General features: G+C 41.5%; 4 protein-coding genes and 1 long non-coding RNA gene across 10 annotated transcripts; 2 read left to right on the top strand and 3 right to left on the bottom strand.

The window, feature by feature from the left end:
• Window positions 1-15677: 15677 nt before the first annotated feature.
• Window positions 15678-74484, bottom strand: DOP1B (DOP1 leucine zipper like protein B). Of its 2 annotated transcripts, XM_079974874.1 has the most exons (37): window positions 74270-74479; window positions 69852-70014; window positions 63336-63517; window positions 62638-62808; window positions 60797-60986; window positions 59855-59953; window positions 59170-59293; window positions 57382-57491; window positions 56069-56183; window positions 53604-53724; window positions 52784-52903; window positions 51916-52012; window positions 51036-51227; window positions 49184-49874; window positions 47811-48082; window positions 46625-46777; window positions 45335-45435; window positions 44515-44705; window positions 40827-42444; window positions 40020-40131; window positions 38954-39139; window positions 37697-37822; window positions 37255-37389; window positions 36550-36605; window positions 33762-33866; window positions 33594-33660; window positions 31388-31532; window positions 28675-28757; window positions 28180-28289; window positions 27347-27493; window positions 26733-26794; window positions 26452-26580; window positions 23676-23812; window positions 22166-22221; window positions 20523-20678; window positions 18470-18602; window positions 15678-16944 (listed from the first exon to the last, which is right to left on the bottom strand). In XM_079974874.1, the coding sequence occupies exons 2-37, from the start codon at window positions 69987-69989 to the stop codon at window positions 16693-16695; spliced, it is 6882 nt and encodes a 2293-aa protein (XP_079831000.1). In that variant the 5' UTR covers window positions 69990-70014; window positions 74270-74479; the 3' UTR covers window positions 15678-16692. The 2 variants fall into 2 exon arrangements, 1 of the variants encoding a protein (XP_079831000.1); XR_013838579.1 differs by lacking the exons at window positions 15678-16944; window positions 18470-18602; window positions 20523-20678; window positions 22166-22221; window positions 23676-23812 and having other exon boundaries at window positions 26522-26580; window positions 27342-27493; window positions 74270-74484.
• Window positions 74485-76690: 2206 nt separating this feature from the next.
• On the bottom strand, window positions 76691-83579 carry LOC307215592 (carbonyl reductase [NADPH] 1-like). 2 transcript variants are annotated; one of them, XM_079974973.1, is made up of 4 exons: window positions 83444-83579; window positions 82567-82898; window positions 79096-79203; window positions 76691-78070 (listed from the first exon to the last, which is right to left on the bottom strand). In XM_079974973.1, the coding sequence occupies exons 2-4, from the start codon at window positions 82853-82855 to the stop codon at window positions 77634-77636; spliced, it is 834 nt and encodes a 277-aa protein (XP_079831099.1). In that variant the 5' UTR covers window positions 82856-82898; window positions 83444-83579; the 3' UTR covers window positions 76691-77633. The 2 variants fall into 2 exon arrangements, with proteins under 2 accessions (XP_079831099.1, XP_079831100.1); XM_079974974.1 differs by having other exon boundaries at window positions 82567-82874; window positions 83444-83551.
• Window positions 83580-86598: 3019 nt separating this feature from the next.
• Window positions 86599-90998, bottom strand: LOC307215593 (carbonyl reductase [NADPH] 1-like). The gene is made up of 4 exons (XM_079974975.1): window positions 90863-90998; window positions 89185-89475; window positions 88033-88140; window positions 86599-87872 (listed from the first exon to the last, which is right to left on the bottom strand). Exons 2-4 carry the CDS (start codon window positions 89468-89470, stop codon window positions 87436-87438), a joined length of 831 nt encoding a protein of 276 aa, XP_079831101.1. The 5' UTR covers window positions 89471-89475; window positions 90863-90998; the 3' UTR covers window positions 86599-87435.
• Window positions 90613-103907, top strand: SETD4 (SET domain containing 4). Of its 4 annotated transcripts, none has more exons than XM_079974930.1 (11): window positions 90613-90819; window positions 92585-92693; window positions 93504-93589; window positions 94092-94129; window positions 95255-95343; window positions 97634-98066; window positions 99214-99388; window positions 101437-101518; window positions 102257-102337; window positions 102479-102602; window positions 103262-103907. In XM_079974930.1, exons 2-11 carry the CDS (start codon window positions 92644-92646, stop codon window positions 103394-103396), a joined length of 1293 nt encoding a protein of 430 aa, XP_079831056.1. In that variant the 5' UTR covers window positions 90613-90819; window positions 92585-92643; the 3' UTR covers window positions 103397-103907. The 4 variants fall into 4 exon arrangements, with proteins under 4 accessions (XP_079831056.1, XP_079831054.1, XP_079831055.1 ...); XM_079974928.1 differs by having other exon boundaries at window positions 93494-93589; XM_079974929.1 differs by lacking the exon at window positions 90613-90819 and adding an exon at window positions 91117-91221.
• Window positions 103908-115135: 11228 nt separating this feature from the next.
• Window positions 115136-126684, top strand: LOC307215614. The gene is made up of 3 exons (XR_013838590.1): window positions 115136-115173; window positions 126087-126156; window positions 126560-126684. It is a non-coding gene; the product is annotated as an uncharacterized lncRNA (long non-coding RNA).
• The last annotated feature ends 9887 nt before the right edge of the window (window positions 126685-136571 follow it).

Genomic DNA, 136571 nt, shown 5'->3' with positions numbered 1-136571 from the left:
TGGACCTAATAGGTATCTAAAGCCATTTGCACGTAACAAAATATGTATTTTATCCAAGTAATTGTTGAACTGAAATACAATTAAGAAGAAGTATATTAACAGTGAAATAATTATTAATTTCTAACTTAAAATGATTGGAGGCCCATTACTTACATCATAGGAGCCCATACAACACTCTTGCTGTATGTAGGTTTTATTTTATTTGTTTTTTTCCCCCTTTACATTTTTGGGGGGCTACTTCTCTGGAACGTAAGAGAGTGGGGCCCTAAGCTATAGCTTGTTTAGCTTATACGTAAATCCAGCACTGAGTCTGTAGGTGAATCACAGAATTGTAGAGTTGGAAGGGACCAGCAAAGCTAAGATCCACAGCTCTAAAAAACAATTCAAATAAAATAATTATTACCACAGCTAAAATTGGTACCTTTTTAAAATGAACATAAGTAACCAAAATAGGTCTGTGTACAAGCCATACCGGACGCAGGTGGCGCTGTGGGTTAAAGCCTCAGCGCCTAGGGCTTGCCGATCGAAAGGTCGGCGGTTCGAATCCCTGCGGCGGGGTGCGCTCCCGCTGCTCGGTCCCAGCGCCTGCCAACCTAGCAGTTCGAAAGCACCTCCGGGTGCAAGTAGATAAATAGGGACCGCTTACCAGCGGGAAGGTAAACGGCGTTTCCGTGTGCGGCTCTGGCTCTGGCTCTGGCCAGAGCAGCTTTGTCACGCTGGCCACGTGACCCGGAAGTGTCTCCGGACAGCGCTGGCCCCTGGCCTCTTAAGTGAGATGGGCGCACAACCCCAGAGTCTGTCAAGACTGGCCCGTACGGGCAGGGGTACCTTTACCTTTACCTTTACAAGCCATACCTTTAAGTACAGTACATACCCCCTGCCAAGAATTCTGGGAATTGTGGTTTAGCCCTCTCGGAGCTACAATTCCCAGCACTCTTTGCAAAGTATAAATTTAAGGCACTTTTATGCCACTTAAAGGGTCATGGAGAATCCTGGGAACTGTAGTTTGTTAAGGTGCAGTTCTTGGCACCCTTAGCAGACTGCAGTTCCCAGAATTCTCCATGACTGTTACAAATGGTATAATGACTGTTACAAATGGTATAATAGTGCTTTATCTCCATTGTGTGGGTGATAGGTAAAGAAATGTTCCTTTCTAATATTCCTAGATTTGAGGGTTGTTTTGAAAAAGATTTTCAAGCCCGAGAGACTGGCAACCTGAATTAATTTCTTTCCATCTAGCCTTTCCTTCAAAAACAAAAAACCCTCTTATGCACATCCCACACTGCTTAAATTACTCAGTCCCTGCTGTTCTTGAAGCAACTGCAGGTTTAGTCTTGATCGTGTCCCAATATTATTATTGCTTGCTTGCTTGCTTGCTTAAACAGACTACACCTCTGAGCTTTGCATCACCTCCTCTTAGCCCCACCTCTTGAATTAGGAATAACAACCACTAATGTTTGGGGAAATAAAAAAGATTTCAAATTAATATTTTGCAAATTTTTTGCTGTGTAGTGTTTATAGGTTAAAATGTTGACAGTAAATATAGAAAGGGCTAGCGTGGAGCAGGAATATGCTAGTTACTCAACTAGAGAAGTTTATTCACATTACAATCTCTTTTCTTAAAACAACATGTTAACATAAAAAAAATGCTCAGAGAATCTCAGGTGCTGTAGTTTGGCAAGTTGCTGTGGTTTTCTGAAAGCATTTCCTAAATCCCCCAATTTCAGTTCCCAGGTTTCCTTGAATGTATGGACTTAAACCAGTTTCTGATATGGATAACCCTTACGGCCTTTGCACAACAGATGAATTCCCCCAAAGATTCCTGGGAACAGTAGTTTACCCCTCACAGAACTACAGTTTTGAGCACCCTTAAACTACAGTTCCCAGGATTATTATTTTTTGGCCAGGGGAAATGTGCTTTAAATGTACGGTGTGTAAATCAGTGGCTTTATTTCTGAAGACATGTATAAGATTGTACTATCAGACATAGCACATTTTCTTCCCAAATACATGTGTATAAATTGTAATCCCCCCCCCAGCTACAAAAGGAGCTGAAGCACACAACAATGTTTTTCTTTTTTCTCTTTTTTAAAAAATATTTATTAAAGTTTTACACAACAAAGCAAACATCACAATCCGGAAAAACAGAAGATAAAAAAGACAATCAAAAACAACACAATTTAACAATGAAAGAAAAAAGAAGAAGAAGAAATAATAATCAAAAAGAGACAAAATAACAGAGAAAAAATTATTTGTTACTTACTATCTTTATAACCCTCTTTCCTGACTTCCTCACATCTCCCTTTTCTGTGTTCCGTTTTACACAATCAAATTCAGCAATTCCCTGCCCTCTTTCCAATCTTATTCAATATTATACATTTCAACCTATTTATGCCTTTAGTTTCCTTTACTTTTAAAACCATTTATCACATGTTTTTTATAACTTAATCCTTTGTGTCATTTGTTTGTTTGATCTCGGCATAATAATACTCTGGTCTTACCCCTTTTTTTCCTTCAAGACATTTTTACATATTTCTTTTTACCATATCACTGATGCCCTATTCTCTTTATAACCAGCCTCATTTTAACATTCAAACATTTTACAATGCTTTTGGAGATATTCTTTAAACTTCTTCCAGTCCTCTTCCGCCGACTCTTCTCCCAGGTCTCGGATTCTGCCAGTCATTTCTGCCAGTTCCATATAGTCAATCACTTGCATCTGCCATTCTTCCAGGGTTGGCAAATCTTGTGTCTTCCAATACTTTGCGATGAGTATTCTTGCTGCAGTTGTTGCATACATAAAGAATGTTCTGTCTTTCTTTGGCACCAATTGGCCGACAATGCCCAAAAGGAAGGCCTCTGGTTTCTTAGGAAAGGTAAACTTAAATACCTTTTATAGTTCATTATAGATCATTTCCCAGAAGGCCTTAACCTTTGGGCATGTCCACCAAAGGTGAAAAAATGTTCCCTCAGTTTCTTTACATTTCCAGCATTTGTTATCAGGCAGGTGATAAATTTTTGCAAGCTTGACTGGGGTCATGTACCATCTATAGATCATTTTCATAATATTTTCTCTTAAGGCATTACATGCCGTAAACTTCATATCAGTGGTCCACAACTTTTCCCAGTCAGCAAACATAATGTTATGACCAATGTCCTGTGCCCATTTAATCATAGCTGATTTAACTGTCTCATCCTGAGTATTCCATTTTAGCAGCAAGTTGTACATTCTCGAAAGTATCTTAGTTTTAGGTTCTAACAATTCTGTTTTTAATTTCGATTTTTCCACCTGGAAGCCTATTTTTTATCCAAATTAAAGGCCTCTCTAATTTGATGATAGTGTAACCAATCTCGCACTTTATCTTTTAGTTTCTCCGAAGCCACGAGCCATGGCCGGAGAGCGCTGACTTTTTCCCCAAAATTTGGACTGGAAAACAAACAACCCGTGAGTAAAATGGAATTTGGACTTAAAAAATTTTTTTTTTACCTTGGAATTTGGCACGACCGGGGGATGCGCTAAAGGGAAGTCCGCACCCCCCCTACCTACAAATGATTTAAAGCAAGAACCGGAGAACTAAGGTGGAAAGATTATTGTTTTTGTGGTGTTAGACAAAGATATTTCCATGAATTTGACAGAAGAAGTTTTTGTGCTGGAGAGAAAGGGAGGACTCTTGGAAGTGTTCGGGTAAACCCCCCCCCCCGAACCTGGGAGCGTCCTGTGCGGGTGCCGGAGGAAAAAGAATAAGGAGTTTGACAGCTGTCAAAGGAGCTGTCAAACGGGCAGTTAAAGTTAAGAACTTTGCTACTTAATAACTCTCTGAACTAAAGGTGTTACATTTGAATAGAGGTGGTTGGAAACAAAGTAGTAATAAACAACAAAGTGACGGATTGTTGGAAAAGGACTATTAAGCAATTGGAACCCCCCTAGGGGGAACTAGAGACATTACAATGGCCGCAGAGGGAAAATTACTGGCAGAGATAGAAAAAATGTTTTTTCTCGTGGGAATTTTGCAAGAGCAGAGCACGGCTATGAACAAAGAACTTTTGACCTTGAATTCTAAAGCAAACAACTCTGCTGAATGCATAAAGGATTCAACTGATAAAGAATCTGTGGCTGAACCAGAAATGACATCTTTGGAACCGATGGAGAGGAAAGAAGGAGTGGAGAAAGTACAGGCGGAAAATACCAACCAGAAATTTATATTGTCAGAAAAGAAAGAAGAAGATCTTCGGATTATAAATCTGCGAAAGATGAGAAAGATGAAGAAGGAAGTCCCTGGAGTACTTGGAACACTGGAATTTAAAAGAATAAAGAAACATGATTGGGACTTCCTTTTTGAGTATGGGAGAGCAGCTGACCTTTTGCAGCAACTGCTTCTAAATATTTCGGATGGAAGAAAATTTGTTGTGACTGTGACAGAACTCCTTCGAGACCTGAGGACCAACAAAAAGGATTACCAACAAAATCGGCAGAGAGAGACTAACAGAGAGTTGAGGGCCTCGGATGTGAGGAGTCCGGGCTAGGAACTGTTTTTGTGGACATTTGCTTGGGAAGGGACGGAGACCGGGGTAGGGAGGGAGGGGAGAATTGAATTTCAAAATTTTATGATTTTTGTATTAGGCTATTGTGATCTATAATTAGTATAAGAATGGGAGAAATTCATGGAAGGGAAGTTAGGTCGACCTTAGGAAAAGGATTTAATGTTTATAAGAGAATTGGATAAGTTAAATGTGGACAACTAAAAAGAGCTAAGTTTTAAAAATAATAACAATATATTTAAGATGATAGATAAGAACTTGCTGAACTAATTATTGGAATTGGGATGTATGAAGAGGGGGTGGGGGGAAGTCCGGGAAAGAGGGTAAAGAAAGTAAGGGTATGAAAATGTATATGTGTTGTCTTTGTCTTTTTATGTGTGTGTGTCTTTATAAAATGTAAAAACCCAATAATTTTTTTTATAAAAAATAATAATAATAAAAAATATATTTTAGTTTCTCAAAACTCTGCAATCTCAATGTGTCTCGATCTTGTTCTAGTATCTCCCAATATTTCGGCCACTTGGGCTCCATATTGAGTTTTTTTCAAAGCCTTAGCCTCCATAGGTGATAGCCACCTTGGGGTCTTGTTTTCCAATAGGTCTTTATATCTTGTCCAGACATTAAACACAGCTTTCCTGACAATATGGTTTTTGAATGCTCTATTAGCTTTTACCTTGTCGTACCACAAATATGCATGCCACCCAAAAGCATTATTGAACCCTTCCAAGTCCAAAATGTCAGTGTTCTCAAGAAGTAGCCAATCTTTCAACCAGCAGAATGCTGCTGATTCATAGTACAACTTCATGTTTTTCACATGTATTTCTAACCAGCTAAGTGATCCTTAAGTACCCATTATGTGTACTTCCATGTAATGTATGCTCTAACATACAAAGTGGGTACAAGGAATCACTGCTGCCCAAGGATGTGGTGTAGTAACCAGCTGAAGATAGCCCAGATTAAGTGTATGCTGCATGTGCATTTAGTGGGTACTTTAAACTGTAGCTCTTCCATGATCCTTAATAGAGGAATGCATGTGAAAATAATAGCGTGCTGCACTTTGTCTGAACAGAGTCCGCCATTATGTATGTATGCAGTAGTTTCCTGCAATTGGCCACTGGACATTTCGGATGTAAATCTGATTTCTTTCTCTCTCTGTGTGAGCTCATGTCTTGATACCCTTTTGTGCATACCTTTGCCTCCTAAGATATGGCTAGTAAGATTGTATGGGAGGGTCTTTTCCATTGTGGGTGCCTCCCTCCATCTTAATTCTAGCAACTGTGTCTATGCCTGAAGAATCCCTGTGTACCTGAATGGATCAGGACAGCTTGGGTGTGACACTAGGTGGTTGCTCTGTGGCTCCTCCCACCTCAAGAACACCAGCAACTGCCTGATTCACCTGTTTTGAACATTATGGCATTTCCCCTCTCTCCTAATCTCTAATTCAAAATTTCACTCTTCCTCCTCTGAAGGGAGGAAGCTAACTGCTGCAGTTGTGGTTAAGCAGCTAGCAGCAGCTGTGGTTAAAACCGCAATTGCTTCAGCTATACAGGCCCGAAGCTGTTTCCTGCTTCCTGCTTCCTGCTTCCTGCTTCAGTAATGCAAGAGAAGAAGAACACACATAGAAGGGAGGGAGGGGAGCTTAGCTAGCCATATAACCATATGCCATATAAGGCAATAAGCTGTAACCTTGCCAGCTGATTGGGGAGACGAATGTATGCTCCCGGGTATAAGAATGCTTGCTGAACACAGTATAGGGGCCGCCAGTCTTTGGAAGATATTCCACTAGCTGCCTCTGCGCAGATCTCAAATAAACCTTTTTCTCTGTGAAACCACACCCTGGTGCTCCTTGACTCCTTCATTCTCCCGGCGTGGGTACGGGCAAATGGAAAAGGCTTCACCTCCTTCCCAATGCTTCCCTTCTCCTGTTCCCACTGGATTTGCTGCTCCCTAATTCCCCTAGTCCTACCTATATCTTATTGTTATTAAACCAAAGAATGTGTAATTGAAATAATTACATATTTTTCTCTTGCTTCCATTTTCCCCTTCCATTTCCCTAGCTATTATAAACTGGGAGTCCCTTGGGGTAGGGGGAACCTAGTGATCTAGCATACCTGTTGTTGCCTTTTTGTAAAGTGCCATGCACATAGACAGCACTTTATTAATATAATGGTGATAATGTAATGGTGGTGAAAAACTTAATGCACTGAAATGTACAATAGGACTACAGCATTAACAACAACAGCAGGCAGCAGCTGAAAACATGCAGCAAAGTAAGACACTTTGTGATAACACATACCTCAGAAAACAAATCCTCTGCACCTAAAGGGTGATGAATACCAGTTGTTCAATACACACAACACAGAATGAATTCAAACAACCATTTGTGACTGGCATAATCAGGCTCTCTTTGTTACTTTTGCTCTAGTTTGCCTGATCGCCTGATCTTTTTGCCAACAAGCTTATGCAGACATTAAGGTTCTATCTTATGATCTGTTTTAAAGTTTGTATTGTTATTGTATCACTTCTCAGCCTTTGGGCTAAGATCAAGTGTATTTTGATTGTTGTAAACTGCTTTTATATTTTTAATGAAATTGAGATATAAATTAGTCTGTATCTCAGTCGGATTATAAGAACAATGGTTTAGAGAAGATGGAGTGAGTAGGTGATATGGTAATTACCTTATTGCAAGATGGAAAGAAATAGTACTGTTTGAATAGGGTTGAAAAGAGCTAATAATAAATCTAATTGAGGAAACCTATGAGAAATAAACACTACCTCAAGAGATGAGCAGTGAGTGAAATCTGAAAAGGGTAGAAAATAATTCATATCTATTAATCATACTGCAGAGACATCTCTTTGGTATCATGATTTCTGTATACAAAACAACCCTGTGCACCTAGAGAGAAACCAAAAGGAAGAAAGATCAACATGTACTTTGCCTTTAAAGATGTGTGTTAAGATACTGAGACTGAAACTCAGCTCCTTGCACGAGGAGGAAGAGTTTGCTGTTTTTTAATCTTCAAACTGTGCATTACTCATATGTGTTTTATGTCTAACGTAAAATAGAAAAGGGGCCAAAGAGACCCTCTTGGCCCAAGCGCAGCCATGATTTCTTCTCCCACATTTAGCTGACACCTAGTGCTTTTAGCGGAAGGTTACCCGTAAATGGTCAGACTTAGTGGATGGAAGTTTCTAGCTAGTGTCAAAACAGCAGTGTCCAGCAAGAAGAGGATGGAAACAAAGACTAATCACATAGCTTGCTTAAAGCTGCTTTTTGAGGAACTAAGTTCTCGCATCTAACTCAAGATAAACCGTAAGGTTTTCCTTTGGATATCCATGCCTAAGCTTAATGCTAATTAGCAACTGCTTGACTTTAGCCCATCATGGAGCAAATGATTCAGCAGAGGAAACACGGCCCAGAATAACTAAGGAGATAGTACAAGAATACTTGGCTAGTTTAGATGTATTCAAGTCTCCAGGGCCAGATGAACTGCATCCAAGAGTATTAAAAGAACTGGCAGATGTGATCTCAGAACCACTGGCGGTCATCTTTGAGAATTCCTGGAGAACAGGCGATGTCCCAGCAGACTGGAGGAGGGCAAATGTTGTCCCTATTTTCAAAAAGGGGAAAAGAGAGGACCCAAATAATTACCGCCCAGTCAGTCTGACATCAATACCAGGGAAGATTCTGGAGCATATCATTAAGCAAACAGTCTGTGAGCACCTAGAAAGGAATGCTGTGATCACCAATAGTCAGCATGGATTTCTGAAAAATAAGTCATGTCAGACTAACCTGATCTCGTTTTTTGACAGAATTACAACCCTGGTAGATGAAGGGAATGCAGTGGATGTAGCCTACCTTGATTTCAGCAAGGCATTTGACAAGGTGCCCCATGATATTCTTGTAAAGAAGCTGGTAAAATGTGGTCTTGACTATGCTACCACTCAGTGGATTTGTAACTGGCTGACTGACCGAACCCAAAGGGTGCTCTTCAATGGTTCCTCTTCATCCTGGAGAAGAGTGACTAGTGGGGTGCCACAGGGTTCTGTCTTGGGCCCGGTCTTATTCAACATCTTTATCAGCGACTTGGATGATGGACTCAAGGGCATCCTGATCAAATTTGCAAATGACACCAAACTGGGAGGGGTGGCTAACACCCCAGAGGACAGGATCACACTTCAAAACGACCTTGACAGATTAGAGAACTGGGCCAAAACAAACAAGATGAATTTTAACAGGGAGAAATGTAAAGTATTGCACTTGGGCAAAAAAAATGAGAGGCACAAATACAAATGGGTGACACCTGGCTTGAGAGCAGTACATGTGAAAAGGATCTAGGAGTCTTGGTTGACCACAAACTTGACATGAGCCAACAGTGTGACGCGGCAGCTAAAAAAGCCAATGCAATTCTGGGCTGCATCAATAGGAGTATAGCATCTAGATCAAGGGAAGTAATAGTGCCACTGTATTCTGCTCTGGTCAGACCTCACCTGGAGTACTGTGTCCAGTTCTGGGCACCACAGTTCAAGAAGGACACTGACAAACTGGAACGTGTCCAGAGGAGGGCAACCAAAATGGTCAAAGGCATGGAAACGATGCCTTATGAAGAACGGCTAAGGGAGCTGGGCATGTTTAGCCTGGAGAAGAGGAGGTTAAGGGGTGATATGATAGCCATGTTCAAATATATAAAAGGATGTCACATAGAGGAGGGAGAAAGGTTGTTTTTTGCTGCTCCAGAGAAGTGGACACGGAGCAATGGTTCCAAACTACAAGAAAGAAGATTCCACCTAAACATTAGGAAGAACTTCCTGACAGTAAGAGCTGTTCGACAGTGGAATTTGCTGCCAAGGAGTGTGGTCGAGTCTCCTTCTTTGGAGGTCTTTAAGCAGAGGCTTGACAACCATATGTCAGGAGTGCTCTGATGGTGTTTCCTGCTTGGCAGGGGGTTGGACTCGATGGCCCTTGTGGTCTCTTCCAACTCTATGATTCTATGTCTATGATCACAGATTTTTCACATGTAACAATGTATTGGAACCGTATAAGTGTTTGCCGTGCACTCTGAGGAGTTGTGCAGATTCTTTGGGTGTTAGCCTACTCTCTGCTTTCTGGCATAGCTAAATAAACACTTTGGCTTCCCACCTTGGTATGATTCTTTGGCTACCTTCACCCAAACTCAATTGGACGTTTGTCTACAACACTAGCTCACCATACTATACAGTACCGTCACCGTATAGCGCAATACCTCTAGTTTTACCGCTGATGGCTTGCAATGAGCTAATATCACACCCGTGCAGACTGCTGAATCTAGCCTTGCCATTATACCCACTGCTGCACGTACACACATTCCTTAGAAAAAGGGAGCGTGCATGAGTCATGCTTTAGGCCTTTGACCTTGGATTATTTATAACCACTCAGTGCGGCTGGGATTTTTCTCTAAACAGACTTCAGACATGGGAGATGGGTTCTTTGAGGCATAGCCCAAGCACGTAGTACAATTACACCCATTTTTCCAAATGGCTGGTAGCAGTGGTAGCAGTGTACTGTGCAGGGGGTGAGTGTTGGATCTTGGGTATATGGTAACTGCTGGATCACCAAGAATGGGTTCCCAGGTTTCAGAGCAAGTTCATGACGACAGATAAAGTGCATTTTTATTCAGACACGGTCCACTGTTAATGATTCTAGCTTACAACCACAGAATTTAGAACAGGGGTCAGCAAACTTTTTCAGCAGGGGGCCGGTCCACTGTCCCTCAGACCTTGTGTGGGGCTGGACTATATTTTGGAAAGAAAAAAAATGAACGATTTTTGCCCGCCTGCAAAGAGGCCTGAAGATGCTTCGCTTTACCTGTCCCAGTTGTTGTCCCAATAGCCGCAGTTGGGCTTCTCCAGCCAGCCAGGTGCCGTGGCAGGGTAGGAGGCTGCGTTGGCCAGCGAAGACAGAAGCAGCAGCCCCGGCAGAGGAGCCACAGACGGAGGTAGGGGAACCAGGGCGTCGCCAGAGCTTTTACCCACCCCGCTGCTGCTTCCTGAGAGGCACCGTGGAGAAGACAACAGCTGTCCAACCCGCAAGCGGCGGCCGCGGCCACTGCAACAACCTGCCTGAACACCATGAGAGGAATGAAGGGACGGGGGAGGGATGAAGGTGACGACCACGAAGAAAGCGTGTGAGGAAGTGGCGCAGAGGAGGAAGGAAGGAAGGAAGGGCTGAGGGAAAGAGAGGAGGAGGAGGAGGAAAACGCAGCAGCAGCTGGCGTCCCCCCCCCTTTCTCAGTGCCACCCTGCTGAGGCGGGCGGGCAGGCAAGCCGACTCCTGCTGTTGTGGGACAAGATTGCTCTGTACCCGAGGAGAAAAGTGCTGCCGTATGAGGGAGAGGGAGCGAGAGGGAAAGAACTCGCCTGATGGCGATACACATGGCTGAAGGAAAGTTTTGCTTCTGCACACACCGCTCCAAGCTGAGATGTTCCTGGAATGTTCAGTTCACAGTTAGTTCACATAAACATGGCATTCTGACCTGTTCTTAATGCATAGTTGATCACATCTATGGAACGTGATTGATATGTCCTTTTAAGTCTTACATTATCAATCATTAAGTAATTGTTTTAAGTCTTGTTCTATTAATCACTAATTATAATTTAATTAGGTGGTTTTCATGCCTGTCTAGTTCTGTGCTCCCTTTCTCAGCCTTTAATCTATCAGTGATTAATACCTATATGTAACCTTTGCTTTGTACTTGTGTTAACCAATCAGCAACAAGCACATATGTGGCAATGCTGTAATATTCAATAAAAGGGACTCCCCAAAACATGCTCGAGAGGATGCCTCCCAGATGACACCACCACTCGTCTGTCGTTTATTCCAACCCAACATCTGGTGACCCCAACGTGATTGCCAGATCCCTTCGCAGCCATCCCCGTACTTCACTCGACTGGAAAAGTCTCAGCGCGCTACTTCGTGAGTATGGGAGGGGAATTGACAAAATTCCAGCAGGAGCATGCCAAGGATTCCTGGACCATCCACGGGCCAGATCTAGAAGGCAATTGGGCCTGATCCAGCCCGTGGGCCTTAGTTTGCTGACCCATGGTTTAGAATATCTTCTAGGGGTGTAACCTCTACAGCATAGAACTTCTAATAAATTATGAAGCATTTATATTTTTAAAAAGTCTGCATACATGTAAATTCGTTTTAATTCTGTTATCGGTTTTCTGGCCTGACTGTGTGAAACAGCAATCCGTGTGTGCGGACAGGCTAAATATTATCAAAGAGATCTCAGAATGCACTCCCAGTTGCTTTTAGATGAGACTATAAATTTGTAAGTACCCAGGGAACACCACAATAAAGCAATGAAGATTTCTGACAGGTCACGTGAGTCACAATATAATAGCCAGGAAACGAAACTTTTTGGAAAGGGTACACACCCTCTTTAGTCACATATTAGCCTGTATCTGGATTGAGTCCTACTTCCCAGTATTGGCACCATGGATGGAAAACAATGAACAGATGTACACCATATTAGATACAGCAGATATATTGTTATAGAAAGTGGTTCATCTAACCAGGAGGTTGTTGCCCCGGAGCTGGTTTAATTGATTTCCCTTCCATTGATTCCAAAATGAGACAGTCTGTTTTAAGGGGAACACACTACAGCACAACCACGAAAAACACCCCTACCTTTTGGCCTGCCAGCATGAGCCCTCACTTTTTCTTCCTTGTCTGAAACTTATAAGCTCAATGCTGACCTTCAAGTAATTATTTAGACTTTAGCCTGATATCAGGTAATAGTACTGAGCTATAAAACAGTAAATACAAAAATATACCCCCCCATTTAACCCCAAAAATATGGTGTTTGCTAACACTGCCAAAGGAAAATTATTTTGAGAATCTTGGTTTTACAACTTTACTATTTTGTTATTTTACTGTTTTGTTGTTTATTTGCATTTATTGTTATTTAGAAAGGTGGAATGCAAGGATTAGAAATAACTAAAACTGCAAAATACAAGGAAAATTAACAGGAAAAAGACCAAGCTTTTGATGTTTCAAGAGGTATTTTAACACAATGTTTAATATGAAAGTTACATTCAATTACACAGTACAACTTTACACAGCAGCCATTCTCTCAGTTACTACATTAGACTCTTCTTTGGCAATACATTTTAAATACCACAAATGTCTCCTCAGGGTTTTTTAGTACTTTAAAGATGTTTTCTAAGGTGTATCAACTACAAAACCCATAATTTTAAAGTAGTAATATCCATTAAAGCAACAATCAAATTTGCATTTTCTTTATATTTTATATCAGTAGTAGGAAAACAAATGTCAGTAGCAATATGAGAAATTATTCCCCAAATTAGCAAATACAAATATTTAAATCAATTTAACTAATGCAGCTGTAAGTTATGAACAGTAACTCAGAAACATTATAGTGGACCAGAGAATCACAAATCTAACTCCGTGTTGTTATTCCTATTCCCAAAATTATTTTTGCACAACAAGATGTGGGAAACTGGCCCTGAAGAAACAAAGGCAGGATGCTGTTTGTTACATTGAATGTGAACCTGCAGTATGTGATATTTAGTAGACATCAAGCAACAACACATCTAGTAGACAGGTTGATGTACTTTTGTAGAAAATTAAGAAAATGTTTAAATGGCATGAACTGATAAATAGGATAGTCCTCAGATGGTTTCAAAGAAAGGGATGGTTTCAAAGATGGTTTCAAAGAAGAATGAAAGTAGAAGAAAGCTTAGTGAGAGATGTAATATTGATTGGTACAGCAAGTTACTAATTAAATGCCAAGTATCTACCTACTTTTGTGGGTTGAAAATGGTGTGAACTGTATTGTGAAATATCTGAGATTAGCTGCACTTCACAGTACTAGTAATAGGACAAGAAAGAATGGAATACACAGAGAGTTCCTTGTCATACAACTAACGTTGCAAATGAAGACTTTTCTGTTTCCCTGAGTGTTGGCAACATTTGCTTAAAGTTTTGAAATTGTTTTAAAATTCCAATGAACGTGTAATATTGGAGCGGCAAGGTATGCTTTAAAATGGATACACCACCTTCATACCTTTGATAAAGCAACTTATGAAATTAATTTACATTCAGATGAATTTAATTTCACATTCATAATGAGGGTTTAGCTTAGAAGCATAATTTCATCATCACTTTACCAAATATATTAACAAGCAAAGGCTTATTTTAGTCCCTTTAACATAATTACAATAAAGCATGTAATGCATGTATCAGCATTTTATTTAGTATCAAAATGAATTCCGAAACCCCATTATTAATTGGCCGGTAGATAAGAACACACAAATAGTCTACTATATAAAATGTTGAAAGAATGTTGTCAGAAACCTTTGTACTATACACCACGTGTTTTTGGTACTGGTGGGCAGTTTTCTAAAAAGTGACAACACTGAAATAAAAAAGGAAAAAGGAAAACACCTCTTGGCTTTAATTATTCAAATCCAAGTGTTCTACAAGAATATTGCACACACACACAAAAAAGTGCGCACAATTCATCCATATCCAAGGACTTTTAAGCCCCATTGATTTCAGTGGAGAGATTTAAATAGATTAAAAAAATTCCTACTGAAGGAAATGGGAAATAAAAGTGCTCAGGTTTGGCTGGATTCTGCCCAGTTGTTGTTTTTTTAGGAAGTGAAGGTGCTAGATATATCAATATTGTGGGGGAAAGGAAATACATGCTAAAGAAATAGTATTATTTACATCAACAGTTATAAAAATAGGAAAGCATAATATCCAATACATTTAAAGAACAGGTTAGCAATTCTGTTTATCTAGACTTCTTGTTTTAACACTTTTTCCAGTTGAAGCTAGCATGACACCCATCTAGCCAATACCCTCCACAAATCCTAGTCTGCTTGTGCATTACAAATGCTCTGCCAGAAAGATGGCAGAACCAAAACCTTCTCCCTCGAATTACCGTAAATTGAGGCATCTAATCATAGCCTGCATTTTTATTAAGGCTTGATCAGGGCCTGTATTTTAAAATGAGCTTAAAGATTTTCAAATGTTCATGCCAGGCAGAAGACCAGCTGCCTAAGAACCTTGGCAAGATGTTTATTCTCCTGGACAAGGGGGCCCCCTGATTTATAGCAGAAAACAATTCTCAAAGTCGTAAAAAGGGAATTACAGGCTGACAGCCAAGGTTACACTGACCCTACATATTACAGAAGATAAAAAAAAGAGATAAACATAATTAAGAGTGGGTAAATAGTAAAATAAAACCATGTGCCTCCCATTAAACTTGAGCCATATTTTCCTAAGGTTGAAAGGTCAAGAGCAGTGAAAAAGGCAACTGGCTTGGCTGGAGAAGAGGTTTTCTTTCTATCTTATTTTGAGGCTGTAAAATGTTCCTTCCTTTTTTACTTTGAAAAGGTTTATTCTTCTAAAAGGCTATCTATGTTATGTATTAAATATATTGGCTTAAATGTAATTATGCAAAGGAATTAGAAGCTAAGAAATGTTAAATCCTTATGCTAGATTCTTATTTCATATAGTTGGAAGAGATCACAGGGGCCATCAGCCACCAGCCCAGCCCCCCTGCCAAGCAGGAAACATCATTAGAGCACACATATGGTTGTCAGGCCTTTGTTTAAAAGACCTTCAAGAGAAGGAGATCTTTCAATGATGATGTGAACTCAAGATCCTTGACATCTGTTTAAGATAAAAATTTAAGATTAAACCATTTGTTTTGGAGGGCAATAGGGCGAGGTGAGCTGGTAATTAAGGTTCCTTGTTGAGACACATGTAAGATATATTACTACTTATTTGTCATTTATAGATAGAAGAATATATATCTTTTTGATTTCCATAAAAGGGCAAGAGGAAATGGGTGTATCTTTTGTGATTGGTTCTAGCAAACAGCCAATAGGAATTTCAACCAGGCTGATTGGACAGAGGCAGCCACAGGAGTAGCAAGGGGGCTGGATTAAGGAAATATAAGTGCTGGCCAGAATGGCAGGAGGCCAGGCCAGAGCTTGGTAACCATATACCACTGTGCCATCATTTATTTGTCTGACAAATAAATTATTATTTTAATTTCTCTATTGCTGCGTTGAATATTTCATTCCAGCTAAGCGTTAACCACAAGCAGGGTGCTACAAAATCACAACAAAAGCAGTTGTTTCCAGTCTTTTGCAACACTTTAAAAGAGGAAATATTTATCTGCACAGATGTTTTTGTGCAGCACTGTAAAGTGTTTGCTTAGAAAATTAAGTACCTCTAATGCTACATTTTATTATATATACATGCCTTTCAAGAATTGTGCAGTCCCTATGCACACAATTTTTAATGTTTTTCTCTTTCGTAATTAAAAAAGAGAGATTTTCCTGATTTTTAAAAAATGTTTTTCTAGGCCTAAACATAATTCAGCAATGACTCAGCAAACTACAGAAGACAATAATGACTTTAAAACCAGTCAAATAAATTTCCAATAATTTATTTTTTCCTTCTTAGTTGTATATATCCTATGCAAACATATCCCTTGTAACCTAAAATCTTATGAATCTTTACCAAAAAGCAATTTCCATTAAGATCAGCAAGGCCTACTGCATATGCTTGTAGGCTTAGGCTGTAAAGGCTTCGGCAGAAGGATCACAGATATTTTGTTAGAAAATATTTGTTAAAAGATATTCGTACAGCATGCTATTTTGTTTGTATCTGCTTACTACAGAGATGTTCAGAGGCAGGACCAAAATAGCTTCAGAAGAGTGTTCCCATCTGCCAACAAGCCTGTTATAAATATTCCATGTTTATATCTTGATCCTGTCTTTAAAATTTCCTATGAATTATAATCTTGTTCAGATTGATTTGCTATCTATTGCCTTCATTGCATGAGGAACTAAAGTATGCTTGTTTTACTTTGGAAGTAAAACAAACAAACAAAAATCATCTTAAGACACGTGCACATTTATAATGCTAATTTGCTTCCACAAAACCTGAGGCAACATGCCACTTATCAACAAGACACAGAACAGGTGAAAGATTACATCAGTAGGAAAAAACAAACTGAAGTAAAATCTGTCAACATTAAAATGTTTCATTCTCATATTTACATTTTTTCAATACAATTGAAACTGAGTGACAATTACAACCTTTGTATAATACAAGTACTTTAAAGCATATTAACTTTCCATATTTTCTGTAAAGTCATGCTCCACACACTCTTCCAGTAATTTCAGTGTCCTTGTTCCACTGCCAGTTGGATAGTCCAGTTTGAAATCCTTTGAGCTATTCAGTGCCTTGCTGCTTTCAGTTTTAAAAGCACAGCTTAGTATCCTGAAGAATGGCATTAACTGTGTGATGCTCGAGATAGAACGAAGGTCCAAAAGAGGGAAGCTATAGTGCTTTGTTGCTCTCTCATTGGTAGTTTGATCCTGTAAGAACATAAAAAATTAAAGTTGCAAATACACATTTACAGGAATTTTGTTTAGTATATAAACTGAAACATGTATTGAATACTGGGATTTTAATTTTAATTCAGCAGTTTTTAACACTGTACAATTAGTTTATTTTACCAAAGCTTAGATAACAGGTTTTTCAATTCCAACAATTCCAACCGCTTTCCTTTTTTAGATTACAGTCATACCTTGGTTTTCGAACAGCTTAGTTCTCAAACATTTTGGCTCCTGAACGCCGCAAACCTGGAAGTGACTGTTCCGGTTTGCGAACTATTTTTGGAAGCCGAACGTCTGGTGGGGCTTCTGCAGCTTCCAATTGGCTGAAAGAGCAAAAAAGCAGCTTCCGGCGCGGACCACCATGGCGATCAGTTGTGCCCATGCCAGCGGAGTCACTTCGCGTGGCTAATTGAGGATGATATGGGAGTAATTATCCTCACAAAACTCCCCCAGGACCGGGGGAGGCTAGCTTCACCCGCAGATCGTCCAATACCTCCCACCCGTTCCGAAGGAATGCAGGGGGCAGGGGGCGCTGGGTGTTATGCACCGCGCATAATCAACAACTCTCCAAAGCCAACGCCACGAGTGGAAGTACTCCTGTTAAGGTGATATTTGGACTTAATGAACAGTCATGCTCTGAATTAGGGGAGAGAGAGACTGATTCAGTTGGCAGGTTGTCTTGAGGGCTAAGGTTTCGATCTGGCGAAGGACTTCTATCGCAATTGGAATGGTATGTGGCGGGGGGGGGGGTGTGAGCCTCTATTTTTTACTCTCTCGATATGTTTTATACTTGCTGTTTCATTCGGCAAATCTCCCCCGAAATGATAAATGATTTGAAAATGCAAGCCGGATTCAAAGACCGTTTGATTATTTCTATGGGTTAACTAAAGGATGGAACTGTGTGGAATCTTGATTAGGATTTGGCAACGACCCTAATTGGAAAGATAGAAAGAATTCTAGACTAGATTTATCAGGGTTTTGGGAAGAATCTGCTCATTAACAGTTGGAATGAGATCACAGTACAAAATCATGGATATCTGCCCGGGGTTAATGGCGGGATGCCAGACTTCTTTGTCTTGGAGTGATGCACTGAAAATTACCCTTGTGTGCAGAAACGAAACCAACAGAGAGTTGCTGAGACTTTTGGATGACAACAGGAAGAAGTAAGAAGAAGCTCAGAATAACACAGGATTAACCCTCTTGCTAAATTAACAGATGGACTATTTAAAGGCGAAAGAAAGTTGTTGGATCAGTGACCGACAAAATAAAAGAAGGATTAACACAAGAATTGTATTATTTGGACTAAGTTCTATTGCAGGTCATTAGATCATTATGGCCTGAACCTCAGAGCATGGGAAGTCACACAAAGTTATGTGCTTTGGTATGGAATAATTGGTTATTTTATTTGGATTATATTATAATTTGTCAGGACGTTTAGGTAATCCTTCTAAACAAACTATGAAATCATTAGAACTATGAAAACCAACTGAAATTTAGACTTTACCCCATATTTCCGCTTTATTAAGTCCACAATTCTAACAATATGTGGTTTGCATTCCTGATGATTTTCCATTAGATCGGAGGATGTCATGCTGTAAGCCTGTGTGTCCACCTCTGGAACAAAGGCCCACCTGTACCTGGAAACAAAAGCATTTTGATATCAGGAAGCATACACAGGAGGAAACTATTTTGAGAACATTGGCTAAGAAAGAAAAGAATAAACATTCTTGCCCAACTATTGTCAACAAGCAGCTTTATTTAAGGAGAATGATGGTAGCTCAGCTCCCTCTTTTCCTGATTGTCATTTGGCAGAGCAGAACCTATATACTGACATTTTCTCCACATTCATACAGATATGCTTGTCATTTTGATATGCTTTTCAGAAATTCTATTGTACTACAAGGACAACACTAATGTTTCGATTGGTTTCAAACACTGAAATGAAGCATCAATGTGCAAAATCTAGTTTGAGACTGCAGTAGTTACTTTGATGTAGCAGGCCTCATTTGTTTTCTGCAAGAGTGCTTAACCTGCAGCCTGGATGCAGCTGCCCAGCTATGGGAAATGTCTGCCCCTACAGGCTTATCTGCTGATTTGATTGAGATAAAGTATTCTCCCTGATCTTTAGACGGCAATCTCTACAGACCAGCCAGAGTACTTTATCTCTTGATCTCAGGAAATAAGATCCCTCTGGCTGCTCTTTCAAGAGTAAAATGCAGTATTTCCCCTCATCCCAGCAATGGATGGGATATGATACCTTTTTACTTTGCACAGATCCTTTTGTGCACAGTAAAAGGCAGTGTTTGCAGCCACATGAGTGCTCTGGGAGGAAGGGCTGGGAATGCTGATAATGTGTGTTTGTGTGAGTGCACATATGAGAAAGTGAGCATGAGCTGTGTGACTGCATGTCTGGTGAGGGTCCATGTATGCACATTCCCACACTTGCATTGGCCAGGTTTGCCACTGACCCATGGTTCTCAGAGGGGTGGATGACCGTTAACACAGCCCACAGGTTGAAAAAGGTTAGCCCCCCCCCCCCTATTCTATGGGAAAACGTTGTCAATGAAGTTATGCCAGTTCACCACTGTTCTTTATGGGCCTTTCACTTAAGAAAACAATTTTATTCTGGGAAGCCCTTCTCATGTAGAAAATTGTGGAGTTCTCTATACAGTCCTTATATGTGACAAGTGTAAATGTCTATTCCACTGTGGTGAAAACCTATTCCTGGTTAAGGAATGAGTTAATCCTCCATAAGTTGGTTAAAAAATGTGTTGTTTTCCACAAGGATGCAGCTACAGACAACTTGTGACTGTCTTAGTCTTTGTGCTGTGCAGCCTTAGCATGTAGTTCTTGCCTATATCAGAAGCATTCTGCATGGAGAAAAATTGTGGAGAAGAGACAGAAGACTGAAGTTGCAGGAGTTTGGTGGCCTTGGACTTGCTGAGAACTTTAAGCAAGAACTCTGAAAGCTGAAAACCTTCTCTGGGCTCAGAGAGAGAAGCCTTCTTGAAGTAACTGTGTATAGTGTGTTTTGTATTTATTAAGTGAAACAACCTCTGTTACACTTTGGCTGCTGTGGGAAATTGAATCACTTTGCTGAACTTCTGACAGCACACAATCATCTAACAGGTTATTGGGCACAATCATTCAACTCGTTTCAGTTCAGCACACATGACCAATGGACAGCACCATCTCCCGTCATGCCATCAGGGTGGGAGCAACTAATATAGGTTTGGCAGTGAACTGTGCAGAGGACATTAGTGGGGTGCCTATTCTTATTGCAGCACCATAAACTAAACTATCACACCACGAAGGCAAAAAGGCACCCACCACATTTTCTACTTATGAATTGAAAGTCTCCAGGTGGCAATGGGACACTAGGAAAGCAGGATACAATCTGGCCTTCCTGCGTATGGATGGCTCACAAACAGAAAAAAGGCCAGGGGGAAAATGCAGTAAAGGGATGTACAAGGGCTACCTGATGACCTTCACACGCTCTCGTGTCTCAACATGCTGTGCTATCTGACTGTCATAGGAATAAAAATAAGCATGCTTACATCTGAAACAATTGCATCTTGTCAGGTGGGAAAGAAAGTGCAGTGTCCAAGAATTTGCAGGCTGATAAATACAAGGAGAGCTCATTCTGCTGTATTTCACCAAGCAATGGGCCATTGCCCTCTGATGTTTTCTGTTTACTTATTTTACTGTTGTGCCTGCGAAATTCATAAATATGAAAATTAAGGATTGAAACACATACAGAGCTAGCTATATTTACTCTTGGATTTTTAAAGAAAAGGTAAATGCTGAATAAGAGGCAAACCAAAAATGACTTACACATTTATATCCTTGCAGTTATATCCCACCTTTCTTCCATCATGTACCTCAGGGAGACCCTGGGGTTTTTCTAGGAGGTCTCCCATCCAGCCACGTACCAGAAACCTGTTTTAACTTCAGCAAGTTGGTGGCTTCATGTGCTTTCTTACCATATCTTGGGTGAAGCCCTGCCTAACAGGTACATACATATAGATCTGATGCCCATTTATGGGAAAAAGGCGGGAGGTGATTTTAAAGGGGAAAATGGCAAGCTGGGAAAAGGCCAAAGAGCGCCCTACTCAAAATCACAGTTGTTTTTCATAAAAGGAAAATGAGAGAGATGGGACTTTGTGTGTAACCTGCAGCTTGCTTCTGCAAGGTAGCAGCGATTAGAAATGCTATTTAGGAAACAAATGTGCTACATCTGAAAAGACTTTGGAAGGTGGTTATCGAGCCCCCAGAGGTTATGCTCCACAGGGAAAGGTCCACTATGGCCTCAAATGTTTTCTCGAGGACTTTCTCCCATGTAAGCAAATAGTTGGTATTGAAATAAAATGCTAAGCCAGAACAATTTATCGGCAGTAGCAGTATCCATTATAGCATTCAAATTTCTGATGATGTGAAATTTGATCTTTTATCAAATATTCCAACCCATCCAGCAAAAAAGGGGCACATCACTATTCTATCCCACATATCTTACTTTTCAGCTTTCAGAAATACAACTTCCGAATAAGGAGCTATTCCACTACCAAATCATTTGTGTATCTGCAAGCTTTGGCTTCACTTTTCCTCCCTTAAAATTACTGGCCTGGTTTGAGACAAATGTTCATTCCCTGAAGTGACTGCAATATAAAAACTATGATCTGCATTTGTGAATGAGCCACCACAGTCTAGTAACACAGACCGAACTTTCAAAGTTATTTCAAGTACATTTCTTTTTCAATTTAGTCTGGCCACACCTGTCAGCTGTCATCAGGTGCTGAGTTATCAGATGTTGAGGGAAAAATATATATAAATACACGCGTGGACCAGCCCATTGTCTTCCCTACAATGATCCTCATCCTATTTTATTTGTGCAAAGCTGGGAACACAATAAATTACCTCATATCAGGGTCAGACTAACAATCCATCGAGCCCAGTATTGCTTATTGAGGCTGAAAGTGGCCTCCCCAATTATTTGCTATCTGATTCTTCTAAATGGAGATGCTAGGGACTGAACCAGACAACTTCTGCTAGGACAGCAAGCACTCTACCACTGAGCTATGGCTCTTTCCCAAAGGAAGCAGACTTATGAAACAGGTCACAAGGTCGCAAGCAACTACAACTGCCACATTGAATGGTCTCACCAAGGATCATCTGTTTATTATGTACAGCAAAAAATTCTTACTTTGCTGGTTCCTCCTCTTCAGCTAAATCTTCCTCTAGCTGTATAAATGCTTGAATCTGGGTAGCAAAATTGAAAGAAGAAATCAACAAGGTATTAATATATACAATTCAATATTAACTCAGCTTTACATTACATTATGCATATAGGAACTATCTCAAGGCTCAACTGTCAACAGTTTACTGAAATTTCCTGTTAGTTACACCAGCGGTGGGAAAACCTTTTGGCCTGGTGCGCTGGATTTTTATCTGTCCCCAGATAAAAGTGCTATAGGTCTGTTCATGTGGGTCATTCCTTTTAACCTTTTCAATAGTGAGATGACCAACCTCTTTAATCTGCTTGCTAGTGTGTTATTGCAAAACAGCTTCCTCAGCCATTCTATTTAGGATTGTTTGGCTAAAGTAAGAAGAAAGAGAAGTGCAAGATATAATGGAAATGACATATATATATATATATATATATATATATATATATATATTGGGAACCACCCTCTGAGGGCTGGCTTTTGGAGCTATAGATTTGGTGCTACATTTGGACTTGGATCAGGGTCTTATCTTTAGGTTTCAATCCTGGTGAGAATTTCGGCTTTCAGATTGAAAATCAGCTGATATTGTAAAACGTTACACTATAAATTTTCTTTTCTGCAATGTTACTCTTATTCTTCAACAAATAACTCTTTACTTTACTCTTGATCAGGAACTGGTGATTAACTGGGCTACTCCATTTCCCCCTCAAGGCCTAGAGTCTACAAGTCTGGCAGTCTAGAGAGCTACCTTTACAGGAATTTATTATGATTCCACTAAAATAAGGCACCTTCCTAGAAGGCAAGGTCTCAAATGATGTTTCTTTACTGCTTAGCATTGAGTTCTGTTAAGTAGATTGACCTGCTCTAGCATGAAATGATCTGTGGGAAGGTCCATTTTGCTTAGTGCTGGGTTTTGGTGTGCAAAGCCTCTTTAGGCCAAGCCCCATCCTTATTTGCCCCAGATATGATCCCAGGTATGATGTCAGGGATGTGGGTGGCGCTCTGGGTTAAACCACAGAGCCTAGGGCTTGCCAATCAGAAGATCAGCGGTTCGAATCCCCGCGAAGGAGTGAACCCCCATTGCTCGGTCCCTGCTCCTGCCAACCTAGCAGTTCGAAAGCATGTTAAGAGCAAGTAGATAACTAGGTACCGCTCCAGTGGGAAGATAAACGATGTTTCCGTGCACTGCCCTGGTTCGCTAGAAGCGGCTTAGTCATGCTGGCCACATGACCAGGAAGCTGTACGCCGGCTCCCTCGGCCAATAAAGCCAGATGAGTGCCGCAACCCGAGTTGTCCACGACTGGACCTAATGGTCAGGGGTCCCTTTTTATGATGTCAGCTATAGGGTGGGTGGCCACAGCTTCCTACCAATGGGCTTGCAAGCCAAATGCCAAGACCTGGGGGGGGGGGCAAGTATGGTCTATAGAATGGAGATTCCCCTGAGATTTTGAAGGCTATTGTCTCATCTTGTTTCTAAGGACCATTTACCAGCTCTGTCACCATGATCGGCCATAATGAAGTTAGGTGCTGAGGGGAAATTCTTAGCAAAAGAACCCTGAAGAACAGAAACATCTGGGCCGCTACTACAGAAGTCTGTCCAACACGCAGGTTGTCAGTCAGTCGCTCTAGAATAAAATTTACAAAAAGATTTAAGACACTTTTGTATTGAACTGTAATGAATCAGGAGCACTAAAACGTATCTGGCTGGCTTAGTTATATCATCCTGGGACTGATCAAGCTTCTTACCCATTGGAAAATTATTACACTTATGAACTAGGATAACAATTACAGTTGCAAAATAATGTCAAACTGCATAATATGATCATAATGCTCAGTCCCAGTTAGTAACCTGGCAGCCATATTCGGCACTAATACAAAAGAGTCTTCAGAAGGCAGCCCACAAGTGTGATTTGACTCCAACATAGAGGTTACCAGGGATAACTGATGCCGGTATGTTGCAAGCATATAAGGAATACCAGTTGCCCACTCAAAATGTGTCCAAGAATCGACAGACACAGCAGTGGCGAAAAAGAAGGCAAAGTTTATTGCTGAGCAATAAAGACCCAGTGGAATATTTTCCAGAGCCTGGGTCCCAGAGCCCCTTGGGCATTGGGTTTATATACCTGATTACAAACAGCATTAGATATTACATATTCATATATTGCAGCAAAATCAAGCCAACGAGTGGGGCAAGAGCCCTTCCTATGCCCATGTAAAAAATACTTCTGCTTTTCCATATTGTGCATCATGATGCCCTTTACCCTAATTTTCAGCTATAAAGAGGAAAAGAAACCTATTTGACAGTTGAAGCCTGAGTAACACCCCCCATCTGTTATTGGGCTAGAACACTGCATTCTGTGGCAGACTTCTCTTTCCTGTTCCCCCATCTCACCCTCCATCTCGTGAGCATGAGAAACAGTCTGGGGAAGGTTGCCTATAGAAAAATGCCAACACATCAGATTTATTGTTGCCTTCAAGCACAATAGCAGGGCAGAGAGAAATAGGGCAAAGGTAGACTTTGGATTCCTGAGATTTAGGCACTTCTAGCCTTACTGAAGCCTTAGTGATCTAAGCATCATTAGGATACATGGATATATAGAAATCATCATTAGGATACATGGTTATATAGAAATCATAAAGGTAAAATTCTCCCAGGTGGTCTTGCCACAAGGCTAGGGTCACAGCTAGTATACCAGTCTAAGCAGGTTGAAGGAACCTTGTGCTCCAGAAGCAACTTGTGCCTTTATCTATAATGATGGACCAAGGATCATCCTTAAGCTGCAGGCTTTTCCCTCCAGGGTGTGCAAGGCTATCTAACATAGGACAAATACCTCTCCCTTGAGCAGAAGAATCACTGATCCACGTTACCTCTGTTTTGTCTGGACTGAGCTTGGGTTTATTGGTCCTTATCCAGTGTATTAGTGAAATTATAAGCACTGATTTATTACTTCCACTGCTTTACTCAGATTTGATGAAAATGGGACTAAGAGATGGGTGCCACCGGTTTATTGATGACAGCTCATCCCAAACCTCCAGAAGACCTCACTCAGTGGTTTTGTGCAGATATGAAATAGAATGGGGGACGAGGGAGAAACATGCTTGACCCCTTACTAAGGGGTGGAAGACTATTCCCCCAGAAACACCTCCGGAGATTGCCTATCTAGATAATTTCCACTCCAGTCAGACTATTTTATAATTTCCACTCCAGTCAGACTATTCTGAAGGGTATAGAGCTCTGTCTCTAAAATCAGAAGATAAATTTGTATCCCTCAGATTTAGAGAAAGTCAAAGCTCAACAAACCCTCATTCTGTGAGCAATGCACCTCACTGCCAACTTGGAACCTTCACTTGGCTCCGTTCATCTGTAATATCAAATCATAATTTGGCTTTTGCATAAGCAAGCACCAGGCTCATGCTCCCTCCCCGTCTCCCTTCTTGCATGCTCCAATGCCCTCCCCTGCATGGCAGATCATAGTTTGTTGTTGCATTTTAACTGGCAAACTACCGTATTTTTCGTCCCATAGGACGCACTTTTTCCCCTCCAAAAATGAAGGGGAAAAGTGTGTGCGTCCTATGGGGCGAATGCAGGCTTTCGCTGAAGCCTGGAGAGCGAGAGGCATCGGTGCGCACTGACCCCTCTCGCTCTCCAGGCTTCAGGAAGCTATCCGCAAGCCTTGCAAGCCCGGCGGGAGTTCCTGCGGGCTCACAAGGCTTGCTGGCAGCAGCCTGCAGCCCCAGCGAGTGTCTGCAAGCCTTGCGCGCCCGGCAGGAGCTCCCGCTGAACGCGAAAGGCTTGGGGCAGCAGCCTGTTGCCCGAAGCACAGGGAGCCCTCCAGAGGGCTCCCCGTGCTTCGGGCGAGTGTCTGCAAGCCTTGCACGCCCGGCGGGAGGTCCCGCTGGGCGTGCAAGGCTTGGGGCGGCAGCCGCGGCTGGGGGGAGGGGAATAATTTTTTTTCATTCATTCCCCACCCCCAAAAACGAGGTGCGTCCTATGGGCCGGTGCGCCCTATAGGACGAAAAATACGGTATGCTTTGTGATTGCCCTCCAAATCAGAATTTCAAACCTGTTTTATCCTGATTTGCAGTTCTTTCCATTTCATAAGATTTGGTGTAAAAGAGGAAGTGCAGGAGGATATGAGTCTGAGGATTGTTTATGTAACACAATGGTTTGTTGTTAAATGAACTGAGCCTATGTGTATGCATGCTTCTTTCCATTCACATCTTTTACTGAACATCTGTGAACAATGCAAACTTTAACACTCACCTTGTATTAAAGGAAGGTAAAGGTGATACTGATCAATTTCTCCACTGAAAACTGCAAAGGCCTGACGCTTTAACAACATTGCCTTTTGCTCAAAACTTGGAAAAAGTTTTAAAGAACTGCTCTGCATAGCTGTAATCAAGAACAGAATTGTTATTAACATCAAGTTGTTTTTATATATAAAAACAGCTGCTACCTTGATAAAAAGTTTAATTGGTTGTTTTCTTCTTGATTTGAACTTTCTATTAAAAGTAATGAGATAATAATTATGAAAAAATACTTACTCATCAAATCTTTAAACATAGTTTTCTCATGTGTCAGAAGATGATCGATAATGGCTCGCCAACTGAAGAAATTTAACAATTAAGTAAAGTTTAGTGTAATTTAAGTTTAAACCCTCTAGGCCCTTGTGTGAAGCAAGCACAAAGGAAGATGACATTTCTTTCAAAGTCAACCAGGTGCTTGGCAGTAAAATTGTGCAAATCTTGTGCTTAGTTTATGATGAATGCAGACACTGACAACTCTAAGCTGCACAGTTTATCGCAATTTCCTACACATGACAGTCTAACTTCTCTTTAGAAAATTTCATATTGATATTGAAACAGTCCTGAGGGACAACTTTAGTTTTTTACCATGCCTTGCACATCTTTAAAATAATGTATTAGAATAGATGTAGAAGTATTGTAACCAAAGTTTTAATTAAAAATACTCTCTCAACACAATGACGATAACCTGCTCTTTTTCTAAAGACCAATGTTTTTCTGAATGAAATCACTGGAAAATTAGCAACTTTAGAGAGATTCCAAATTAAAAGGACAACTTCACTGTAATCTACTGGAGTTTATCCATTTGTATATTCAGAAGCCAACAACAAGACTGCCCAAGTCATACACCTTACTGAATGCATGAAGTATCCATCTGGAAGAAAGCTGGATCCATATATAGTTCTAAGACCTCTTTCTTCCATGCGCGCTTGGTATAGGCATAGCCACTTAAAGAACTGAGCAACTGTGTACTAGCATGAAAGCTAGGAAGATTGTAGGCACTGTAAACAAACATACACAACAGACAAATCACTTACTTTCCAAATACGTATGTCACTCACATGCTCCCAAAGCTGATAGACTTCACAGCAACATTCTACTTTAACCTTGTTGATATTCAATAAAATATTTATTGATTGAACAAAAAATTTATGTTAGTTGCAAGGAAAATTGATGTGTTATCTTTTCTAAGCTCAGATCTGGAGTCAGTAACACCAGCAAGCAGAGGAACCCTATCATGGCTGATAAATTATTATGTTCCTCTTTTGACATTTCTAACCTCTGGCAATAAGATTGCTGCTTTGCTAAATTGTATTCAAGGAGCAACCTTAAGCTAAGTCATATCTTGTAAGTCAGGACTGTCAACTAGAGAGGAGTACCTGTTTCCATAGTTGAACCTGAATTCTCATTGTACCCTCCCAAATTCCCACATACTTCCATGCCAGTCAAGCATCCATTTCCCCACCATCACAATTACTATTCTCTTGACTCTCAGGAAGCATGTGTGCTATCTTGGCAGTAGGCGGCAATCACTTAATGCTTGGCAGATCTATGAAGTATATTACAGAACAACTGTCTTGGAAGAGCTTTGACCTTGAAGCAAGGAATCTGCCCAAGTTAGGTCCCCAAGTATGGTGCGTATATTGCATGAGTTACATATAGATGATGTAAGGAAAAAATTATTTACCTGTGATTGCGTAAGTAAGGAAACACATAATACAGCAAACGCGAGATCAAAGGCACTGCTTTCTCTTTTTCATCACTCCGGTAAACCATATCCAGGAGGGAAGCAAGAACCTATGGAGAAAGAATGTTCCATTTAAAAAAGAACAGCTCTTCTGATTTCATAGTAATCCTGAAAATTGTGAAGTGTCACATTTTCAAAACAAAATAAAAAAAATCCTTCCAGTAGCACCTTAGAGACCAGCTAAGTTTGTTATTGGTATGAGCTTCCGTGTGCATGCACACTTCTTCAGATAGATTTCCAAAACATTAGCAATGCAACTGATCCATCCCCCTTTCCCTCCTCCATGGCTGGCATAACGCTGTATGCTCAAGCAGCTCTGCCTGTTAACGGAGGGTCAGTGAACATGCAGAACTTTCACTTATGGAACATATATATAGGAAGGATAGTGGCTATAGAGCGGTTTCCCTTTCAGAGTAAAAAGAAATCAGGACTCACCTCTGCAAGGATAGAGAGGGCCTGAACACTGTACACTGATGGGGCAGAGGCAGAGACCATTGAAGAAGGTACTGCTGATGTATCTGTAGAAGAAGGTACATTTTATTGTTCTTTCATACTCTCCCTTAAACTATTTTCCATTAGTAGGAGGTGGTTTTTTTGGGGGGGAGACCATTGGTTAGAAAGTTGTTCTGAAGACATTGGGCAAGACTTATCTAGCCTGAATGCCTAGCCACATGCCTTTAAAAACAAGCAAATCAGCCTGTTCTTCACCAGACAGAAGGCAACAAGCATTCAGAACCCAGTGTGGGGCATTAAAAGCAAATAAAGGAACCCCTGGGTCCCCAATGGCTTTCCTGCTCTAAAGTTCAACCTCCGGGCTTTGCTTTCCCCCCCTTAAACACATCAGCATTTAATGTGTAGTTAGAACTACAAAGACCTCAAGCTGCTTTTTCTTATGGAAAAAACAGCTGCTGGGGGCTCTTTATTTATGCACACAAAATGCAATGTGTTGCCAGTCCCTGAATTTAGCAGTTTAAAATGCCCTTTAAAGGGAAGCTGCCAGTGCCATCCCCATTTTCTTTTTGGCACCAAGTGAAAACCTTCTCAATTATATTGGCCTTTTAGCGATCCATTTTATGTTTTTACTTTTGCAAGTCACATATTTTGGTTGAAGAGTAGATGATAAATCAAGTAAATTATTTAAAAGAGAAGCTCTATAATGGAAGGAAGAAGATTGCTGGATATTTGTGTCATCAAATGCTTGCACAATTCTGAGGAGATTTCGCCTCTTAAAGTGTTTCAACCTGACTTGGGAATATCAATCCATTTATCTTCTACTGATTTTATAACTAATTTATCTTAAAAGTCACACACACACCTCTCCGGCTTTGCTAACCTAATGACTTTTACTGTTTCCTTTTTTCTATTATCTACCTTCTAAAGAGTCTGTGTGCCGTGGTTAGTACTCAGGGGGCAGACAGATATGAAAATGCATTATTTGAAGCATCTCTGCCCCACCTTAAGCCAAAAATAGGGTTCCAGAGGGGCTTACAAAGATTAGTAGTAAGACAGCCTCTGCCTTCAAGCTCACAGTACCAAAGGCATGAGACACACATGGAAAAATGAATGGGGAGAGAGGAGGGGGAAAGGAAATCTCAGGTATTACAGTAGTACCTCGGGTTAAGAACTTAATTCGTTCTGGAGGTCTGTTCTTAACCTGAAGCACCACTTTAGCTAATGGGGCCTCCTGCTGCAACTGCACTGCCGGAGCACGATTTCTGTTCTCATCCTGAAGCAAAGTTCTTAACCTGAGGTACTATTTCTGGGTTAGCAGAGTCTGTTACCTGAAGCGTCTGTAGCCTGAAGTGTCTGTAACCCGAGGTACCACTGTACTTCTCAAAATCACATATCTTACAGTAACTATGTGGGATGCAAATAGTTCAAGTAACTTGACTGAATGAATGCCTCTAGGGAACAACTGGGGAAGAGCTAAAGGCAACTGGTCTCAGCAGATGTGATGGAAAAGCTCTGCTGTTTCTCCTCTGCAGTTCTATATTATCAGTTATCCAGCTACCGTATTTTTCGCCCTATAATACGCACTTTTTCCCCTCCAAAAATGAAGGGGAAATTTGGGTGCGTCCTATGGGACGAATGCAGGCTTTCGCTGAAGCTTGGAGAGTGAGAGGGGTCGGTGTGCACCGACCCCTCTCGCTCTCCAGGATTCAGGAAGACATCCGCAGCCTAGGCAGCCCTGCAGGAGTTCCCGCAGGGCTGTCTAGGCTGCGGATAGCAGTCTGCTTCCTGGAGTGCAGGGCGCGCTGAAAGCAGAGCGCCCGGCACTTCGGGAACACACCCGCAGCCTAGGCAGCCCTGCGGGAGTTCCCCGCAGGGCTCCCCACGCTGTGGATAGCAGCTTGCCACCCGGCGCAAGGAGCGCCCTGAAGCAGAGCGCCCCTCACGCCAGGCGGACATCCGCAGCGTGGGGAGCCCTGCGGGGAACTCCTGCAGGGCTCCCCACGCTGCGGATAGCAGCCTGCCGCCCGGCGCGAAGTGTGCCCTGAAGCAGAGCTCCCCTCGTGCCAGGCAGACATCAACAGCGTGGGGAGCCCTGCAGGAGTTCCCCGCAGGGCTCCCCTCGCTGCGGATAGCAACCTGCCGCCCGTCGCGAGCGGCGCCCTGAAGCAGAGCGCACCTCGCGCCGGGCAGACATCCGCAGCGTGGGGAGCCCTGCAGGAGTTCACTGCAGGGCTCCCCACGCTGCGGATAGCCTGCCACCCGGTGGGCAGGGCGCACTGAAGCAGAGTGCCCCGCGTGCCGGGCAGGCATCGGCCAGCCCCGCAAGCTCGGGGGACAGCAGGGAGGCGCAGCGCCGCCATCCCGCTGTTCCTCGACCTGCTTCGGTTTCCCCGACCTGGTTTTGGGGGGGAAATAAAGGGGGAAAAATTCCCTTTATTCCCCCCCCCCCAAAAAAAACTAGGTGCGTCCTATGGGACGGAGTGTCCTATGGGACAAAAAATACGGTAAATGAATTTGTGCTCCAAAATGGAAGCTGGTGGAAGAGCATTGTGTGAAACCCTAAACATTTCTTATAGGGCCAGTGTTTTATAATTGTCCGATCCTACTTCTTCCTTCCACCTTAAGCAGACCTGTGGGACTAAAATGCTTGTATAAAACAACAGCTAGCCCATAGAACTCTCTCCATTTTTCTTACCGCAGAAATCATCTTCAGCCATAGGTTCATCTAAAGCAACCTGAGGCTGAGCTTTCACCTCCAGATTCCTGCTCAGCCAGCTAGTTTGTTCTAGAGAAGAACCAGCAACATTCCCAACGGCTTCTAATATTTTCTGGGTTACCTCCTGAAAGGGAAAGCAGAGTAAGAGAGACAAGTGATTCGTGCATATAGACATCACTCAGGGCATTTTGTCTTACGGAAGTAATATTTGTTTTATTGTGAGAAGGGAGACAAGTGGCAAACCAAAACATCACTTTACTCCATTTGAATTCTGTGAAGGCAGTACATGCTACAGAGTCATCCTCCCTCCCCACCAAATACTGAAACTCTTGCTGGAGGTTCAGTGTGGCTAATGTGTGATGTGCAGTTTGCAAGGCATTTGTGATATGCCTATTGGCCCATTAGAATAATGAAATTTTCATTTTTCTATTAAAAGCCCATCCTAAAAGTTCTGTTGGACATATTGTAGATCTATAACTACATGTTGGCTATATTCTTTTTGGACTTACTTTCTGGTTTCAAGGGTAAAGTACAGAAGGAAGAGCTCCACTTATGGTATGAACCAATGTTTGGTAAGAACTGTTTGCTGTTTGATTACAAGAAGCCATGATGATCATTATGCCCAGGTATCATCCTTACCATACAGAGCTTGAGATAAACACAGCAATGGGCCCTATATCTTCCTTTGAAGATGGGTGTTTGAAAGTTCTCTGATAGTAGCACCAAAGGGACCCCTAGATGAGCAAATTCTGGTTACTCCCTATGCTAATTAAAAATAAGTTACTCCCTATGCTAATTAAAAAAGATAATTTATCTCTGTGATCTTTTTGAGTTTGTGCTGGAACAAAAACAGACTTTGTTTAATCAGGAATGAAATACCTTATTACTTTCATCCATTTTTATCTTTGGGTACCTTTTAATACCATGCTTCCTGTTCAGCGTTTAATTAAACTGGGAAAGAGTATTCAAGGGAAAACACCCCAGGTATAAACTGGGGGGAGGGGGGAGGGATCAATGAGATGAACTAGGCTCTTGAAGGTTGTGGTGTTGTCATGTCCCTGGTGATGCTTGTTACATCATAAGATTCTTTTTACTTTTATCAACATTTTATTACCATTTTAGAGACAGAAGCTTTTGTTTTGTGCAATTAATGTAAGACAGTTAGGGCAAGATCTTAATTAGAAACCAGATGGTTTCAATGTTCTTCATCCAGATTTTGGCACAATTTATGACTTAGTTGTGATAAGGAAAGCTGAAATATTTAAGGATGAAAGTGAAGGAAAAGAAACAAAGAAGGCGAGTATCGTGCTACAACTCATAAATTAATGAAGGACTAATTATTAATGAGAAGTGAAATTGCTCAGGGGTACCAGAGAGAACCAGAATGTGGTTTGAGATCCGAAATGAAAGGAGCGTTTCTATTAGGGAAACACAAAGAAGAGAGAGACTTTGGGAAGGAGGGGGCACTCTCTAAATGTTTTCTTACATCTTTTAGCTTACACTGGTTTCCCTCCCTCTCCCAACAGCACCTTCCATGAGGGTGTGCTGGCTTGGTGTTATGGGGAGGGGGAGAACAGGTCTGTGATTTCTGCATTTCCTTGGGCAAGCTTGTCTGTTTGCTAAGAGGCCTTAGAGAGGCTAGATTTTTCTTATGGTGTTTACTATTTCATTATGTTTTTGGTTGTCCCTATTTTTGCTCAGGAATCTTCCAATGGAAAACTGCAAAACTCACTTACAGCAAGTCTGGTAGGTATGGACCTTTGATTTATCATCCCCCAAAGCCCCCAGTTCTGCCTCACAGGAACAGAACCGTTTTGAAACCATGGGCCAGATGGTTCTGCCTCTTTGGTAAAATTTGGCAGGTGGATGGGGTTGCCCATCTGCCAGTCAGCTGGCATTATGTGACTTAGTGCTTTGAAGTCCCTAATTTGTACATCACAGGTAGCAAGATCCTGCTAAAACAAAGGTTTTCCCCTTTTGTCTTAGTACCTGCTTCAACGCAAGCCCCTGCTGATGCAGTCAATTTATATGGATTGAATTTAGAAGCCGTTTTTCACAACAAGCTAGTGGTTTGGGACTATTAAGCATATATCTTCCATTAAGTAGTCAAGTTTGGTGCATGACATAGGAGAGCAGGGAGAAATCAAGATCTACATGCATGAACTGAAAACATGCTATGGAGTACCTGCAGGTCTTTCTGATCCTTCTTGTTTTCCTGGTTTGGAGTTCTAGTCACAAAATCATTCAGAGTGCTGCAGAAGAATAAGCCCAAGTTAGTTTACCATTACACTACTAGTGTACATTATGAGTGTGCTACAATTGTAGTGTGCAAAAACAACTGCTGCTGCCGTACCTGAGAAGCAAGAAATAACCAGGTGGTGCCAAATTTAGCTGCACAGATTCCTTCAACACTCCTAACAACGACTGGAAGTTCTCCTGCAAGGCTATGACAGGAAGTCTGAGGAAAAACAAAGCCATCAGTTCCAGTGCTGAAAAATACTGAAACCATGCACACTGCAAGTATCAGATAGGGGCTTACAGGAAAGGCTATTTTGTTCAGTTTCATGTTGAAGATTAACCATTAATCATATTCTTGCTGTCAGACAATTTATGCAATTCGTTGAGGTAGCAGTGAATACACAAGTGCTCTAGCTTACTTCAGAGTCTTCACGATGAAGTGAGAAATAAAAGAATCCCTAAGCGAATACATTTCTGGGACATTTACAATGGCAAAAGTAACACTGCCTTCAACTATACACTATGTTGGGTACCCTATTAAAAACCCAGTTTCAAAATGGATAAAATCTGAACCACCAAGAATAAAAGTATGATTTAGGGAAGATTTTTTTTTTTTAAATTGTTTCATTGGCCCTAAAAAAGAAGTGTGCATGCACACGAAAGCTTATACCCAGAACAAACTTAGTTGGTCTCTAAGGTGCTACTGGACAATTTTTTAATTTAAATGTACATTCAGTGTCTCCGTTTTCAAAACGTTGAGTCCTTCATATAGGTCAGTTACATTCAATTTGATACATTATTGTTAGGGGAAGTTTTTGTGTATCACATGGGCAATATGATTTGACTTTGTGGATGTCTTTGAACAGCTTTGAGATAGAGACTATTTTGGAAGAGGACCAGGTTTTAGGAATAGGGGCCCCTTTATGATGTCATTAAACAGGCTGGTCATGTGGGGCATAAGGGTTTCTTTGAATTTCTTGTTGAATTCTGCTGTAAAGCCATCTGGGCAAGCGGCTTTGTGTTGTTTTAGGTCTTTGAAGACACTCTCTATTTCCTCTGGGGTAATAAAGCTGTCCATGTATTCTTGTTCCTCTGCTGTTAATAAAGTTGCCACGGGCAATCCTGCCAGGAAATTTTTAATTCCCTGTTTGGGCAGGTTCTGTGAGATGTATATATTTGAGTACAATTCAACAAATTCTGAGATTACTTCTTTAGAGGAGAATGTTACATTGCCATCCTTCTGGGCGAGGCAATGTATTTTTGATTTGAGTGATTTTTTCCTGCATCTGTTTGCTAGTAGCCTGGGGCTTATCCCTTCAAATTTGTAAAAACATTGTTTTGGGAACAGAATGCTGATCATTGTCCTATTAATTTCTAGTGAGTCAATCTCCCCTCTTTTATGTTCTATTAGTTTAAGGAGTTTAAGGTGTTTTTATGGTTCCTTAAATTCTTGAGCACAGGGGGTCATTCTTTTACAGTTTTATTGTTGGAAGGTTGACACCGCCTTGCTGTCAAAACTGGGAACTTTGTACCTCAGGAGAAATTAATCTTTTATTTTACTTTATTAAGAGAGAGGACTGGGTGGCCTAAGTTTTGAAATGTCCCAAATGTTTTAATAAATCCCACCATATGGGACACTACAGAATTACTATTTTTCTTTTAAAGAGTGTATTTTCCCTGTTTAGAGGTAGACACCGTTAGTTTGGGCAATTAGGATGACAAAGGGAGGGGAAAGATTTACAACCTCTCTCTCAGCCAGGTACCAAATGGTGTCAAGATTCCTCTTCTCGGCCTCAACAATATTTATGACCCAGTTATGATAATGAAGCTGAAGCAGCTCAGGTTACAATGAAGATGAAAAGAATAGACAATCCAAAAGCTGGAGACTGTCATCATAAATTAAGTATTCATTTAAATGAATAGTATATTCTTCGGAGGTGAAACAAGACAGAAAGAACCAATGACCTCAGTGTTGGAAATAATCTGAAATGAAAGCAGTCTTTATAATGAAAACAAAGATGTGCTACTCCTTATCTTTCTATCATGATCTTGTGTCCTTTTCACAATCCTTCAACCTACATGGTCTTTTCCTTCCTCTTACCAAAGAGCCTCTCTCCTAAATGCTACAGCTTGCAGTTTTAGAGCTCCCTTCTCATTCTATTTTGGATTTTTGGATGACTTTTGACCAGGAGCCTTCAACTGAAAACCACAGCAAATCTTGTAGAGGTGCACACTTTGACTAGCTTGTTAATTAGATAGTTAATCATTCCTACTGTTTTTGCAATGCATTTGCTACCTCTGGTAAAATGAATTAAGTTGCTACCATGCCTCACAATATCTTACTGCAGCAATAGGGCACTTGGGAGCTATTTGTAGCTCATGCTATTTGAACAAAGTAGTTCTATAGTTCTCAGCATCAGGACCAAAAAAAATCACTGTAAGCATGCTGTGCAATTAAAAAAAAGAGGAAAGAATAGAAAGCAAATGCATTAATGTTTGTAGTTAAAGGTAAAGGGATCCCTGACCATTAAGTCCAGTTGCAGATGACTCTGGGGTTGCGGCGCTCATCTCACTTTACTGGCTGTGGGAGCCGGTGTAAAGCTTCCGGGTCATGTGGCCAGCATGACTAACCCGCTTCTGGCGAACCAGAGCAGCACACGGAAACACCGTTTACCTTCCCACTGGAGCAGTACCTATTTATCTACTTGCACTTTGACGTGCTTTCAAACTGCTAGGTTGGCAGGAGCTCACCCCGTCGTGGAGATTTGAACCGCCGACCTTCTGATCAGCAAGCCCAAGGCTCAGTGGTTTAGACCACAGCGCCACCCACATCCCACCTAATGTTTGTAGTTATTGGATTTAAAAAGAAGTAGAAATGTATAACAGCCTAGAAGCTCATTTACCTTTGTATGAAAGCATAGCAGAACTGGAGAACTGGGATATCCACTAGAGAAGATTTCTGGAAATAAAGAAAAAACCCTATTACCCAACTACAAAGAAAACACAATAAAGCAAATTTGAAACATATTACAGGCAAAATACTGTAATCTACAAATTATTTCAGTGATGACTTGCTTTTAAGTAAACTTGTTTAAGTAGTGGTTTTGTAGAAATAAAACTGTAATTTCAAATTTCCTACAAGTTGTTTACAAAAACTAGGGACACCTGCAGTTCCTTGAAAGACACTTGGTGTTTGAATAGAGATCCCAAATTAGCCATGCTATCCCAGATATATACCCTCTTGTTTACTGTCTTGGATAACCCTCAAGTTACTATGTGACTGACCAAATCTGCATGCTAATCAATTCTGTATGCTGCTCACAATCCTTTAAATAGTGATGAGGCAAAACCCAAGAGCTCCTGGTCTATTCCCACCTTTTAGCTCATTTTATCCTCTCACTAACTTCTTCATTAAAGAACTAATCAACTTAAGGAATTTATCAGGTTAAGATATCTCGCAGAACTACAGCCTTTTCTTTCCATGGAGTGTGGGGACAACAACCATGAATAACCCATTTTTTAACCTTGATATAGTAGGCTGATGAGCAATTGAAACTTCCTAACTTGTGAGTAACAGAGATTATAGACAGAGTAAAAACAACACCTACCTCTTCACCTTTGATTTGGGATGGTTTCTTTACAACTTCTTTTACAAGCTGCAATATAGTGTCTGTCTTCAGAGTATTTAGGGCACAAACTAGATCAACAAGTATAAGCTGAGATGCACTAGCTGCGGGAGGAATCTGAAACAAAAACATACATAAAGGACCACCCCTTGTATATTGATTTGTAACATGCCTTTTCAGAAATATCTGGTTCTATTCTACAAGCATGCACAGGAGCTGAAACTGTAGTGTTCAGACACAGGAAAAACAAGAAACCAGGCATACTGCGTGTGTGTGTGTGTGTGTTGGGGGGTGTCCGGCAAATGCTTTGAAGTAGTCTTTGCCAACCTGGTGCCCTCTAGATGTTTTGAAGTTTTCCCTTATCATTGGGCAGGGGAATGAACTATTTATCACACCACATTTGTGATTTCTTCTCCTCCTTTACCTTTGTTTTGTTTTGATGCCTGTGAGATTTTTTGCTGCTCCACACTGCTGCTACTGCAGCTATAAGTTGCACCCCAAGCTGCCCAGTGAGGGGATTCAAGAAGTCAAGGATTTTATTCTTCAACGTCTATAAAAAAGAAAACAAACACTTCTTCTAGAATGGATTTGGATGGAATTTGTTTCCCTACAGACAGGTGCCCTGATACAATGTCATAAGCAGCTCACTATTTTTAAATCACACTTTTTGTTCTCATCCTAGGGGAAAAAAGACTCTAAATTCCCATTGTGCATGTATTTCTCATTATAAGCAAGAATTTATCATGCAGCAGTTTTTCCATGTGGCACCTGGAAGTTGCTTCTGAAAATGAACATTACAGTCGCTGTTGAGAAAACACAGTCAATAACTGTGTTGCGTGCATGCAAAATGTGCTTTATACCAAGGCGATTTCCTGAAGGCTTGTTTACTTAGGGAGGAATCCTAACTCCCAGCAAGGGAGGTGTGGGGATAAGCACAGTGGGAGAGCTATCACTATCAAAAAGGCTATCAGTGACTACCAGTTGCTGGGAAGCACAAGTAAGAGTGCTGTTGCATTTGGATGCTGCTTACTGGCTTTCCATAGGCACTTGGCTGGTGACTGCAAGAACAAGATGTTGAACTTGATGGACTTTTGGTGATCCAGCAAGCCTTTTCTTATGTACAAATCCAAAACTCTGGCATTCGCATTGGCCAGAGCGGATGGGATGTGTGGGTGGGTGGGTGGGTGGGGTACTAGTTTGAGGCTTACATTAGGCCTGTCTCTGGTTACTGTCCAGTGGATCCATGGCTAGTCCACCCTCCCCCCCCCACCTCATTTGGGGGCCTTACACCAGGCATTGCTGGTGGCTGCCTGTCAATAGCCTGTGCTGTCATTGGGGCAGCAGGGCCCTACAAGGCAGAGCCCCTATGATGACAGATCCTGCACAGTGCCACATCCTGGGTCAACACCAGCAATGCAGATTAAGGATAAAAGCCTCCTCTGTAGTTGGTGTGACTCTCTGACAAACAGAGATGTATTTAAAGTGGTTGACTACATCTGCAAGATATTCAATGGTGTAGGCACCTGAACTTTATCTCTATGGCTTGTTGCAGAAGCATTGCCAATCACTTCCAAAAATGCCTATTAACCTAAGCACTTCCTATCAGAAAAATGTGGACTAGGTTTTCCCAGCTGTGGTGCACCTGCCCACAGATCACCCAGGCTTAATCAAGCTTACGTACTTTGGTTGCCTTAAAGTAAACCGAAGAAGAGCCTTTTGTTCCAAGGAAGTCAGCTGGTCTTTTTTGAGAATCTTCCTTTTTTATGACACCCCAAAGGAGAGACATGGTGTTAATGATACGAGGAAACTCTTCCAAAATGGCATTCCTGGCATTTCTTAGGTTTATAGGGTCAACATTCCACGGTGACTGGGAATACAAAAATAAATAAATAACCCATTAAATCCAAATATGACCAACACTGGAGGTCACTCACACTATAGATATGCAGGAAAGAAACAACACATTCAAAATCCTAAACAATATAATATATATAAAAAAGCAAGGGTGTTCTTTGCAATAATGACATTATAAATCAGACCCTGTTTTACCACATTTTAAATTTAATTCAAATTTTTTTGCTTAGCCTTGTTTATGCACATATACGGGTACAAACAATTGCACTACACACCACCACTTCCTATAATTTGCAAAAAAAAAAAAAAAAGGGTTCCAAATCAGAATTTGTTTCAGCAGTATTACTACCTTGATAATGGATAGCCATCTTGGCTTTGCAATCCAATTTAAAAATAAAGTGGAAAATGAGATGTGTTGGCAGGAAAGATTTTCAATATCACCTCTAATAAATCGAGTGCACATTCACTTGATATTTTAAAGAAAATCCTATATGGGATTTCAATTTTTTAAAAAATGTCTGGCCATATTTCACATCTCATAGTATATTGAGGCATAGACTATATAAACATACTTTAAACTAAAATACCTGCTGTTCCCCCGGCTGCATTTTAAATCACAAGCTCAAAGTAGTTATCTTTGAAAACATGAAATTGATACAGAAGAACATTTTCACAGTCGCATAACGAAATTTCTAACTGTGGCTTATCTTGACCTGACAAAAGATTTCACTATTCCATCTTTTCCTAATATGAGGCTGTCATGGTTTCAATCCAGTAACACCCTTAAAGTTCAACATAGTTTGAATGGATATTCTTTAATAACTGGAAACATCACCTGTCAAAAGTATATATTAGACAGCAAAAGAAAGCAAGAAAAACAACAACATCATTACCTTTTTGGTTTGATTTGGATGATCCAAAAGACAAAAATGGCCAATAGTAGTTAGTCCTTCCAAAAGGGTAAGAGGATAATCTGGTGTGATGTTTTCCCTTTTAGAATTCATGCTTTGGAAAGAAAGTTAACAATTCAGTTGGTTGTTTCAGTCTTGTAAAGAAATTAGGGGATAGCCCGCATTCACTTCCATTAAGCTAGAACCTTTCCTTTGCACGCTATGCTTTTAATCCACCCAGCCAGTTATCTGCTGATGCTTTGCTATCTAGGGAGAGTTTGCCCACTGGCTAACTCATAAAAGCAAAGAGAGAGCTGTGTGTAGATTATCTGTCCTGGATGGGAGGGGACAACAACAGTGGTTTTTGGGCGGGGGGAATACCAGACAAACCTTGCAAGATGATGAAAATGTGGCAGGGAAAAGCCTGTTCTGATTGAGACACCACAAGAATTGAGTGGGACATTTCCCCTACTGGTGGAACTGAGAAGCTGAAACAAGTCTTGCCTGCATAGCTCAGTGGCACTACATGTGTTGCATGCAGAAGATCAGCTGCCCATTTCAACCCCAGACACCTCCAATTAAAAGGGTCAGAGACCTAAGAGCTGCTGCAAGCCAGAGTAAATAATACTGGGCTAGAAAGTCAAGAGTCGGACCTGATATAAATGCATTCTTATGTTCCTACATCCTTCCCCTCCCCAAGAAACCAAACAAATAATTTAAGGAAACTTACAAATAGAAAATGAGCCACTGACCAACAGCTAAATTAGCTAAACATGAAAAAGCCAGATTTTATGAACAACATTCTCTTACCTTACAGATGACTTTGGTGACACTTTCAGAGTTTCATATTCATACTGTTTGACAAGTTCGTCCAGGTTCTTGCATATCTGTACAATAAACGGTGCCACTGTCCAACCTAAAGATCTCCCAAAGAATGGCAAGGAATATGCAACCAAACCCACCCAAGCTGGATGCATGCCATAGCCATACTCAGGCTGCAAGCCTCGGACTACGGCAGACACAAATAATCCCTGCGAGGTTATAGGGTGTGGATGCACATACTGCATTGCACTAATGGCCTCCTGGAAGTTAAGTGACTTTTGCCATTCCTTAGATAGGCCTGGTTGATTTTCCACCTCCTCCTGAGTCTGTCCAAGGTGATGCTCCAAGACTATCAACACTTGCAGAAGTTTAAGCAGCTCAATCTGCAACGGGTGCTCGCTCCAAATCTGATCAGGACCAAAGTTGATTAGGCTTTCCTCGAGGATGCACTCTTCACTTAACCCATTAGTCTTACTGGCTATTGTATGTCCATAGCACTTCTGACTGACATACATAGAAGCGGATAGAGAAAGGAGGACAAATTCTTGAACTTTGCATCTGCCAAGCAAGTTGCGTATAAATTCTGTGTTCCTGCTCTCTGATGATTTGGCCATTGTAGCCAACTGCGTCATCATTCTTATCAAGACTTCAACACTTTTGACCTGGACATCCCTATTGCCAAGCACATCTTTGTGAGTCACTTTTAAGTAACAAGGGTAGTAAGAGCGCAGGAAACTCAGACACAGGTATGTCAGCAACTCTATTAACAGTGAATGGGGACACACGGTTGGTGACTGAGTCTGAAGCTTTCCGTAGAAGCTCTGTCCCACCAGGGCTTCCTGGTGGCGGGCTAGAAGATTGTAGATAAGATTCAGATGAGCTGTGGAGCTAGTATCCATGCTAGTGCTGGCTACAGCTTCAATAAACTCCCTAGGGTTTGTTTTGAGTACTGCCTCAAGTACAGAAAAAGCATATAGGACCCTTTTGGAATCATATGGCTGCAGGTACAAAAGAATGTGCTTAAACAGAGCCTCGGCCATTTCCTGTTTTTCCTTCTGCTGTTTTAGCAACCTAGCGGTAGTAAGGGCTTGAAGCTCCAAATCCACCTCGTCATCACTTGAGAGAGACTCTGATGCTTGAGTTTTCTCAGAATCTGCGCGTACCAGATTGAGCATGGTGCTGGATTTGGAACTTTCAGGAGGATAAACATTAGAAGAACCAACAAGCTTCATGCTTTCTTTGTCGTCTGTCGAGCCACTGTAGTTCTCTTCATTGCTTATATCCTGCTGGTCCAGAGAAGGAGAAAAGGATGATGTATTATCACTATCCGTAGGTCCAGTGCTGGTATCAGCAGACTCTGTGTGTTCACTATTATCCTCCTCATCCACGTATCGTGAAGCTTCTGCACACCGATAATGATCACTAACAGCCAGTTCATGTTTAAGCAGGCATTTTTCTGGGTCTTTTTCAACTTCAGCCCAAATGGCTTCCCTGTCCACAGTTGTAAACTGGCTCAGTGGCAAACTTTCTTCAGAGCTGCTTTCAGAACGCCCCAAGGACTTCTGGAAAGGGACTTTTTTCTTTTTGTACCAGAAACGCATGTCTTCTGAAAGAAAGCAAAATTGCCTTTCTAAAACAGTGACCACTCATTCAGTAGTGAAGGTGCAGCCTTCAGAGAGCAGGTGCTTTCTCATCCAGTATCTGAACACGAGTGACCCTCTTCCTTTGCAACTGTGCCATGTGTTCACAATAGACTGTTGTTAAGGGACCTATGTTCTGAAGCAATGTCTATCTGCTGTATAGTTTTAGGTGTCTGATTTTATTCTTCTTTTGGCCTGAAATTGTTGATACTCCAAACCATTTTTAAATGATATTTTATCATTTTATTTGGAAGCCACCCAGAGTCCAGTGTTCTTGGGCAGCCATTTATAAATAGAGCAAATAAAAATTAACATGTATTGGCTAGTATTTGTAGATTATGATCTTTAACAAATTAGACTTCTTACATTGGAAATGATGGCATCCTTTGTATCTTTGTGATGCTCATATGCACATCAAGTAATGAGAGACAAGCCATGCTCACATACTGATCCTCTGGTTTGCCCTTCCCTATCTTAAAACATTAAACCTTTAAATTGTTCCCTAGAACAATAACTAAGCTGGACAACACATATCATAAAAGCTACAAATTACTAATTGTACCCAATTATCCAGGAAATATTGTTTTCACAAAGACAGCAAAGCTGAAATAAATTCTCTAAATGACAACTCTTAGTATACTCAGACACACACCAAGTATTTTGCTATGTCCAAAAGTTTAATATTGTTTTGACTATGATCAGACATATTAATGCTGGGATTTAAATGCTGGGATTTATTGCATTTCTTTAATGTAGCCAGATATCCTTGGGGATTTATAGCCCCTCTTTAAGAATAGTTTATTTCTCTCTAGTAACTGGGTCAGATAACAATTAATTATATTAATGTATAATAAACCTTAAGTCTTCACAGGAAATTTGGATATAAATATTGTCATTGCTGGGCTATTCCTTCGTGCTCTCCTTCTGAGAGGATCACTGCTTGCATCCAGGTAACTAAAAATTTAACCTCAACCCTTTTTATCAATGCCTTGGATTCTGCACTATCTTGTTTATGTATGACCTTCATATGCTTGTCTACTATGTTATTGACTAACATTGTTTATTTCTTCTTTTGAAATGCCAAACAATTTTTATTAGTTAAAAAAAAAAGAATTAAATGTCTGAGACTTGCCCCTAGATACTGAGTTCTGTGTATTGATACGAAGGGAGGATAACACACACACATGGCACCTGTTACAGGTAAAAGCTAAGGCACAGCTACTACATAGAAGGCAAATTTAGACTTCAACCCTGTAGAGGCCAACATTTTCTGTGCTTGGAGTTTCTGTTTAGACAAAAAGGTGACATGCCTAACAAATATTTCCCCCCTTCCTTCTCCCATACTACTACAGGCTGGATCAGCCCATGAAAAGGACTAGGAATGGTTTTAGGAAATACAGTGGTGCCCCGCAAGACGAATGCCTCGCAAGACGGAAAACTCGCTAGACGAAAGAGTTTTCCATTTTGGAGGTGCTTCGCAAAACAAATTTCCTATGGGCTTGCTTCGCAAGACGAAAATGTCTTGCGAGTTCCTGCGGGTTCCCCCCCCCCTTTTTTCTAAGCCGCTAAGCCGCTTATCCGCTTATCCGCTAAGCCACTAAAAGCCGCTAAACTGCTAATAGCGCTAATCCGCTAAGCCGTCAATGGGCTTGCTTCGCAAGACGAAAAAACCGCTAGACAAAGAGAATCGCGGAACGGATTCTTTTCGTCTTGCGAGGCACCACTGTACAAAAGAAATATACTGCCCACAACATGTAATTTATGGAATTCATGGCCAAAAAAATGTAGTGATAGCTACCACATTGAAAAGGGAATTGGAAGCATTCATGGAAGGCCAAGTCTTATCACTTCCTGCTAGCCTTAATGGCTAAAGAAACCTCCAGGATTAAATATAGCATTGCCGTGGGGGGGGGGAGGGGGATGTGTTTTCATGTATGGTTTGAAGGCTCTCCAGGGGCATCTGTTGGGAGACCAAATGCTGGACTAGGTGGACCTTTCACCTGAAGGAGAAGGAATCTTCTTAAGTGAAATCTTACCTGCTGAATTTTTCTGCTTGACACAGTGAATAGAGGTACGCTGTGTCCTGGGATGAAGCAGAAGCAGAAGGATGGGTTCCAGAATTCGTGCAACATCATTGAGTGACAGAGCTCGTATCAACCAACCCTGTGCGGCAGCACCAATAGCTCCATCCGAATTATTAAGACTGTCCAATACAACGAACAGAGACCTGGATGGAGAAATTACAGTAATATTTGTTCAAGGTGACAAGGCTAGAATTATGTTAAAATATTGAGTTGGAATACTAGTTTACAAAAAGGGACACACGTTTTTATTTTTTTTGCAATTTTTTTTTATTGTTTTCAACATGTAATTCTTTGTTGGAAAAAGGGACACACATTTTAAAAATAGCTTTTCCAGCAATAGTAACATTTTCTGCCTTTTTCAATTTGTTTGTTAAGGACCAGCAGTAAAAAATTAAACCTCTATGGTGGTGTTGTGAACACAAGAATCTTTGAATTGGAGAAACAGGTGAATGTTGTTTGTGTGTGTATGTACGTGTACACACACTCACACACGTATGGATGTTCGCATCAGATCGGGAAGAAGCTATGGCTGGCCTGCAATAATGGGTTGAAAGCAAACTTAAGTGTGCAAATGTGGAAGGTTTCTGTACAGTGCTATAGGAAAACAAGCTAAGCACAATGTTAAAGATGCCCATCGGAAAAAAAAAACAATATTTTTGGCTTAGGTATATTTTGGGTACATATGAAACTGTAGTCTTTTCAGTTCACGGACCAAAAGTAAATTTAATTTAAACCTACACCATCAAAATAGACATAAAAGTAATAGCAATACCTATCAAAAGAGCGATTGTGGGAAGTGACTCTGCTGCCTTGGATTTCTCTGGTCAAATGCCACATGACAGAGAACCGGAACAGTGCCTCCAGCCTTGTCCCCTTAGGAGGAAAGAAACCCAAAGCAAAATCAGAACAAAAAGAATGTTTATGAGCTAGTTTGATATATTCAACTACATAGATTTAAAATTGCAGCCTTGCAGCCTACATAAATTAGTGATAATTATGGAAAGACAAGAATACGCTGATGAATGTGCACTTGCCCCTCAATACAAGAAAAAATGTTTGAGATCTCTTTGAAAATGGCAGTAGTCAGAATGAAATGAATCATTATAGTCTTCTAAAAGCTTAGCTCTATTTCCTTTTAGTTTGAGAAATATGAAGCCTTGATGGAACGATTATAGTGAACATGTGGTTACTTATGCTTCCAAAAATGAAGAAAATCAGTGTATTGTTAGCAAGTAGGCTGGTTAATTAAATCTGCTCTTCATTATCCAGTTAATTACATCTACTCCTCAAAACCCAGAAGAAGGGATAAAATATAAACTGTGGTTTGAGGAAAGGCTTCTCAGTCCTTGCCCTAATGAGCTACCCAAAGTGCTTGCCAACCTAGGGCTACAGGTAGCCTATGAAGTAAGAAGGAAGATTTTGACCAATATTTACTCAAGAGGGATAGGAGATTCGTCCAAGAGTGGAGCTGAGACAGCATCTGTCTACTGGACAGAAGAGCCACATCTAACAGGGCAGCAGCCAAAGAACTGTCTGAAACTGCATGAAGCCAATGGCTGATTCAGTTTAGGACTGCCTACTCTGGTTGGAAGCAACTCTTCAGGAGTTTCCAATTGGTTTGTCAATGCTCCATTATTCAAGACACATTTTGATTTTCAGACTGGACATGCCATGGATTGAGTCTGTGACCTTCAACATGCATGTTCTACCACACACAACTGATCTTCCTTAAACTTTGCATACCTTTTTATTTATTTTTAAACAGTATCAATCTGGGGTCTAATGGAGCCCTTTAAAGGTCTTAGCAGAAAGGAATGTTAAGCGCAGATTTCAAAACAACTCCAGTTTAACATCAAATATATTTCACTGATATTCCAAAAACATAGGGTAGTATCTAACCAGTGCACCCTATCAAGCAAGGATTTTTCTTTGGGCAAAGGAACTTTCTACCTCCTATACACATGCTCCCCCAAAATCTGTTCTAGGAGTGATTGTGATATGCCCCCCCGCCCCACAAAATTAGGGTGCTGTGTTAGGCTATACAACCTTTAATAAACCTTACTTTATCATGATCCAGCAATGCATGGCAGATGATGTCTTCACAGATATTAGCAGATGGAGCTAGGCAATGAAGACGGTAGAACAGCTCTACACAAGTGTTGTGATGCTCTCTCGTCTCTTTGTTTAACTGATTCCAAAGCACTTGAGCAACTCTCTGTAGTGAAATTAAAAAAATAAAACCACAATTTCAGGCAGGTTTAAAGGAATCTGTGTTACTGAAAATAGTTCATGGTTTTCTATACCACACACCATCATACAGCACCATGTTTATTAAGGCAATCGAAAGATAATGTGGACACAGAAAACAGTACACCTCGAGTCAAACTAAGCCATTTTATAGGACAAAAATGGATTTCACAGTAACTAGGTTTAATACCCTTAACATACACAGTGCCACCCCACATCCCTATACAGCAGAATAATCTAGGTGATGAATACCTCTGGAAAGCACATTTGTTTTAAAGGGCAGTTAAGATATAATAATTTCTTTAAAATGTTACAATTTCTTTCTTTCCAAAATTCACTTTGTTGTGGTGGAAAGCAAGTCAGCGCACTCCCATTGCACATAAACTCCCTGCCCCACTGCAGTAGGCAAGGAAGAATTACAGAATTTGGGTGCCCCAACTTGCATGAGCAGAATCATTTTCTGCTAAAGCAAAGCCCCCACAGGATATGTGTGTACATTAATATAATTCGTGTTTTGTATTTTACTAGTTCTATGCGACTGTGAAGCAAAGTTTAATTCAGAATTGTTACTAAGGATTATTTGTAAGTGCTTTTCAAAGTTAACACGGCAAGGAAATGGGCAATGATTTGTACTTCAGCAGGACGTGTCTATTTACTTTCTTGGCCGGTTGCAATGGTTTGGCCATCAGCACTGGAGAATGGAATGCTGAGCTACCTTCATCCTTTTTGTACCTCTAGTGAATATCATCCCATGCTATTTCTGCAAGTTGATGTCTTTTCCCTTCCCTTCCCTTCCCTTCCCCACCCCATAACACCATTACAGCTGCTCTTCCAGAGTCGCAGTTGCCATTTTGTTTAAGAGGCGCAAGTGCTAGCTAGAAACAAGTAAACAACATTAAACCACCTGCACATTACAAGCATTCCATTTCCATGGAAACAACAATGCCCAACGCACGATGAAAAGTTTATAATGCAGCTTGGCGGGCATTTTAGTACATTACCTGGTAGAAATCAGTTTTTTCCGAAATAAGTTTGAGAACCCCATGTGCAATAGGAGGAACTGTTACCATCTGCAGCCTTCCAAAGAAGGGGTTCTGCCCAGGAACTTTATACCGCTTTACTCGGTCTTCAATAACCAGTGCCAATGATTGGGATTGGTTAATTACTTCTAGCAGTACAGAGATGGACACATTCTGAATGTGGCAGTCATTGACACAGCAACATATTGTCATCAGGGATTTGAGCCACAGGGGAAAACTGGATTCACAGCCACCTGAGGAGAGCAGACAAATAGTTTTAGCTCCAGTTTTAGTACAATCGTTGTTCGGAACAGTCTGTCCCCTTGACAAACATTTATCATTTAACATATGCAAGTGCCACAAAATGTTACAATGCATCCTTCACCTATAAGTGCATAGGAACATAGGAAGCTGCATTTAGATCAGTGTTGTCTACCCTGTTTGACAGCAGCTCTCTAGGGGACATTCCCAGAACTACCCAGAAATGATGGGAATTGATCATGGGGTTTGCAAAACTGATGCTCTGCCCTTCTCTAATATAGAAGTGATCCTGCTCAGGATTCTAGCCAGCCCAGCCATTCCTTTCCCCCCCACAACCACCACTTTCCTTTCTAACCAACAGTCAACATTCTTTAGTTATTCAACATGCTTAGTCCTCTTTGGGCTGCTTTGGGGTTGCTTTTTATCCCATTAAAGTTTTTTTTTAAATATATTTTTGTACTTTCTCCAAACATACTGATACCTCTGTCTTCTTTCTTAAGAGTCCTGGCACTACTCACAATCTAAAGAATATTACTAGGTAAGTACATTACATTGCTAGACACATTACTAAAAAATATGATGGAAGTATCAACCCATTTTTCGTCTGAAAGTCATTGGCCAATTGTGCATGGGAAATGCAAATTAGACAGGAATCTCATCCAGACCTCAACATGCCAAGCCGAAGAAAGCAACCAAGGTATGAATGCACATTTACCTAGCAACAAGTCCAATTATGCTCAGTGGGACTTACTCCTAGGTAAATATGCATTGGAATGCAGTCAAAGAGCACAAGCTCTTTCAGAAAACACCACTTTAACTAAATACTGGCAAATCTGAGATTGTGCCTATTTGATCATTTAACCTTCAATCCGCTCAACACATACCTGGCTATCCTTTCTTCACTCAGGGCTTTATTTGCTCTTTGCCAGCACTCTGAAAGCCACATGCCCTAGGCCTTAACTGATCCTTGCCCTATACTTACAAATTTAGAGCCCTATCACATTACTATTTTTGAACAATTCTAGTGGAAGATTATTGAATACACAACACTGCCTTATTATGTACTCTTCTGCAAATTATAATGTTCCTCTTACCAGGCACTTGAAAGAGAGACAAATGGAGCTCCTCAGTTTCCTCCTCAGAAAGATAAACAGGAAATGTAGTACAATCCAATAAGAGGTAGCACATAGCTGCAAAGGCCTCTCTACAGTCTTCTCTCATATCTCCCAGGTCAAGCATAACTTGGTCAATGTCCCATTCTTCTTCCTTTTTCCCTCTTTCACCACCAAACTCTTCTGAAGGAGATGGAGGATCCAGATCTTTCTGTTTAAAAGATGACCCTCGGACAGTGAATAGGTCTGTTAGCATCTGCTTAAACTGAGGAACAGTTATTTGCTTGGAGTCCCATGAGCTCCTTTTCTTGGAAATATTTCCAGCAGCTTGATAATGGTTTCCTTTTTTCTCGCCTTGTCTTGCATGCACTGACAGAACACTGCCATTACTGGGATCTTGTAAATGAACGACAAATATGTATTTGCTGGCAAATTTTGCCACCAGCTCCTGGATGCACTGCAAGGTCTTCTGCATGCTTCCACCCTTTTTCCAGACATCATCTTTTTCAGGAGTTACCCTAGGTATTCTCAAGTGCTGAGAGAACTCTGGGGATGAAGTGCTAAGGCCTATACCACTGTCTTCAGACTTGAGTGGAGGAAAAAGAGTGTCGTCTTCATTCTGGAGCACTTTGGATTCTGGAGTCAGTTCCTGGTTTTCTTCCCTCATGGGGCTCTGAAATAATGCAAAGATGTGGACCCAAATGTGAATGTTGAGGTTTACTCTATACAAAAACCATACATGAATAACATTAAAACATCCTTGCATGTTTTAACTGCATGTTTAAAATGCCTGGCAAAAACTTTTTCTATTCCATCAGGCTTGTGCAAGCAAACAAGAATACATATTTCCACAACAGCTATCCAATTTCTGATGTAACCCTTTTATAAGCTTTTTATTGTATGGCTTTATATGCAGTCGTTGTGAACCACTTTGCTATTTTCTTTATAGGCATATAAATATTTTTATAAGTAAATGAACAGATGTGGGGTTGAACACTGCCTTATATGAAACAAAGACACAAATCTGGTAGAGAACAGTGGGGATTTATGTTTGTCTGGAACTATCCTTCTGCTATTCAAATGCAAAGGCATATTCTGCTTTAAGTATTACACAAATTCAGATGTTACAGAGAAAGAGAGCTGAGTTTCAGCGTACTGATGCCATTTTGCCCTCATGAATGTTCCCAGCAGCTTCATATCAATATTAAATACCATTTGAGATAAAATAGTGCCCTGCAGCATCCCTTAGTGTAACCACCAGGGGGCAAAAAAAGCACTCTCTTAATACAACTTTCTGGACTTGGTCCTGCAGATAGGACCAGAATCACTGTAACACAGTGTCCCCAATCCCCATCCCATGGCGCTGGTCCAGGAGCATATCACTGTCAGTGGTACTGAAAGCCACAAGAGATCTAGAAGCAGGAGCAAGGTTGCTCCCTGTAAAAGTCAAACTCTCCACTACCTTCCCTGAGAAGCGGATATTTGTAACTGGTTGATAGTTATTCCAATATTAATATTATTATAGCAAAATACTGCACTGAAGCACCTACACCTCTCATCATGTATGAGACTGAATATTCAGCCTTTTGGGCCAAGTGCAGAAAGCCACCATAAGCATCAGACTCTTGACATGACAAGTCAAACTGAGTATTTGTGTTATTTGCAAGAAACATAGTACTGATACCCAGTTTAATACTTAGGATGGCCAGGGGAGGCGAAGAGTCCCATTACAGCATAAGAACTACAGTACAGCATAATGAATGACCACATGAACAATCTGATTAATCAATTCACAAAATGTATTATAGACATAAACTCATCTCTTAATACCTACAGTGTCTGAGCTTCCTGTATCAGTACCTAGGTAGGCAGGGGGCATCTGCACTTTGCTAAGTACTTTGAAGCATGTCCTTAAGGCATGAGTGAGCTCTGGTAAACTTAGTGTTTCCATGTTTTCAAGGAGAGATTGCACTATACAGCAGAGCATCTGTGGCAGATAGAGAGACTGCACTTCGGAATAAAGTTCCTATAAAAACAAGACATTTCAAATAAGCAAATCTCTTAAATGACGTACATATAATTTAGAAATCAGTTCTTTTTGCTTATTAAGTTTTATGTATATATATGCAATCAATTACGTATTTATTCTAATCTTATTTATTATGTTAACATTTTAAAATAAAGATTGATTCTTGTACACTTTGATGTCATTTTTTAAACAACTGCTTTTACTCATGTTGCTAACATTCTGGAGCTTGTTGAAGAATGGCAGGTTATATTAAATAATTTAAGTAATAATAAGTAATAAATAAAATAATTTGTAGACCCTAGAGAAGTCACTTTACTTGAACCTAAAGAACAGCTAAAGAACGCAGCACATAGTTATCCAAAATTAAACAAGGTTGTAAAAACAAGTTTGCAGATTATTGCATATTCCCCCTGCTCAAATGATCAATCTTTTGTTTTTTTCTAGGGCCCAAAAGCTGACCATAAATGTACAAAACGTTGAACAAAATCTATCATTCCACAACTCTTTAATAGATGTGTGAAACGTAAGTCAAAAAAGTTGAGCAAATCATAAAGACAAGACTAGTATACAAAAAACACTTTTCAAATGACAAATGTGTCCGTGCACCATCAGATATTTGGCAATTAAAAATGTGTTTTCTTAATTATTAGTTTATTTGCAGGGATACACATGGAAATTGACTTACTAATGGTATTACATCTAGAAGAAATATCAGAAGAGTGCAGAGTTCTGAAACGGTTGCAACATTCCTCGTCATAAGTTGTGTCTGCATAGATTTATTTCTGCAATTGAAAGGGAAAGTGTGGTTTTGAGGAACTTTTTAGAAATTGAACTGCATTGATGTTTTATCTTCCTTGCTACTTTTGGTAGAAATGCAGCTAAGAAATGTATTGATATTTATGGCTGAAATGTAATAAAGCTCAAGCATTGAAGAGACATGAAAGTGAACACTGCAGCAGCATATTATCCTTAAATTTTATATATTATATCAATGGCCAGAATCTTGTACGCCAAGGCATGAAAATGCATACACATTTAAGGATCAAGGGTGAATTAACCTGACTCCTTTTAATAAGATAAAAAGTTAACAAACAAAACAAGATTTTAAAAACCTGTATATTATTAAAACTATTGTTTCAGTTAGTTATGCTTTTATTGTTAAATAAAGAAATTTCATAGGAAGCAATTCATCAACAATATGAAATAAATAATCAAATAGAACTAAGATTCAAACAATATGTTCAACTAAGCTATCCAACAGGTTCATAAGGATATATCGAATATTTTTTAAAGTAAAGTAACCAACTCATTTAATTCAAATTTGTTCTACCATTCTCTCAGCCATTTACTTACTCACTCACTCACTTAAATATATTACTATTGAAAGATTCCTATAATGCTTTTCACAAACTGTATTACAGTGGTGTACAACAATAAAACTTCATAGGAAATACATACAACACACAGTAGGTCAAGAATAAGTAGCAAAGTTCAGACTCTTAGATTAACTCTAACAGCATAATATATATAGAGAGAGAGCGCGCGCACGCTACCTGAAGCAGTCTTCGAAACATCTGGTCATATAATCCCAGAGAAAATCCGTGCTTAAGGATGTGATCAGCAGATTAGCTGTTTTAACTATCTCAGATGCATTCTTGTTTTCTTTGATTGCACTAAAAACAGCAAGAGTCAAACAAATGTAGTAAATATTCAGCAGTAAGCTTTCTGAAGTATTAAGCACAGAAGTCAAAGAACAAATATATATTGCAAATTAAGAAATCTAGCAGGGTAATGGTAACTATGTCTCATCGGCTGTTGTTGATTTCTGCGGCATATGCTTCTGACAGCATCCTGGCCACAAGACGGGTTATGTACTGTAGTTCCCATGATACCAAAAGCCCTACTGGACTACCAGCATCAATGGACCTACATTTCCAACTGACTTTTGCAGCTGATAATCCAACAAGGGGCCCTGCAGCCATTTCCCCCTATGTCATCATCAAGAGAATTGAGAGGTCTCAGCTCAGAAAAAGGCCAGGCTTGATGCAGACTCGCGTAAAACCAAACCCTTAATTACAACTTGCTTGCAGTGTGCCCATTCTAAACTGAGTGCAGGGGTGCTCACTCACCACTACCTATAAAAAAAATGATCGACATATTAACTGTCTAACTATTCTAGTTCAATGCTCAATTTCAATGAAATTTACTTTCAAGGAAATGCTAATTTGGGTACTCAAATGCAATGACACAATAGTCATGGTCAGCAGGAAACTAGCAGGTGGGGGGCGGGAAGATAAATCAAATCCCAGTGGTGTTTTTCGGACACCTGATTAATATCAGAGCAAAAAAAGAAAAAGACAGACCACAGCATACCTTGTAAGGACATTTCCTGTTTGACTGTAACTAAGTTTAAGATCAGAACCCAGTGTATCCTTGCAATAAGAATAGAATGCTCTGATCACTTCAAGAAACAAATCCGCAACAACTGGTGGTCCTTCAACAAAAGAAAGATACAATGAAGTCTGATCATAATGAGTGGCAATATTTTATTTCAGCATAGAAGAGGAGGAAATAGAAACCCAACTTCTTAGTGGCTCAATGAATTATGTAGATAATTGTCAAGCCCTGTTCCATTTTTACTGGAATGATTAAAACCCGACAATGTGATCAGAAATTGTTTCTTAGAACCTTAATATTCTTAGCGAGAAGCCGAGTACTGTATTGGTCTCAGGTCATCAGATGAAGTAGGCTTTAGCTTAGAATGCTTATGGCATTACATTTTAGCCTTTAAAGCAACGGATCGTTTTTCTTGCAACAAACTAATACAGCTATTTTTCAGGAGCTTTTCTTCAACTTTATATTCTTCAGCAAGACCCACTGTAAGTACTTAGAAATATATGTATTTCCCCTTCCCACCCCCCACTCCCCGCGATGACTGCAACTATTCATATTATACACTATTTATTTTGAGCTACTATTGTGGCCTGTCCCCTTACCACAGATTTGTTATCTGAACAAAATGTTTTAAGCAGGCACTGAAAAGAAAACATCCAAGGTTGATATCAATAAGCAGGGAGTTTCAAAGAATAGATGCTTCCAAGTAAGCCATGTTCATTAATTTCAGCAGGTCTACTCTGAGCAGAACAAACAACAGATACAACCCATTCCTTTGAAAGCAGAAGGGCTAATGCTTCATTACATCTGCACTAGGTCTCCTCAAAATATATTCAAACAATACTTTGAGAGAAGATCTTGCTTGCTATATAGCCTATACACCAATTTCAAGCAATATTTCAAAAGGATAGAAATAATGCCACAGGTTCTCTTATAATTAAATATTGCACAGATGTATGAAATAATGGTAGAATTTTTCTATTATATGTCAGGCTTTTAAAAGTGAAGTAACAGTAGCATGCTCATACCAATGGAATATACTTCCTTATTTCATTAGAGAGAAGGAAAAAGCAGGATTGCAGAACATCTAACAGTTAAACCCTAAGAGACCCTGAAAATGCAACATTAGTTTGGCAGTTACTTCAAAACATTTAGGAATGGAAATGTTATTTCCACAATAGAAATCCACAAAGAGCTACCGTATTTTTCGCTCTATAACACGCACCTGACCATAACACGCAGATCGTTTTTAGAGGAGGAAAACAAGGGAAAAAACATTCTGAATGAAACAGTGGATGTATCATTTTTGTGCTTCATGCTGTGGCCACAGACATGTGATCTGATGGTGAATTTGGGCTGACCCAATACAAAGATCCTGAGGATCCATGTGGATCCATGCTTTTTAACCACATTTTAAGTGGGGAGGGAAGGAAAAACACAGAAGGGACAAGGAGCAGGAGAGGAGTGTGCAGAAAAGCAGCTGGCTAAGAATGCAGGAGAGGGGTAGTGAGGAAAGGAAGGCAAAAGTTTTCCCTCACCTACCCACCCAAGCCAGCCAGCTCGCGCTCTCTCTCTCTCTCTCCCTCTTGCATGTTTTCAGCTTTCCCCTCTGCTTGCCTGGAGGGGAGGGGCTTTCCCTGCTCTTTGTTCCGTTTGAGTAAACACAGCAAGGAAACAGAGGTGGGTGGGCAGTAAGACCCTGAGGCAGAATGCCAGAAAGCAGCCGCTTCCTCTTTTCAAGTTTCCCTTCTAGGAGACGTGCGATTTGATTTTTGCCTGCTTTTTTTTGCCTCCCCTCGCACCAATTGGCTCCAGGGACCACACATTCGCTCAATAACACGCACAGACATTTCCCCTTCCTTTTTAGGAGAAAAAATCTGCGTGTTATAGAAGGAAAAATACGGTACTCAAGCAGCCAATGCTAGAGACAAGATTGTTTTAAAATCTAGAGACAAGATTGTTTTAAAAACTAATATGAATGGCCATAAAGCTGATATGGACAAAACAAAGGTCTGTTCATAGTGTGTTTCCTGCATATCCTGGAGGCATACTGAAGCACATGACTAGTGATCTGGGCACAAGCCTTATTGGGACTCAACACGATAAGAGTAGACATCCTGCTACCTATTGATAAAGAAGGTGTAAAGTTTGCCTTTTGTTTTGCTTAACCATCTATTGGCCTGTTCACATGTAATGTTAACCCATAGTTTATTAATTGGTATGGTTTGTTTATAACCAACAAACACCACTCTGAAGTCAGGGTTTGTTGTTGGCTATGGTTTGTTTTAGGTGTGACTTAGTGTCTTTAACTTTCTTCTTTAACCATCATTTGTCATCCCACGTCAGATGCTTACTAAAGGCACAAACCTAGAACAAATGGAAAACAAATATACCATAGCCAAGTATATTTTTGTATTAGTTCTCTTGAGAGACTTCCTTCTTACCTATTTCAGGTTTGTCAAGTAGGCTTATGAGAATGCGGAAGGGTCTCAAATATGCATGATGCTGTTCCTCCAAGTCAGATTCTGCAAAATTTTGATGCAGTATTTCAATCAACGCCTGTTAAAACAATGTTAAAACAATCAAATGTTGAATTTGGAAGCAAAAATTAACATTGTCACTTACTCTAATCTTACTGCTTGAAAGATCTCAAAACACAGCCAAACCCCAATTGAAAAGAAGGGTGGAAAACTGACACCAGATTCCAAACCCATTTTCAGAATTCCTCTTTTACAACCTAACATTGTGGTTCTCCTGCAACTGCAGAAAAGACATAGTGGCTTGTGCTGCAGTGGTGAAGTAGTATGTGGTTTGGCATGGACAGGGGAAAGAGCATAGCCAATAGCTCCTACCCACAGCAGACAATTCCCCCACATTGCCTTTAGAACTAGGAATCAGCATCAATAGAAGTATAGTTTCCAGTACCGCTCTGTACTGCCTTGGTCAGACCACATATGAAATACTGTGTTCAGTTCTGGGCATCACAATTTAAGAAGGATATTAACAAGCTGTAACGTGTGCAGGGGGCAAGCAAGATGATCAAGGATCCGGTAGCCAAACCTGATGAAGAATGTTTGAGGGAGTTGGGTATGTTTAGTCTAGCTAAGAGAAGACTGGGAGAAGATATGATAGCCATCTCCAAACATCTAAAGGGCTGTTACATGGAAGAAGAAGAAGAAGAAAGCTTGTTTTCTCCTGCTCCAGAGGCAAGGACCCACATCAATGGGTTCAAGTTACAAGAAAGGAGATGCCAACCAAACATCAGACAGAACTTTCTGTTCAACAGCGGAGCAGACTCCCACAAGAGCTGGTGGACTCTTTTTTCATTGGAGGTTTTCAAGCAGAGGTTGGATGGCCATCTGTCTTGGGTGCTTTAGCTGAGATTCCTGCACTGCAGGGGGTTGGACTAGATGACCCTCGGGGTCCCTTCCAACTCTACAATTCTATGACTCTATGAATTGAAGGGAAATGTTGATTTTTCTGCAGTTCTAGTATTCTGTTTCCTCCTTGCACTCAGAGCTACAATACAGAAGCATAACTATGTAGAGACAGTTGAATGATGTCAGCAATGAAATGCAGTTGCTGACCTGGCTGTGCCACTTCCTCCTGCTGTACCTACACACTGAGACTGGTATTGGATGCTACCGCCAAAATTCCCACATGCTGAGCTTGCACACGGGTGACTAGGCAACAAGGAATGTATCTTTCAGGGGATTTATTATAATATAGGTTACATTCTTTAAGGAGTATTACGCACCTCAACTAAAAGATCTTTGGAATATTTCCCAAAAAAGTAGAAGGCATGGTCTTCTAAGGACATAGAAATAGATGGATCTGGTAGAAAAGTACCTCCCTTGATATCAGAACCTGAGAACATGATAAATAAAGAAAATATGAAAGTGGATTAAATATCATGAATGCAATATAATATACTTTTAAATCAACGGCACAAACAACTATGACAAAGGTTGAACTGCTTTTCCCTTCTGACATTAATAGCACTTGAGCCATCAGTGTGGAATCAGGGGATTTTGCTTAATTTGACAGCAGGACCCATCCAAAAGAAAGTGCGGCAGTACGTTTAACTTTCTTTGGTCTTTTGTAGAGTCACATACATGTCACATTCGATACTGTAGGTGGTGGAAGCCCATAATATGAGCTACTACTATAGATATAATACATGCAGGCTAGCTTCCTGTGAGTTATACTGAGACCAAAGCGCATCTACCAGGAGCTGTGTATCCAGCACTGTGGGCCCAATTCTCTGGAGCTCTCTTCCAGCTGAGTTCAGACAGGCCTGCTGGTTGTTGAACGTCTGGTGCTTTATTTTAGCAGTACCCTTTTCCGATTTCTTTTAACCTGATTTTATCTTCATTTTATCTTTTTTGTGACCTTATTGTGCACCTTTACTAGACTGCAGTGTTAAACAGACCATAAATGGTTGAATAAATAAAATGTAATAAACAGGATGTCAGATTTCTGCTTGTGCTATTAAAATCTGACATGAAGTTGGATACACTTTTCCCTCACACATAAGCAATATCTAGTATGGATGTAAAATAGTGGTCTGGAGATAGGAATCTGACTTATACACAGCCAGACCACTCACTCTATCCAGTTCAGTATCATCTCCATTGCCTGGCCACAGATCCCTAGGGTTTCAGACAAAAGCGTTTGTTTCTCAGCTCTATCTGAAGATGCCAAGGATTAAACCTGGGACTTTTGCATACAAAGCATGTCCTCTACTACTGAACCATGGCATTTACCTGGTAAGTGAAATATAGACCTTTAATCCCACCAGTCTTACAAAGTGAATAATCAACTGTCCGGCTTAGTATTGATTTCTGTTTCACAAAATAGTTCATAATACAGTGGACACAGAGGCTTCTATTAATTTAAACTTTCTACTTGGTACTCCTGAATTACTGAGAAAGCAAGCTGTCAATTAAGTCACTGAGTAAGAAATGTATGACAATAAAGGGTGCAATTTTTCAAAGACAAAGGCAGTGGTAGCCAATGTGGTACCCTCCATATGATGTTGTGCTACAGTTCCCATCAGCCTCAGCCAGCTTGGCCACAGGGGATGGCAGGGGGGGCATGTTGGGTACCCCTAGTCTAACTGATACTTCTGTGGTACTTCCCTTCCATTGGGGAAACGCTTGTGCACACAAAATCTTATGCAAAGTAACACAAACAGCACTTCTCTACATACAGTATAATCATAACCCCGCCTACTCAGAAGTATGTCCTACTGCATTCAGTGTGGCCTGTTTCCAGGGAAGTGGGGTTAGGACTGCAGCTGTAGTTGTGTAAGGCAATTCCAGCAAAGATGCATATAATACAGTGTTTGGGGATGTCTGTATACTCCCTGAATTTCCTAGGACAAAAATGTTGTAAAAAACGGTATTCTGCTGTAGATGGCCCATAAATACAGATGAAACCTGGAGTTTTTAAACATTCTATTTCAAGAGTGTGCACTAAAGTTATTTGAACACCAATAGCAAAAATACACACAAAGATAATGTGGCTATAATTTGTACAGTACCTAGCAGCCATGCATATAACCTTCTGTTAAGTGACATATCTCTTCTTAAGAGAGTTTGGGCAGATGCTGAGAGAAGGTGGACTATATCAGATCTAGATAGTGTGACAGCACTTTCACTGGGATCCTAAACAAAGAACAGACAAGTCAGATATAGGTGAGTTTCCTTGAACAAAAACCAGGAAATGCAAAAACAAACAAAGCCACCACACTGTGGCAATAAAAAAATTAGCAACAAAAAACTCCTCTCACTTTAATGCTGCAATCTGTTCATGTCTATCAGGACCAAGACAGCCTAACCACAGTAGTTCTGATACTGGCAACTTCAAGACTTGATTTATTGCAATGCAATCTGCATTAAATGTCCCTTGAGGCTGGCCAAGAAACTGCAGTTACTAAAGCAGCACGTTGTTTTGGTGGCAGATACGGCAGTGAACACCTTAGAGAACCAGAATTTTGTACAGAGCTGCCCCTCCTTTAAACAACTTCAGAATACTTACACAGAGACCAATGGTTTGTTTGATTTTGGGATGGGTGGGGGAGAACTAAAAGATAAACCCAACCGGAAACCAAAACACCACTTGCATGTACAGAAAATGTACGAAGCCTAGGCAGTTTCCCCTTGCACTTGCCTGTCAGTGTAGCGAGCCTTAGAGTTGGACCACAAAAAGTTAAATCTTTTCCTTACCAAAGATGAATAAAATGGGAAGAAGAAGAGCACCACTTCCAAAGTGTTCCTTTGCACAAGAACATTTGAATCCAGCATTGACACACAAAAAGCTTTCACCTGTAAGAAAAGAACAGAATTGCATTTGAGGAATACACCCCTCTGCTGCCAAGGAATATACCTGGTAGTGGAGGGCATGACAAAGGCACAAGCTCCATGTGGAGGGAGCTGGGGGACTTCGTGCGGGCTGAGAGAATGAAGTGCAGCTCATCTTCCCCTCTCCCCAAGCTTCCCTTGGGCAAAGGGAATGGGAAGTTGTTGGAAGTGTTGGGGTGTAGTAAGGCTGATGGGGTCTGCATGGGGATAAAGTAGGTAAGAGAGAGTAATCCCCATGCTTCCTAGACTGTCATTCTCACCTAACCTGCAGTGATTTTCTTCAGATGCCAGACTCTTAGGACTGCTGACCTCACTTCCTACTTCTCCCTTCCTTGATCCCACTTTTTGCGTCTCTCTTCTGCAGAGATGACAGAGCAAGCATGGCTCTCCGCATCTCCTTCTTAGGCAGAACTAGGACCAGCTTTTGATCAAACATGCATTTCGTCTAACTAATGTAGCTTTCTTATTTTTCTATACTCAAGACTCTGTGGTTGCCTTCAGCAAAAAGTGTGTTCCTCCAAATAGGGATTCAGTGCAGTTCCAGTTCAAGGTTCTGCTGGTGCATATAAACTCGCCCCCTTTCCAAAGCAGTCAATCTGGGGGAGATTTCAATTGGTCCCCATTATTCTTAGATTTGTTGCTGTTGATCAACACTTAGCCAGAGAAAATGATCTGAGAAAGGACATCCAAGGATGGCTATGTATCACCTTCATGAGTATATGATTGGTTTGCAGTTTGCCCATGCTTCTAGAATTGTTTGTTTAGAAACGCATACAAAGAACACACATTACCAGTTGTGCAACCTACCATGAGCTTAGTATCAGTTCCCAGCATATACTTCTGCTGTTTTCCAGATAATTCTCTGTTGATATGACTAACAACAAAAAGGGAGGCAGGCAGTCTTATGGAAGGACTAACCAGGACACTCCCCCATAATGCTGAATAAAACACTTCTTTGCCAATTACTAGAGACAACTTCACAAGTAAAGCATCTGTCCTGTTAAAACAAAAAAAAAAGGGGGAAATGAAAAAGGGAAGTTTCTATACCACTTCCATCAAATGACCATTCTTTTTTTAAAAAAACACAGCTTAATCTAGAAAAGATCAAACTCACTCCAGTTTGGGACTGTCACTGCATTCACATTTCCACATAATTTGTCACTCTGTCATGAGTTATACCCAGTCTAGGCCTTCTCTTTCTATAGTAAATTAGTACTGCCACTCATGTACGTCACAGGTATTCAAAATTGGGAACTGATGTTATGGAGGAAGATGGAGAAATGATTCTAGGGTTGTGCTGAAGGAAATTACTACTCTAGTCAACCCTACCACATTTTACCAATTGTGACTCAAAGGATCATGGGACCATGCCTTCAACCAAACAACTTAGATAAAAAAAAGTTCACCCTTTGGCTGCTAATTATTTAATGCTGTCAGAATTTCAATATAATAAGGTGCTACTTATGGCCATGTGCTTTAGATCTTTCCTCCCTGCCAAGTCACATCACTAATGGGCAAGACTTAATGTACGAATCACCCAATGATTGCTCATAATCTGAATAAATTAAGTGGACAGAATCTCTTGATCAGAAAGAAGTAATCACCTCAGGAAGTGCTGATAAGAACAGGATCCAAGCTTCCCACCTTTGTTTCTTCTCTTTCAAATACAGATTTTTGCAAAGACTTGGCTTGGGGGCGGGGGGCGGGGAGTACCAACATGTGGTGGCAGCGAAACATCTTGGAAAGTTAAGTAATACTAACAGTATCCCATTCACCTGCCTTTTGTGGATTTTGGTGAAGATCTGGTGTCTGAGAAGGCTTTAATATTTGAAAATCATTTCTGATAGTTCAGTTGTCTACATAACTGGATTAATGTATACTATGAATTTGCAGAATTAGAGAAAGGAAGCCCGCATCCTGAGAGCTTAACCAAAAGCAAACCACCCACACAAATTATGTGCATAATTAAATAATACATGTAGTAGAGACAGACTTGATGGCTGACAAGACTCTCAACTACACTGCATCAGTTCTGCATCACTGATGTTCCAAATCTCATACCAGTCATAATCTTGTTAGAGGCCTTAAGTCTCTATGTTTCATCCCCCACTCCTATCTACAATAGGCAATAGTGACATACTTTACACTCTTATAAGACTGTAAGAAAAAAACCAAAAATGCTTAGGGTGAGTTTAGAGGATAAAGCTCAAGCAAATGTTTCCATAAAATTCTGAAAACAGACAAGGCTTTCTCTAAATTCCATTGACAGAGCTTGTAAATATTAAGCAGAAGGGAGTTTTTCCTGCTGCTTCCAGATGCCTTTTGGCACAGCGACATTTCCATTTGTACCCAAAAGAACCTGCTTGTTTGCACTTATGATTCTGCAGCCACAGGCACTTCCTGCTCAAGTTGTCCTGTGGCCCTTGCCAAATACAAACAGAACGTCTTAACTCTTAAATCCGTACGGCTCTGCCCTTCCTGCTTCTTTCAGTAGCTTGTCTTCTCTGACCCCACCAAGAGCCTTTCCACATGCCCCATACTGCACAGGTGAGCAACTCTTGGAAGTGGGGGGTTTCTATTAAATAAATATATTTTTAAAAAGTTTTTAAAATGCAATGACATTTATTGTAAGAGCAAGTGATACCAACCTGTCATAGATTTCTGACCCTTCCTCCAAACCAGGCAGGAGTCCAATTAAGAAGGCTTGAAGACTTGGCAAGAGGCACTTCTGCAGTGGGATAAAGTATTTCTCGTACAGGCCAAGAAGAACAGGCCTCACCGACATTGCTGCATTTGCCAGCAATGGAAACAAGCCTGAGCTGGAGACAGAGAGTGAGAGATTTAAAAAAGGGGAGTGTGTGTCAGCCATTGGTTGCATTCACACATTATGTTAAATTATGGCTTAGTATTACAATGATGAGTTGAACGGGGTCTTGGGCTTGTGCACTTCCTTCTCCCCTGAGGCAGCTATGAGGAAGTTTAGAAACATTTGTTCCCATTTGAAATTAATCTCAGCTTTTTGTGACTACTGAAACATGGAAAACTGTGGCTAATCTTAGTTATTTGTTCAAACAGGTTAACCTCAAACCACACTTTATGAAGTTGGCTCTTTTCAACAACAATAGTGGAGATGAACTACAGTTCAGGGTTTGTACATGACATTAAACTGCAGTTCACCTGAAACAGAAGCTCCCAATCTGCTTTTTGCAGTCACACTTGAGGGGAGGGAAACTTGAGGCCCTTTTCTGCAACTCATCCTTGCAGCGCTAAACCAGAGTTTAATATTATCTGCAAGCACAGCCACTAATATTAAATTCAAGCCTTACTTTTTAAGTAGAATGTTTACCTGTATAGAAACAAGTCCTTTGCAAGCCATTTGGTCCCAATGATTTTAAATATTATTTCATAGGTCTCTAGTGCCTTTAGGTGCACTCCACTGGGCAACGCTGGATGTAAACACTGAGATAACCTCTTGCTGATAATCAGACGCCTTGGTAAAAGGGAGTACTTTAAATTACTTTGAAGAGCCTGTAAAATAATGGTAAGAATTAAATGTTATAACTTATATCAATATTAGTCAGCAAATGAACTTAGCTAAAGCTTTACTGTAATCTTCTACTTAACAGAACTAGCCTTCAGAGAGCTGAGGATGCTGAAGAGGCCAAAGATCATCTCAGCTGTGAGTCCTGGAGAACCTGCTCCCTGCCTTGATGGCCTTTTTCCACATGGCCTGAGAGGGTGGGGCCTGGACTGACTCTAGTTACAAAAACTGAACCTGCCTAAAACACTCTTGGGCTGGAGTACTGTTTGTGTGTGTGAGGGGGCTATTGCTGTTACTGGTTTTAATTGTTTTGTACCTTTATTTCAGATCTTATGTGGAAATTGTTTCAATTTGGTTGTGTATTTTTGGTGTTTTATTTGTTGTTTATGGCTTTTCTTATGTTGTAATTATGTATTTTTTCATGCTGTAAGCCACCTTGAGCATGGTTTTGACTATGGAAAGACAGCACAAAAATCAGATTATGTATGCATGTTGTTACTAGCAGACTTATGGGGGCATGGGTAGCGCTCTGGTCTAAACCACTGAGCCTCTTGGGCTTGCTGATCAGAAGGTTGGCAGTTTGAATCTGTGCAATGGGGTCATCTAGTTCACCCTGCTGCAATGCAAGAATCTCAAAATGTGGTCCCCATACAATTTGACTATGTATACAGTTGCGCTACCAACCCCTTAAACTGTTGTTCACCACTCTGAATCTAGGGATTGGTTTCAGAAGGACAGAATTGTGTTAAACAAAGGCATGTTTTGTGGCATAGAATAGTAATAGTTCTCTCTTTTCACAGAAGTCCTAGAACAGGCAGAATATGTAAAAGCTAGAATATATAACTGGGTTGGGAGCAAGTAGACAGAGTGTAAACATCTGGACTATTTGTTAAGGGTGTGTGAATTGCTATGTTGAGTTTGCAAAAGTAAACTGATCAAAGATCCAAACAACTGCAGCTAATTTGTGATCCATAATGCAAAAGAATATGGCATTGGAAAAATATTTAAAAATTCATTCAACAGGGTCCCCCCCTTGTGTTTTATATTACAAATTTAAACCCATCTTGAAAATTTTGTTAATCGTTTTCATTTGTACAAACAAATGGGTGCAAGGGCTGTATTGCTATGTCACTCAAACATTCAGCTGAACAGCTCATGGGAGCACTAAACTTCTTATCAGAAGGACTCAGTTACCCTATTTGTCACATGATAAGGAAGTAGTATGAAGCAATGGTCCACACATCATGCGAAGCCAGGCCTTGCCTCAGTGCAAATGTGTGGGTTCTCAGGAAGGAGCTCACAGCCACTTTGTTCTTCTCTGGTCCTTTTTGGTGCAGGAGTGAACTAAGCTAAGGTTTTCTTAATGCGTCATCTGAACCTGGCTGATAGTTAAGCTCTTGCCTGACTAGCAATGAGCTGTATTATTATTAATACTAACAGTAATAGTAATAGTAATAAGAATAACCCACCCTTCTGTTTATGTTCCCAGGGCAGGTCAAAACAATTTAAACTGCAACATTAAAAATAGCTTAAAGCAAACTACCTAGTAGTTTTAAGGCAGCAAATAAATTTTGAAATACTGTAAATCAAACACTGTTCAACATTACTATGACAAGTTAGCCTGGTCAACATCTGCTACAACATCAAGACCTGTCAACTGGAAAATCCCCACTCTCCTGTTGAGAACTTAGTTTATACCATTAAATCTAATTAAGACCAATTACAATCACTGCCCATAACACCAACGGGGCATTTAAGACCCAGAAGCTCAGCATGTGATTTACTACCTGCAGCAGAAAAAGACAAGAAAAAAACCCTACACATGCAAGTTTGAAGCAGATGGGGAAAGAGTATTAATGCACATTTAAGCAGAGGAGTTCAAGCTAGTACTGTACTGCTTTGCTTGGCATATATAAATTAAGTGTGTATCTCAAACTAAGATTAATTTGCAAGTAGTCATTCTGCCTTGACCACTGCATTTATGTGCCAGAAATACCCATGTTTCACATTCCAGTGAACATTTCAAAGAAAAAACTTCTTATTTTCCAAGGTTTTCCTGTTGTGTTATGCCAGTGCCCAGCAGCTACAGAGTAGTTTCTACTGAAGAAGCAAAGAACAAACTAGGTGAGTATGGTCCCCAATGTTAATTTTTCTCTCGCTTTCCAAAGATGGGGAAGTTAAGCAGTTCCTTTCCCTTGCCGTTTCTCTACTTAACTTGTAGCCTTGTAGCCTCCCAGAGCTGTTCTTCATTAAACATACTCACACAAAATGAAGAGACTGTTACATGCATCTGTTGCATAACGTATGCTGTGGTCATGAATAAGAGTTGCTCTGCATGATTCTATTCCATTGCCAATAAAACGAAAATGCTACTGTTCCCATACCAATGTGAATAGTCGGTACATAAAAGCCCATATTAAAAATAGGTAAGAAGGTCATGGTAGAATTGTTACAGAAAACTTCAAGAAAGAACAGTGAATAAAAGAAAGCAATAGGAGCTGGCTTATGCACATTCACAGAGGCAATGGCAAAAGTGAGATACGGCAAATATTTTTTTAATATTTTATATATGCCGTTATAAAACTTGCAGCTGGTAAGCATATAGCAGGGGAAAAGCCTGCTATAAATACATGCAATTCATCTACAAAAGGAAGTATGTTTCCTGATTAAAAAATTACCGACAGTCAATCAATACAATTTGTATAAAACTCACTGACTGATCAACAAATATATTTTAGGACTATCAGCCCGCTATTAGGAGTAGCTACTACAAATATTTTTGCACATGCCTGTTAACTCAGACCAAGCTCAAAGTGTACAGAGTAAACTGGGATTGGTCTGTGCGGTGCCACACCACTGACCTCTCAAGAGCTGCAGCTTATAAGGACTGTGAGGAGATGGGTCAGGGTGCTGGTGAAGTCAGGGCTACACGGGTGCGCCAAGAGTGCCAATCCAGCGCTGCCTGTGCAGTCTCTACCTTGCTGCCAGCCTGACCTAACTCGCACCATTTAGGTAAGCGGCAGCAATGTTTTTGTCAGAAGGATGGTAATATGGCACCACCTCATTACCCCAGATACTGCCTTGGCCCACTTGAGGATAAACAAGCCAGCACACTTTCTGAATCCAGGCCCCCCCCCCCCCGATATACTGCAAAACAACGAAAGGATTAATAAGTATGCATCTGTGGAACAAACAGGTATTGAGGAATGTGCAAGCAAAGCATAGCCTAAACCAGGGTTTCCCAAGCTGTGGCCCATGAGCTAAATTTCAGGTGATCTGCAGTGTTTCTGAATTAGGACTAGGCGATACCAGCTTTTCAGCATCATGGTGTATCACCAGCCAATATACCGTGATGTTGAAAAAACAAGCTGCATTGGCCTCTGCCCGCGAGACACCGGGTGAAACTGCCCCAGCTCTCATCTCGAGGGGTGAGGTGGTTTCACCCAGGCTTGTGTGCTGGGACAATGCAGCCTGTTTGCACCGCTCAGCTGGGGGCGGGGGGGAACATCCTCAGATGAGCAGTTTAAAGATGCAGAGGAACAAGCTGTATCAGCACCTCGCCGATATAGCTTGTTTTTCCCTCTTGGTCGCATAAGGGCAGAGTGGGATGGTGGTTTCACTCAGTGATATATATTGCCCAGACCTAGTCTGAATTTATGGTTGAAGATGAAAGACAGCACATCCATCATACTGAAGATTCATACTGATTTTTAATAGTATTGTATTTTTATTGCTTCTTACATTGTACAACTTACCATTTGAATTCTATGAAACTGCAATTGCTGCAACAGGCAGAAAACTTATTAAATGGTCTGCCAAGACCAGGCATAGGTAAACTCGGACCTCCAGATGTTTTGGGACTACAACTCCCATGATCCCTAGCTAACAGGACCAGTGGTCAGGGATGATGGGAATTGTAGTTCCAAAGCATCTGGAGGGCTGAGTCTGCCTATGCCTGGCCAAGACCTTCAGCAATTCTCAAGTGGTTCAAAGTGGGGTGGGAACTGATCTGTCAGGCTGTATGGGAGACCTAATTCCCTTGGCACTAACTCAAGCTGAAAACGAAATGAAGTTTGGGACAGGACAGAGAACAGTGAAACTAGAGGAATTATTGTGGAGATAGAAAAAAGGAAGCACAGATATTTCCCTGTTCCAGGGAAAAATGGAACATGCGGAAGTCTTGTCTTAAGGCCTCACAGCGACCTAGGAGTTTATCGCAGCTGATTTACCAAAGCTAAAGGGAACTTTTCCTTTTGAATTATGGGTCATGGTTTTACTCTACAGAAACAAGTGTCATGCAGGCAAAGGCAATGATGGGAAACTGAAAGTAAGCAAGGTTTTAAAGGTTCCTTCAGTCTCTAAAGGAAGGCAACTTGTTTCCCTTGAGACCCCTTAATTGGGGAAAGGAAGAGATGGGTTGAAAGGGGAGCAGGAGGCTGCGCATTCCCCTTAGGTACACAGCTGGATCAAAATCAAGTCAAAGATAGAAGAAGGGGGGGGGGGAAAGGAGGTCGGAAGGGAAGCACGCCAAATTAGGGTTGGAGAATTTGTCTCAGGAGATATCGCATGAAGACTGAAGAACACCAGGGTCCCTGGAGAGAGAACTCTTAAAAGATTTTGCCTTCCTTGGGATGAAGCTTATCCCAGCACAAAGGAAGATGAAGTGATCTACAGTATTTGGTAAGCTGGTTGGACGCAAGCCTCCCAGCTACTGGCACTGAGTGAAAAAATGGAAGCAGGTTCCATGTGCATAACTAGATAGAGGATCAAGGTCAACAGAGCCATCTTCTTGCATCGTAATGACATCAGGTGATTGGCACGGAAAGTGCATCTTCAGAATAGGTTGCCATAACCACCAACTGGGAGTTACACAGACTTCCTTTGATCTTTGACAGGTGTCAATCAGCTGGAAGGAACTGGGAGAGTGCCTTCAAAAGAGCTTGCTGTGGAGAGAGAGAAATGCTCTGTTTTAAACAGGGCATTTCCCCCTCTGCACAGGAAATGGTTTGGATTGGAAGCACTGTGAATCGTTTTTTCCAACTCTTTTGGATGCACTAGGGAGCTGCAGACAGGGAACTCCCCAGGGCGGCTACTGACTGGTGTTGATAGGGAGCTCCTCTTGCAAAGGAAGAATCAGAAGCTCTCTTTAAGATCCTGACAGTTCCTTCCTAGCTGCATATGTAGGAGTGGTTTCTGACAAATTCTTTCATGGGACAAATCTGGACCAGAACCAGGCCTAATTAGGCTTGCAGGGTAGAGATTCCCCACCTCTGGCATCAGGGTAAGCCCATATTCTGTTTATGATAGCTTATATATGCTACTGTTTAACTATAAGCCCTTGCGTTGCACAGTTGCATCCAGAAAGATGCTTTTTTGGAGTCAAAGTGCTAAGGCAGGGATGAAGAACCTTTTTAATCCTGAGTGCCACATTCCCTTTTGGATAACCTTCTGCGAGGTGGCACGTGCCTGTGGTGGGCAGTGCCAGAGGCTAAAGGAGGCAGAGCAATGAACATGAATTTTACTTTTGTACAGTAATCTAGTTTCTACACATACTCACACACCCTTATTGTATCTTCCATCCAGGCAAACAAGAAGCATTACCAAAGCTTAAGGACACATTCTAGCCAGGCAAAAAATATTAATAACTGAGCGTGTAAATCAAGGCAGGAGAGGGATATGGCTGGGGAGAGCTGAGGGCCATATAGAAAGGCCCAGAGGGCCGAAATTGGTGTTTGACCCTGAGACTCCCCCCCCTCACTGAGTGGTACACTTAAGATGGCAACAAAGCTGAGCTCCTTAGTGACATGAAATACGAAGTGAGAATTTTGCTGTTATATGTGTAACTTGGTTCCATCACAACGTATTCAAACCACAACAGAAAAGTGACCAACCATTCTTGAAAGTTGTCACACTACACATGGTAAAAAACACTGTTAACTCATGTCAGTGATATGGGAAGTTGCATCACAGCAATTCATGACTTAGGAAATTTCAAAGAAGGTACAATTTCAAGAGCATCAACTGGATTTTTGGAAGCATAGTTGTCCACACAATCCAGCATGGCTATTTGGAGGGTTTTATTGCTCTGCCACTATCTGTCCCTCCAAGCAGCTGCTTTTTGTACTTCTGTAAAAATTGGTTTGTTTCATTTTGCAACTGCCTTTTGTACTAGAATACCATCCAGAATCTGCTTATCAACAGCTTGTCAAAATGATATACAAACTGTAAACCTATCTATTATGTGTCATTATATGCTATAAAAATTTCATTTTTATTTTTTTGAACAACAGTAAGAACAGCAAAAAACCCCAGATACTGTACCTTGTTAAGTTTACCAAGAGAAGATATAAGATCTGCCCATTCACTCGATGATTCAAAGTTCCTTAAAGCTTTATCAATTGCTGAAGAATAATTTCTGTATCTATAATCACCAAGCAGCTCCTGCTCTTCAGGGTCCATTTTAAATTTTCATAGCCAAAATGTTCTTGGAAACAGAAACAAAAACAAACTCTGATCAGATCTTAATGGCATTTTATATACTGTACTCATTATTTGTGAAATGTGTATGCAGTTATCCTTAATGAGGGTCACTAAACACACAAGATTAGCTGATTTAATGCTCTTCTTGCTGAATTAAATTCTACCAAAAAATGTGATCCCACTGCTTTGAGGCTGTAGTTCAGTTCCAAAGATGCTTTGAAACTGCAAGGACCATTCACTATTTCATACAAAATCTCAGAAATACAAGAAAGTTACTCATCAGTTATTTTACTGATAATGTGACATTATAAGGTAATTAAATACTCCAAGCTGCACACATTCACATAAACTAGAATGTCCCACTTTCTAGGACAAAACGCCTGTTAACATTTAAGGCTGTGTTGATACTTGAAATAGTATTGCTACAGACATGTTTGCTTTTTTCTTCATCTAGAAACCCCAGTATTTTATATTAAAATTGCTCTCACTGGAATCAGATTAGTAATTTTTCTGTTGTGGGAAACCAAGAGGTTTTTATTTATTCACTGTAAGAATGACAATAGACAATTGCTCTACTCGGTACTCATAATTTATGAATCCTATGCTGGTTCAGTTGTATAACCAAAGCATGGTGTTGCATGTCAAACTGCACTAATGGTTAACAAATCACAGTTTTTCAGGCTCAAATAAGCATCAAAAAATTAAGATTACTGCAAATTGGTTCAGACTACAACTTGGCATTTCATGCACAAACAGGCTTGAGCCTCGAGTTTGCGTGGACTCTCTACCACTTCATGCCATGATTTCTGCACTTGCTTCCGGATTCTCAGCAAACCATAACTTGCCATTTTGTCTGAACTGGGGTAAATCACTGTTTGCCTACAAGTCAGGGATTGATTTTGGCAAACAAGTAAGCAATGGTTTGTCCAGTTTGGACAACATGACAACTCGAGGCAGGGCGCGCACAAGAGCCTGCCACCCAAACCTTTTCATGCACATAATTACAAACCATATTTTGGGATTAAATTAACAAACATAATAGGAAAAGGCAGTATATATGCTACTTATGTTGTATATAAAATATTTTAACCAGCAGCAATGGAAAGGAATCCATAATTATATATGGCAAGCCTGTCATTAGGGTCTAACAGTACACACTTCAGTATTAAAAGAAAATAGGTTTTAGGCATTTGTTGCAATTGACTCAGAGTGAAACTTGAAGCAGGTGTGGCTAGCCTGTGGCCCTCCAGATGATGTTGTAGTCCAGATGGGAGTTGTAGTCCAGAAACAGATGGATGACCACAGGTTCCAAACTCCATTCTCGTGTGCATTACTTGGTTCAGGCTTATTCAAACTCGGCCCTCCAGATGTTTTGGCCTACAACTCCCATGATCCCTAGCTAGCAGGACCAGTGGTCAGGGATGGTGGGAATTATAGTCTCAAAACATCTGGAGGGCCGAGTTTGAAGAAGCCTGACTTGGTTTAATTGGTTTGCCAAACTTAGCAACTGTATATATTGCTTCTGATACTATGTTTTCATTTACTTAACACTTAATAAAACAAATGTAGTGATTATTATTTTGTCCATCTGTCAGGAAACTGAGATATGTTTTAATTCACAGAGGCAGATGTAAACAGGAACTGAACACTTTCCCGCAAGCCTCAGCAAGCAAGTTAACAATTAACTCTTTATGAAGGCAAAAGCAAATGTAGATAGAAGGAGTTGCTTTCTTAGATTAAGAAAGCTGCTCAGTATGCTATATTATTTAGTGGAGGATCTTGGAGAAACATACCAGCCATTCTTATCATATGACTTTAGAAGCTATGGGCTGTATTTGCTGTAGCGTTAAGGGTATCTTTCCATCAATGACAGCATTTTTGCTTACCATATGTAACAATACTCTCTCTCTCCTTCCCCTGCACACTGTTCCAAGGGTTCTCTTAAGGGAAATCCCATCGTGCTAGCAGAAGGCCTTGTCCTGGCTTCAGCTAGTGCAATGTCCTAGTTGAATATGGCTCATCTATTTTAATAGTCAATAAAATCTTCATGCTGTGCCTTTCAGCTGCTTTCATTACTATCAACCACATAGAAAATGATGTTGTATGTGCCACATCTTAATAACCATGAGAGAAAGCGTTGTGTATTTTTCAGGCAAATGGCCATGACTTCATGGTGGCAGGGGAGTTTAATAAGGGAAAGACACAGTTAAAAGAGGCCACAAAAGAGACAAGATCAACTCAGTATTCAGAACCGCTATTTGGAAACCCTAACGGCCTCCTAGAAACCAGTTTGAAGAAAAAGCACCAGCAAAAGTATCTATGTGTGTGGAGGTGAATTGTCCCACACAGCATGAGCCCCAGGTGACCAGCTATCATCTTTCTAAAAAGAGTAAGCTTCTAGCAGTCAAGGAACTGAGATATAAGACAAAATGTACAGCTGCTATTTTTCTCATTTTACTAGCCTTTTTCACTAGCTGATGAAGACTCTAGTTTAGTAGAAGTCCCTCTAAGCAGCTGCATTCTTATCAACACCTCCTGCGAAGCAGGCAGAAATATTCCTGGTCAAGGACTGCAAGGACAAACATCTTCTATTATCAGAAGTGTGCAGAAGAAATAAAGTGATCAGATCTGCCCCCTAATCCAAATTACCTCTGGTTACGAACTTAATTCGTTCCGCAGGTCCGTTCTTAACCTGAAACCGTTCTTAACCTGACGTACCACTTTAGCTAATGGGGCCTCCCACTGCCGCCATGCGATTTCTGTTCTCATCCTGGGGCAAAGTTCTTAACTCGAGGTACTATTTCCGGGTTAGCAGAGTCTGTAACCCGACGTGTTTGTAACCCGAGGTACCACTGTATATGTTCTGTCACTGAAATTTGATGGCTATCATTCAGAACCTTGATGGCCCTTTGCATACTCTAAACTTGAAGTCTGGTTTTCAAAACCCTAATTAAGAGTGTCGCCAATCACTGGTAGCCTGGCAACTCACCCATTGCTAGTTTACATCTTGGATATGGTCCCTATGCCTCTATCAGTAAGTGAGAAGGGAAAACCTTCATCAATTACAACATCTTGAATCAAATGGTGCACTACACCATGTAAAGATGTACTGCTAAAATTCTTATTTTTAAAAGGCCACTAAATGTTTGGGAACCATGGCTAATGTCTAATCCAGAAATCCCATCTTCTGCAGCCTACTATACACATAGTGTTTTGAAGGTTCATTATCCAAGTATGACAGCCTTGAAAATGAACAAAAAACACAGGACAATTAGGAACTTATTCTGGAAAAAATATCAAGGAGTGAAAAAAGAAGTACAGAATAAAACAAACTGCACTAAAAGAAAAACAGCAACCAGACATTTGTTTTTAAAATGCAACTTCTGGTCAAAGCGCAAACAAGATTCATAGAACGGGGACAATAGACCATTCATGTAAATATTGTTACAATGCCCTCTATTTCTCTCCATTTTGCTTACAGACAGGGAAAGACTGCAGCGTTTGGCAGTGATGCATTGTCCTGCGGAAGCCAAACCTGTTCTACCGAGCCTGTTTACTGGTGCTAAAATCAGTGCTTCTCTCAAATCATCCCCCCCCCCCTTCACTTCAGCTCTACCAGATCATTCAGACACACAATGGTGTGCAAATAAGGCGAGGTGGGGAAAGATACGGCATAGATTATGCAGTAAAACAGCTGCTTTTCCTCCCCCCCCCGCCCTTCTCTCCCTCTCCTCGCCTTTGACAGGCTGCTGCTCCTACATAGCAAACACAACCCAACAGCTGTTCTCCAGCAGCAGCAACATAACAGGCAGCTGCAGAAGCACCCGAGAGGGGGGCGGGCAGCAGGATACAGACAACCTGTAGAATCGCAGGCACTGCTAAACACGTAAACAAACAAAACAAACAAACACGTGTTTATGCCCTCTAACATTTCTACGCCTGCCTATGTGGAGAAGCGAAGGAGAGCGCTGGTTTCCACCTTTTTCTCTCCTCGGGTGAAATCAGGAATAAGCACCATTTCAGAAATATAAAGAGATCCTGAAGGGATGCTTAAGGGAGAAAATGGAGTGTTTGCTTTGTTTCCCCCTCTCCCCACCTGCACTTCATTGGTCGGGGGGCAAACTGGTCCCTTCGTGGAGGGAAGAAGGTCCCCCCCCCGTCGCCCTCCCTATGCAGAAAAGGGAGGGGAAAGAGGAAGCACTGGCTGGCTTGACTTCCTCAATTGCAGCAGCACACTGTCCCCCATCTTCCCTACTCACCAACTGAGGAAGAAGCAGGCTGCGGCGGCAGAGGCGTCGCGCTGGCTGCTGCTGCTGCTGCTGCTTCCACCGCGGAGGAAGGGCGCGCGTCGCCGCCGCAGCTTCGCCGAGGCTCCCCGGCCGCTTCCCTCTCCTGCGACGTGTCCCGCGGCTGGGCGGGGCCGAGGCGGGAGCCAGAGACTACAAGGAAGGGCGGGGGCGGAATCTCCCGTCGCCATGGCGGCCGGGCTGCTACGCCTCCTCTTCGCACCCTCCCCTTGCCCTTGCCGGATGGGGGAGTACCATTTCGAAGCGCGGGGGGGGGGGAAGAATGGTGACAGCAAGATTTACGGGACCCCGCTTTTTCTATAAAGCGGCGCGGGGCCTCGCCTCGTCCCCGTTATCGCCTTTCCAACCTCTTCAGTGTGGACAGCTCGCCTTGGCGGTGTTTAAGCCGGATTCAAAGGCGCAGCTGCCCACCCCCACGCCGCCCCGATGAGATGGTGCGTCCCAACATCGCGCGTTTGGACACGTCTCTAGCTCCACCTGCTGGGAGAAGCGGAGACTGCGGGGTTGTTTTGGTTCGAGTGTGTGGCCCTAATCTCGGAGTACATAGGTCGGACTGCTGCGGGCAGTTTGGGAAATGCCAATCTCGTAATTAAAAGAAGGGCTTAATCTGAGTCCCTGGATCCATTGACTGGATCCTGCAAAAAAATCGAAATGAGACTGTTGAAAGGTTGGGAGATGAAGGGTAGCGATCCTTTTCAGCTCTTTGGCTTTTGGTTGTAAAGCTGTTTCCAGAGGGGGCTTTATTAGGTCAGTCGAGTCTAATTTTTATCTACGTATGACTGACATGTTGCTGTCCACACATTTTTTTAGTCATCGGTTTTGCATAGGTATTCCGTTACTTCCCCAGCTATCAGTGGGTGGCCCCTGATGAAATATTTCCATGCTGTGTTTTCTCCGCTCAGTCACTACTCCGTGCTACCCGCCATTGGCTTTTCCTGTTTGGGGCATGTGGGCAGCTATTTCCACAAGAAGAGAGCAAGAGCAAATGTTACCTGATGTTTCACTATTGGCAAAATTGAGGATTGTGCTTTGGGGGTCGGGGAAGAATTTGGATTTCCCTTTGTAGTGTTAATACTACTACTACTACTACACTGGACTTGTATGTTTTAACTATGGTTGTAGATTTTTAGAGCTACTTTTGGTTTTTTTGTAAACCACTTTATAAATACAGTGGTACCTCAGGTTACATATGCTTCAGGTTACATACACTTCAGGTTACAGACTCCGCTAACCCAGAAATAGTACCTCAGGTTAAGAACTTTGCTTCAGGATGAGAACAGAAATCGTGCTCCGGCAGTGCGGCAGCAGCTGGAGGCCCCATTAGCTAAAGTGTTGCTTCAGGTTAAGAACAGTTTCAGGTTAAGAACGGACCTCCGGAACGAATTCAGTACTTAACCTGAGGTACCACTGTAAACCATATATTGCAAAAAATATCACAGCCTCCAGTGAGCTGAACCTTGTGTGACTGTTGTATCCCTTGAATAATTCATTGCTCAGAAATAACACACACATACTGTATGTATATTAACCTAACCCACCTTTCATATTCCTGCTCACTAGGATTGGATGAAACTAGTAGCTGAGCAGCAGCTCTCTGTGATTTTCAAATGAGGACCTCCTGCATCAGCAGCTGGAGGAATTTAGCCAGGGCTACAAAAGTAGAACCTAGGAGAGACTAGGCTGAATATGCATTTCTGCGTGCCCAAGCGACAGAGCTGCGCCTCGAGCCATAGTAAGGCAGCCAAGCAAGTTCAGCAACAGGGCAGACTACTGTGTCCCTCCCCTGAGTGAACTTACAAGCCCCAGGTTCCCAAGTAAATTAACTCGCTCAACAACAATATCTGCTGGTAGAATGCCAGCAGAGGTGTAGGAGCTATCCAGTGTAGCACAGAATGTTGTGTGTCTTCCTGATGGACAGAATCAGGGGTGGGATACTCAGTGCAAATCAGTCCTGGACCTCAGGGAGTTAGTTTGCTCCCTTGGGACCAAGGTAGTTGACCTGGATAAACAGAGGTTTGTAGATGAGACCTTCATAGGACATGATAATTGCATCCCACTCAATCTTTGTTCTACCAACAGCTTTGATCCTGCAAATCTGCTCCAGATGCTAGAACAGATCAGTGAGATGGGAAGTATTCTGGTGGGGGCTTCTCTGGAAAGCTTGCCTGTTTCTCCTAATGCAGCAGTTCTGGTTTCCTTTTCTGACCATGGTAGTGGGTGATTTGATCTTTAGGGACATGGATAGCTGGGTTTGTGATTGGTTTGCTGATCATACGGTAACTTGGCTTTGAAACAAAGAATATTTAAAAAGTAACCTAATAAAAAAAAAACTTTAATCATGATGTTAAGAAGCTCTAAATAAGCAGGTCATGGTAACAGTTCATAATTTATTCAAATCTCACAAAAGTTCATGTAAAATACTATTTGCCTGATTTAGAGTTACATATATAGAATAGGTTAGCCGTACCACTATAATTGCATTTAATTTCTCCTGCAAAGTGGTTTTGCATTCTCATTTTCTTACAAGTAGCAGAGATGTAAAAGAAGGAACAGCAAGCTTTTGGCTCCACTTCTTTTTTTTACAGGAGGGATATAACAAAATAGTAGGAATTAAGAGGTTAATTATAGGGCATCATTTTAGCCAGCAGCTGGTTTTCAATGCAAGGGCTCATATGACAGGGATCTTTATTTTACTTTGTTTAACACTGTTGGCTATGTCTGTATTTTCCTCCACATTGAATAACTACAGCTGGCACCTATTAATCTAGGGTTACAGGGCATGGGCCCTGGTTTAAACACCCAGCATCTCTATTTTTTTTTTAAGGGTGAAGGCAGCACTAGAGGTGTAAAAAAAACACCACATGGGAGTAGCAACAGGAGGTGTTTGTGTATGTGGGTGAGAGAGATGCACATGTTTCCTTACGTGTGAAGTTGTACAGAGTAGTATAGTGTTTAAATTAATATTGTGATTGTAACTGACCACAGAGCAACAGGGAAGCTTAAATTTTTTCCCCATCCATCCTCCTCTTTTCAAGAGCTCTACTCATTAAGAGCCAGCTACAGTATCTCAGATAAGCTCCAGTTATTTTATTTGTTATTATTAAAACAATTTATATAGCACTTCACTACAATAGCCTTTAAGTGATTTACAAAGAATATAAAAAAAAATCAGTTAAAACTATAAAAGAAAACTACAATTAAAATGCCTGCTGGAATAAAATTAGTCTTCAGTAGGCACTGGAGGCTCAGTAGGGAGCAGGAGCCTGTCTGATCTCAACTAGAATAGAGTGCCATAAAATTGGGCACATGCCAAAATTCACCAAGGTTGAACCGTTTTGTCACTAACAAACTGCCCATGGGGCCCATCGGCTCCCGGGGGTAAGAGGGCCAAATACACTGGAGTCTCAGCTCCCTCATCAGGAGATTTGGGGGCTTTAGGACCTGCCATGTCAGTCCTGACCCACCCAGGGCAACAGGCATTCAGGAGAATACCATCACCTTTCCTTGTCTCATTCAGGCGCCTTGCTTGAATTCTGGACAAAACCGTTACCCCGATTTTGGTCACCCCATAAGCTGTATTTGGCCAACCCTCCTTCTCATGCACTCCCTTCTTGGTGTCTTCTACAAATTTTTCCATGAGTTTCACTAGTTCCTCTTCAGTGATTGTCTCACTCCGAAACTTCTGCTGTAGTTCTGGGCTGCACATGGCTAATGCCCGGACACTCATGACACTGGAGACATTCACTACTCTTCCTGTGACAAAAAAAAAAAGATAATTCCATAATAACCAATGGGCCATATCCTACTCAGTTGCACTCAAAGTAGACATACTGGGCAGACCTAGGTTATTTATAATGGGTCCCCTCTGAGTAACACTAACGTTGGGTACATGGGTGTAGCCAGGATTTTTGTTAGGGGGGCAGAACCTCAGATTTGTATTTATTTGTATTGTCACCCCAAATTTATTTATATTGCTACCTCCCCCCTTGGCTATGCCCATGATTGCGTACAACCCAATACTCTGCAGAGCAAGTACAAATAATAAGTGTCATACAGCAAGTAAATAATGAAGAATTAATCATAAGCAAGTTTCATACACAGGAACAGAAACCTTTCTATGATGCCATGGAGATATTCTAAAATAAGAAAGGGTTGACGGAAAATCTAAAATATATATGCTGTGTAGTTTGAGTTTAATAGCTCTGAAGGCTATCACAGTGGCATTTAACACATACACACAGTGCTTTTTTCTGAGGGTACTCAACGGTATGCAGAAAAAAAGCACTGTATACAATGTTTGGACATTTCAAGATAGAATGCAGCAGTTACTCAGAGTTGATCAATAGTGCAGTATGATGCCAGTAATTTCACTAGCTTCTCAAAATAGCTAGAAATCTGAATCATCTGACACGCTGCTGATTGTACAATATTGTATCGTACAGAGCAGAAAACAAATCCAGTTTGCTCCCCCCGCCCCTTCTTCAATAAATCCATGTGATAAACCTCACTAAGCCCTATCTGGCTTAGTTCAACTTCTATTTGTCTCTTGTTTCATGTACTACATAAAGAGTGCTATCCTATCGTCTTTACACGATGGCTGTAAAGAACAGGATCAGACTTGAAAAGCTCAGTTGGTCTGTCTGTCTATCTGTTTGTCTGTTGTTATTAATAGTTATTCATTTTGATTTCCTACCTGCCCTACTATAAGGTCCCAGGATGGGTTGTGACTATTTAAAAATACAATATTTAGTCCTGCAGGATGAAAATGTAAAGCTCACCTTGTGGTTTAATAAGTGGCAATAACTCGTTGCAAATATTTCTGGTTGCAAAGAAGTTTGTTTTCATGGACACGTCTGCTTGTGTAGGAAACGGTGTGGGGTCCTCCACTTTTTATTGGGCAAAGAAAATGGAAATACAAAAATATGCATTAAGGTACAAATGCACACAGTCTTTCCAGCACGTACACTAAAAAGGCAAACAACATAGTCCACTTATGGTCAACGTCAGTTGAAATTACATTGTGCAGCTGTAACATTCTTGAAAACCTTACTACAGCATTTAACAACCTGGTGCCCTCCAGATGTTTTAGACTATCCCATCAACCCCAACCAGCTGTTGTATATTTTACTTGTTCGATAACCTGTCTGCTTGTTTGGGGGATTATAGGGTTAACTTGGAAACCTAGCAAATACCTCAAGGCTCAAATATCAAGTTAATTAAAACTCCTAGGTATGTGAGAGTTGCCTCATCTCTGGCTAAGGTGGTTCATGTGATTGACAGGAATCTATATTATTGCACACCACCCCAATCTCTGAGTAGTAGAAAATTCCAGGGGTTCAGGCATCGATGAAGGGTTCATGTTTCCTTTTGGAATAAGGCATGGCAGAGGCTGTGATGTCTTTATGATATACAGTATATATACATAGGTAAAGGACCCCTGGACAGTTAAGTCCAGGCAAAGGCAACTATGGGGTTGCGGTGCTCATCTCGCTTCAGGCCAAGGGAGCTGGTGTTTGTCCGCAGACAGCTTTCCGAGTCATGACTATACCGCTACTGGGGCAACGGGACATCATGAGGCGTGCCAGAGCGCACAGAAACGCCGTTTACCTTCCCGCCGCAGCGATACCTATTTATCTACTTTCACTGGTGTGCTTTCGAACTTCTAGGTTGGCAGAAGCTAGGACAGAGCAATGGGAGCTTACCCTGTTGTGTGGATTTGAACTGCCGACCTTCTGATTGGCAAGCCCAAGAGGCAATGGAGGGGTTTACAGCATTAATGCCCTAAGAGAGCTTTGCTTCTCCCACAGCCACATCCTTGGATTCCAGCAGAAATCAGGCCTGGCTTTCTCTCTGATTTTCCAGCCTGCAGCTTTTGCACCCAGCTTCTAGCTCATATCACTCAACCCTCCACCCTGGCCCTCTGGCACAGAGCCACTCCCTTCCCGTAATGACTCATTAGCCAGCCATTTCAGTAACTGAAAATGTGCTGGATCCAGGGATTAGAAGAGGGGGTCAGGCGTACAGCCTCCCCTCCTCCCAACTCATAACAATATAAAAGTAGGAGACGGGCAGTTCAAGGTGGAACTCAACCTGACAAGGAAAAACTTTGTAAACCTGGATTAAGGGACTGTTTCGTCCAGGGAAAGTAGATGGTGGTTTAATCCATTTTGCCTTAAAGGGAATATACTGCTTTTCTGTAACTTTTGCACTGCATATCTTTTTCTTAAATCTCCACATTTTTCCAGGTTTAGTAAACTTTAGAACTTGTTTCATAACCCTGCGTGGTCTTGGCTTATTTTTAACACCCTCAAGCTTGGAAGATAGAATACCACACTACCTTACAAGGCTTCAAGGGGACCTCAGGGAAATTTGGAGGCCGGCTGATAAAGGACAGCCTTGTGGAAATAATTTACACCTCATCTAGTGGCACCTATTGTTTAAAGGGGGAGACTCGGCTGAGTAGAGGGGTGTACTCTATGCTAGCCGGGAACACCCTCTCCCCAGATGGCACAAGACCTAGGGTGGCTGTCACAAACACACATGTCAAAACTGTCTAGGATGTCATAATTTTTAAAAAAACATGTTGAAGATGTGCAAAGCTCCCACACTATCTGCTTTCACTTGAGTTAGCATTGTTTGTCGCAGTTCTGGCTGCTTGTACATGCCAAGAGAGGGAATGACATATATTTTATTGTGTCCAGATGTTTAAATTACAAAATAACAGTAACACACAAAGCCACATTAAATCTAGATGGAATTTCATTTCTGTTGTAGAACATGAAATTATATTTGCCTTGTTAATATGTACAGTTGTACCTCTGGTTACGTATTTAATTCGTTCCGGAGGTCCGTTCTCAACCTGAAACTGTTCTTAACCTGAAGCACCACTTTAGCTAATGGGGCCTCCTCCTGCTGCTGCGCTGCCACCGCATGATTTCTGTTCTCATCCTGAAGCAAAGTTCTTAACCCGGGGTACTGTTTCTGAGTTAGCGGAGTCTGTAACCTGAAGCGTATGTAACCTGAAGCGTATGTAACCTGAAGAGTATGTAACCTGAGATACCACTGTACAATTGATTTTATGTCTGTGTACCCATGGTTTCTGTGTGCAAGAATAAAGTTAAGAGCAGGCTAAAAGTATCACCTCTCATTCAGAATTATTACTACTACTACTGCTAATTAGTAATAATAATAGATAGTTGCCAGCTATCCACCAGGTACTCTGTGTTTTTCATTACTTACTTCCTGCATGGGACAGTTATGTATTGTATAGTGAGAAAGATCACTAACAAACATTTAGCTGCTTCTGTCTCTGCAACTAACCAATAATCAAACTGCAAAGTACCTTTTTCTGAATGATTGTTTGATTATCTAACTATTCTGATTATAGTTTCCACAGGAAATGCAAGAAGCAAATTGCATTTTTATCAAACATTAATTGTATATGTTTTGCAGTTTTCCATCACAGATTATTCTTTGCTGCATGCAAAAGAATTTATCATGTATTAAGAAACATAGGTTCAAGTGTAGCCCATCAGAAATGAAGTTGCACATGTGTACATACAGTGAATACAGTGGTATCTTTGGTTACGAACTTAATTCGTTCTGGAGGTCTGTTCTTAACCCGAAACCATTCTTAACCTGAGGCGCGCTTTTGCTAATGGGGCCTCCCGCTGCTACCGTGCCGCTGGCACGCGATTTCCGTTCTCATTCTGGAGCAAAGCTCAACCCGAGGTCCTACTTCTGGGTTAGCAGAGTTTGTAACCCTAAGTGTTTGTAACCCGAGGCGTTTGTAACCTGAGGTACCACTGTGCTCATATGCAAGATTGGTACACTGGATTATTTACATTCAGCTCTCACGCTTAGTCCTATCGATGCATTTTCTGTATTGGAAAACAGTAATGTATGAAGCTGCCCTGAGCTGAAGGAAGGAGCAGCACCCATGAAAGTCACAAGCAGTGTGGCGAATATTTAACTACTGCACTGTGTCCAAAGTACACTGTTAAAAGTACTTTTACCCAGTTCTTAACTTTGGTCAGAGGGCTCAGCTCAGCATCTGTTCTTAGCCCTAGGCTAAGCCCAGAATATATGAAATAAGGTGAATGAAAGTTTCCTGACCACCAAATAACTGCAGTGAGTTCAACTTCCCACTCATCAGGGACCAACAATATCATTTTGTATCAGACTGTGGTGCTCCCAGGCAGACCTGATCTCCGTATACTTTCTTTCCAGAAACTGAACACTGTTTTTACCTTTGAAAGCAATCCCTGCATTGTTGATCAGCACATTTAATCCTCCATACTTCTCCTTCAAGAAATCGCGTAGGGTTCGGATACTCTGCAGGTCATTTATGTCCAGTTGGTGGAACTGTGGCTTCAGCCCTTCTTCCTGAAGCTTGGCCACTGCCTCCTTGCCCCGTTCCACATCCCGGGCTGTCAGGTAAACATCCCCACTGAACTGCTTGCATAGAGCCCGCACGATGGCCAGCCCAATGCCTTTGTTGGAGCCAGTCACCACAGCCACTGGAATGCTCTTAGACATCCTCTCTGCCAAGCGGATTCTGATCAGGTAGGACGGAAGACACCTTAGGAAGAAACACATCCACATAACCGAGCATGTTTTCTGTATGGCATCAGAACAGCATTATTGCATTACCCGAAAGCACTTACTCTGGGGTAGCACAGCATAATCAGCAAGAAAACTTCAAAAACAATTTTGCTGGAGTAATTCCATAAACATTTTTTTTGCAGCAAACACAAAAAATCTTGTGGCATCTTTAAAAAAACCTGTGAATTTATTGTGGCATAAGGGTGTGGTTTTTTTTTTTTTTTTGTCTGAAGCCAGACACATGGAATGGCAACTTCACTGGATGAGTATATTTATACCTGTTGCAAAGATGAAGGACTGCCTGGGTTGGAGCATGTGGTTTGGAGTATTGCTTTGAAACCTCCATTCCCAGGGTGTGCCTACTGGCTCTTCCTGACCTTTGAACATCATTTTACACATTATTTTATTCTGCAACTTACAGAGACGTAGCAGGGAGGCCATAATCTACCCGGGGGGGGGGGTTTAGATTATCAACAGAATTGAGCAGGTTCACGCAATCAAAGAAAAAGAACAAGAACTTACCCTGCTGATTCTGTGCAGCGCCTGCTGTTGACTCTCTTCCGTCTTCCCTTGCGCAGAGCAGGCACGACAAGGTTGCTATGGTGGAAAGGCTGGAGGCCCGCCTTTCCTAGCAGCTGTATAGAGCCTCGAGCATTTAAGGAGGAGGGGGAATATTAGAATGTAGCCTATAGGAGAATCTGAAACAAAACAGATGCAGAGCGTTGAGTAACTCAAAGATATATCTGCTCCTCTGGGTATTAGCTTTGTGCCCTCTTGTTTGTTTATGCAACAGTCTGAAGTTAGGTAACATATTCTACATTCAGGAGTATTATCTGTGTATGGGAGAAGAGACATGTACAAACCTAAAAGCAGCTTTTAAGTTTGCAAGTATGTCCTCAGGAAGAGGGAAGGGAAAAGCACTTTCCACAGCCTTATGTTTACTTAAGAGATAAATCCCACTGAGTTCAAAGTGGATCATTTCTTAAATTAAATGTCCTTGCAATAGGGGTGTTTGCAAGTTACATTCAGCTTGTGTACAAGCTGTGTGGCAACATGCACAAACTACAACACAACAAGTGCACACTCTTCACACAAACTCGAAGATGTGTTAAAATAGTTTGCGCCTGTGTTCAAACCTATGTGTAAACAAGCTAAAAATGGCACAGTTCATATGTGTCAAATTCATTATAATTCATCATTTATAATGTGGCTAATATGTTCTTGGTGCTGTAAACAACAACAAAAACCTAATATAAGTTCCTGCTTGGAGGCTCACCATTATTATTATTATTATTATTATTATTACTGTATTTAGTGGTGAGCCTGAAAACAGGAACTTGTACTGGGTTTTATTTTTCAAAATAAGAAAAGAAGGGAAGGAGGAATTGGAGGGAGTGTGGAAACTTTGCAAAGGTTGAACAAAGTAAAAAGAAGAAAGAGAGACTACATGCATTAGCCTAGGCATAGAAAGAAAATGGTGCTGGTGGGGACAATGCAAGGACAATGCAAGAGAGAGAATGAGTTTAGTATTATTTATTAAATTTGTACACTGCCAATCTGAAGATCACAGAGTGGTTCACAACATAAAAATACAAAATAATTACTTAGGGAAGAAGTTAGCACAAGAAATAAACCTTGAAGATAGAAACTAGCACAAAGGAAGGGAGGTATAAACGGAAGATTTGTGGTTAGCCAAGAGGCTAAGGAGAATAGAGGAAAAGGAACAAAGATAAGAAGCACCAAGGCCATGAAGTTGATTAGCAGCTAGAAGAAGTTGAAATCTGACATGAAGCAACAGAGGAAGTCAGGAAAGGGAAACCTATAGAGAAGTACAGTACTGTAACTAAAATGAGGAGAAAATAAAATTACGTGAGCGGAAGAGTTGAGATTATGGAAAGCATTTTTGCTCATCCAAGCTCATCTCCTTATTTCACTGTAGCCCCCTGTGCTGCCAACAGTTGCCAGATCTTCCACAAAAGTGGGATATGGCACAGAGGGCTGCAGGGCGAGTGGATAGTGGTACAATTGATGAAAATTGGGTGCTTCATGTTTTACTAGCAGAAGCAGCCATGGGTGGTGCCCAAAGGGACTGGGAGGGCAGCCCAGCAGTTGTTGTTGTTTAGTCGTGTCTGACTCTTTGTGACCCCATGGACCAGAGCACGCCAGGCACTCCTGTCTTCCACTGCCTCCCGCAGTTTGGTCAGACTCATGTTTGTAGCTTCGAGAACACTGTCCAACCATCTCGTCCTCTGTCGTCCCCTTCTCCTTGTTCCCTCAATCTTTCCCGACATCAGGGTCTTTTCGAGGGAGTCTTCTCTTCTCATGAGGTGACCAAAATATTGGAGCCTCAGCTTCAGGATCTGTCCTTCCAGTGAGCACTCAGGGCTGATTTCCTTAAGAATGGATAGGTTTGATCTTCTTGCAGTCCATGGGACTCTCAAGCGTCTCCTCCAGCACCATAATTCAACAGTATCAATTCTTCGGCGATCAGTAGTAGAAGAAGAGTTTGGATTTGATATCCCGCCTTTCACTCCCCTTCAGGAGTCTCAAAGCGGCTAACAATCTCCTTTCCCTTCCTCCCCCACAACAAACACTCTGTGAGGTGAGTGGGGCTGAGAGGCTTCAAAGAAGTGTGTCTGACCCAAGGTCACCAAGCAGCTTCATGTGGAGGAGTGGAGACGCAAACCCGGTTCCCCAGATTACGTGACTACCGCTCTTAACCATTACACCACACTGGCTCAGTCTTCTTTATGGTCCAGCTCTCACTTCCATACATCACTACTGGGAAAACCATAGCTTTAACTATACGGACCTTTGTCGGCAAGGTGATGTCTCTGCTTTTTAAGATGCTGTTTAGGTTTGTCATCACTTTTCTCCCAAGAAGCAGGCCTCTTTTAATTTTGGGACTGCTGTCTGCATCTGCAGTGATTATGGAGCCCAGCAGTAGGGTCAAAGCCAGTCACAGGCCCAGTCAGCCCCTGGCTGTGTGTAAGAAAGAAGGGCAGGTGGGGCTGCCAAATTAGTCAAGAAAAGGAGGCTTACCAAAATGAACAAAACATGCTCCTGCATTTCATTGCTTGGGAAGTGGAATCTGCAGCTAATTGTTGCCATATGGACTATTCCACTTCAGGATTCTAGTCCCCACCTCCATTCCAACAGTCAGCATTATGTCCACTTAAGGTAAGTTCCCATTGGGCTATTTTCTCCACTGAGCCCCCCCACCCCAGCCCACTTTTGCATATCTTAAGTTTTTCCCAAGCTAACTGCTACTTATTTCTTGTGTGTGGATGGTACTGTTTTGGCAAGTACTTGGAGAAGTGATTCCTATCGTACTGTGTATGATGATAGGTCAACTTCTCAAGATTCAAAATTAAAATTAATTGATTATTCCAAAAATAATGCCTAAGTATTGGTTTTTAAAAATCATCGAAGTCTATTGGTACTGATCGGGAGAAGAAGGTACAGCACTGCTGGTGAAATTATTCCCACAGGTAGTGTTTCCATTGTCACTGAGATGGCTCTGTATAATATGGCATTCATAAGATCATTTATATGTAGAAAACACAATTTTCCCCATCACTTGTATAATTTTTAAAAACAAAACAATACAGGATAAGTGCATCTCTCCCCTTTCTGCTTTATGCAGACCCCTTAAAATATAACAAAAAAACCAGAGGTAAACATGGTCAAGCCTTTTATTTTTAAATATGTGCTTTATCATCAAACATATGAAAATTGCATGCATGTATATTGTTTAGAATACATTTTTATTAATCAAAAACAAAGATCCATGAATATTAGTTTCAGTTTCATTTGTACGGGTGTTAAGAGATCCTTTTACAGAGAAAGCACTCAACTTTTATTTTCTAACAATTATATATTGTGTAATAACGATCCTTTGTGTTTTCCTGATCTTGGAGGATCTTTGCTATGCTAACAGTGGAGTGAATTATTTCTAGGGGTTTAAGAGTGCAAATTGGTTCTCTTTATACAGCCCACGTGCACCCTCCCCACCACAGCAGTCCAAATTAAATTTGCTGAGCCATCATGTCCATTTTACTTATTTCATGCATTCATATTTGCAGTAAAGGCTATAATGGCTTGATTTCTGTATTAAATAAAACAGCCTTGCACAGGAGAGAAAATCATGTATCCACATTTTAAAATTCAAAAAGGAAATGGTTTTCACACATTGTGAAACAAAAATAATTCAAAATAGCTGGAAAATACACATTAATCCAAGACAGCTTCCCAAATCCGGGGAAGAGCAAATGTAGCAAAAAGATGCTCACAAACTGCCACATGCACACACCAAACCAAAATAGTTATTTGCACAGGCGCATAACAGACAATATGATGCATTTATGAAACACTTTCTTCCTTTGCATGGGAGCCTGCCACGACTGTTACAGCAGATCCCAGTGGAAGAGCCCACATCTGCTTTTGCATTATTACTGCTAGTAATCAAGCTAGTAGTAACAATGCAAATGCATTATTCAGTGTACACTGAACAACTACCACTTCTGCACTTTCTTTTCACTAACATACTGGCCGTGGGGCCCATCGGCTCCCGGGGGTAAGAGGGCCAAATACACTGGAGTCTCAGCTCCCTCATCAGGAGATTTGGGGGCTTTAGGACCTGCCATGTCAGTCCTGACCCACCCAGGGCAACAGGCATTCAGGAGAATACCATCACCTTTCCTCGTCTCATTCAGCTGCCTTGCCTGAATTCTGGACAGAACCGTTAATCCAGTTTTGGACACGCCATAAGCTGTACTTGGCCAACCCTCCTTCTCATGCACTCCTTTCTTGGTGTCTTCTACAAATTTTTCCATGAGTTTCACTAGTTCCTCTTCAGTGATTGTGTCACTCCGAAACTTCTGCTGCAAGTCTTGGCTGCATTGGGACAATGCTGAAGCCCCGCACATGCTAGATACGTTCACCACTCTGCCTATTAAAAGGGAAAATGTTAAGAAGAAACTAGCCTTAGTTATGCTTGTTGCCTCCACCCCACCTCATGTTGAGTTCAATAGGCCTTGATCCCAGGTAAGTGTAAGGTTACAGCCTAAATCTAAATATATTTTCCCCTAAAGTCAGTGTGGAGCACTTACCATTAGGTTTCATCAGTGGTAGCAATTCTCTGCAAATATCCCTTGTTGCAAAAAAGTTCGTTCGCAGTGTGACTTCCGCTTGTATAGCAAATGGAGTTGTATCTGCAACTTTTTGCCACATGGCAGGGAGAAAGCAAACAAAAATCAGAATGGACATTATGAAAATATAAACTTTGTAAAAACCTGCTTTTGTTCCTTCATTAGCTTAGTGTTATTTTGAATATTCATTAGAAAATTTTCTTTTTAAAGGGTGAGAATAAAAATCAATAAAACAAATAAATAGTTTATAAGAAAAAATACTATATCCAGATGATATGGCACACCATTACAATTAAAGTACAGTGGTGCCCCGCAAGACGAATGCCTCGCAAGACGAAAAACCCGCTAGACGAAAGGGTTTTCCGTTTTTTGAGGCGCTTCGCAAGACGAATTTCGCTATGGGCTTGCTTCGCAAGACGAAAACGTCTTGCGAGTCTTGCGATTTTTTTCGCTTTCCCCCCCTTTTTCTAAGCCGCTAAGCCGCTAATAGTGCTAATCCGCTAATAGGGTTGCTTCGCAAGACGAAAAAACCGCAAGACGAAGAGACTCGCGGAACGGATTCTTTTCGTCTTGCAAGGCACCACTGTATTAGAAGGGGTCCACCCAAAACCCATCCTCTGCCCTTGATACGGCACCAACCTCCTTCCAGCACAGAGCTTTCCAATCAACCCACTGGAAGTACCACTGACAGGATTCCCACAGCTGATGTCCCACAAAAAGCCTCACTAGTGATGGGGCTGAGCCGGACCACGATCCAGTGCCTCTCACATCACTATATGGCACTGGACGTGATTGCTTTGCCAGTTTAGATGTTTTTCCTGCTCCCCTCAACTTCTATCCCAGCCTGCATGAGCAGAAGCACTGTGGGTATGGCTATGCTGCTCCACCACACTCTGTAGCTGGCAATTAGAAATGCTCTGTCTATTACTCTGGACAATTCTTCCTAGCAACCTGTTCATAGTGCAGGTAACCAGGCAATTAAAGTGAGGAAGCACCAGAAAGTGACACACATTCACTCACCAAGAGAGAAAATGACAAAGGCTGGAGCCTGAAGAAGAGTTAACCTGCAGCCAGACTGCATGATTGCAGCCAAAGACTATAAATGTATTTTACCTTTGAAAGCAATCCCTGCATTGTTGACCAGCACATTTAATCCTCCATACTTCTCCTTCAAGAAATCACGGAGGGTTTGAATACTCTGCAGATCAGTGATGTCCAGCTGGTGGAACTGTGGCTTCAGCCCTTCCTCCTGAAGCCTGGCCACTGCCTCCTTGCCCCGTTGGATGTCCCGGGCTGTTAGGTAAACATCCCCAGTGAACCTCTTGCATAGAGCCCGCACGATGGCCAGCCCAATGCCTTTGTTGGATCCAGTCACCACAGCTACTGGAGTACTAGACATTCTCCCTGCCAAGGAAATTTCAAAGTAACTAAAAAGGAACATTAATATCAGAAAGAATGAGATGGTTAATTTATTCGCAGCTAAAAAGGTGATTCTATCAAACCTTTTGCAACAATAGTATTGAATGGCTTTTATTTGAATTTTGTGTGATTTTGGTTCTATAAATTACCCCTTGTAAGCTAAAAAATAATAAACTGGTACACCACTTTGGAACCTATGCAGAGTCCCAAGTTGCAATCTTATAACACCTACCTAGACGTAAGTCTTACTGAACTGAGCGGGTCTTGCTTCTGAGTAGAAAGGCACAGGACTGTGCTTCAAGAAAACTGGATTGGGCCCGTTTGCATTGTAAGCCATGGCACCAGTTATGAGCCAAAGCACAATTTAGCCATGGCACTGACATAAGATCTTTATTGATAAAATACCCTGTGTCGTGAGTCAACATTAAATCCATCTACATTTTAAATTAGTGGTTTCCAAAGTGGGCGGTATCTACTGGGGGGGGGTTGCAAAGAGGCAAGTGGGTGGCAGGGGTGGCACTGGAGGTGTAAACGACTATCATACTGGCACCCCTGCATCCTCATCCACTTTGTTGAATTAATTAAACTAGTTTGGATTAGATTTTCAATTAATATGCTATTTATTTTTGAGTTTTACTGTGTTATCTTTCTTAGTGGGTCGTGCAAACTTTTCACAGCGTAGGGCAGTGCGCATTGAGGATGTGTTTATACAACCAAGGGAGCAGTGGCCCCCAAAAGTTTGGGAAGCACCGCTTTAGAGCGCCATAACCTTGCAACGGGGTAACCTAAGCGTGAACAGGGAGGCCAAACGAAGGGGGAAGAAAAAGACCTTTCGGTTACAAATGCAGTCGTGCAATGCAGGAGGGGAAGCCGAAAGCACGAAGCTGGCAACATGCTTTCTAGTGTTATCACTTTGTACCCATTCTGGTCAAAAGCACATCTCTCAGTGGCATAACTCGAAAGATAGAACAGATAGCTGACTACAAAGAAAGAAGGTTCAGGGTCAATAATAATAAAAATAACAATTTATTATTTATACCCCGCCCATCTGGCTGGACTTCCCCAAGGGAACTTCTCGCGTTACTGTACAGCTACAAGCCACTCCCTACCGTGACGCTGCACCCTAGAGCAGCTCAGAAAAATGAACAAGGGCAGTTCTGCAAATGCTCCCTAGAGCAGAGCACAATCGTCCGGCTGCAGCCTTCCCAGTAGCCACACCCCGCATATAACCCGCGCACTCGCTGAATGCATTAGGATCCAGACGTGCCAACACCACCCAGCGACAACTGCGGTCCAAATAAATTCCTCAGTGTCGCTGCGCGGCTACAGGTTAGGAAAACAAAAGTTATAATGTAGGATTGGCGCGAAAAACCTTTGCGGAAACCAGGCTGCTGCAAAGCTGGTCCACTTCCAACTATACCGGGTGGAGGCGCCTTAAAGAGCTGCGCCTGTTCTAAGCGGGGATCCCCAGAATCGACGACGCAGCTGCTGGGGTGAAGGAGGCAAGCGTGCGCCTTTCTAGTCTCCGCTCAATGGGAAGCGGCGCTCCTTCGACCCGGTCTCTCGAATCGCCAGGGGATTGGCTGAGAGGCGGCGGCCGTGGAATGACAAGGCCCGCCTCTTCCGGCCCCTTGCAGCCTGGGAAGGAGCCCGCGAGAGTTTGGGGGCGGTGGCAGCCGAAGGGAGAAGCGCGGCGACTGCCGAGGGGCGCGTGGGGCTGCGGGGAGCTCGGTGAGTGGAGTTGCCGGGGCGCCGAGATGCCGCGCGGCTTGTTCCTTAGGGAGGCAGCAAATCCCAATGCAGACGTCTCTGCAGACGTCCGGGTGGCCGCGTCGCTCTGTGTTGCAGCCTGGGCCATGTGCTGTTTTTACATAGGCGGGAGCTCTGTTGGATGCAGGGCTTTTTTCCTGGGAGCACACAGGGCTAAACATTTTGTGAATCTTTGTACTTTTGTCCATGTACTGTGTTTATTTTCCCCGATTTGAACTATAAAATGGTGATTCTCTTGAGTCAAAATGAAAGTGCTGTACCTAAACTTTTTTCTTAATAGAAAAAAGCACCGTTATATAATATATAGGATTGGTATTCGTGTGTTTATGATCGTAGTGAAATGAGGGAATAGTAAATGAGGATTTGCTTCTGCTTCTTTCTAACCCCCCCACCCCATATTTATGGATTCCTCCGACCAATAAAGAGCCCTCAGGCTGTCTCTAGTTCTCCTTTCTACAGTGGCCTGTCAGTTGCCCCCTTTCAATCCTACAAGCAGGGGTTGAAGGCCAAAACCCTGTCCTGCTTTTGGCCCCCAGCAGCTGGTATTTGGTGGCAAGGGCTAGCCATCCTGCTGAATAGTCTCATTTTATATGTTCAGAAATTAGTTTTGGAGATACAATTATGGTTAGAAACGCTTAATATTTTTGCCAACAGTAAACCCACATGCAGTGCAGCTGGCACCAAATATGTGATGAACTACTCTGCAGTATATCTTAACTTGGTGCAGATTTTTAGAGAACAACTTAATACAGCATGGAACTTTTAAGACCACTCTGATAGATTTTGGTGCATGCTTTACACCAGGCACGGTCAAACTTGGCCCTCCAGATGTTTTGGGACTACAACTCTCATCATCCCTAGCTAACAGGACCAGTGGTCAGGGATGAAGGGAACTTGGCTATTTACACGGTCTGTGTTTATTGGCTGTTTTCTGTTTTCCCTCCCCACCCACCCCCTTAGAACCTCTCCCTCCCACAATAGTTGTGTGTGTGTGGGGGGGGAGTTGTATTTCTTCAAACCTTGTGGGGTCACCAAAGCCTACCAATGCCTCCCTCATCACTCTGTTTTGGCAATATGAAGATAGGCAACCAGAAAACTAGTTGGCTATTACTGGTCTGTTCCAAAATGAGTTAGTTCAGTGGATGCAAGAGGATGAGATTTTTGTTCCCTGTTTCTTTGCACATTTGATGTTTTTTGTGGTAAGCCATCTATGAGTGTGTTGGCCATGAAAGTTTCTTCCCAACATTATCATGGGGCAAAACATTTTTGTATCTATAGCAACTGAAAAAAACTACTGTAAGAAATGCATTTTGTTTCCATGCAGAGTTTGATGTACAGAATCTGAAGGCCTTTGATTAACATGAAGAAGAGTAAAGGTCGAACATGTCGAAAGAGGCGAAGAAAACAATCGAGAAGTTTGTCTTTATGTGGTGGTAATGTGTTTTTGTTTGTTTGTTTCAAGGCCTTTTATTATTAAGGCACGCTCAAACCTCGGAAAGCTAAACAAAGTCTAAAAGTGAAGTTTATCCTATCTTAGCACATGCTGGGCCAATGAATGCTTTGAGATGTAGCATTCCAACATTTAGCCTAGCCTTCCCCAAATGGAAGAAGTTTAACCTAAGCCAATACAGCTTAATGGGATTTGTAATACAAAACATTTGGAGGGCAAATGCTTGGGGAAAGCCGATCTACATTCTTACAAACCAGGGTGTCATATTGTTACTGAACTTTTTTATCAGTGACATGGGAAAACAACACTAGCTTAGGAGTTAATTCAGTATTGCAACTGGGGTTAATGTTCATAAAAGCCATTGAGCCAACACAGTGTAACAACATGCTCCTGTACATGTTTTCTGAGCAGTGGGCCTCACTGTGTTCAGTTGGATGTACTCTGATGTCTGGTGTGCTAAGGATTGCAGCCTAAGTGATTAGTGAACCCTAATGCACATTGTATAGTGCAGATAGGAAGATGAAATTCCTATCCCCTATTTTTTCCTGTGTATAGGGTAACATTGATACAATAGGTTTATCGGGGAGGAGCATAGTCCTGCTACTGTACTGCCAAGTTATTCTGTTTATTCCGCTAAGCCAAAGTACTTTCATGGCATCCATTTTTTCCCCAGTGTTGTGATTTTCAGGTATAGTAGTTACGTTGCTGTGAAAACCATATTTTGGTGAATTGTCATTAATGAAAGAATGCCATAGCCCGATAATTTCTGTGTAATGATTTCAGTAAATCTTAGCCACAAACACGAATATGTGCTGCTAAAGAAATGGCTGAAAGAAAGAGGCTATGAAGATAATAAATTACGGCCAGCACAATTTTCAGGTAATGATATAATATTTTTCTGACAAACTGCAGCTGTATTTGAGTGTTCTGTTTGTGTTTGAAACTACAGGTGATCCGGGGAGAGCCTCCGGGGCAAAAGTTTGAAGGCAGGAGCTTACATGCCCTATTTATAACTCTGATTAAGCATTCCATGAGTTTTTTGCTTTCTAAAAGTCTTCTGTGTTCTCCCCCCTCCTTCTGCCTTGTTTCCTTGAGGCCTGAGCAGTCTATTTAGATATGCAGTATGCATGTGTATGAAATTGTTTTATACATGCTTTTCTTGTAATGTCAAATTGCTTTGAGTTGCTTCACAAGTCAAATAATGAAATAATTAATACTGCATATCTCTGGGGAACCTAGTGGTAGTGAAGATACAAACCACTTCTAAATTCTTGCCCCCGATCCTGTTTCTTTTCTTGGACCACCAGTTAACAACCATTTGCAGCTTTCTGGAGAGCCCAGGAGCCAATTTCATTGCAGCTTTCTCTCTCTTGTCTTTTAGAGACAGGAAGAGGATTGATGACCACAAAAGCTCTTCAGGTTTGTATTCCAAAGAAGGGGCTGGTGCACAACTTCTGGGGCAGATTGAAAATATGAGATCCCTCCCTCTACCCCCTCCATGGTATCCTTGTGTATAGTACAGTGGTACCTCAGGTTACATACACTTCAGGTTACAGACTCCGCTAATCCAGAAATATTACCTCGGGTTAAGAACTTTGCTTCAGGACGAGAACAGAAATCGTGTAGCAGCGGGAGGCCCCATTAGCTAAAGTGGTACCTCAGTTTAAGAACAGTTTCAGGTTAAGAACGGACCTCTGGAATGAATTAAGTACTTAACCCGAGGTACCAGTGTATTAACAACTGTCTTAAAGCTGCCTTTGCACTAGACTATACTGGATTCACAGAATCAGATTCTGAAGTGGGGGGGGGGGTAAACAGAACCATTTAAAAACAATTATTTCTGAGCTTTGTAGATTGGTGTATGGCCAGTTTCTTAACATAATTTTTGTTGTGTAAAGTTATTGTGAATGATTTTGCTCCACCAGGTGGTAAAAGCTGGTATTTACCACTTCCTCTGAAATAATTGGCATAGGAGGTGGTCAACTCCTAGTAGTGAATTTGCTAGAAATACTCAGTGTGTGAAATTAACAAAATTGAGGTAATCTTGTAATGGTTTGACCACAATAAAAATCAGAATAGAAATTTTTGACCTTCAAGTCATACATTCATGGCTAAATATAACTTGTAAAGAACTGTAGAAAGGTGCTGACAACCAATTAAAAACTATGGTTCATCTGGTTTTTACTCAACTGTTAATCAGAACAGAAATATATTTTTGTTGCCAATGATTTATAACCAGGGCTACTAATCTTTCAGCACTCCATTGAGTAATATAGTCTGTATCTAAAGTGCCCAGTGCTTGTCTTGTTTCAAGTGACAACTTTCAGTCTTTTTTTTGGGGGGGGGGAGGGGGGAAGCCTCTTTGAAGTTAATGCCCTTTGTTAAGCTGCAGACCAGCCATAATAATTTTTTCTTAGATTCATCAGTGCAATATTTTTTTCTTGACCCAATAGTGCTAATTATGTGTGCATTTTGACATTTCTTGTTGCAAATTGTATTTGGGAGTATGTTCACTCTGATTTCTTTCTTTTTAAAAAACCATAGGCAGAAGAGCTGATTATTTCATTGCCTGAAAAATGCTTGCTCACCACTAATACTGTCCTTAGCAGCTACCTTGGAGAATACATCATAAAGTAAGTTTACAATCCCTTAATACAATTTTGAATTCTGTCTATCAAGAATTCCTAGCTCTCCCTTGAACCTACTCTTAGCATTCCTCACACTGTACTTTTTCTTATCAGAATCATTTCCATCACTTTCAGCATAGCCATGCAGATAGAGAAGTTATTTGGTGCTATATATTTGAAGACACATATATGAAAAGAACAGTGAAATAAAGTATGTCCACAGGAAATTCAGATATTTAGGCCACAACCCTAAATGCACTCAACATGGGAATATACTCTAGCCAGTAGACAAGGCTTACTTTTGAAGAAACATGCATAGGATTGTATTGCACAGAACAGTTTTATAATGATAACTAATAAGGAAAAACAAGCAAGGGAAAGGTAATGGAAATTAAAACTAAAATTACCCTTTCTCTGCTTCTTTTTCTCTAGAATTATTGATCAGTATATATGCTAAACTTTCAAAACAATAAAAACTAATACAGTGGTACCTCGGGTTAGAAACTTAATTTGCTCTGGAGGTCTGTTCTTAACCTGAAGCACCACTTTAGCTAATGGGGCCTCCTGCTGCTGCTGCGCCATTTCTGTTCTCATCCTGAAGCAAAGTTCTTAACCCGAGGTAATATTTCTGGGTTAGCGGAGTCTGTAACCTGAAGCGTATGTAGCCCCAGGTACCACTGTAGAAGCAGAAGAAAAGTATTTTACTTCAGAACAAAAACTGGTTGCAGCCTCACACACGCTTACTTTGGAGTGTAAGCTCTATTGGACACAGTGGGACATACTTCTGAGTAGCCATGGGCAGGGATGTGCTGCAAATGTCCTTGCCCTTATAGTCTACTTAGAAACAAACCCCACTGATTTCAGTAGGACTTGCACTCAGGTAAGTGGTTAGAGAATTGTATCTTAAGGTGCAAGCAGATGAACAAGACTGAAGTGGTTAAAAATCATTGACTCCAATTGTGTTTTATTTGGTTTCTATCTCTTTGTTTATGCTCTTGCAAAATATTTGCAGGACATAATAAAAATATCTCTGTGGTGTACAGAAAACTGAAGCAGCAACAGATGACTTAAACAAAATATTACAAAAATACAGTTGGATATAAAAATGTTATTTGTAAACAAAGTTGCTAATATATAAAAATCAAGAATATCGGTTCATTTTCCTTCTGGCACTTCCTCCTTCTCAGGCTCCGGGTTCTCACTCATGGTTCAAACAAACTCTCGGCTCACTCACAAAAGTCTCACAATGAGAAGAGTTCCTAGAAGCCACAGACATCACCCTCGTTTCTCACTCTAGGCTTGCTTTTTATGGGCAGGCCCAAGGTGGATGGTACTTCCTCAGGCTGCCCACAGCCATGTCCCATTCAGTTGCACTCTCCACACCCAATTCCAGGTACAGTGGTACCTCTACTTAGGAACACAATCTGTTTTGGGGTGCCATTCGCACCCTGAAAAACCCGTAAGTAGAGTGCCGCTACTGCGTGTGTGCGAAGCACGCAGATCTCTTCTACGCGTGCGTGCATGGCAAACCTGGAAGTAAACACTTGCACGTTTGCTGCGTTTGTAACCTGAAAAGCTGCAATGTGAAGCAAACGTAACACAAGGTATGACCGTACAGCAGGTTTGCTGAGTTTCCTAGGGGGTCCAGAAGATGTGAAAAGGGCCCCCCCGCCAGCTCTTTCTTCACCCTCTGTCCTCTCCTCTTCAGCTGCTTACATAATATTTCCCTTGATTAAATGAAATATTAAATATTTATACAGCATAAAGCATCTGAGTCTTTTTACAGCAAGCCCAGCTAATTCCCAGCCAAACCCTTCCTAAAATCTACCACAGCCTAAGCCCTATTTAAGACCTGACAGTTAAACTTTCCGTCTTTTAACTCTCCACCGCCTCCTGAGTGGTTGACACTCTGCCCAGCCATGACTGGCTTCTGGGTGTCGTGAGGATGACCCCAAGGCCCATCCATCACACACAGACAAACTGGATCCTCTGGTTAATTTGCTTACTCTGGAGTATGAGTAGTCAATGTCGTGCCCTCTAGATGCCGTGGACTACATCTCCCATTACCCCTGATCTTTGGGGCCATCCTGGCTGGGGCATTTGAGAGTCACAAGGTCTGCAGCATCTGGAAGTTGCCATCTTGGCTGCCCCTACTCTGTTCTGCGTCCATAGCATTTAATGGGCGATGGTGACGTAAGTCAGTCTTAATGCTACGTGAGCAGCTTTCTGTGTCATTTAAAGCTATAGGAATGTAGTAAGGAGGGTTTGTGGTTCTCATGTTTTCTTCTACCTTTAGATGGAGACCCCCCATTTCTCCTTTGACAGCACTGTGTACATTTTTAATAGCAGAAAAGTGTACTTGCAAGGAGGAATCTCTGTGGAAGCCATACCTGGATCTCCTACCTGAAACATATACCTGCCCTGTTTGTTTGGAGCAAGAAACAGTGAGCCTTTTCCCTGTGCCCTTAAGAAGAAAAGCCCTTGAGCAAAGAAGACGGGTCCAGGAGCTGTTTGTTTCATCCCAGCCATTTTTCTTCTCCTTACAGCCTCTGTTTTCTGAAGACATAGCATCTGTCTTTAACTATAGTGCCTTTCGGTGGGCTTGGTGCACCGTTAATACCAGGACAGTGTATATGAAACATTCTCAGGAGGACTGTTTCTCTAGGGAGTCAAATACATATGCCTTGGCTCCTTACTTGGATCTGCTAAATCACAATCCAGCTGTCCAGGTAAGCTAATTGAAGCCAGGTTTCTAGAATATGAGGGTGGGAAATTGGCATGAACAGTAGGAACTGAACTGTGCAGTGCGAACGGTTCCAGCCAGCCATGCCTTCTTTCAAGGTACCCTTCTTTCATTACTCCTCCCTGTGTTCCGCGCAAAAAATTTCCACTTTTAATACTTTCCCAAACTAAGCCGTGTGTTCTGCCAGAGCCCAGGTAAAAGGGAAAAGGGGCCATCCGTCGTTCTGCTGACTATAGTACTTTAATTGTTGGAAGGCTCATTGTGTTTAATGTTCTGCTTTGACTATGAAGTAGATCAACCTTCCCCAACCTGGTGCACTCCACTTGTTTCGAGCTTCAATTCCTATCTGCCCCAGGCCCCTCTTGACCATCGCTTGGGGGTGATAGAAGTTGTGTTCTGCACCAGCTGCAGCCCCCAAGGGCACATGGAGCACAAACCAACCGTGAGGTTACAAATGCATGGACAATTGTGGTTGGGCTAACCTGACCCAGTAACGGCTGCAGCTGTCTTGCCAATAGAAGTTAGTAGGAAAGGCACACCCAACCATTGAGGATGCCTGTGCCTCCAGTGACCCAGCTGGATCTAGGAGCACCCCAAACTCTGCACCTGCTCCTTCAGGGAATGCGCAACCAGGGCAGACAACTTACCAACTCCTTGGACCCTCCTTGGACACACATGTTGTGTGTTAGTGTTGGCAAAAATACACCTTTGCATGAACAGCTGCTTATCCTCAAAATGGTGTGTGTATTGGGGTGGTGGTGGTTGTGATCGTATGGAGTTCCTATGCAGGAGTTCACACATAGCTGCCTTTTGGTAGACCTCCATGTTCAATGCATGGGCCAGGAGCTGCGGTCCTAATTCCCTTGCACCACACAGGGACACTCCAAGTGAGTAAGATGTGAAGGCGCCATTTGCGGCACACAATCAAGAGTTGGACACCAAACATTCAACATTTCCTCCAGCACTGGCATTTAAATTTGCCGTTTCCACACATTCGTATTCTCTGTTGTCCTTGGTGTTGGGAAGAAGAGTGGTTCACAAATAGCTTGAAACATTTTAGGCTTGGTCTGTTCTCATGAACTTTCTTTTCAGATAAAACTGCCTTATTCTCTCCTCCCTCCTCCTCCTCCAAGGTGAAAGCTGCATTTAATGAGAAGACAAAGTGTTATGAAATAAGAACACTTTCAGGCTGTCAGAAATACAAAGAAGTATTTATTTGTTATGGCCCACATGATAATCAGCGCCTGCTTCTCGAATATGGTTTTGTTGCGAACTCTAATCCACACAGCAGTGTGCATGTTGGGACAGGTAAATTTTAGATTTGATCTTGACATTGATGGGTGATGCAGTTTTACTGGAGGCTTAGGACAGGGCCAACCTGCCACTCAGTGGGCGGAGCTTATAATTCTACTACCATTTTTTAAGGGTTCCAGCTACCACTTGCAGCTAGCTCTGCACTGTAGCTGCCTGACTTCAGTTCATCTTGCGAGTCTTGGGCAGGGCTGTCTTTGAAAAGCAACCAGGGCAATGCATTGTGTAGTAGAATAATGATAAGACCACAGTGAGGTTGTCCTTTACTTGTAACTATTAGTGGCAGTATCACATCTTCCCAAAGCCTGCCCACCTCTGGCTTATAACTATGGGAATGATGGAGGTCAGAGTTAGAAACTCGGACATAAATGTTAGGTGCCAAATGGCTCCTTAAACCAGGGTTAGTCGCCAAAATGGAATCCCAAGTTGCCATTGTTGGGCCAGATGCTTCAAAAGCCATATTTTTCAATAGAACTTTTTTGTTCCTGAAATTCATTCTGATTGTGCCAATGAAATATAACAGAATTACACAGGATGTGTTGCTAGTGTGTGAAAACTGATCCAAGGATCCTCAGGCATGCTCCTCCGGATGATGGAGATGTCAGGCACCATCCTGGTGCCCAGCCATCTTCACTTGGTGCAAAATGTGCCAGGCGAATTTTGATCACTGAAGGGGATGCCATCATCCTTTGCTGTTGAGAGCTGACATTATCCTGGTACACACATTATCCTAGCACTCTGCTGTTAGTGCTAATGGTCATCTTGGCTTAGCTATGGAATTGGTTGAGAAAACTCAGCTTTCTGCCACTCGGCATCTGTTTGTCCTTTAAGTTTTAGCTGCTGGTTTTTACACTCTGTTTAATCCTTTGGTATTTGTGTGCAGTGTGCTCTTTGCGGTCAGCTATTATATTTTGCAGCTAATGTTGTTGCTTCAACTTGGATTGTAAATCAATTAAATAATAACAACCCCCACACACTCTGGTTAGGGCTGGCAGGGAAAATCTAAGCCGTAGGCAGATTTCCCACCTTTTTATTGTGCTTTTAAATAGCCAGCTTGTTTTTGGTTTTCCTTTTTCCTTGGTTTTTCTTTTCTAGGGTTTTGCATTTTGTTTTGGTTTTTTCATTTCCAACTCTCCACATCTAGGCTGAAGCCACTTGTTTTATATAGGGGTTTTTTTTGGCAGGGGGAGGCACGCATACTCAGACACTTAATTTTATTGTGCATGTTTGTTTTTAAAGCGTAGATTGTATCTTCAGCTGATAAATTTTATTTATGTCTACTTGAGTTTAAAGTTTGATTTTATCAGTATTTTCTTAAACATTGCTTTATGCAAATTTCTTTGAAATTTTTCTGATGGAATGGTATCTCAGTCATGTCATTCATATATATATATATGTGTGTGTGTGTGTGTGTGTGTGTAGGGAAGGCTTTTAGTCTCAGAGACAAGGCAACTTAAAGTACACCTGCCAAACCCTCCACAAAATGATCATATTCTATTCCATCAAAATACATTCACTTTAAACAAGCATACACACACACACAATTTCCTTCTCCCGCCCACTGATCACATCCACACCATACATTAAATGGCTCTTTATAATAGTCATGGATTTCTCAAAATAATCCTGGGAACTGTAGTTTGCTTGCCACAGAAATACACTGTCCACCACCTTTAACAAACTACAGCTCCCAGGATTCTTTGTAGGAATGTCCTAATGGTTAAAGTGACTTGTAAGAGTGCTTTAAATGTATGGTGTGGACATGACCATTCTTGGGGAAAGGAAAACCTGCTTTTCCTCCTCTAGTCGAGCAACCACAGCACATGTGTGTTTCTAGATTCCCCCTACGCCAGTGAAGTCAGACAGTCATGCTAAAATTATGTGAGCACCCAGCCACAAGTGAGAGCGAATGTGTTCTTGGCTTTGTTTCCTAAAATATTTTCAGCAGAAATGCTAATAGTTAATAGTGCTAGAGACACACAAAAGGCTTCTTCGTTACCGTAACTCTCATAACTTGTTTGCTTTAAACATTTTTTCTTCTTCAGAAACGTTACTCAAATATATCCTTCCAGAAGATAAGCAGAGGCATACGAAACTTTCAATTTTACAAGAAAACAACCTTTTAGAGTTAAGTACACATTTGCATCTGGGGACGCAATAGCCTCCCTCCTGTGATTTTAGTTTATAACTTCAGGTCAACAAAGAAGATAGGTTAGGATGTTTTGATCAGTGAGTGCCTCCCATGCTTAAACCTTAGACAAAAAGTGGATAAAATATAATCAAGTAAAGAAATCCTTTTATAAATTGTACTAATATTAATAAATGTGTGTGTCATATACAGTACAGTGGTACCTTGGGTTACATACGCTTCAGGTTACATACACTTCAGGTTACAGACTCCGCTAACCCAGAAATAGTGCTTCAGGTTAAGAACTTTGCTTCAGGATGAGAACAGAAATCGTGCTCTGGCCACGCGGCGGCAGCAGGAGGCCCCATTAGCTAAAGTGGTGCTTCAGGTTAAGAACAGTTTCAGGTTAAGTACAGACTTCCAGAACGAATTAAGTACTTAACTCGAGGTACCACTGTATGTATGCAGTATGTACTACATATTTTGGAAAGTTGTCTGTTCACTCTGGACATACCATAATCATATTTTGCATGAGGATAAGGAGCAGGTTTTCCTCCAAGTTAGGGTACAATTGGATGCTGCTATTTTGAATCAAGAGGCTGGACTGAACTTTTCAAAACTGCACTAAGTTTTTATTATTGCTTAGAATTCCCAAGTGGTGCTGGGTACGAGGCTGCTATTATAAAATATGTTGGATATAGATTCTTTTAAAAATGATTTGTTATTTTCGTCTCTAGTAATCTGACGTTTGACTGGGATGGGCCATCTTGGAGACTTCTTACGGCTCTCAAGCTGCTATGTCTGGAAGCAGACCAATTGTAAGTAGCAAATGTTTGCTGAAAATGGCCGCTAATGCAAAAGTTGCATTTCTTGAATGCCATTGTTGGACTTTGTTTAGCTGTCTGATGGCTGGATCAGAAGCAAAATACCTAAAATGTGTTTACATTTATTGACTGTAGTACTTCCTGGAAGAAAGTGTTGCTTGGTGATGTAGTTTCAAAGAGGAATGAAAAGAAGAGTTTGGATCTCGCAACAAAAATATGTATGTCATTGACAGAGGAGACCCAGCATGCCCTTCAGAAGGTATCTGTTTGAATGAATTAGCCTGCTGTAACACAAGGGCTGGAGGTGAAACTCAAACGGGGAAAAAAACCCCTTTCCTACTTGCATTTAAGAGAAATAGGATCCCCAAAAGACTGAAAATCCCGCACACTGATTTCTGTCATACCAGCTTAACACTCAGAAATGAAGATGGTTCAATTTGTATAGAAAACAGTATAATATAATTATTTTAATTAAAGTTCATATATAAATATGTATGTATGTATGTATGTATGTATATAATTTAGCGCTATGTGTGCTTCTATAATCCTAAGCACTTTGAGACATTTTTGTAGTAAATGATAAGGAAATGCAAATAATAATAATGAAGTTGCATGGGGCCTTCTTCTTGGCAATGTAGATGTTCCTCCTCATTGATGCAAGAAATCCATCTGCTCGTACACTTCCAGCAAGGAAGAGCCCACCATACCTCTAGCTAATGGATTTCCATCAAGAATGTTATTCTAAATCTATGATCTGTAACTTGGCTATTATAGTTTTCAATGGACAATTGCATAATTGTGCAGGAGCCATGAATATTGGTTCTCTGCACTCCATCACAAATAGGTGGGGAAACTTAAACTGTGCCTCTCTGTCCAATAGGATTTTATTAATGATCTTTTTACCTTTTCACTTTTCAGATTTCTCTGTTAAAAAGTGATCGCCATCATCTTGCAAGCCAGCTAACTTTGGTTGAGGCATTGCGTACAGAAGACCTAAAGATCTTGCAAATGTCAGCGGAGATTCTTCAGCATTTACATTCCACCACAATCTGACCTCCTTGGAACAGAGTTGCATCACAGAATAGAATACCTGGTGTGAAGTGGGCCATATAACACCAGTCCTAAAGGATCTGTACTGGCTCCCAGTATGTTTCTGAGCACAATTCAAAGTGTTGGTGCTGACCATTAAAACCCTAAACAGCCTTGACCCTGTATACCTGAAGGAGCATCTCCACCCACATTGTTCAGCCTGGACATAGAGATTGAGCTCTGAGGGCCTTCTGGCGGTTCCCTCACTGCGAGAAGTGAGGTTACAGGGAACCAGGCAGAGGGCCTTCTCGGTAGTGGCGCCTGCTCTGTGGAATGCCCTCCCATCAGATGTCAAGGAGATAAATAACACTGCAACTCTTAGAAGACATCTGAAGGCAGCCCTGTATCAGGAGGTTTTTTTAATGTTTGATATTTTATTATGTTTTTATATGTGTTGAAAGCTGCCCAGTGTGACTGTGGCAATTCAGCCAGATGGACTGGGTATAAATAATAAATTATTTATTTATTGGCAAAAGCCACTAGCTTGCTTATTTATTTACTTAAATTATAAAACTTAGTATCCCCCATTTTCTTTGCAAAGCAGACACAAGGCGGCTTGCAACAATTTGAGTAGAACAGTACCACAGTAAAATAATTTAAAAGCCACTGAAGGGAGCTTAATAAAATAGAAGAGAGATTGGGGGAGGGGGAAAATACAAACCCATAAGAGTTAACCCTAAGAGTTGCCATTAATGGTGGTGGGGGTGGGGAGGAAAAAGACAGTTTTAAAAGTGGACAATAGGGTAGGGGTCAGCTGCACCTGCCTGTGGGGAGACCATGATAAAAAGAGGCCTTTTTATCCCCACCAGCCAAACCTCCATCAGAAGCAAGACAGCAAGAAAGGACTTGGAAGATGAGCAAAACTCCTGAATTCGTGTGGGAGGGTGAATTTCAGAATTTGTGTTAGGATCCCCATGAACAAGGTTGAATTGTTAGTTTTGAGAGCAAGGCATCATTAACAATATGGCAATTTTCCTTTTACGCAGTCTGTGTGTTGACTGTCTGAGGAATTCATCAGAGCTGCTTAGTAACCTGACTTTTCTCCATCTGTTTATAAGGCTTAACAACCCCCCCCCCCCCAAGCAAAGACAGATTTTACTCTTTTTAGCATTATTTATCCTGGGAGAGATCATGAAGCAGCTAGCACATTGCATAGCTAAGTATTTTTCTGGTACTTAGCATTTTTTCCGCAACTACATATTTTTTAAATGCCAAGAGGACTGACACGTGCGACGCTGTTACATTTCACTTTAGCGCATTATTTAAATTTAACAGCGAAACAATTGTTAGCTATAATAAAGTTTACAGGAAAGAGTATATACCTTCTACCCTGAATATATACCTTCTACAATGGAAGGCACCGTGTTTTATTCCCCCTGCTGGTTATTACTAGTCAGGTACTCATGAAGAAAGGGAGAGGGTGGTGATCTCAGAAGCTCCCTTGATATCATTTTACAGCTATCATTAGAATGGTTTTTAGTTTCCCAGCTTCAGCTATAAAATGTGGGAATCATTCATCTTGCATTAGTGCTTTTAGACCTGTCTATTCAGGAAAAGATAAGATAGTATCAACTTTCAAACTCTGTTAATTAAAGCTTTTAAGTACATTATGAATGAAATGTCAAAAGATGACACTCACTAAGGGGAAAAGATCAGTAAGTGATGTCTTTAAGGATTCACTGTTCTTAGAAGTGAAATATTCCTTAGAAATATGAAGCCACGTTAGAAGAAAGGGACTTTTTTTTACAGCATGAATTATATGAAGCAATTTGCAGCATGGTGCATCTATGAGTGTAGATGGAGACGATAAACAGGGAGAATGGAAGAAAAGGTTAGCCCTGCTGCAAAGTGAAACATGCCTAGCTTGCTTTAATTGCAAACTAAACGCAGGCTGGACTTGTTACAGGGATTGTAAACATAGGCTGTGCTTCACATCCACCTGGGGCTATTTTTGCTTTTGTGCTAATAGCACACACAAATTCCTAGCATTTTATGGTTAAAATGTGCAGCCAGGAGAACCTTAAAGATAGTTTGATAAGCATAAAAGCAGTTTAAATGTACGTTATGGGCTGAATTTTATTGTCACAGCATGAATTTAATCCTTGTCCTTATTTGTTGCTTAAGGGTGCTGGCCATATTGGAATTCTGAAAGGCATGCTGTAGGTGGGGTGGGTGGGTGGGTGATGTTGGTGGTGCCGAAACAATTAAGCTGTGAAGTTTGTTTGTCTAGACTCTCCTTAAAGTTGGACTGTGTGGCTGAAGAAACAAGACAGGATCAGAACAGAGGCTGAATGATTCCAGGCAAAAGTCTAATACAGCAGGAGACAGTGCTCTGCTATCTGATCGGCTGACATTGGGTCAATGCAAGTCTGTCTCTGACCAGAATGTAGAATGAATCTTCCTTTGTAGGGCAAAGAAACCTGTCCCTTGCCAATGGCCCAGGGTCTGGGGCCTTTTAATGATGTTGTTTCTTGCCAGCGGGACTAATTAGGCTTGCTGGGGTTCCCCCCCCCCCAACCCTGCTCACTTGCCTCTCACCTGATGCCGTATGTGGGGCAGGTACAGCTGTGGCTGCAGAGGAACAGTTGGGAATCTTACACTGTGCATCCACTTGTCCCTCTGTAAGCAGAACTTGCAGTCTGCACCTTCTAAATTTGGCCCCAAATACACCAACTGCTGGGACTGAGCTGAGAGTGGTTTATCCCCTCACACAAGCGTTGCTTTTGACAGGGAAAGTAGAACAAGGTTAATTTAAAGGGCTAGAATGGAGGAATCGGCAGAGCACTTCGAGTGCATTTCCTTTGAGACATATGACAACAGCTGAGTGACCGCCTACCTGTGAAAAATGGCCCCCTCACCCCCAGGGGAGTCTTTACCATATGCACCACCTGGGTGCAAAGATCTGCCCAGCGCCCCCAAGTCTGACAAGCGCCGCTGTTGTGAATGACAAGCACCGCCACTGGCATGGTGCGTCTTTGGTAAATGACCACACAAAGTCAAAAGTCCTTTAGTGAAACAGTAGGTATACATTTCAGTAATACCTAGGTATATATGTATTTTGTTTTTCTAGCTTGAACAAAATTATTTATTATTTCATAACAGGTAGATAGTTAGGAGCTTAGGTGGCTTCAGCGGCGGGTGCCTGGTGTCCCCCAGAATTTGGCGCCCAGGTGCCCTGCACCCCTGGCTAAAGACAGCTCTGCTCAGACCGCCTGAGGGTGGGTCTGTTCTGGATCTGGCCTAGTAGGTTGGGGATACTGACTAAAGGCCTTTGGATGAAGCTTGTTACTGATTCCAGTATATGGTGAAAAATGTAAATCAAATACCTTGAGGTGTTTTATATTTTTTGCTTGTATATATACACAGAGTCAGCACGACAGTGGGACTCTTAAATCTCAAGGTCATGGGTTCGAGCCCCATGTTGGGCAAAAGATTCCTACATTGCAAGCGGTTGGAGTAGATGACCCTCGAGGTGCCTTCCAACTCTACCATTCTATGATTCTAAAGTTCAGCTACAGTGACCCCCGGTTTTCAGCAAATTGCTGTCCCAGCCTCAGCGCTGCTGCTGAAGATTATGCATAGCATCTTATGTTGCAAAAGCACTGCAAAAGTGAATAAGCATCTTGCCCATTGAATGTGCAGAAGAAGCTATTACTAATAGCTTGGTTTTGTTTGTTAGCTACTATGTCAGTAATATTTTTAATACGGTTAAATCATGGTGTCCTCTTCCTCACAAGCCATAAGAAACAAACCTTTTTAAAAGGTGTAATTGCAAGACATGTCGACCTTCACCTAGGTCACATGCACACCAAACACTCCAAAATTCTGTTCACCCATCACAGAGCTACAATTTTCAGCACCTTTAACACACTGCAGTTCCCAGCATTTGGCGGGGGGGGGGGGAGTAATGTACTTTAGACATGCCTTGCTTGCAAAGGAAGCAATGTGCTAAACTCAAGACAAATGCAGAAGGCGTTGGCAAGATCATTTTTGAGAAACCACTGCTGTTTACATAGCAGTGCACTAGAGGGCACATGTATACTGCAGTGGAAGCTACCCTTTACTGAAAATTTATTATTATTTTTTTAAAAAGAAGAATGCTTGAAAATATATTTGTTCTTTCACTAGTGAAGTTCTTCACTGACTTTTGCCATTCAAGAAAAAGTAAGGCAAAAGTGTATTTCTGAAACCTCTTCAAAGAGAATTGTTTGCCCATTTTAATAAGCGTACAGCATATTAAGTCCCCCCAAAGTAGACAGCACTAGGGGTTGGTCAGGTCAGATTGCATTTATTTATATGGGCTCATTGTAAAATAACTGGAGTAACAGACCCCAGACAACATCACATGAAGCTTAACACAGACAAGACATACAAAATGTTACATATATCTGAAGCTCACTGTGAGATGATCTGAGCTCTCAACTTCATTACCAACCTCTAAAAGGCTGCCCTTCTGGTTATCTACTTATCCTCCCCCTTCAAATGAATTCTGCCATAATGCCCATCAGTCTACCAGGCAACTGCTTTAAAAGCGGGAGGTTCAAATCCTTCCTAACGGCATTATTTAATATTTGCAATAAAGCACATGATAGTGATTCCTGATAGCTTTCACCACCGGGGCCTGCACTTCCTTCCAGTGGAGTCCAGTTAAATTGACCATTAATGGTCTTGGCAGGGAATTGCAGCATGCAACCGTAATAGCTCTTTGAGGTTTTGGAAGAGTGAGAAAGTTTAAGTGCCTGTTCACTGGACAACATTTCCAGTTACCCAAATACACTGGGTTAAGTTTTGTTAGAAGAGCTTTTGAGCTCTTAAAAATCTAAGTCCTAAATTTTGTTGCTTGATACACACTTGTCCCAAACCCCTGGCCTACCTGGCGGCAAGTCAGCATGTCAAGTCTCCAGTCCAGGGTCAATCCACGTGTCCCATATCCCACAGAGATCCTGGCATATCCAACTGTCCATCAACCTGGGCAGTTGAGCAGACACAGCCCCTCAGCTCTGCTTCCCTTGAATACTTTGCATGCTGATTGCAGATATTTGATGATGCCTGTATATAAAGACTTTTATTTACAAACAAGTAAATTTGCTGCTTCCAACCTGTAATCAGTAATTTTCAAATACTTTACCAACCTGGAAACCTTTTACACATTGACTTATTGAGGAAGTTATTTTGTATGTGACTGCTGAGAGAAGCGAGTTCACTCAAGACGTTGCTATACAGCATGCACACAAAACTCCACTGTTGCCTTCAGGTTGGAAGCAGCAAGTAAGTTATTTCAGGGAAGCATGTTTCCCATCACTGATCTTCCCATTGAGAACATGTTGATAACCTTTGAAAACCAATAACCCATTGATCTTGTATACCCAGTTAGTTATAATACTGACCTTCACAAGAACATATTGCTATGGATTTCCACAAGTGCCTCATACAAGGAATGTGTGGTGTGTGGTTTTGCACACCCATGCCTGTTTGTTAACATGTTTAGTCCACAGAATCTTCCCAAGGTTCAGGATGTGTTTTGTTTTCTTATGCTGCTATTTAGGAGCAATTGGTTGTGCTATATTGACCAGCAGAGGTTTGTATTTTACATGCCCAAGGATCAGCTAAACTGGGGTTAATGACAGATGTCATCTGATTCCCCTTCCTGGTAATGAAAGCTGCAAGCAGCAGGCCAAGGGGTGTGTTTTTTGTGTGAGGGAGAATAGAATAAAGTATTATTCTTGTTTAGAACAGTCTATTCTAAAGTGGAATAGTAGAAAGAAATGAGTAGTGATGTATATTTGAAGATATGGGTGCAGTAGCAAGTGTTGATAGGCATAGTGGCTGTTTAGTTTGGCAAAGAAACCCTAATTCCTGCTTGTTTTAAATTTTGAATAAAGCACAGGACATCTCATTCCTGGTGTCAAACAAAGGTTCATGTACACTTTAAGGGAGCTGTACTTCTATATCTGTATCTTTATTTTAGTTGCCCGTGATGATTATGCCTCTTAAAATGGCTGCTGGTTTGTTGTGTTCAAAGCATTTTATAATGCTAAAAATATCGAGAGTCTGTATTGCAAAGATCCTGCAAGTATCCTATACACACGCACACACAGTAAGGAATCAGTTTACCCCATTAGAGAACTGATATTGTGAAGAATGATGTTGAACAGGGGTACTGTATTAGCTTCTCTTCCTTTGTTTAAAATTAAAAGAATATATGTTTTAGAAGTCAAGAAAATGAGTTCAGTTTTCCTTTCCTCTTACTGTCAAACAAAGTTTGCCTCGGCTCTTGACTTCATATGGAATTTGTCATGGATAGGAAGCATATACCTTTCCTTGTGAATATATAACTTGTAGTCGCCTCTTAGGAAAGGGGGGGAAAAGAAAAGAGAAGGAGCCCTTTCATCATGTTCAGTTTTCCTCACTGTTTTATTTCACTTAAAACATCACTCAGAACCAAGTGGTATTTGTCAGTAGTAATTGGCAAAGGCTGCAGGCAGTTTTCAAGGCTGTCTGGGTGGAAAATCTCAAAGCAGTTGTCTGTGTTGAAAGAAAATATTACATTTGATCTCCCCCCGCCTCAATCTCTACAGACATGATGTATGTCTGCATTCCGTAACTTGAAGAGTTCTCCTTCTTAAACCTCAGGAAGTAGCTTTTCTTTAGTAATGTACAGTATTGTCTGGGAAGTAACCACAATGTACATACAGTTACTTTCTGAATTCTTTTCAAAAGGTTTTATTTTTTAAAATCAACCACTTATTGTGGTTTTGGCTAGTTTGGAAAGGTATAATATTTTGCCCGATGACTGCACCTCTTGCATGTTGACGCCCTCCCTTTTTTCATGCAGTCATAGATTTCTTCCTGGGTGTTTCCTTTTTGAGTAATGACTCTCACACCAAGACCTCTGTGCAATTAATCACCTTTCCTCTTAATGCAGCCATGAAAATTGAAAAATACTTCATCACCTCTTGTCGGTGTGCTTGTCTACAGTAATGACAAAAGATGGATTAACAAATACTACAGTTTTCACAAGTCAGGCTTGCATGGGGTTGGTTTCTCTTTCCCCACCCCCATTCTGACCAGGTGCATGATGAGGCTTCACTGAATCAGGCCCAATGTTCCTCATAATCTTTGAAAAATTGGCATTGAATCTGAAATGAATTTTTCACTCGGTTTCCCCTAATATACACAGTAGGCCTATGAGCTTCATTCTAGGACACCCCTTGGGCTGGTATTCAACTCTGTTTTACTCAGAGTAGACATTGAAATTAATAACTGTTACTAAGTTAGGCCATTCATTCCAATGGTTCCACTCCCCATTGTTTTATTTAAGGAAATAATTATATATTGTAAAAAGAGAGAAGGCATGGTAATTCTTCCCAAGAGTCTTCAACAGTAAATGGATCAGAGAAAAAGTATATTAGGGAGAGATGGTGCCAATGAGAAATTCAGCCACATGCAGGAAATGGTACGTCCTGGGAGTTGTAGTCTAACTACATCTGGGGATTCAAGATTGAAGAACATTGGATTAGAGGGAGTCCAACAAGGTCCCTTCAGTAATTATATTATCTCTGTGAAGCTTATCATTCTACAAGGGGTGCAGGACCCAGACCAACCAGGATGTCCCCTATGGAACTCTATGGAATTTTGTCAGTGCATACATAGGGCCCCTTCTGATGTATCCCAAACATACCAGACAGTGGAAGACATGGCTTTTGGGTGTGGTAGCCAAGTGAGTGGCACATTTCTCTAAACTCCTTTATAACCTTCCATACAGTATTAGCTGATCCCATTCTTCAGCAGATTTTATTGCTCTGTGGATTGGAAACACAGGACCTAAGTGACATGGCAAACTTTTAACACACTGTGTATTATTTATGTATACACATGCTTTTAATACATCCATTCACCCAAATACTTTTTTAAGCCTGGAAATTCTAGCAAGAAACACTGGTAATTATTTGTGCTTTCATAAATAATCACAAGTGTATTTTAATCACCGGGAATATTGTTTTTATCATTAAGAATTTCCAATGTAAGGGTTGCTTAGAAGAAAAGGGAATACTTACTGGAAATTGTAGATCATCATGTTTTTTTGGTTTTGTTTTTTTTTTAAAGGACTCTGAACCATATTTTAATCTTAGGTTGCTAAGGACAACTTTATATTTGCATAGCCCAAGAGAGCAAAAAGATTTAAACAGCAAAATCCTGATTCCACTCAACTAAATGGGAATGGATTCCTTATACTTAAAGCATCTCTCTCTCTCTCTCTCTCTCTCTCTCTCTCTCTGTGTGTGTGTGTGTGTGTGTGTGTGTGTGTAAGAGTAAATAAACAATACTTTACTTTTTAAGACTGGGATGGGAATGTTGTTGCCCTCAAGACGTTGTTGGACTCCAGGTCCCATCAGTCCCAGCCAGCATGGCCACTATTCAGGGATGATGTGAGTTGGAGCCTGGCAACATCTGGAGGCAACAGCTTGCCTATCCTGCCACAAAGTAGAGTCAGCTGGGATTTCCCCCAAATTTCTGTTCACTGATAGCTTTCCTGTATTCTTGTATGGCTGCCTGTGAAACACTGGGGATTGTATAGAAGAACATGCTGGGGCTGAGAATGGAAGAAGGAATGAAAGGGTATCACCATCAATATGTTGGTCTTGCAAAGGCTGAAAAGTGTGGAAAGAATGAAACCTTAATCTTTGATATGCAAGAATGTGCATATAAGATATAACAAACGTCAAGGTTCAGAATGACATCTAGAAATTATTTCCTATGAGCTGAAAAGCTCAAGTTTTGGACCAATGTGGTTTTCAGCTCTCTATTAGAGATGCCATGATTTCTGTCCTATCATAGTCTACTGGTATGAACAATTGTGTATGATTCTATCTGATTTATTTTTCATATATCCATTGGTATATAAATCTATCAATTAATAAATGCAAGATAAACACAAAATTATTGGTGATTGCAAGCACAAATTCTTGCACACATTATTTTGAAGAGCAAAAGGATATAGAAACTCTTACACAAGCTGTATCCAAATATACATCCTATTAAAGGAGATGGAGTAGAATGAGAGCATCTGAAGTCAGATGCTGATTTGGATGCTCATCTGTGTGTGCTTTCTAATGCACATCTCACTGAAAGTATGGAGCAGCTAGATGGCACCTGCATTTTGATGCACGTTCAAATCTACATTGATTTATGCTGGTGGTAGCCATGGATATATGAGATTTAATGGGATAGGTTGTCCGCATCCCTCAGGAGTTGCCACTGTAGCTATAGTCAAGTACCCCACAGTATGAAGCTATGCTGTAAATTTTCGCCATTATAATAGTTGTCATCCTATTCAGAATGGGGTAACAAAGTTGACAGGACACAAAGTGAGTGCCACTGATAATTCAGTAAACCACCACTTTTTAAAAACGAATGTAAACAATGTAATATTTTCAGTATGGAATAACTGGACATGTGTCCAAGGTGACTGAAGAAAAGGAAGATGCCAGTTTGCTCAGAGGCTTGGCGAGTGCAGTAAGCCAGGCAGATCAGATGCTGAACTGTCTTATTAGCTGTGTGTTTCCTGCAGCCTAACATAGCAAAAAACATTCAACCATTGAATATTGTTGGTAGGGAGAAAATCAGTCGCGATGCTTTTTTGCACAACTGTTGATGCAGCCTATACATGTAGTGTGACATTTGGATCCCAGTATTAGGCCCCTTTAAAGGCCAAGGACCATTCTTTATTTGCCCTCTGCACAACTTCTTGGTTGTGTATATTGGGAGTCTGACCTGGATGTAGAAATAGTTAACTGCAGAGCTGAATCAGCGATCAAATGAATCACAGTTTTAAACTATTGCTTGCTTTCATCCAGTAGTATTCATTATGCTTAGGGGTCATGCAAGGTATGATGATGTTTGCTGATTTCTGAGATTATTTGAAGACCAAACCACAGCCATGCTGGGATAACACAAGTGTGGTTAGATAGTGTAACTCTAGGAACACTTCTCATGGCTTACCACAAAAACCTCAGTGGAGATACGCTGAAAAGTGGATAGGAGCTCTTATGTGCTTTGAGGGCTGGAGCCACAGTCAACATTGGTGACTCGAGACTGTATTTGTAAACACATCTGCCTTTTCCTTCAGACAGCCGTGAATCCTGGCTTCTTTTTGCTTCCCCTCTGAGATGGCCATGCCAGAAAGGGATAGAGGCACAGAATACAATCCATGCCTCATTATCAAATGTCTGCTGACTTTTAATGGATCTGAACAATTGCCACAAATGTATGTTGATTCCACATGGTCAATGCCAGCCTTGGAAAACAGCTTGCAAAAGTAACATGCTCTATGACTACCTTGTCTTCTCATATATACCCATGTTCCTCAGTTATTGCCTCAACTTAGAAGAAGAAGAAGAAAATAACATTTGTTGTTGTTGTTAATCTCCCTTTCCAGGGGTTGGGGAGATTCTTGCTCACCATAGGCAACCAGGCTATTTACAAGTCTGGTGAATATGTTTACAAATGTGGCTTCCCACATGAGAGATTCACATGGTGAAGCCCACTCTTTGGAAATTTGCTCTGGGATGCTAAATTCCAGCTTTCTCCATGTGATCCAAATGACATGCTCTGCATGTGAAATCAAGGTTGTAAAATTCTCTTGTGGTCATTACACCACAACTAAAAGTAACATTTGAATGAAGGTAAGTTTAAAAAACAAAACCAGATCCTGTTACTCTAGTCTCGTTGCAAAATAACTAGGAGTGCTCAAAGCCAACTTCACAAGATTTTAACGAAAGCTTCATACATATGGTTTCAAGCACAGCCTTTGATGAGGAGTGCCTGTACTTCAGTGTGTGAAAGAGGGTCAGTGAGGTTGCAAAGAGTTGAGGATGCAAAGGAGAACTCTTGTGTACTTTGTGCCTGTGTGCATACACTGATCTATTTAGTATATGTAGTTTCAGAGCATGAATGTAGTTCATTTGCATGTACTCCTGGCAACTTGGCTGCCGTTGAATGTTTTGAAATCTCCACCTTTCCCTCTAGAACAACTTTCTGATTAGTTATTTTGGGCTCCCACTAAGACACAGAGCACCTTCCAAAGCAAACAAACCCTGCCCTATTGTGTCATGAGAATTAGCTAACATTTCTTTCAGTATTAGCACCTCAGACAACAGGTTAGATGGAGTTCTATGATTATTTCCTCCTTGAAAAAAGCCAAACAAAAACCCCACTGGCAGGCTGGATCTGAGCACAAGAAGGATGGTAGGGAGAGAGGCTGCTTAACCCTTTCCCTTCTGCTTGCTTTTAAAGTTCAAAAATGCCACTTGTGCAAGCTGCTTTTGTTCCTGTGCTGTTCTTCTGCACAGACTTTGTATCCAGCTTCTTTAAGTTTTAAAAACAAACCTGGAAGAAAGTAGCTTGCATCTGAAGAAGCATGGGCCTGAAGGAGAGGGTCCATAGCAAACAAGGAAGCAGGCAGGTTGTGTGAGACAAGACTTTTCTGTTCTGTGTCTCCATTTGCAGCCAAACGGCTGTGTAACTACAAGTGTTCCATCGAAGCTTTGTTTGAACTGGCCTCATGCTCTGAATCTTACTCAAGGAAAGCTCAGTGAGTTTATTCTGTATGGCAAAACTTCAAGAGTGCGTGCCATGCCATTATTCTTCTGCATAGACTGTATGAAGTGTCTCGGGCAGGCCATGGTCTCAAAGTCCAGGATGCAGGGCCAACTTGCTGAAGCTAAGCAGAACTGGGTCTGGTGAGTGCCAGGGGACCCTATGTATGTCAGTGTCAATTTCACAGAATGAAAGATGAGATATGAATAAAGTAAGTGTCTAGAGAGGCCCCGGCAGGAGAAATATTACAGTATGAGTTAGGTGCAGAAGTGACAGAAAGTGTCAGTGTTTGCACATTTTGTTTGCCAATGCCCACTATGTCCAAATAGTTTACTTGGTGGAAGGGTGCGAGGTGGAACTCTATCAAAGTTTGATGAAGCCCCACGGGTTCCTATTACAGTGGATATGAGACAATAAGGCAGCTGATGCTGCAAAAAGGAAACAAACAGCTTCGCTGCACATCTTCTGTCCCAGCTGAAAGTTGTTGATATGGCTCTGGATGTTGCAGTGAATCTGCTGCTTTGGCCCTCTGACCCCTGCTTGGGTTTGCTCTGTAAAAATTGTAGATCAACATCATCGCTCAGCATTGAGTCTAAATTTGCAGAGAAGTCCAGCCATGCACTTGAGAAACATGGAAATCTGTTCAGCAACGGAAGTGGCACGACAAGGCCTGCACAGGGGTGGCACCCTATCCCTTCAAGAGGTACAGATGGGTACCAAACAGTTCTCCCTAAGGCTGATGACTAAGCAGATCATTTATTGTTGCACAGATGTGATATAATGTTGCAACTCCAGACAGCATGGGAACTGACAACAATTCTCGCCGTCTGTTTAGATCTGGGCTTTGTACTGTTTGTTTAAAGTCCCTTTCTTTCTTAAATCCTCGAGACCGTACTCCATCACTCTGATTTTCCAAAGACAGCCTATGACAAGCCACATAAAAGAGTTCATTAGCGTCACTCAGGTGTATGATCTGATTGAGAACGCCTGGGTTTCAAATAAAAGAGAAAACAATTTGGCTTATTTTCACTGCTGGGGCCTGAGACTCCGTATCTCAGCAACACAAGCTGCAAACACAAAAGATAGAAGAACCACACACCCATTTTGTAAACTCAGCACAGGTGGCTAGAAAGAGTACGTGAGCAAATATCAACAGTCAGTTTTGAAACTTCCATTGTGTCCAAGTTTGCTGTAGGTGTTTCCTGTAGGTTTTCCTGCATCTATTGATTCAGAAACGTTGGGGTGGGGGTGAAAGCATGGCTGGTACTTACAGATAACTTTATTAACATTGTATGTTTTTATTGCTGCATTCGGTGTGGAAGACACAGGGGCAGGGACCTCAGATCCTACTTCAGGTTAGAAACATCAGTAATGTCTCTATCTGGTTAGTTTGTCTTGAGGCAGACTCCAAAATGGTGCCACCTCCCCACCAGGGAAGAAGGGGCGAAGGAATATCTACATCAAGAACAGGCAGGGGGAGAGGAGAGAAAGATTGACATTAGGATCTGCTGTCCCTGTGCATCTTGCTGCCTGAGGCACTTGCCTCATCTGACCTTATAGGTGGGCTGGCCCTGTACTGTGAGACTAGAATGCTAGAATAGATGGGCCTTGGCCCTGATGCAGCAGGACACTTGCATGCTCATGATCTTAATTCCAATCATTGCATTTATTCATTCAGTATGCTTTAGGGTGTTGTTCCAAAGAAAGAAATGGCTGAGAATCTCTCATATTCCAAGCAAACCTTGATTAAGTGCATATGAAAGAGAGCATGATGAAGAATCAGAATTTAATAAGTTCTGACCTTTCCCCGTGATAAATGATTGGAAGTTGATTTTCCAAAGCTTTTAAGCAGCGTGTAGGTGTTCCGGTTTAACAATCACAGCAAAATATGAACCTTGGCTAGTTTTGAGATTAATTAATGATCTGCATATCATGCAAACTGTAAGTCTCCTTGTCTATTAAAAATATTTATAAAGGAAGGAAGAAAAATAGTGGCAGCAGTGTTTGACTAATACCAATACATATTAAGAGATGTCTTCAGCAGCAAGCAATGCAAAGGAACATTTATGCATATGAAAAGAAATACCACTTTCCCTCCCAAATTTGTCATTTAGATTATGTTCTAACATTTGTTTTCATTTGGTGCAAATGGCATACAGATTATTCACTTATTAAATCAGTGTAGAAATCAATTCCTTGGTTGATCTTTATGGTAATTCACCCAACACGTGGCATTTTGTATAATTCAATTGCAAAGAGCAAAAATACCCATACTGGTTTGTGTTCCCCATTTCCCCAAGCGATGAGACGGTCCAGAGCAGATTTTCAGAGTCAGTTTCCTTTGTGAGATTTGCTGAGACCTGGCAGTATCTCTTTATTTACTTATGAACAGGTTGAGCAGAGAGAAGCAAGCAGCAACACAGGCCAACAGTGTTGGTTCTGAAGCAGGGCTGGCCACAAAAGCCACAAAAAGTTACAAATCCACAAAACAAAATACCTGACCTTTTAAAGATAAAGGCTAGAATAATGAACCATTAGTGGTTTTTAAGGAAATACCTGTGGTTCACCAACAGCTTTGAGCCAAACCAGAGGTGATGTAGGACAGCCATGATCCAGGGTGTGTTTAATCCTTTCTTCTCATGTCCCTCCCCCAATATTATGAGGGAGGGGAGAAGACAGGAGCAGATGCCACCCTTGTCCCCACTGAGCTAATAGCTATGTCGAGGGATGAGGGTAATCTTGCAGAGCAACACGCACTTCTAGGGATGGAAGAATCGGTCAACTTCGGTTCTCTCAGTTTCTCATTTTTCCAATCATAAACCAGTTCTTCACGATTGCATATCAGTTCACTATTTTTTTTAAAAAATAAAAAGTCCTTATTAAAATTCTTCAGCATTTTAGGGCAAATTTCTGAATTTATATGAAGTTTTGACTAATCTACACATCTTTGCAAAGTATTTTCCCTAATATTTTTTAATGTTCTTTTCACTCATATATGCATATTTATGCACTCTTCCTCCTAATGTAGGCATTTCTGTAAATCTTATTTGGTTGAAGATCAGCATCATAAAATTTGGATAAGTGCTAATTTTGAAGGATGGCTGTGTTTCAGTTCTCATACTGTTTCAAAAAGTGTGATTCAGCTTTAAGCGTGAACCCCTACCACATCCCCAGAGAAGGAGGGCTGCAAATAGGAAAAGCAGAAATCACAAGAGATCTGTTTGATGGTTGGTCCTAAGAAGTCTGCTATGACATTTGGCACACACAAAATAACACAGCCCTTGGCATGGTGTCCTCCAGATATTTGGGGCTACAACTCCCATCAGCCCCACTCAGCACAGTAAAGAGCAGCTTACAGGACATACTCTGCCCTTAGGCTTACAAGCCAAAAATATATGATACAAAAAGGAATACAAATTGGTAGCGAAGAGGAAATAAGCAAACTCAGGTTCAAGTTCTTAGTTCCAGATCTGGAAACTGATCCTAGTTTGATTTACTTGTATGATGGATCAACCTTAAAACTGTTTTCACATTTATTTCCTTTCTCATTGATGTTTGGGCTTCCTCAGCTATATAGCTTCTTAGCTAAGAGGAATGATGGTGTCTTTTTTAGGGAGATGCTGGCAGTATCATTATCCTCCCTGGGTCTTTGCAGTATCCCTTTGTTGCAAATCTTACTTTTTATGTTCTTTGAAGGTTCCAAATTTCTGAAGGTGACAGGAGGTGTGGTGTTGAAATGTGCAGGTTATGCTTTCTAAAGATATCTGGATCATCCAGAAAATCTCCTGGGATTATAGCTAAAGAAAGACCACTGTCTAAGAGCTAGCATGGCATAGTTTTTCTTTCTCCCGGTGTGTATTAAAATGAAATCCAATTTTGATACATGGCTTAATGAATCAAAGACAGATGTGTAGAGGTGATATAACGATACCATCTGGGAAGTTTTTGTCCTGTGAAAGCCTCCTAATCACACTTCAGTATTTATTTAAAAGCCAAAATGTGTTTAACCCCTGAAATGTTTCAGTGCCAATGATTTTCAGTATCACATTGCATCATTATTGCCTGGCAAGCTAACGGTGCCCTCCAGATCTTGCTTGACCCATTATCACCCATCGTCCATGACTGTGGTTCAAGTTGCCTGTGGCTGATGGGAGCTAGTCATCCAACAATATCTGGAGGACCACAAGTTCTTCATTCTTGACATGAATGCATTAATGTTATCGGTACAACAGTGTGTGCGTGGAAGAGCTGTGCTTTCTGATTGCTCATAAAAGATACTCATGTCAGGCCTTGTTTACAAATGACATTGACACAGAAGAAAGCCCCTGCTATTCAAAACTTTCAGCAAATCTTGTATTCCCTACAAATTCCTCTCAGAGCCCAAGGAGAGCTGCTGGGTTATATATGAGTGTAAAGGACATCTTGTTGCCAAATGGTATTGTTTGGTAGTAAACTTAAGAATGTAAGAACAGCCTCCTGGGTCAGGCCAAATGCCCATCTAGGCCCACATCCTGTTCTCACAGTGGCCCATGAGATGCCCATGGGCAGCCTGCAAGCAGATCCACGTTTCTCCCCACTTGTGATTCTTAGCAACTGGTATTCAGTAGCATACTGCCTTTGATGTGGAGAAATGTTTTCCATTATTTCCTCTCAAGCCCAATTTCAACTGCAGCTATTCTGGGATAATCACCTGGTGAAATATGCACCAGCTGCAGGTTGAAGGGTCGCTGGTTAACAATCCCAGTTTATCATTTGGAAATATCACTGCTTCCGATTCTGCATTGCCTGTACAACCAGGATCAGCAGCACCTGGGCCCTTGCCATTAACCTTCATGGTACTGATTAACTTCTATACAGAAAAGGTACTTCTTTCTATAGAATTACTGGCTTCCCTGTGTGTAGCTATTGGCAAACGTTTCAATATTTATGTTAATGCCGCATTCACTCAAGCCCAAATGCAGTGTTTGATGATCCGTTTAGCTTTCTCCTTTTCAAGTTTACACGCCTTTATCTTTCAGTACTTTGGAATGTTATCGAATCTTCCTCCACCCTCTATTCAACGTGGCTTTCTGTGAGCTTTTCACATCCATCCCATTCTATGGGTGCTGTCTAACACGGCATTATAGACCTGTCAACAACAATGTATTTTTTCCTGGCTTGGCTTCCATGGCAGGCTTAGCTGCCGACCTACCTTTACCTATCACATTTCATGTTGATTTGTAAGGCCTCACATTTGAAGGCCTAGTGTGTGGTATTCAGCAGTGCACCAAACCTTACAAACTCTTAAATGCAGAAGCAAATGGGACAATAACCAACATATACATGCTGTTGTTGCTGCTGGGGCCGTTAAATTTTATATACTGTCCTTCATCTGAGGACCACAGGGTGGTTTGCAGTATAAAAACACAGAGCACAAACATAATAACAAACAAAACAATACTCCCCCCCAATTTAAAAGGTCATAGGTTGCTTAATTAGCCAGGAAGAAGAGGAATTTTTTTGCCTGGTGCCTAAAGATAATGTAATGAAGGTGCCAGGCTCTCCCTAGAGAGAGCATTCCACAAATGAGGGGCCACCACAGAAAAGGCTCATTCTCGTGTTGCTGCCCTCTGGACCTCCTGTGAAGGTGACAGGTGAAGGAGGGCCTCAGATGTTCATCACATTTCCTATTTTGAATAACCTATGTACATGCACATAATGGCAGGAGCAGCAGATTGGTTCCACAGTGCTCCACTGCGCAGCACTGAATTCCCCACACCTTGCTCCTCCCCCTCTGGTAACTGCAGCAGTAACATGCTGTACTTGTAAGCTGGGAGAGTAGCAGCACTTTGCATCCGCTGCCCCACCAGTCACTATTGGAGGGGATAGAAATCAACCAAAAGCAGTGCTCAGGAGGAGCATATATCAAAAACTACAATCAAATAACACCCAGAAGAGTAAACACTTCAATAATAAACCCATAATACAGTGGTACCTTGGGTTAAGAACTTAATTTGTTCCAGAGGTCTGTTCTTAACCTGAAACTGTTCTTAACCTGAGGTACCACTTTAGATAATGGGGCCTCCCGCTGCCACCGCACGATTTCCATTCTCATCCTGAGGTAAAGTTCTCAACCCGAGGTACTACTTCCGGGTTAGCAGGGTCTGTAACCTGAAGTGTCTGTAACCCGAGGTACCACTGTAGGTTGAATCCTTTGCAATATGGTATATTACAACACCCCTGCAATGCATTTCAATACAGGATATTTATTATCCTGGGAAGGTTTACATTGATGGCTCAGTTGATGAATAACAATATGGTAAACTTTGAGAAAGGTTAATTTTGTGGTTTGGAATTTGCTCAGCTATAGATTTATATTATTTCAGTTAGCAATTGTTGAAAATTTCAGGTTTGCCCGAGTTGATTGTTCATAAGAGGCTTTGAAGTGAATTGACTTGTCCTCTTCCTTTGAAGTTTCATATACAAGATCCAAAGCCTATTGGTTAAGTTTTATTCCAGAAATGCTGACCCATTTATTGTTTATATTCTTTTACAGAACGAATATGCTTAGTTCATTGTGGGAAACCACTTTTGTCTGGTGAGCCAGATTAAAAAGTAGCCACGGCTTCTGCTGGCAGGTGGGTGGGGCTGCCTACCTGTCAGTCACCTGATATCATCAGGTGGATGTGATCCTGATGGAAAGCAATGGGCGGGCATCCAGTGTCAATTTAAACAGCACCACATGCAAGCCCTGTTGCAAATCCTATCCTCATCTGTGTGTGATTCCTATCCTCCTCTGAATTGAAGGGCTCAGCAGTTAGAGCCAAAGACATTTTATAATGTAAGTATAGCAGCATTCTCAGGCTCTGCTATATTGGCATTGAATAGAGCACATTCAAGAGTGATATCCATCCATCACCATTACATCTGAGAGACATTTTGGGTTATATCCAACAAAGTCATCCCTCTCCTCTTCCTTTGTGCTCCCTGTTCAAAATAAAATCAAACAAAAACTCTGCTCTGGAGAGTTAGAGGAAACCTCAGAACAGACCTGGAGATGGTTTCGTTGGATTCAACCCATTAGTCAGAATTTGCTCTGCTCAGTGAAGGGAATACCCTTGAATTTGTCTTGCCAAAGATATAACAGTTGCCAACATGATGTTAAAAAAATGCCGCTCTTTGTGGTTTGTTTGAATTAGTTCAAAGTGTTTCAGCTGAACACAGCTCCTTTCCGAGAATCTATATTAAAATGTTTGGAGATGTCTTTTGTGGGGTATATCAATCGAACATAAACAGTTACAAAAGATGTTACTTCTGTAATGCTTTCAGTGTTACTTGATTTGTAAAACTGATTCTTCTCCGCAGTTATTGTTGGTGGCAGCCCAGAAAACAATGCTACACCTTTGAAAAACAAAACAGGCCTCCTTCTTTCAAGGCTGTCAGGCTATTTTTTTCCTGAAGTCTTTTAAGGCTGCTAAGTTGTTGTCTAATCCTTACCTCAGGGCTAAAAGCCTTTCAAGGGAACAAAAACACATGTAATATCAAAAAGAGAGAGTCTATAGAGCTGTTTGTCTGCTGAGAACTCCTTAGAGGCCGCATTCAGATGAGCAAAATGTGACAGAAATTCATTCAGCAATAACCATTCCCTCAGTCAAAAGCATCAGTGGCATTTCCATCCATTGAGCTTGACTTCTGAAGCCTTTAAAGGAATGGAAGCTGGCACACAGTAGGTTCTGCCCAGCACTGGAAACAAGGCCCAATCTATGTTCAGTTACAGGGTTTGTTGGGATTGACAAATATGGAATTCATGAGGATTGTATGTCGGGCACTTGGAGAACTGCTTTAGAGAACAAGAAAGATGGTGAACAGAGCCATCTTTCCTATTGGGCTTACTGGCACGTTGCGCCAGGGCGCTGGCGTCTCAGGGGCGCCCCAGCGAGTGGGGGAGCTATGCGGTTTTCCCGGCAGCCTCCCCTTTCCCTGCATGCCTGCCAGCTGTGCCCCATCAACCATATGGCTGGCGGGCGTGCAGCTTCCTTCCCAAGCCTCCACAGGAGAGTGATCCCCGCAGAGGCTTGGGAAAAGGTTGACAACAACTCTGGAAAACGGGGGGGGGGGGGGCGCTGGAGGGATCTTTGCACAATGGTGCCAGAAATGCTTTAGACGGCCCTGATGGTGAATGGGAACTGTTAAACACTTCACTTCACACACTACTAGGGGCAGGCACATCTCACCTCTTCCATTTAGGAGTGTCCATTACACATATCAAGCCTGAGGGCCTCCCAAATCCTGCACACATGTTTCTATCCAGATAGAGGGGCCCATGCCAATAGGTGATGTAGATGTGCATCTGGAATCCTTATGAGTGCATCCTAATACTTATTCCACACCTAGAGAACTTGATGAGGATGAAGATGCACTTCCCTTCTGGTACCCTTGGTTGCATGCAACAAGGCATAATTAAACCTGGATCAGGGTCACTGTGTCCACTGAGCATCAGAAAGTCAACCCATGCCCTTTTACGCTCTTACTTTATAGGTAAAAAGGTAAAAGTAAAGGACCCCTGGATGGTTAAGTCCAGTCAAAGGCAACTATGGGATTGCGGCGCTCATCTCGCTTTCAGGACCAGGGAGCCAGTGTTTGTCCACAGGCAGCTTTCTGGGTCATGTGACCAGCATGACTAAACCACTTCTGGTGCAATGGGACATCGTGATGGAAACCAGAGCACACAGAAATGCCATTTACCTTCCTGTCTCAACAGTACCTATTTATCTACTTGCACTGGCATGATTTTGAACTGCTAGGTTGGCAGGACAGAGCAACTGGAGCTCACCCTATTGCGGGGATTCGAACCACCGACCTTCTGATTAGCAAGCCCAAGAGGTTCGATGGTCCTACTTTATATGCAGAGACAAAGTGCTTAAATATTATTATTTTTATAATATTTATACCCCACTTTTTCCCCTGACAGGAACTCAAGGCAGCTCATAGATAAAATAAGAACAGCTAAAAACATGGGGGGGGGGGGAATAATTTAAAAACAATTAAACATTAATAGGATCGAAACTCTCTCTCTCTCTCTCTCTCTCTCTCTCTCTCTCGTGTGATTATTAAAATAGTATAGTAAACCCTAGACTAACAAAAGTTTTCCTGAAGAGGTACTGCTGCCTTTTCATTTTCCTTGTTCAATTCTGCAACTAAATAGGAAACTCCTAACAGCATGGCTGGGTGACCCACCAAACCTGTTCCAACACTTGCAGTAGGGAGGAGTGAATGTACACATGCAATCCCAGGTCTCAAATCTTGAAATCTCATGTAATTGGTTAAGTGATTTATGATATTTTTACCTTGCATTTCAGTCAAGAAGGGCCCCCAATCCAGCTCACAACAATTAAAAACCATCACAAATATACACAATGTGGTGTATGATGACTTACCAGCCTAGGTTCCAAGCTCTTCTCTCCAGAGGAAAGGAGCAGCTGATGGGCTTAGGGCTATTGGCAAAGCTGCCAATCCACAGAAAAACCCCTTCAGCTGAACTGCAGACTTATCAGGACCCAGGCTGTTGATCAATAAGTTTTCCTATGGTGACTGCAAGAGCTGGTCTTCCACACTTTTAATCAAGGTCGGAATTTTGTTGGAACATTTTGTGCATTATATAAATTGCTCACTAGATGTCACCAGTTATCTATACTAAACATTGCTGCTTCCACTCATTTCCTATCAAAGAGAGAATAAGTACAGTACTCAGTTGGGCCTGCTCCTTGGCCATGGCTTAACCCAGCATGATTGGAAATCCAGAGGCTATTCTGGCCTGCAAAATGCCAGTACTTGTACTGGTCAAAAAGCTATACATGCAAATTTGCCTGCAAAATCATTGGGGAGATGGCATTATCTGGCAACATATTTAGAGCGCCATTAAATTTGCTGGACATTTTACCATTGACTTCAATAGGATCTGAGCTGCATCCTTTGAAAACAACAGCTGTATGGAGAGAATCAGAAGGATTAGAGGCATTCTGTTACTGTGAGAATGAAACTTTTGGGAAACGTTGTTTAAAGCAAAGCCTATTATATAGAGGAAGTAATGGAAAACCTATTATACAGCTGTATAATTAAGCCAGCAGAATTTTCTAGCATTGTCTCATGTTATAAAGACTGAATATCCACATGTTTTGTACTATCCATATGAAGTTGGGCATCGAGGATCTTGTGACAATGACAATCTGACTAAATTTCCAAAAGTCCTGATGAAAAGTGGCTGAGGTGCAGGCTTCTCATGTTTCCTACCATTGTTCACCTCCTAACTCAGTGGTTCTCAAACTTTTTTCTCTGGGACATATTTCCAGAATAAAAATTTGCTCACGCCACACCATTTTTTTTATTGATAAGAAATACATTGGAAAACAAAAAGAAACAATTAGCAGTGCTTGATTTATAACAGAGCAGAATTACTTTAACATATGATCGCAGAGCATCCAGAAAGTATAAAACAATGCAGCTACATCAGAATACGAATCATTCCCAAAATATAATTATAAATGAGGCACTTACATATGCACCTTCAAACTCAGTGAGAGGTGTGAGCTTGTTTATGCCAGGTAATTTCATTTATATTAGGTCTAATTTGAGATTAACAAATGCTCATCTCCTCTTCAGTACAAAGAAGCTTTTTCCTTTTCTGATCTTTCATATTTATCAGAATTGAAAATCCCTGTTCACAACAATATCATCATAGAGAACTGTTGAATAATAGCTAATGTTCTTGAAGAGAGGTATGGATACTCTTTCTGGTTGTGTGTGTGTGTGTGTACCACACTGAGATGTTTAAATGTTTCCTTTATTGCCACCCTCTCCTGCCACACCAGTGTGGCATGCCACACCCTTTGAGAACCACTGTCCTAACTCTTCACTTTCTTCTTTGGGCAGTTTAGGTAATATCAGAAACTCAAAGTGATTGCAGAGCTCTCTATTGTGCAACATTAACCCCATAGTTCTTCAAGTTATGAGGTTTGAAAGTTCCAGATTTAATTGGTTGTTCATCGAGGGCCAGTTCTTGCTTATTTATTCCTTCTAGATGCCTTTTCCACCCCTTCCTTCCTGTGGTTGCAGTGAGTGGCTTGCATTTGTGGAAGGCAATGAGGAAGGTAAGCTGAGGTGCTCTGTCTGTGATTGTGTGAAGTACAGTACCGTTTCTTCTCTTAGTGTGTCTTTGTGGGGTGTGTGTGTGTGAGAGAGAGACAGACAGAGAGAGAGAGAGGGAGAAGCTGCCACAACTCCATTGGCTTAGCTCACTTCCACCGATGTTCTGCTATGTCTCTTTTGAGACCTCTGCTATGTCTGCTTGATTTACACCCTACAGTTCTTCTAAGTCTCCTTTTCTTAATTTTCTACTCCTTCCCTGCTTGGGATAACAACAATAGACAGCACTGTATGCCTAGTACAATTCTCTGTAGGGAATTGTGGATCACTAATACTCAAGACCCTCTGGGGACACCAGCCACTTAACTGGACACTGACCCCCTGCTTTTCCCATATACTTCCATTTAGGTTAGAAGCAATGACACATATCAGTGGTGTGCTGAGTATTGGTGTATGTGTGTGTGTGTGAACACACAAGTTCTGTCACAAGGCTGACAGAAGGAGAATGCAGTTAGGAAGAGGCAGACATGGAGGTGAGTGTTTTTATGGCCATGAGGCGATGCACAAACCATCAAGTGAAAGAACAATGGTAAGCCCTGCATTTATAGGTAACCAAACATAGGACTGGTTTAAGAGGCTGGCTTTGTTTAAAACAAATGAATAAAATTCTTGGCATTTACAAGCAGGGCAAGACACAATGTCTGATAGTCTCACTTGACCATGGTTGGTATCTGTTGTTTTGTTTTGTTCTAGTCCTATATTTTATTGTTGTATTTGATTATATTATTATGTTTTAATCTTGCTTTGGCCTTATTAATGTATGCCACCCAGAGAAGCCATGTTATGAAGTGTCTAATAAATGAACATAATAAACAAAAAAGCCAGCAAACCGGCATCTGATTGGCCACTGTGAAAACAGAACGCAAGACTGATCCAGCAGAACTCTTCTTATGTTCTTAGCAAACACAGAACTGATTCACACTTGCCCATAGTGATACGGGAATTGTGTGGAGAGAGGAACTGTGTGGGTAGAGCAAATGATAGGTTTTCTTTCCATGTGAATGTCAACTAGGGTTGGAGAAAAGGTAACAGCTGTGTGGGAAGAAACCATATAATTGTCCTTGTCTACATGATTTCTTCATAACATCTTCCTGGGGGTGGTGCTGGCATCAGTTCACACCGCAAGGAAGGAAGCGACTCCCACACCACCAGGAAGGAACCAACCCTCCTCCAGCTTCACTAACTTTAAGCTTCCATTTGTCTTAAAGCTACAGTTTTCTTATTTGCTTCCAGACCTGAAATTACTGGAAAGGACACTTATAGACTTTGCCCAAGTATCTTTACCCATTTTATAAATATAACGCCATGCAGATTGCCAGAAATGAATAATGGCATTCACATTTCCTTCTTCTAAAAATGTTCCCTTAAGACACGATCCTTTCAGGGCAGGATAACATTTGGAAGAATCCATTCCTCACACATGGTGGTACATTTTTAAGGCACACGTCTGTGTCTGGCTTTTAGGACTGAGAGGAAGGGCTGGAGATCAGTGGTGGGGCATCTATTTTGTACACAGAAGTTCTCAGCTTCTGTCTACAGACTCTCCAGCTACAGCTGGGAGATAACTTGGTCTGAGATCCTGGGAAGCCACTGTCAGTCAGTGTACTAAGCTAGGTAGACCAAAGGCCTGATTAAGACAGTATAAGGCTGCATCCTATGTTCCTAAGCAAGGTCCATTGTTGATGGTTTTAGAACTGATCAGAGAACTCCTTATGAAGCCTTCACTCAAAGGAAATAGTCCATGTTTCTATGGCATTGTTAAAGAAAGAGAGTTTGCCAACCCTGCTTACAAAAAAAGAGTAATTCTCCAATACTCTGAGAATGCACATTTTTGCATTTTAAACTTATTTAAATAACCGGTCTAGCGAGAAGTTAAATGGCGTTTCTGTGCGCTGCTCTGGTTTCAGTGTTCCATTGAGCCAGAAGTGGCTTAGTCATGCTGGCCACATGACCCGGAAAAACTGTCTGCGGACAAATGCCGGCTCCCTCCTCCTGCAAAGCGAGATGAGCGCCACAACCCCAGAGTCGTCTGCGACTGGACTTAACTGTCAGGGGTCCCTTTACCTTTACATTTTTAAATGTTAGCAGCAGCATGACCACCAGAATAAAATGAGTGTTGCTTCTGCTGCCCTGATGGGACTAAGCACCATTGTGTTTGAGAAAAAGATAAATATTTTCATAATAACAATAAAAAGAGAGCATATGTAACAATATATATGCCCAGCCAGGTACCTTCTGGCCAACATGGTGCTGACATGGGGCCTACTTGCAGCTCTCTCCTCATCTGCTGCTCTCTGGGTGTTGGAGCCCTCCTATGATTTGTGGCTCTGGCCTCTGGGCCTAAGATCTGGCTCTAGCTGCACCACTGCAAACAATGATTCAGTGGAGGGGATGTTCCTCCTTCTCAGAGGTGCGGAACCTCTGGCCTGCAAAGGCATTTCCCCCCAAACACACCTTTCTGTCAATCAGTTGATGTCACTGGGTGATGTCAGCTGATGTGTGGGGACATGACTGAACCCTCTGCTTACTAGCTGATGAGCAGAGCGTTCAACCTTGCTGAGTGCTGCTTTGCCAGCTAGTTTCTCGCAGAGATCATGCCGATGATGCAGACCCTCATGGGGAGCAGGACTGATCTATCGCAGGGTTGTTGTGAAGATAAAATGGAGAGAGGGGTGAATGTGTATGCCACCTTGATCTCCTTGGAGGATAGGTGAGATACAAATCTAATAAGAAATAACAACAAAATATCAGTATGCTGATATTTGTTGCATGCCAACAATGGATATGTATCAAATGTAAAAATCAAATATTATAGAATGTCCAGTAAAGATTCCAGAGAATGTATCTGCAGAAAATTTGACATGAGGAAATTTTTGGGAAGGGGAGATTTCTTTCAGCTTAATGGAAGGTTTATTTATACCTGGAAATGGCAATTGAATGTTGATGCATATGAACCCAGGGCAGCTTCCAGTTTATGGAGATTTGTGAACTTGTGTTAGCATGACACGTGTATTTAAAGTGCCCTCTGTATGCTAGAAGCGAGTGTGAATCCATACTGCAGGGATCTTGCAAAGTGAAGAAGATATTGTGTAAAAGTATATACGTGTATTTCAATTTAGACTAAAAACTGTGGAGAGAGAGAGAGATTCTTTTAATTTTAAAATTAAATGCTTCATATTGAGTCACAGTGTTAAAAAACAAGCCCTTTGCCGATGAAAATGTGTCAAGACTCCACACAGTTAACAACATGTCACTTTGCGAGAGAATTTTCATAATTAATGAACTGGTTCAATTTGCTCTGCCGCTTGACTTTGATTAATACATTTTTGAGTGTTCCCTCTGGGACTCTGTCCAGTTTGTTTAGTAAGCTCTTATGTGTATATCCAGTTCATGCATATGGATCAGAGTGTTGGCACCAAATACCTGCAATAGGCAGGGAAGGCACAGCCACCCTGGCTCCGCTTACAACGGAAAGAGAAATATATCTTATACACCAAGTCTTTTATGAGTCATTAAAAGCAAAGAAAAAGGGAATTTTACACTTGATTATGAAAAGGTTAGATGGCTGCAGAGTATCACTTTATGCGAGTCTGGCCATTAAAACGGCATAATAATCCTGGTTTTAATTTCATTTTGCCCTAAAGTGGCAGTTTCATTGGTATTAAGTAGAGACCTGTAGAACATTTATAATTTAGCAATGGGAGAAATATTATCCAGTGTCCTAAGGTATCTGCCCTTGAACTGGCTGGTGTTATTCAAAAGACAAATCTGTCATTGGAATGGTGTGAAAAGTTGCTTGAAGCAGTTTATAGGTCAGTGGGTCTACCTGAGAGTAAGTTGCAGATGGTGAAAAGATAGAAGCCAAGCAATCGGTATACATTGGGGAGAGGGGACAAAATTGCACCCCTTCCTAAAGCAGGTATTGGTAAGTACCATGTGCCTACCTAACTTGAACTTCCTGAAACAATAAATGGACTGAAACTTACACTTCTCCAAATTTTTCTGTGCAGTTATCCAACCAAGTAAGGGGTACAAAGCTGCACACGCTGAGGTAATGTGTACATAAAAAATCATTAGTTGGCGAAAATATCTACACTAGCTCCAAAAGGACCTCTCCAAACTTGGTGAATGGGGTTAAAATGGCAAATGTAATTCAGTGTGAACAAGTGTAAAGTGATGCATGTTGGGGCAAAATATCTTAATTTCACATATAGTCAGGAGGTCAGAACTGGTGGTGACTGAGCAGGAATGAGATCTTGGGATTGTATGAGTCAGCTCAAGGAAGATGTCTACCCAGTGTGTGGCAGATGTAAAAAAGGCGAGTTCCACACTAGGGAATTGAACAGAAAACTGTCGATATCAGAATGCCATTATACCAAATCTATGGTGCAACCACATTTTAAATACAGTGGTACCTCAGGTTACATAGGCTTCAGGTTACATATGCTTCAGGTTACAGACTCTGCTAACCCTGAAATAGTGCTTCAGGTTAAGAACTTTGCTTCAGGATGAGAACAGAAATCGTGTTCTGGCAGCATGCCAGCAGCAGGAGGCCCCATTAGCTAAAGTGGTGCTTCAGGTTAAGAACAGTTTCAGGTTAAGAATGGACCTCCAAAACGAATTAAGTACTTAATCCGAGGTACCACTGTACTGTGTACAGGCAGGAAAGAGTAAAGAAAGCACTTCTTCATGGAACTCACTGTCACAGGAGTCAGTGAGGGCCTCGTGGATGGCTTTAAAAGAGATTTACACAAATTCATGGAGGACAAGGCTATCGACAGTAACTAGCCACAATGGTTATATTTTACCTCCACTGTCAGATGAAGTAGGTCTCTGATTACCAGCTGCTGAAGACTGCAGGAGTTGTGCTCAGGTCTTCCTTGCAGGTTTCCCATAGGCATCTGTTTGGCCACTGTGAGATCAGGATGTTGGGCTAGACAGGCCATTGGCCTGATCCAGCAGGCTCTTCTTGTGTTCTTATATAGCCTTGGACTTGTCTCCCACCTCCTTTGCTCACTCCTCAGCTTCCAACAGGCTTCCCCTTTGGATTTTGAGCAGCTCCTGCCTGCCTCGCTCATGGAATTTTCCTAACCCTTTACCAGATTCGACAGTGGACTCCCCTCTGCCATTGGCCTCATTTGCTGGTCTAGTTTCTGACAGGCTAACTCTGTTGCTTCTCATTTTTTAAAAAAAATAGGATTTCCAAATGACAGAAAGGATTCTGAGTCTCCATGGGTGGCCCTTTTGCTTCCAGCTGTTTCCATTAATTGGCCTGCTTAATACTGAATATGAGAAATAGATGCTTTGATTTCCACCTTATGGTACTCTTTTCATCATCAGTGGGTAACTTTGCCATAACTCCTTAGTCTTCTCCCTTGACTGAAACCTGAGTGAAAATCTATATATGTGTAACAGTATTTCCTTTCTTTCATCCCTTGTTATCCTTGCTTCTCCAGTCTTCCATTTACTGCATTGCCCTTCCAGTTGTTGCTGGACTATAAATCCCATCACCCCTGAACATTGACCATGCTGGCTGGAGCTGATGGAAGTTGGAAGCCAAGAACATGGGAGGGGGTTGGCTACAAGTTTCCTAACCCAACTTTACTCTCCACTGTTTCAGGTTTAGCCTGTAAGCCCCATTGAAATGAAGGGAACTGGCACCAAGGTGCTTTTTGTAAAACTACTCTGCCTTTCAAGGACACCTTTTCAAGGATGGGTCATTCATGTCAAAGTTGGTCTCCATGTCATGAGGTTTCTTTCAATCCCGGGCTTCAAACTACTGTTAAGGGAGATTCTGTGACTTTTTTTTTGCCTGCGCCTGTTTTTCTTTTAAAGCAGCCAAGGTAAGATGTAAGTCTGAGATTTGGCTGGCTTCAATGCTGGTGAGTTTTCACCACAATCTTATTTACCCATGAACTCAGGAATGAGTTTTCTGTGGATTTGTTGTGTGTTGTATTGGTTTGCTAATGTATTTTCTGCTCCCATCCACCCTTCTTCCCCTTGGCTCTAGCTTGCCCAATCATGCTTTGAGTTAAAAGGAGGAAAGAAGTGGAGACATGAATTATGGAATTCTACATAACACGTAGCTTGAACCACACTTTCACAGTGGAACTAAGAAGGAATAGTAACCCATTTCACAATGGTTGCTATGGGAAATGAGACTTACTGCCTAAGCCTCCAGGTAAGTGAGTATATGACTGCAGCCTCTCTGTTTCAGCCTAATGTGTCAATCAACTTGGATTTCTCTCTTTCAGTACTGCTTCCCACATGGCATTTCCCCTGTGTGGATCTCTGTTTAGTGTAGGCAAAAGCATATATACACTTTCATCATGGGTGATGAATGCATATGTTTTTGGAAGCTTGACCTGGTGGGCGTCTCTTGTTCCTACCTGGCAATAATATCGTTATGTCTGACATAGTTCTTGGAAGCAGCCAGTTCTGGATGATTAAGAGGAAGTGTTAATCCCAAGTATTTTTGATTTTCAGAATGATTTCAAGGTACAGATATAAGCACGTATCAGTGGAATGCTTGCTGGCATTTGTTTGCATTCTTTGGCATTTAGCATAATGGCCAAGTATTTTGTAGCCTCTGGTGCCTGGAACACAGCTATTGATTTTGCCTTTCTAAAATAAGCACTTTGAAATCCTTCTCTCTTTTTTTGTGTGTGGCCAGTTTGTACTTGTCTGTGTTTAGACTACGTCTAAGGTAGCAAACGCCTTTTGGAGCAATGATGCTATGTGAGGCAGCAGCATCCAGCATAAACACCTGGAGAATAACAAGGAACCAGTTAGTTGATGGCAATCACATTGGTTAACCTGTGCAGCAATATGACTTCATTGCTAGAAGCAAGGTTCTGTTTTCTTCCTTGGTCCTATGCATAGGGCGAAAAGGAAACCATCTAAGAATGTTGTTTTTAAGTAAGAGGTATAACCTTGGATTATTTAGAGAATTGTAACTTTTCAAGAGGAATGCTAGCCCTACTTACATGAATAGACAACACAAGTTCAGTGGGACTGTGGGGCCACTTTTTTAAAAAAAGAAAAATGTTGTTGTTGTTGTTGTTGTTGTTGTTGTTGTTGTCATATTCCTTCTCTTTCCTTTCCTCCTCCTCCATTTTTATATCTCACCTTTCCTCCAAGGAGCTCAAAGTGGAATATATAGTTCCCCACTCACCCTTTTAGTTTCACAACTCTATGAGGTAGCTTAGGCTAAGAGACAGTGACGACCCCAAGGTCACCCAGCAAGCTTCATAACTAAGAGAGGATTTGAACCTATGTCTCCCAAGTCCTGGTCTAGCACTCTAACTGCTACCTCACACTGGGCACACCACTTTCGCCCCACTGACATGCAGCTCCTTTTGGCTTCCTCGTGTTCAGAGCTAACATCTGCTGCAGAGATCCTCCTGGACTCATGTAGAGTCCCTGTGTCATGTAGAGTCCCTGCATGATAATGGTTCTAAATCGTGTAGGAAGCCTACAAGAGTACAGAAGAATCTCTCCTGCAGATGTTTGCCCTGAACATGTGGAAAGCCTGAAGGGCCCATGGGCCATGGGGGTGTGGCGAAAAGCCTTTTTGTACTTAAAGCACTCATTCGTGCAAGTAACAAGAGGGGTACTGTGATCTAGTGAAGGGGACCCACAAGTAGAAAACTGCTGTGCTATGCTGAAAATAAAATGGCTGGCCGAGGCGAGGATGGAGGTACGTCTAGCATCTGTGGGTGGGTTCTGCATGGGCATCATTCAAGAGGTGGTGAGATGATATCCTTTAGCTAAGATTCAGGGGAAAAAATGTGCAATGAATATTATGAAACAAAAAGGAACTGGAATACTGAGTTTAAATCAGAAGTAAAGGCGACAGGAGATCTCCTGTTAAATCCATTAAAAGGATTCTCACTAAATTCAGTGGAGCTGTCTGGACTGTTCTAAAATAAACTTCCATAGGTGGCTTGTTATACTATTCTTGTCTGAGGTGGATGGTGCCAGCCATCTTCCAGTTTTATTGATCATTGTTAAGTTCATCTTGAAAAGGAAATCAAGAACTGACATGTCTTTCAACTTGTTCCTGAGGGAAGTAGCTGATCACTCCAATCCTCTGTAGTATAACTTCTGCAGCCTACAGGAGATTTAAGCAAGCACGTGGAGGGGAGAAAGATCCACCACTGTGTCTGCAGAGCTGTGGACGAAGGGGTGCTAAGGGAACCAAATGCACAGGATCTTAATTTCATCCCTCTCATAGTGGTAGTAAAAAAATCCCTCTCACAGTGGTTGACTAATACAGGGCTGGGACACCTTTGGCTCTCCAGAGGTTGTTGGATTACAATTCCCATCATCTATGACCATTGAAGATGGTGGTTGATAGGAGTTGGCATTCAACAACATCCTGATGGCCAAAGGTTCCTCAGTCCTGGAATAACAGACCATTGTTCCCCAAACGCCTTGGACAAACACAAGACAAGTCTTAAGTAATTAATGATATGATAATGCATAAGTGTGCATGGCCTTGGGCTCTCTCTGCACTGTTGGTCTCATGGTCCTTTGATTCCAACAGGTAAAATGTGCTGGGTGAATTAAACTTTTTGAATGGTGAATACATCCCACATCATCATCTAATTATGGGTGCCATTGGCATGGAAACTCTTGTGGGGAAGCAGTTCCACAGGTTTGACTGCCTCACTGAGGCTGCTTTAAGTGCCTCTGTGCATCACTTGTATCTTGCAAGCTGAATGTACATTGCTGCAAAGCCCAGTTTCACATTGTATTACATTTATATATGGCCCTTCATCCGAAGATCTCAGGGCAGTTTTGCTACCTAGTGATTGGTATTCAATGACACGACTATGTCTCATTCTGGAGGTTCCAATATCCATTTCGTGAAGCCATTTTCTCCCTGTCCTTTAAGTTGCAAGTGGGAAAGTGGATTTTCAGACACAGCAAGGAATCTTTCTATGCTTTCAGAGGGCTGTTACTTTTCTGTATTTGCATATCCCATACATATATTAAATGAGGACCTAATTTTCAGTAGAGCTTTTTAAAAGGCTAATGCTCAGACAGAAGACAGACAGAGCTTTTAGTGCAACCTCATTTGACTCATGTCAGGTATAATAAAATAAAGCAAAATCTCTTGTGTGTCCTGTATTCTTCCTTTTGTTGTGAACTCAAAATAGAAGAAAAGGGCCTTTTGCTGCCCTTGACTAGTGTCAGATACAATTAGCATAATTAATGTTCAAGAACAAATCAATCAAATTATATAAGTGCTGTTACACTTTTGTTTTAGGCTGTTTCAAATTCTCTGGTATCCTCAGCAAAAAGCACAGCCAAGGAGTCCTTGTACTATGAAGGAATGACCCATAGTTTGACGCATAGTTTGCGGAAATGGCTTTTTCCATTTTAGCCATAGCCATTGACCAATCAAGGGGACACTGAGCTAAATCCAGAAATCACTGCAAGCATAGCTCACTTCCCTGGGAATCAAGTCCAGTTCCGTAGCTCGGAGTTGGGGGAATCTAGTGCATTCAGTAAAGTAACAGCTGTGCATTCAGTGTAGTGGACCCAAGTCTGTGGAACTCCCTCCCAGCTGAGGTTAGTCAGGCATCCTTCTTGCTGAACTTCAGGAACATAACAAAGACCAGGCATAGGCAAACTCGGCCCTCCAGCTGTTTTGGGACTACAACTCCCATCATCCCTAGCTAACAGGACCAGTGGTCAGGGATGATGGGAGCTGTAGTCCCAAAACAGCTGGAGGGCCTAATTTGCCTATGCCTGACTAAGACTTCCTTGTTACAGTAGGCATTTTAAGGTAATGCTTGGTTTTACAAATTTGTTGTCCCATTTCCAGGAAATAATTGAGCAACACAGAAATATCTTAAACAAAATAAATAGTGTTTCTGTTGCTGCTGTGTGGTGCTTGAATGATAGAAGCACCTACTGTGATGAAAGCTTGTTAGATTAGAGGGCAATTGTGAAATCAGCTCTGCCTGTACACTGTTATACCCTATGCTCCTCTCCCCATAACTTCTAAATGTAAAATACTGTTCCTTTTAGAAAACAAATATACCATACTAAGGGCTTCTCCCCCGCTTGCTCCACTGACCAACCTCCTGATTTCATACAAATCCAGGATTGTGCACTAGAAATCTTCCAATTGGAGCTCCATGGTGACAGCCTTACATTTATATTTACAGAGGAAGATATGGCAAGTAACGGCTCCTCCAAACAAAAATAAGGTTTTAACCTGAATGTCTATCACTTGAAGAACTATACCTCAATGGAGAACTTTCTGACATTCATGGGGTGCAGTCCTCATGTAGACCGTAAGCTTCAGAGCCTCCTGACCTTATGTGTGCTTTGAGGCAACTGAACT

Source organism: Podarcis cretensis (assembly GCF_951804945.1).
Source record: "Podarcis cretensis genome assembly, chromosome: 4".
NCBI classification, from domain to species: Eukaryota; Metazoa; Chordata; class Lepidosauria; order Squamata; family Lacertidae; genus Podarcis; species Podarcis cretensis.
The sequence above is the reverse complement of the archived record's forward strand: the minus strand, read 5'-3'. Positions and strand labels throughout refer to the sequence as shown.

Coding starts and splice junctions, on each gene's coding strand:
- LOC307215592 (XM_079974973.1), bottom strand. CDS start 82,855: ATGTCTAAGAGCATTCCAGTGGCTGTGGTGACTGGCTCCAACAAAGGC. Junction 79,204..82,566: donor TGCAGGGATTGCTTTCAAAG/GTAAAAACAGTG, acceptor CCCAATAAAAAG/TGGAGGACCCCACACCGTTT. Junction 78,071..79,095: donor GCCACTTATTAAACCACAAG/GTGAGCTTTACA, acceptor TTTTTGTCACAG/GAAGAGTAGTGAATGTCTCC.
- SETD4 (XM_079974928.1), top strand. CDS start 92,621: ATGAAGAAGAGTAAAGGTCGAACATGTCGAAAGAGGCGAAGAAAACAA. Junction 94,130..95,254: donor TGACCACAAAAGCTCTTCAG/GTTTGTATTCCA, acceptor AAAAAACCATAG/GCAGAAGAGCTGATTATTTC. Junction 102,338..102,478: donor TGTCTGGAAGCAGACCAATT/GTAAGTAGCAAA, acceptor TATTGACTGTAG/TACTTCCTGGAAGAAAGTGT.
- DOP1B (XM_079974874.1), bottom strand. CDS start 69,989: ATGGACCCTGAAGAGCAGGAGCTGCTTGGTGATTATAGATACAGAAAT. Junction 52,904..53,603: donor ACAGGAAATGTCCTTACAAG/GTATGCTGTGGT, acceptor TGCTGTTTTTAG/TGCAATCAAAGAAAACAAGA. Junction 48,083..49,183: donor GTCTCTCTTTCAAGTGCCTG/GTAAGAGGAACA, acceptor TGCTCTCCTCAG/GTGGCTGTGAATCCAGTTTT.
- LOC307215593 (XM_079974975.1), bottom strand. CDS start 89,470: ATGTCTAGTACTCCAGTAGCTGTGGTGACTGGATCCAACAAAGGCATT. Junction 88,141..89,184: donor TGCAGGGATTGCTTTCAAAG/GTAAAATACATT, acceptor TGTGGCAAAAAG/TTGCAGATACAACTCCATTT. Junction 87,873..88,032: donor ACCACTGATGAAACCTAATG/GTAAGTGCTCCA, acceptor CCCTTTTAATAG/GCAGAGTGGTGAACGTATCT.